The sequence below is a fragment of the Rana temporaria genome, chromosome 4 (assembly GCF_905171775.1).
Source record: "Rana temporaria chromosome 4, aRanTem1.1, whole genome shotgun sequence".
NCBI lineage: Eukaryota > Metazoa > Chordata > Amphibia > Anura > Ranidae > Rana > Rana temporaria.
The window spans coordinates 429,250,975-429,395,153 of NC_053492.1; positions in this window are offsets into that span (position 1 = coordinate 429,250,975).

Genomic DNA, 144,179 nt, shown 5'->3' on the forward strand with positions numbered 1-144,179 from the left:
AATTCTCATCCCTTAATGTGAGTGTTACCAGCTGAGTTTACATAACTCGGCTCAGTTTATATATAGATAGCAGTTAAGGCCTTGTATTGTTTAGTGGGAAAATACTGTATGGGCCCATACTGAGTTTAATGATGATTAATTACCATCCCAGAAAGTTGTTCGTCTTCTAAAGTCTAGATCCGGTTACTGTAGTCTGTTTGCAGAGTACATGGTGGGTCGCCTTTCTAGTACGAGAATTTTCTGCCATCACTGGTAATAAATCATCTTTGTGTTATCGCGATCGCAGAACTGTCCTATGATCTGTCATCCAAAGGCTTCATGAAGTGAGAATTGCTAAATTTATCCCAAGTGAACTCAAGGTCAGTGGATAAATCACAGGAGCCAGCCATGGAAAGCAGAGAAAAATTACTTTCTTCTTTTTCCACTTCCTGGCCCTTTCCATTTCCTCAGTCAACAGTTGTGGAAGTAAAACCAACTGTACTTAAAACTAAATTCCAGGCAGGAAAACATTCATTGAAGTATGTGTTCCATAGTAGACACAATGGATATAAATCCACGTTGTGTGCACCCAATGCATTTTCAAAGCCAGTTATTACCTAGCCCTAATGTACAGACTGCCTATTTCATTTCTAGAGGCTCTAAACTGCCAGGTCGGTACAAAGACCCGTAAAATTACCACCTTTGGGAAAGTGGAGGAGAAGCAGGGTGAGTTTTCTGTTTGCGTTTTTTTTGACAATTTTTTGGGGAAAATTAAGAAAGTATTTAAAATTCGATTTTATATCACAAAGTTGTCATTTTAAATAGTTGGCATTAGGGGGTGCCCGATCGCCACCCCCTCTATCCATGGCCGCCACCCCCATTAGGGCCCTAATAGGCTTCAAAATACTCTGAGCAAAACAAAATGCACAGTGGAGGTAAGTATGGCATGTTTGTTATTTAACCACTTAAGGACCGCCTCATGTACATATACGTCAGCAGAATGGCACAGGCAGGCACATCAACGTATATATACGTGCCCTGCTTGACGTGGGTCGGGGGTCCGACCGCCCCCCCCCCCGGTACATGCGGCGGTCCCCGTGGCTTCAGGAGCGATCCGGGACGACGGCGCGGCTATTTGTTAATAGCTGCTCCGTCGCGATCGCTCCCCGGAGCTGAAGAACGGGGAGAGCCGTGTGTAAACACGGCTTCCCCGTGCTTCACTGTGTCGGCGCATCGATCGCATCATTCCCTTTATAGGGAAGACACGATCGATGACGTCATTCCTACAGCCACACCCCCCGACACTAGTAAACACATACACAGTGATCCCTAAATGTTACAGCGCCCCCTGTGTTTAACTCCCAAACTGCAACTGTCATTTTCACAATAAAGAATGCAATTTAAATGCATTTTTTGCTGTGAAAATGACAATTGTCCCAAAAATGTGTCAAAATTGTCCGAAGTGTCCGCCATAATGTCGCAGTCATGAAAAAAAATCGCTGATCGCCGCCATTAGTAGTAAAAAAATAAAAATAAATAAAAATGCAAAAAAACTATCCCCTATTTTGTAAACACTATAAATTTTGCGCAAACCAACCGATAAGCGATTATTGCGATTTTTTTTTTACCAAAAATAGGTAGAAGAATACGTATAGGCCTAAACTGAGGGGAAAAAAATGTTATATATGTTTTTGGGGGATATTTATTATAGCAAAAAGTAAAAAATATTGCATTTTTTTCAAAATTGTCGCTCTATTTTTGTTTATAGCGCAAAAAATAAAAACCGCAGAGGTGATCAAATACCACCAAAAGAAAGCTCTATTTGTGGGGAAAAAAAGACGCCAATTTTGTTTGGGAGCCACGTCGCACGACCGCGCAATTGTCTGTTAAAGCGACGCAGTCCCGAACTGTAAAAACCCCTTGGGTCTTTAGGCAGCATTTTGGTCCGGGGCTTAAGTGGTTAAAAAAAATAAAAACCGAAGCCATACAACCCCTTTAAAGTGAGTAAAGAAAGTGCTTCCACTTGGAGAAACCTCATTCCTTGGGACAAATATGAACATTCTACAGTATATGAACACTCGCCCTGAAAATAGTAAAGAAGAAAAAGTGCAGTTCTCATCCCGCATACAAAAATATACAGCAAAAAATATGCTTCTACAGGGTGCAATTTTCCCACAACTTTGAACAGAAGTTCGGGAATGCTTTGGAAAGTTAAATGAGCAAGAACTGTGACCTTTTCACACATCTGGCGTGAAACGTTCTGCTCCCCCCTATAGTGTATATTCTATCTCCCCATGATAGACCAGATCTGTAAATACGGGTTCAGATAGCGGATCATTTGGTTGATCTGAGTAAAAAAAATGAAAAATGAAACTGGAAACGACAAACCAGCTTTTCAGTAAAACCGAACCGCTAAGTTACTTGAGAAAACAGTCTTTTTCTTGAACTGGAACACTTCAAAGAACATCCGAGATGTTTTTATTTCAGGAGTTATAAATGACCATTAGTCACGAGTGGCAGATGTATGGAAGAGGAATTTATCTTCTTTCAGCATAAGGTGCATGCAACTGCTACATTTTTTCGTATGTATTTAGTGGAAAATCCGTATATTTATCTTAGAAATTTCCACCTGCTTTGTAGAAAGGTTTTTCCCTCTGCAGATACAGGAATGTGTAATAGCTGATGGAAATACTGTGTATATAACAAATAAAATAGACATTTATTCCATGGAGAGCTTTCTAGTGCTTACGTCTGAAAAAAAAGGTAGTCGCTGCTTTTTTAGTTGCATTTTTTTCTTTAGGCAACTTGTCGTGAGACCAACATGAATGCTGCTATTACGGACCTCCTTGTGGAAAGCGTCTCCTATTGGCTAAAGTTTCTGATTAAAGCCGGATTCGAGGCAAACCGCTAAATATATAGATGGAATACATACAGTGGGGATCGAAAGTTTGGGCACCCCAGGTAAAAATTTGTATTAATGTGCATAAAGAAACCAAGGAAAGATGGAAAAATCTCCAAAAGGCATCAAATTACAGATTAGACATTCTTATAATATGTCAAAAAAAGTTAGATTTTATTTCCATGATTTACACTTTCAAAATTACAGAAAACAAAAAAAATGGCGTCCTCAGAATTCTGGGCACCCTGCAGAGTTAATATCTTGTACTGCCCCCTTTGGCAAGTATCACAGCTTGTAAACACTTTTTGTAGCCAGCCAAGAGTCTTTCAATTCTTGTTTGAGGTATCTTTGCCCATTCTTCCTTACAAAAGTCTTCCAGTTCTTTGAGATCTCTGGACTGTCTGTCACGCACTGCTCTTTTAAGGTCTATCTATAGATTTTCAATTATGTTGAGGTCAGAAGATTGTGAAGGCCATCCTCTCTTTAACTTCAGCTTTTTCACAGATGGCATCAAGTTACCATCCAAAATTTGCTGAAATTTTATTGAATCCATTTTTCCTTCTACTCGTGAAATGTTCCCTGTGCCACTGGCTGCAATACAACCCCAAAGCATGATTGATCCACCCCCATGCTTAACAGTTGGACAGAGGTTCTTTTCATTAACCACTTAAGGACCGCCTCCTGCACATATATGTCGGCAGGGCACATGCACGTACCTGTACGTGCTGTGCTGTTGTCCAGCCGTGGGGCACGCGCCCGCGACCCCGTCTGAAGCTCTGTGACCGGGACCGCAGGACCCGATCGCCGCTGGAGTCCCGCGAACGGTCCCCGGAGCTGAAGAACGGGGAGAGCTGTGTGTAAACATGGCTTCCCCGTTCTTCACTGTGGCAGCGTCATCGATCGTGTGATCCCTTTTATAGGGATACATAATCAATGACATCACACCTACAGCCATACTACCCTACAGTTGTAAAAAACACATGAGGTCACACATAACCCCTACAGCGCCCCCTGTGGTTAACTTCCAAACTGCAACTGTCATTTTCACAGTAAACAATGCATTTTAAATGCATTTTTTGCTGTGAAAATGACAATGGTCCCAAAAATGTGTCAAAATTGTCTGAAATGTCCGCCATAATGTCGCAGTCACGAAAAAAATCGCTGATCGCCGCCATAAGTAGTAAAAAAATAATAATAAAAATGCAATAAAACTATCCCCTATTTTGTAAACGCTATAAATTTTGCGCAAACCAACCGATAAACGCTTTTGCGTTTTTTTTACCAAAAATAGGTAGAAGAATACGTATCGGCCTAAACTGAGGAAAAAAAATGTTTTTTTTATATATTTTTGGGGGATATTTATTATATCAAAAAGTAAAAGATATTGATTTTTTTTCAAAATTGACGCTCTATTTTTGTTTATAGCGCAAAAAATAAAACCCGCAGAGGTGATCAAATACCACCAAAAGAAAGCTCTATTTGTGGGAAAAAAAGGACGCCAATTTTTTTTGGGAGCCACATCGCATGACCGCGCAATTGTCTGTTAAAGCAGTTCGCAGTTCGCGATTCGCAGTTTCCGAATCGCAAAACCTGGCCGGGTCCTTTAGCAGCATTTTGGTCTGGGTCTTAAGTGGTTAAATTCTGTGCCCTTTCTTCTCCAAACGTACCTTTGCTCATTCCGGCCAAAAAGTTCTATTTTAACCTCATCGGTCCATCAGGCGTGTCTATATGTTCATTTGCAAAGTTCAAGCGCTGATTTTTGTGGTGAGGACGTAGAAGAGGTTTTCTTCTGATGACTCTTCCATGAAGACCATTAGGCAGATTCACAAAGAGTTAGGCCGGCTTATCAGTATCAGTATTTAAGCTAGATATCAAGGTAAAAAAAAAGCATACTTCTGTTATTTCCGCTATAATAGTCCATCGGTTTCTGTTCCCCATCACCTCCTGCCCCCACCAGCTCCTGCTACCATCACCTCCTGCCAGCTCTTGTTACCATCATCTCCTGCACCCACCAGCTCCTGCCATCACCTCCACCACCACGTCCTGCCACAATCACCTCCTGCCACCACCAGCTGTAAGCTCTTGCCACCATCACCTCCTGCTGCCACCATCACCTCCTGTCGCCACCATCATCTGCCGCTATCACCTCCGGCCAGCTCCTGCCACCATCATCACCTCCTGCCGCCACCATCACCTCCTGCCGCCACCATCACCTCCTGCCACCATCATCACCTCCTGCCGTCACCATCACCTCCTGCCACCATTACCTCCTGCCAGCTCTTGCCACCATCACCTCCTTCCTCCACCACCTGCACCCCCTGCCAGCTCTTGCCACTATCACCTCCTGCCAGCTCCTGCCCCTACCATCACCCTCTGCCAGCTCTTGCCACCATCACCTCCTGCCAGCTCCTGCTCCTACCATCACCCCCTGCCAGCTCTTGCCACCATCACCTCCTGCCCCCACCACCATCTGCACCCACCACCTTCTGCCATCACCTCCTGCCCCCACCACCACCTTCTGCCACCACCAGCTCCTGCCACCACCACCTCCTGCCAGCTCTTGCCGCCATCACCTCCTGCCCCCACCACCACAACTTCTTGCCAGCTCTTGCCACTATCACCTCCTAAAGCTGGGTTGTGCTGTGCTGGGCTGTACTGGGCTGTGCTGGGCTTGGCTGGGCTGTTCTGGGTTGTGCTGTGCTGTTCTGGGCTGTTCTGGGCTGTGCTGGGCTTGGCTGTGCTGTGCTGACATGGCTCCGTCCTCTGCCTATGGCGAGTGCACTGCACAACTTCACGAACACCCCAAAAAGGGGGTTAAATTTACGTGCTGTACATAAATTAACGGATGGTTGGCAACACAGATTTATAGACATTGTTGGAATGTTATATATTTGCATATTTATCTCTCTTAATACTCTATTTTAGTATATACCCCTGAAGAAGGAGACACCCCTCCCATTCTTTTTTTGAAGGGGGGGGGGTGGGTACCTGGTCTTGTCAGGTACCTGCTCCCACTTCCGGTTGGATCGCTGCGGCGGATCCACCTACAGTCCCCCCCCCCCTTGCCTGCAACCTTCTGAGACACGTCACAGGTTCCAAAAGGCTGCCGGACCATTCACAATGCGCAGCGCAAATCACGCATGTTTAGTTGGCAGCTGGCTGTGAAGCTGCAAGGAATCACAGCCGACTTCCCGCAGTAAAGAAACTGGCGATGGAGACTCAAAAAACGGCAAAGAATCATTCGGGTGGGGACAGCGCTGGACCTCTGGACGGGTGAGTGTCCTTTTATTAAAAGTCTTTTACTCTCAATATCCTGTATATTTTGGAATACTATTAGTGCCTTAAAAGTCCACCCAGGGGAACCCCCTTTTTCTTTTATTAAAAGTCAGCAGCTATTGTTTTTGTAGCTGCTGACTTTTTTTTTTTTAAACAGAGTGAAGAACCACTTTATCGCAGCTCTTGAAGTCCAGTCAGTGCTTTTGCCTAGGCTGAGATGATGTCATCAATCTGCTGCAGGTAGGTGGAAGCATTTCCTTAGTCTCTTTTCCATAAGTAATCAGACCTCAACATTAGTCCTGCTGACTGTACTACACATAGCTGAACTTTTGCAAAGAAACTATTTAGTAATGGACAATTTCCTGCAAGTAGAAGTTAAATCAGTCGATCACATAGGACGCAACTCTTAATGTTTTTTAAATAGTTAATTTCCTCTTTGCTTAAAACGGTTTCCTATGTGTAATTAAAAGGACAGGAAGCCATTCTGTACTATAGCAGATACTTATAATTTCCTATTAACGGGAAAAGTATCCTGTTTCGGCTCAAAATCTTTGGTGGGGCATCAGAAACTTCTTTTGTGACATGTAATTTTTTTTCCCTTGGCTTTACATACTGACCATTGTTGAATAGGGGGAAGTAATGAGTAAAAAATGGAAATGTGATTAAAATATTTCTATATTCAGGGCAAAGCAACGTGTTCTCTTGTATGGAACTTTTTCCACATTTCTGATTATCACCTTTGCATAGTTGCCAACATTTAAAAAAATAAAATACATTTTTTATTAGAAAGCCAGTGTAGGAAGAGTAGTATGGTAATTAGGGGCGGGCAAATGTTTTGTGGGTGTGGCAGAAGAGCCTTTTTTTTGTGGCACGCACAGCAGCAAATGATGGGTGTAGTTAAAATGACGCTAATTATTGAGCGTGGCTTAAATTGGCTGGGGTTAAATAGAGTCTGATAGCCAGATTCAGGTACGTTTACACCGGCGTATCAGTAGATATAACTCTGAATCTACACCGGCGTTAATTTAAGCGGATTCTGGAAACCAGATACGCTTAAATTAGGCTAAGATACGAGCGGCGTAAGTCTCCTACGCCATCGTATCTTAGGGTGCAATTTTCCCGCTGGCCGCTAGGTGGCGCTTCCGTTCGGTGTAGAATATGTAAATGACTAGATACGCCGATTCACGAACGTACGTGCCCCCGGCGCATTTTTTTTTACGCCGTTTACGTATGGCTTTTTCCGGCGTAAAGTTATTCCAACAAATAGCTGGCCTAGCCAATGTTAAGTATGGCCGTCGTTCCCGCGTCGAAATTTGAAAATTTTACGTCGTTTACGTAAGTCGTCCGTGAATGGAGCGGGACGTAATCTACGTTCACGTCGAAACCAATACGTCCTTGCGGCGTACTTTGGAGAAATGCACACTGGGATATGTACACAGACGGCGCATGCGCCGTTCATAAAAAATGTCAATCACGTTGGGTCACCAAACATTAACATAAAACACGCCCCCCCATCCTCATTTGAATTAGGCGCGCTTACGCCGGCCCCATTTACGATACGCCGCCGTAAGTTAGGAGGCATGTGCTTTGTGAATACAGTACTTGCCTCTCTGACTTAAGGCGGCGTAGGGTGAATACGGTACGCTACACCGCCTTAAAGATACGCGCCCCTACCTGAATCTGGCTATGAGATTTTCTTCCCCCCCCCCCCCATGCAATTTTGCTCCCCACCCAAATTTAGCAAGGTCTTTTACATCTTTTAGTCTAATGAGGACCTCCAAAGCCAAATATAGCTGACATCCTTAAATATGTGGTGGGTTGTGAGGCATAGTGGGTGCAAAGATGGGAAAAGTCATTGGGTGGCAGACACTTCTTGGATGTAAAAGAGGTTTTTATTTCTTTTGACAGTCCTTTCTATATATTTTGGGGGAAAGAGGGTTAGATAGTTGCAATTTCAATTGGCAGACTCCGAGAATTCAATAGGAGAACAGCCGTACAGTGAAAGGCTCCAGCAAGGTGCCACTTCTGCACATGATAACAGTCCTTTAACAGTTCCTAATTCAAACGTAACAGTTCTCTCAGCTTTACTACAACTTCTACTTGTAGTTCTTCAGCCCATTGAGCTCCTGGTCTCTCACTGGAACCTCTGATTTACTGACACTGAATCCCGTGAGCTCCTCAAGGCTTTTGCGATGGTATCTCCCTCAAGCGTCACCCATACTTCCCTGCTAGGTCCCTACATTGGCACTTCGAATACCTTCAAGCTTCACCCTTGCTGACCAGAATGGTCCCTAGCTTGGCAGGCATGGCTGCTCTGCAAGTGGCACCTCCACTGGTTGGGTCCCTGACTTGACCACCGCCTGAAGTTTCCCGATTTGCCACCGTGCCCTTCAGTGAGAATGTGTCTCCGGTACTTGCTTCAGTTATTCACTGTGGTCCCTGGTAAAGGCGATTGATCCCTTGGTGGCAACAGCTTCCCTTCTACCTCCGACCACTGACAGGTTCTCCGGCTGGCAAAACCGTCCCTTTTGGTTGGACTACAAGCCACATTCCCAACCCTGCGCTGCCGGTGTCACAGAACACATATCATCTGACTTCAGCTGAATATATAGGCTCTCCCAGCAGGCCAAGGGATTAAAGAAAACCCCTGCCCATTGGTCGGGACACCAACATACCCATAGCCTGACCTTCGGTTGCCCTTCACATATCTAATACCTCCAAGTGTCCGGCCACCTAATTGGTAGAAGAGAAAAGTACAACAAGGCCAAACTTAATGAGAAATCAATGGATCTCTAACAAATTAACTATGGTAGCTACCCCTGACAAGGAATTTGGTGAGGAGCTCCCCGACTAAACCCCAGAACGCTACACCAACATCCCAAAAAACAAATAAACACACACGCAGACTTCTCAAAAAACGTATAAACTAATAATGTAAACATGAATAATGTAAACATGAAGAACTGGTCCACAATCACTGATTGGTTGCTAGAGATTACTGCAGTTAGTTCAAGAGATGGTCAGAGACTGCAAACATAGCACAGAGACTGCAGGCTGCGGCGTACTACAGGAAAGGGTCAGAGACTGCCGGTGTACTACAAGATTAGGTCAGAGACTGCAGCGCGCAGTACGAGAGAGGGTCAATGACTGCGGGTGTACTACAGGAGATGATCAGAGACTGCGGGCGTACTACAGGAGAGGGTCAGAGACTGCGGGTGTACTACAGGAGATGGTCAAAGACTGCGGGCATAATACAGGAGATGGTCAGAGACTGGGTCTGAGACTGCAGGGCGTAGTACAAGAGAGGGTCAGAGACTGCGGGTGTACTACAGGAGATGGTCCGAGACTGTGGGCGTACTACAGGAGAGGGTCAGAGATTGCAGGGTGCAGTACAAGAGAGGGTCAGAGCCTGCAGATGTAGTACAGGAGAGGGTCAGAGACTGCAAGAGAAGTACAGGAGAGGGTCAGAGACTGCAGACGTAGTACAGGAAAGGGTCAGAGACTGCAGACGTAGTACAGGAGATGGTCAGAGACTGCAGGCATCTTACAGGAGTTTTTGGCGGTGGGTAGTATATGCAGGATAGGGGTGCCGAGTGTATGGCAGTGAGTGGTATGTGTGGACCTGAACACTCATGTGAAAGGGGCCTTAAAGAGGAGTTCCACCTAAAAATTGAACTTCCTCTTAACCCACTCCTCGCCCCCTTACATGCCACATTTGGCATGTAATTTTTTTGGGGGGGGAGTGGGGGCTTCAGGAGAAGGGGACTTCCTGTCCCACTTCCTCCTTCCGCCGAGGGGCTGCAAAGGCGATTAAGCTTAATCGCCTTTTGGCAGCCCCTCCCTGTAGGCGATCGCCTAGGACACGTGACAGGTTCTAGGCGATCGCCTGTCCAATCAAACAGCGCAGCGCCGCACATGCGCAGTGCCGCTCGCGCATGCGCAGTGGGTGCCCGGCCGTGAAGCCGAAAGCTGTCACGGCCGGGTGCCCACAGTGACAATGAAGACGCCGGCCGGGGAGGGGGGGGGGGGAGGAGCGGAGCCCCGGCCGGCGCGTCGCTGGAATGCTGGAGCAGGTAAGTGTCAGTTTATTAAAAGCCAGCAGCTACATTTTTTGTAGCTGCTGACTTTTAATAAACTTAAAAAATGGGTGGAAAACCCCTTTAATATAACAATCCTAAATCATTACAATAAAGTATTTCTTAGGCCCCTTTCACATAGGGCAGACTCTGTCAAGAGGATGACAGGTCTATGCAGAGCCGACACAGACACAGTCCGCTGCTCTCTATGGGGCGGTTGGATGGAAATGGAATGGATGTCCGATTTCATGTAATCTGATCCACTAGATAGATGGGGAACAAATCCACGTTCGTCTATTTTTGCCGGCCGGATTGAAAACTAACAGGCGGACCCAATCGATCTGCTGGTGTGAAAGGGGCCTATGTCACAGCTCTACCCCCCTGATAAGAGCCACTAATCAGTGCTTTCATCAGATCACATACCAATTAACAAAAAGTAATTGAAGGGTCTCACCTGGCTGACATTTCCCAGATTGGCGCCCCTCCCCCACCAAGCCACATCGATGTAGCAGCGGTAGTGCAGCAAAACTCACCATCCTCTTGATTCAGTGCCTGCTGTGCCCCCACTCTCCGGGTCCAGGGGTTCCAACCAGATGCAGTAGCTGAAGGAGCCACTGTGGGACAGGAAGCAACAAAGCTGCAGAGGAGATGGGGTGCCAGGGTCTCCCTGAGCAGGGTCAGTAGCAGGCAGGAATTTTCTTAAGCAGAGTGAACATGGGCCATTCCAGAAAGCCCCCGAAATCACCTCCTCCTACTTCCTTCCCTGTGTGGTACCAAGTCCACCAGATCGGGGGGGGGGGTGCTGTGCTGGCACTGGATCTACCAATATTGAAGAAAAACAGGGAGCTCCAGTCTGTGTTTTTTCCAGAGCTGTGATCTCCTCCTCGCTGTGTACATTGCTAGAGTGAGAGACATTCGCGGCCATCCACTCAGTCCACCCCTGCCAGACTCCTGATGCCCGGGACACAAGCAGATTTTCAGGATTTTGCCCGGGACACAGTCAGACCGGGACTGTTGGCAATTATACATTTGTTGTGCTTAACCACCACTGCTGTGCTCCATCAGAGCCCTTGGGAAATACCCAGTATGGAGGAACATATGACTTCTCCCAGGATGCAGTTCTTGGAACTGAAAGGCCAATGCCAGGCCTGAACATTGTCATCTAATGGGTCAGAGGAAGACATTTAAGTGGACTGTACCTGAACACCACAAACTAAAATTGCTATTTAATTATTTTTTAATAGTCAAAGCAAACTCATCTATCAATCCATCCATGTCTCCAGGCTTTATTTTTGGGAAATCACTTTGAAAAACACCCACCTAGCAATTCTAGTTACAGCCATCTTGAGTAAGGGCAAATGATCCATGTAGCACTTACTTCCGGGAGTCCATCTGCCCTTAGCTCAGGCATGCAGGTGTGCGTAGCTGAGAAACTCCTCCTCCCCTTCTCTAGATGAGAGAAAAGAAATTGACCGTGAAGACTCCTGGGATGTATGACATAATTTTGGCCAAAACAAGGAAGCAGCTGAAGAAATGTAAAAAAAAAAGTTTAAAACAGGTAAATATATTATACTTTCCTATATATTTAGTAAGGTTAGCAGCACATAGCTCATTTAGATTTAGATTGAGAGAGTAAAGTTCCACTTGAACTCTGTGTAAGCGCCAACAGTATATAGGAGTGAAGTAGGGGGGCTTGGAAAAGGTGGGTATCAGTGGGTGGGTTTGGGTCAGGGGAGGACTGGCCTGGGGAGCAGGGGGGCTTTTCCCCCTGGCATAACTAGGGGAATGGCTGGGTGTCAGCATCTTGAGCATAGGAGGGCCGCTGCTACTGGACAGCCAATAGGAAGTGTCAATATCATCCAGACCGATACTGTATGTGGACATCTAAAGAAAGAACCTCCTTCTCTAAAATGCAAATGATAGGAAAACTGGGACCCGGCATGCCACATAACCACATGATCAGTGGCATACTTAAGGTGCGGCCTTCAATGGATGCCAGCACTCAGGGTGCATTGGTTGTACTTAGGATGGTTCTGGGTGTCAGCATGTCGAGCAGAAGAGGGAACCTGCTACTGGATAGCCAATGGGAAATGTCCATATCATCCAGACAGCTATGAGGACATTTAAAGAATGATACTCCTTCTCTAAAATGCAGAAGATAGAAAACTTGGGACCCGGCACACAACATGACCATATGACCAGTGGTATACTTAGGAGGGTGCCAACACTCAGGTGGTACCTGGTGTATGCCACCAGAATTTTTTTTTTATTCTGTATAGCGCTCCAGTGCTTATGCTGTTATCACTGCAGTACAGATTTTTCCCTAGCCCTGAAGACATTAGAGAACCCTGGAAACGAGTTGGCTTGTTTTTAATACAGTAAAACCTTGGATTGCGAGAATAATTCTTTACAGAAACATGCTTGTAATCCAAAGCACTTGTATATCAAAGCAAATTTCCCCATAACAAATAATGGAAACTCAGCTGATTCTTTCACAACCATTTATTCATAAGTCCTTCAGTTTATAGTCCATAGAAAAAGATTCTAGCAATGGGATAGGTTGTGTAACCATAAAATGTCCATCTACAAATGAAAGCCTCCACAAGGGAACAAATTCCAGAAGGAGCTACAGAGTATAAAAGAGAAGAGAGGAGCCACTAAGTGTAGCAATATGTTGTTAAATGTTGTACCTTCATTAAATGTAACCATTTTGCTACACTTAGAGGTGCTTCTCTTCTCTTTTATACGCAGTTGTGACATGACGCTACTTGTATATCAAGACATCGCTTGTCTATCAAGTAAAAATGTTATTAAAAATTGCAAAACGCTCTCAAACCAAATTACTCTCAAACCAAGGTTTTACTGTATACAAATTTTTGGTCAATAAAATGATGGTTTCTTCCCAATGGAGAAGCCTTTTGGACTATTTATTACTGCACTCCTCACCCACCAATAGAAGTATTAACCATTAACCAGAGGCTGTTAACTAGAGGCTTTAACCCTTCCCCATTTAATCCAAAATTAAAAAAGGAAAGTTTTGGCTACAATTCTATTTAAATTCCGTTTTTTTTAAGCCTTTCACTCATCAAAAAGCTTGGAAAGTGACACTAACCTCCCCGTGTCTGCAAAACATTTGTTTTTCTTTCATCAGCAACCAGAATATTTAATCAAGTTTAGGCTTCAAAGGAAAAAATAAAATAATATAAAATAATATTTTCTTGGGAAAGTTCTTGATTAAACTGTTAGTGTTCCTTTTTTTTTTTCTTGTGCCATGGATTATAGCTCTCCCGTGGTTTTTAAATGTAAAATCGCATTCAGCAGACGCATGTCAATGCCGATGGTTGAACTTTGTTCTTCACTCAGTCTTTGCAGGGGGTTATAAACTAATTAGCCGCAGAATGGGTAATTGGCCACAGAGATTTTATTTTTTTAAGAAGGTGAATTGAGTAACATGTTCATTATACTCTTTGGGTTATTTGCAAGATTACAGATTGTGCCAAGAATGTAGCTGGCTGACTCACCTTCTCTGATGATTCCCCCCCGTGGAGGAAAACTGGCCTGTGGGGAATTGAGTCGTTTTCTGGAGTGCACAGTTGAACTAAGACCCGGTTCACACTAGTGCTATGCGAAAACCCTGTAAATCCAGTGCGGGTTCCCGCATCGCACAGTGGTTCACACTGCGATCTGCGAACCGCTGGGGGTGTCAATGTAAAGTTAACGACAACCCCAGATCGTCACGCAGATCGCAGTGTGAACTGTGAAATTGTGCAAGAATCGGATTGCATAGATGTGAACACCCATGTGATCTGATTCCAGTGCACACCAAAAAAAGGGTCCGGCACCATTTTGGTGCGAACGCGATGCGATTTCAGCCATACAGTTTAAATGGCTGAAATTGCATCGCACAGATATCGCATGTGATCTGCACAACAATGCGGTGCGAATCACATGCAATGTCTGGCATCGCACTAGTGCCAAATAGCAGCTCTCCACCCCTAATTTTCTCTTTCTCTCCTCCACCCACTGCTTTCTATTGGCTAAACAAAAATGGCTGAAGCTGTAAAACGCTTTAAAAATGACTTGCAAAAACGCTTTAACCACTTCCCGCCCAAGATCATCATATGACGTCCTGGACTTTGAGTGGGGATATCTGGATGATGGATGCAGCTACATTGTGCCGCTTGATTGTTTTTACAGATGGTGGGAGGGGACGCCCCCCCTTGCCACCCTGCGGTGCTTCTACTGGCCTTTTTTTTTTCTCAGGCTTTCCAGCGAGGCAAGATGTGGGGACTTATAGATCTCAGATCTCGCTGTAAAGAGGATCTGTTATGCCCTAGTCCTATTACAAGGGATGTTTACACTCCTTGTTATAGGAATAAAAGTAATAAAAAAAATTAAAAAAATTAAAGGCAAAGTGTCAAAATAAAAAAATAAAGTAATATAAACAATAAAAAATGAAAAGTGCCTCCGTCCCCAGTTAGGTATCTATTTACTCGGCTAACATAATTTTTCACATATATATATCTAAAAAAAAGCTAACTTTGATTTTTTTTTTAATTCATGAAAAACGCGTTTTAAAAATTGCTGCGCGAATACCGTGTGACACAGAAAGTAACAACGACCTGCATTGTATTCCCTAGGGTGTCTACTAAAAAAAACATATAATATTTGGAGGTTCTTAATAATTTTTTAGCAAAAAGATTATGGGGCAGATCCACAGAGCAAGTACGCCGGCGTATCTCCTGATACGCCGGCGTACTTTCAAATTTCCCACGTCGTATCTTATACTATTTATTTAGTTTAAATCCTCAAACCAAGATACGACGGCATCTGGGTTCGATCCGACAGGCGTACGGCTTCGTACGCCTTCGGATCGCAGATGCAATACTTCGGCGTCCGCTGGGTGGAGTTTGCATCGTTTTCCGCGTCGGGTATGCAAATGAGCTTTTTCCGACGATCCACGAACGTACGCGCGGTCATCGCATTCTCTTACGTCGTCTCTAGTCGGCTTTTTCCGGCGTATAGTTAAAGCTGCTATTTTGTGGCATATAGATAGACTTGCCATGTTAAAGTATGGGCGTCGTTCCCGCGTTGAAATTTGAATTTTTTTTTTTGCGTAAGTCGTCCGTGAATAGGGATGGACGTAAGTCACGTCTAAGTTCAAAAAATGACATCGTTGCGACGTCATTTCGTGCAAAGCACAGCGGGAAATTTCAAAACGGAGCATGCGCAGTTCAATCGGCGCGGGGACGCGCTTCAATTAAATGAATCACCCCCCCTACCCGCCGATTTGAATTCCGCCGCCAGAAATACACTACGCCGCCGTAACTTACGGCGCAAATTCTTCCTGGATTCGACTTTAAGTCAGGTAAGATACGGCGGCATAGCGTATCTCTGATACGCTGCGCCTGTCCATTTGTATGTGGATCTGGCCCAATGATTTTTACATGTAGGAGTGCCAGAAAAGGCAGGGGGAGTGGTTAAAAAAATGCCCAAAAAACGCCAGTAAATTGCTGCGCTCAGGTGTGAATGAAATCTTACACAGAGCAGGTAAGTATAACATGTTTGTTATTTAAAAAAAAAAAAAAAAAAAGACTTTAGTATCATTTTAATCTTTTGACTGTCCAAAACATTTTATAAAATGGAGAGCTCTATGGTTTTGCCTTTTTTGTTTAATGGGATCCGTTCCTTGTGGCATATGTGTGTATATGTATATATATATATATATATATATATATATATACTTAATATTAATATACAAACCCTGAACCCAAAGGAGGACAGTGAAGTCCTTGGGATATTGATGAGCATTAGATGAAGATTGAAGATAGAGGAGGGCACAGTGGTGTTTTGAATTTTTTTTCACGATTTTATGGACTTTATCTATATAATTATTTTTTTCACATTATATTGTGCTACACTAATTTTCGACTATTTGATTCATAGAGAGTTGATTGAATCAGTGAAAATGCTGTATTATGGCCCCTGTAATATAATTACATGACAGCAGAGCAGGAGCTTGTACAGAAGGGTATAATGACTCAGGTGTGCCCGGGTCAGTGTGCTCCAAATACGGCCCCACAGAGATTGCTTCGTCAGTTGGTGGGCTGTAGGTCATCAAAGCCTGCTCTAACTTTTTCGTCTTTCTATGTTTTTACTCCAAAAAGAAAAAAAGTTTCCAGAAGGTAAAAAGCTTAAGTATACGTCTTCCACGAGAATCTTAAAGTATTGCATTGGCAGAGCTGCTCTACTAACCCAAACCTCTCGGAAATTTGGAGAGCGATTTCTTCTACGGACATGACGGAACACCCAGCGAGCCGCACAGTTCTGCAGATATATGAAATTGGCCGGAAAAGAGATTTTCATTTCAAAAATATTTTCACATGGCACAGAACTTCAGTTCTGGAGCGTATAGCTATAATTTCTGTTTTGCAAAACAATTTTTTAACTCAATCAGAGAAAATGGGATCTGAATTGCTAAAGAAAGCAAAAAGCACAGAACTACAAATAGCTAAGAGTCTTCATTATAACGTAATACATTGCTGGGTTGTAATATGTCAGAATGTAATAAAGAAAAGTAGGGGTCTACTTATAAAAAATGCACTTTGTGAATGTCGTCTTTCACACTCTCCACCTCATGCAATCAGAGAAAGCTTTGCATTCATTGAGAAAGTTCAAAGCATTCTCTAAATGTTGCCCATGCTAAGCGGCCGACCTCCTGGCTGATCTCTAAATTAGGGAGTCTACTTTCAGCTTCCGGTAGCATTGACCAGGCATGTCCTACACTATGGGGGTTATTTACGAAAAGCCAAATACAATTTGCACTACAAGTGCAAGGTGCACTTGAAATTGCACTGAAAGTGCGCTTGGAAGTGCAGTCACTGTAAATCTGAGTGGTAGATCTGAAATGAGGGGAAGCTCTGCTGATTTTATCATCCAATTATGTGCAGGCTAAAATGCTGTTTTTTATTTTCCTTGCATGTCGCCCTCGGATCTACAGCGACTGAACTTCCGAATATACTTTCAGTGCAATTTTAAGTGCACTTTGCACTTGTAGTGCAAAGTGGATTTTCCATTCGTAAATAACCCCCATAGTTACATTGGTGCAAGCTTAACCAATGTCCTGTAACTATGTATAACATGCCGATGCCTGAAATGATTCTTTAGCCCCGGTTCACACTGCCACAACTTGTCATGCAACTTGAGACTTCAAAGTCGCATGACATGTCACGCCCCATTAACTGCAGTGGAACTGTTCTAATCAGTGAGACACAAGTCGCTTTGACTTAGAAAAAGGTGACTTATAGTGGGTCTGCAATATTGTGGCGGACAATTTGGACACTAAGTGACACTTTTGACACTTTTTTGGGAACCAGTGACCCTAATACAGTGATCAGTGCTAAAAATATGCACTATCCCTGTACTAATCAAACTGGCAGGGAAGGTATAACATCAGGGGCGATCAAAGGGTTAAATGTGTTCCTAGGGAGTGCTTGCTAACTGTGGGGGAGGTGCTTGTACTGTAGGAAAGCAGAGATCCGTGTTCCTGCTTAGCAGAAACACAGGATCCTACCTTCCCTTCTAACAAAATGGTTGGGTCCCTGTGAACATTGAGTCCACTGGACTCCCTGATTGGCTCCCTTTATTTCCAATCACAGCGGGAGCGGGTCGTCGGCAGGACGTGTGCATTCCCCAGACCCGTTAGTGGAGGATCACATACAGGTACGTGATTCTGCACAGGGGAGCAGCCTTCCTGCTGTATATGTACTTTATACAGTCGGCAAGCTGTAATGCATTCTCTGCATTAGGGTAAAAAAATACTTTTAACTACTAATGCCCAACATTCCCCTGTATCAATCCAGCGCAGTGCCAAGCTTCAGCTGTTTTCTGCCCTCTCCGTGCTTTCACAAGCTTGGCTGATAGCAGCAGGAGCCATTGGCTAGTCAAACCATAGGAGGAGGAAGCAGGGGACAGGACTGAGCATGTGCCATGTTTGTCTATGGATGTACATAGGACCAAGCCTGCACATCTGCCAGACACAGAAGAGGAGGAGCCAAATTCACTGACAGGGCAACACAGAAGAGGAGGTTTGGGGCCACTTTCACAGAACAGGTAAGTATAACAAGTTAGTTATTAAAAATAAATAAAAATAACAGCCTTTACAACTGCTTTAAAGCGGTTGTATACCCTTAAAAAAAATAATAATACAAAAAAAAAACCTGCAAGGCAAAGGCATAATGAATTAGTATGACTAGCATACTAGCTCATTATCAATTACTTACCTTAGATCGAAGCCCCCGCAGCGGTCCTTGGAGTGACTTCCGGGTATCACCACTCTGGCACTGTGACTGGCCGGAGCAGCGTTGGCATCACTCCCGCGCATCAGGATCCATTCAAGAGACGCTGCGCTCGGTGCGCCTGCGCCGTTGTCTACGCTGCGTATGCACCGTAGACATCGGGGACCGTTTTTCTGCAAATATCTCCTTAACCATGTAGGTTAAGGAGATATTGCAAGCACCTACAGGTAAGCCTTAATGTAGGCTTACCTGTAGGTGCAAGTATACCATGAGGGTATACAACTGCTTTAATTATGAATCAGTGACTGCAAAGTGAACTGCTTTACAGATACGATGTTGTAACGAAACACGTTGTTTAACAATAATGGACTAAAACCCTTCACAGATCACCTAAGGTAAACAATGGAGCTCTGTCTTTGCAACATTGTATCAATTCTACTGTATATAGCAGTTTACGCTCTGCTTGGTTTGGCTTAGCACAGGAATCTCTATACACTTAACAGAGGTCTTGTAGCCAGCTATAGATTAGGATCCAATTTTTTTCCCAAGTAGTGACACATTATATTGAAACTTAAAGGGGTTGTAAAGGTAAATGTTTTTTCACCTTAATGCATCCTATGCATTAAGGTGAAAAAACATCCGACGGTACCGGTCCCCCCCGAACCCCCGTTTTACTTACCTGACCCCTCGAAAGTCCCGCGTGCGTCCACGTGATCCTCTTCGGTTCTCAGCCTGGCCGTTGATTGGCTAGGCTGGACAAATTGATAGCAGCGCAGCCATTGGCTGGTGCTGCTGTCAATCACAGCGGATGACACGGCGTGCCGGGGGCGGGGCCGAGTGATACAGTCGGCGGCTATGCTCGCCGCTGTATCACAAGAGCGCGTTGGCAAAAGCTTTCCACCATGCGAGCTCGCTCGCATGAAGGTGGAAAGCTTTTGCGAGGAGGAGCCGAGACAGCCGCCGAGGGACCCCAGAAGACGGAGTTAGGGGACACTTACACCGTCGGATCCTTAATGCAATACAACGCTGACCGCTAGGTGGCGTTTACGTTCAGGTCTCATTTGACTATGCAAATGAGCCTGATACGCCGATTCCCGAACAAATTTGCGCCGCGTCGTCGTCGTTTACGTCGTTTCAGTAAGCGTAAGGTTACCCCTGCTATATGAGGGGTAACCTTACGCCAGTCCGCCGTATGCCATGTTAAGTATGGCGTCGGGTCCGCGTCGTCTTTTTCCGTCGGTTACGTAGTTTTACTAAGTCGTTCTTGAATATGACTTTACGTCAATGACGCTCACGTCGGCGTCATTGACGTTTTCCGTCGTGAGCTGGAGCATGCGCACTGGGCTATTTTTCAGCCCGGCGCATGCGCAGATCAATCGGCGCGGGGGCGCGCTTCATTTGAATACAAGCCGCCCCCTTTGAATTACGCGGCCATACGCCGGGACATTTACACTACGCCGCCGCAAATTACGGAGCAAGTGCTTTGCGAATACGGCACTTGCTCAAGTAATTTGCGGCGGCGTGGTGTAAATGGATTACGCTACGCTACGCCCAAATGTATGTGAATCTGGGCCTTTGCCTTTAGTGTTCCTTTAACATATGACTAGTGACATACTGTATACTATTGTAACAAAAGGATTTTTTTTAAATTACGAACTCCAAACTATCAGGTACTTTTCTACAACTAAACGAAGCTATTAGCATTCCTTCCATCCTGTAGAGAGGACCACACAAAGATTCAGTGGCAGTGATAGGACTGTATCAAAAATGTCTTGTTTAATAAAACATAAACCGACACTTCCCGATTTCTTCCAAATGTGTGTGTGGGGGTCTCCCATCTACCAAAAAGGCATTGAGTATCTTCCAACTCTTGATTACGTTCTCCACTACTTGCAGGGAAGCATTTGGCACGTAGCACACAATTATGATCTGTTAGATTTGTGATGTGGAAACACTGTAAGAAGAAGGAGCCAAAACCAAGGCAAAACAAATTTGGTACAAAGTAAATACAACTACTAGCAAGGGGACTGCATGTGTGTGGGTCCTCCTTGTGAGGCTTTCCAAGAAACTTGACACATATCTCCTCTCTGGAGTTCACTCCACTGCAAAATACGCCTTGATTTATCTGTTTATAATGTCATTTTCAAGTGTTTTGCACTTACTACTTTGATTCATGGCGTCATGCAGCTGCTAAAAATATTGTATAATTTCATAAAATTGTTTCCTCTAACTCCCAGTGAAATGGCTTTTCAGTGGTGGTTTAGAAACAGAAATCAGTTGATTTGCAACCACACCCATGCCCCCAGGACTGGCATTACAGCCATTCTGGCTTTTTTTAAATGCACCAGGGAACTTCAGCTTTACCTGTGATGAACTTTTCTGCTCTTCCATGTGAGATAACATCTGAAAATAACCAGTCTTTAGGGCCTCGTACACACGATAGGTTAAACAGAGGACAACGGTCTGATGGACCGTCTTCATCGGTCAAAACCGATCGTGTGTGGGCCCCATAGGTTATTTAACCATCGATTAAAAAAAAGCCAACTTGCTTTAAATTTAACCGATGGATTCCTAACCGATAGGTCAAAACCGATCGTTAGTAGGCACGACCATCGGTTAAAAATCCACGCATGCTCAGAATCAAGTCGACGCATGTTCGGAAGCATTGAACTTCATTTTTTTTCCAGCACGTCGTTGTGTTTTACGCCACCGCGTTCTGACACGATCGGTTATTTAACCGATGGTGTGTGAGCGCGACGGACCATCAGTCAGCTTCATCGGTTAACTGATGACAACGTTCCTTCAGACCGTTCTTATCGGATGGACTGATTGTGTGTACGAGGCTTAAGAGACCTTAGTCAGGAATTGGTATTGGTAAAAACCTGAAATTTCCACTCTATATAATTTGTTCTTGCTAGGTCTCCTTCCTCCATCTGCTTACCTTGCCTGTGTTAAGCCCCATACACACTATCAGTTTTTCTGCAGGTTTTTCTCTTCAGGTTTACCAAAACCATCTAATATGAGGTCAAACCTTAAGAATTTCAATTTGTATGCAATCAGGCAGGCCCTTGCACGACATGGTTTTGGTAAACCTGAAGAGAAAAACCTGCAGGAAAACTGATAGGCCGCGTACACACGGCCGAGAAACTCGACGGGCAAAACATCTTGTTCGGCTGTCAAAAAACTCGTCGAGCCAAATGTTCCCATTGCCCAACGAGGAAATAGAGAACATGCTCTCTTTTTGGCTCGACGAGTTTCCCGACGGGTTTCTCGGCGAAAAGTGTACACACGACCGGTTTTCTCGGCAGAATACGTCTCCCATCGAGTTTCTTGAATTCTGCCGTAGAATCCGCGGCGGCGTAGCGTAAGCCATTTACACTACTCCGCCGCAAATTACTGGAGCAAGTGCCGTATTCTCCAAGCACTTGCTCTGTAATTTGCGGCGGCGTAGTGTAAATGGCCCGGCGTAAGGCTGCGTAATTCAAAGGGGGCAGATTGTATTTAAATTAAGCGCGCCCCCGCGCCGATCGAACTGCGCATGCGCCGGGCGTAAAAATAGCCCAGTGCGCATTCTCCAGCTCACAACGGAAAACGATAATGACGCCGACGTGAGCGTCATTGGCGCAAAGTCCTATTCACGAACGAGTTAGGAAAACGATGTAAACGACGGAAAAAGACGACGCTGACCCGACGCCATACTTAACGTGGCATACGACGGACCTTCGTAAACTTACCCCTCATATAGCAGGGGCAAGTTTACGTTTACGGAAACGTCGTAAATTCACTGTGTCGACCGCGCGTACGTTCGGGAATTCGCGTAAATAGCTAATTTGCATAGATGACGGGGAAAACGACATCGGCGACACCTAGCGGTGGGAAAAAAAATTGCATCTAAGATCTGACAGCGTAAGAGCCTTACACCTGTCAGATCTAATGGATATCTATGCGTAACTGATTCTAAGAATCAGTCGCATAGATACGACGGCCCAGATTAGGACTTACGACGGCGCAAATGGCGTTGCGCCGTCGTAAGCCCTTTGAGAATCTGGGCCTGAGTGTTTTGTATCCCCAAGCTGGCCTATTTCTGACTCTACACAGGGCCCACATGACAATGTTCAGTGTGATGGACCGCCTGGCACACAGCCTGGGTGCCTCTGCCAAGATACAGCTTCCTCCACTCAGGTACCAGTACCCAGGTGTTATATCTGATCATTGCATCCAAGAACTAGACAACACTAGCTTAGTTGCAAACAGGAACTCTTTTGTAAATTCACACAGAATATATACCACGCAAAATCAGGTGAGAGCTTGATCACATTATCCTACACAATGCAAACTATAAACGGTAATATCACCAGCACATCTAAGGAACAGCCAGCAGCTAACCATGATCTAATTACCAGGAAGCTAATCAACAGCTAGCCACCCAGACAGTCTGTTGTCTACATAGGAGTACATGGAACAGAGATCAATGTGACCAGTTCTTTTAATGAACATGTATACAGTAGTTCGAATTAAAACAAAATTGGAATTCACACCTAATATTCTGCTTAGAGCCTTTGAGTCTGTGCCCAAACCAGCAGTCATTGCTGGTTTGGACACAGATTCCCCAAATCTGTATCTAGGTCCTAGGTTCCCAGAGTCTGCGTGTTTTGGGGAGACCCGAATCTGAAGCAAAACCACTCCAAAGGTCCCCCAGGCACACACCTCCCAAAGACTAGAGCCCCCTCAAAAGCCAAGGCCCATAGTCAGTAAACAAGAGGCTACCCTGCAGTCCCCTCCAAAAGCCCCTATCCTGGTTGGGTCTGTCACATTCAGGTCTGGTGAGTGGAGATCCAAGAAATAAATGGAGTAGCAAGGAAATGGGCATGGGTAAGCATCAGTGAGAGAGTGGGCTGTGTTATTAAGAGAACTTGTTCCTTTGTATATTCAGGTACCTTTTTAAATGAATCTTTTAGTAATATAGACGGTAGATATACTGACCTCCCTCTGAAAATTCTAGTTGCCTTGCTGTCAATACTTTGTCAGTCACAGACCCAGAACAAAAATGTAGGTCAGAAAACTCAGACGCGCTTATGCACATGCTTGTTTGTGGTTATAGGACTAAAGTTGTGAAGCCTCAGGGTTACCGGTAGCAGGGTCAGGCAACTAACATTTTCAGAGTGAAACATTAACAATGGTAGGCTCTTTTTAAGTGTTTTTAAAGTAATTGTAAAGTCTTGTTTTAAAAAAAAATAACAAACATGTTATACTTACCTGCCTTGTGTAGTTGATTTGCACAAAGCAGCCCTGATCCTCCTTTTCTTGGGTCCCTCTTTTGTGCTCCTGGTCCCTCCCTCCGATTGAGTGCCCCCACAGCAAGGGGGCACCCGAGCTGCAGCTCTGTGTTTCCAGTCTGACACAGAGCTGTGGTTCAGCCCCACCCCCTCTCTCTCTCCTGATTGGCCAACTGACTTTGATTGTCTCAGCCAATCAGGAGGGAGAGTGTCGGACAGCCGAGACACTTGTGGACATTGCTGGACAAAAATGGAGCTCTGGTAAGTATTAGGGGGGCTGTTGCACACAGAAGGCTTTTTATTTTAATGCATAGAATGTATTAAGATAAAAAAAAACTTCTGACTTTACAACCCCTTTAAGAGTGCAGTCTTGCCTTTTTTCAGGATAGCTGTGTGTGCTGTTGTGCACTAGTATTTTCTCCCTTTAATGGCAGAAATGTAAAGCCCTGTACACACGATCGGTTTGTCCGATGAAAACAGACCGATGGACTGTTTTCATCCGACAAACCGATCGTGTGTGGGCCCCATCGGGTTGTTTTCCATCGGTGAAAAAAAATAGAACATGTTTTAAATTTTTCCTATGGATAAAAAAACGATAGAAAAAAACGATCGTCTGTGTGAGAGTCCACGCATGCTCAGAATCAAGTCGACGCATGCTCGGAAGCATTGAACTTCATTTTTCTCAGCTCGTCGTAGTGTTGTACGTCACAGCGTTTTGGCACGTTCGGATTTTTGACTGACGGTGTGTAGGCAAGACCGATGAAAGTCAGCTTCATCGGATATCCAATGAAAAAATCCATCGGATTAGATTCCATCAGATATCCGATCGTGTGTACAGGGCTTTAGCCAAGTGTCAGGCTGTAAGGCACGCATGGAGGCTGACCCATGGATTTCAAATTCATGTTTTGCTTAAAATTGAACTGTCACTAAAGAAAACCTTTTTATTTTTTTAGTTTTGGATACGATTGAGAGGGATTAGATCCCCTGTCACTTAATATTTCTGTATGTGCCTGTTAGGGAAAGTCACCCTCTCTATTTTTCCTTTTTTTCTGTTATCATTGAAAGTGAAAGAAAGATAAAACCCCAAATTTTGGGTTGGCATCAAAACAGTAATAGAGGGGAAATCTTCCAATGGGGACACTAGTTCTGGTTAGGGTCGCCACCTTTTCTTCAAGTCAAACCTGAACACTTTAGCGGCACAATGCAATTTTTTAAATGCATACAGTATATTTTGCTAAAAAAAAAACATTTCTAATTATATGAAGTTAATACCAAGAGTCCCCCTTTACATACAAGTCCACAGAGTTCTCCTTTTACATCTGAACTCGCAGAGTTCCCTTTCACTGTAAAGGGAGACTCTTCAGACTCTGATGTAAGGGAGAACTCTGGGGACTCTGACATAAGGGATGCATACCTCCCAACTGTCCCTGATTTCGAGGGACTGTCCCTGATTTGGAGCAATGTCCCTCTGTCCTTCATTTTGGTCTGATCAATACAGATGTAAATAAAATGCACTTTTTATCTATCAAAAAGTGTTTCCCAACACTAAACCTTTCATCTGATTTCTAAATTGCTGCATTTGTAAATTCCAAAAGCCAATATAAGGAAATAGTAGTGGTAAAAAAAGCACTTGTGGGTTTAACCAATCTTATTTTTTTTGTACAATTCTCCTTTAAGGGGGCGTGGCAAGGGGTGTGTCCTATGCCTACATACTTTTGCTGATAGGTGTCCCTCAGTCCCATCTCAGAAAGTTGGGAGGTATGGGGATGCTCTGGGGACTCTGATTTAAGGGGGAACACTGAGAACTCTGATGTACGGAGATGTAAGGGGGAACACTATGGCCTCTGGTGTTAAGGGGAACTGTGATATAAGGGGTGCGCTGAGAACCCTGATTTATCTTAGTGTACTCTCACTAAGAGTAGAAGTCAGAGGTGCAGATCGAGCCCTCTCTCCTCTCCTGTCTGTGTGTGTTGTGGGGGGTTTGTTAGTGCTGGCTTTGGGCAGCATGAAATAGAGTGTAACAGACACTCTCAGCTTAGAGACCTGCAGCCAGCAACCCTGCTGGGAAGCCATAGTCCAGTCTGAATAATGTGTCTGGGTTTCAGGCAGTCTGAAACCCGGACGCATGATTCCAAACCCAAACTGTCCGGGTGAATCCCGGACAGGTGGCAACCCTAGTTCTGGTCCCTGAATTCCATCAGTTTGGAGGGAATGTGTCTCACTTTCGGTTTTTGCTATAGGACAGGAAGTGAAGGGAAATCTCTCCAATGGAGACAGGGGTTATACCTTTACCTTACTCTATCAAAAAAAAAAAAAAAAGTTTTGCTTTAGTGACACCAACATGTGCTGTGTTTTACTCCCTCGCTTGTCAGAATATTTCTGCACGATCACCTGGGGGTCACTGAGCTTCAAGCATCTGTAGTATTCAGATAAGGTATGAAGAATCCCAGAAGCAATCCCACATCAACATTTTATTGAGCTGTGTGTTAAAAACATAATACACCTTCCTCTGGGGCGTTTTACTCATATAGAACATTTTTTTTATTTTAACTCACAGTTCAATAAAATTGTATTGCAAGATTACTTTCAGGGTGCATTTCATATTCCCGATATGTGCCTGCTGTACCATGCTTCCTTTGTGTAAGATCCCTGGTGTTCCTGCCAATCCCTCTGTTTTCCTATTAGAAACTGACCACACTAAACAGAGGAACACAACTTGGTCAGTTCTCTAGCTGTGCTGGGAACTCAGCCTGCTCTCCTCCAATGATCAGACCTTTCCTGACATGCCCCCCTGCATAGCCTTTCACTGGGAAGATCAGTGTGCAGCTGTTTCTCCTCCCTCTCTAGTTCTAATGCAGCTGAGAACAGAGGGAATGCGATCACTTATTAGGAAAAAAGGGTATTTATAATGTTTTATATATATATATATATATATATATATATATATATATATATATATTGCTTTAACTGACAATTGTGCGGTCGTGCGACAAGGCTCCCAAACAAAATTGGCGTCCTTTTTTTCCCACAAATAGAGCTTTCTTTTGATGGTATTAAAAATGTCACTGGCAGGGAAGGGGTTAACACTAGGGGGCAAGGAAGGGGTTAATTATGTTCCCTGTGTGTGTTCTAACTGAAGGGGGGGGACTGACTTTGGGAAATGACAGATCGCTGTTCATACATTGTATGAACATGCGATCTGTCATTTCTCCCCCTGACAGGACCGGGAACTGTGTGTTTACACACACAGCTCCCGGTTTTCGCTCTGTAACGAGCGATCGCGGGTGCCTGGCGGTGACCGCGGCCGCCGGGCAGGCGCGTCGGCACCAGGGGCGAGCAGGGGGCATGCCCCTAGTGGTTGAAATGCAAAATCACTTAATATTACGTGATTTAGCGCAGCCGAGCCGACCTGCCGCCGTAAAACTACAGTAGGCGGTCGGCAAGCGGTTAATGAAGATTCAGTTAATGAAATTCAAAAAGGTTTTCACTGAAGAATACCTTTTGTCATAATGCAGTGTGGCAACCTTGGTTCTTTTTGGGTTCTACACCAGTTCAAATAAAATTAAACCTTTTGACTGTCATTTTGGGCAGCCTGGTCCCTGGTGAAATTAGCAAGTCATCACTGTAAGGCTCCATGTACACGGGACATTTTTACAACTGCTCCTAAATGATTAAACTTCACAGATAGTAATCCACATTTAAAAGTCAGTTTTGCTGCGTTTACATGCTGCGTTTAGCCGCGTTTGCGTTTAGCCGCGTTTGCGTTTAAAAATTGTTTTTATTTTTTTAATGGACAACAACAGAAAACGCCTATAAATGAAACACAGGTTACCGCATTTAGCCGCATTTAGTCGTGTATGGCGTCTGAAACGTGGACATCTTCTGCGTCTGAACCCATTTTTTTTCTTTCAAAGAAACGCTGTTAAACACAACTGCCTGAAAACGGCAATAAACAAGACTGTGTATATGCTCACATACTGTAGGATAACATTGAATGAGTTCAGGAGCAGTTGAAAAAAGCATCCAACTGCCTCTGAACGTAGGTTTAGCAGCGTCCCGTGTACATGGGGCCTAATTAGATATGGCCAGTGGCCTCATTGGTGCTCTGTGTCATCCATAAAATAGATACCCAAGCTCATTGTGACTACACCCTGTACTGCAGCATCCCATTCCTTTACAGTAAATAACATCCCTTTCACACAAATCTAGTATTCATTTTGTATGAATTTAAAGAGTCCATCGAAACTGAACCACCAGCTGGTTGATGAGTCAAGCAAAGAGATCTCCACATCTGAGTTCCCGACTCTCTATGACAACCATTTTGAAGCCAAAAGGATGTCCTAGGTTGCTTCCCTTGGTCTGAAATATTACAATTAATTAAAAAAAGGGGGAATTATATTGAAAGTATAGTCATCACAATGCGGGTACAAGCACAGCAGACAGATGCAGAATTGAACTCACAAGACAGTGAGGTATAAGGAGATAACATTTTATATAAATCTTGACTTTTCCTGTAAATGTTAAAGCGGGGGTTCACCCAAAAATAAATTTTTAACATTACATTCAGCCGAGCTGTCCTAATGGCAATCGGCTGTTTTTTTTTTTCTGTACATACCGTATTTCACCGCTGCTTCCGGGTATGTCTTCTGCGGGACTGGGCGTTCCTATCTGATTGACAGGCTTCCGACCGTCGCATACAGCGCATCACGAGTTGCCGAAAGAAGCCGAACGTCGGTGCGGCTCTATACGGCGCTTGCGCACCGACGTTCGGCTTCTTTTGGCAACTCGTAACGCGTAGTATGCAACGGTCGGAAGCCTGTCAATCAGATAGGAACGCCCAGTCCCGCAGAAGACATACCGGGAAGTGGCGGTGAAATACGGTATGTACGAAAAAAAAACAAAACAGCCGATTGTCATTAGGACAACTCGGCTGAATGTAATGTTAAAAATGTATTTTTTGGGTGAACCTCCACTTTAAGACTGGTATATCCATTCTCACCTCTTGAACCTTTAAGCCTCGTACACACGATCAGTCCATCCGATGAGAACGGTCTGAAGGATCGTTGTCATTGGTTAACTGATGGTCCGTCGCGCCTACACACCATCGGTTAAAAAAAACGATTGTGTCAGAACGCGGTGACGTAAAACACAACGACGTGCTGAAAAAAACGAAATTCAATGCTTCTAAGCATGCGTCGACTTGATTCTGAGCATGCGTGGATTTCTAACCGATGGTTGTGCCTACTAACGATTGTTTTTGACCTATCGGTTAGGAATCCATCGGTTAAATTTAAAGCAAGTTGGCTTTTTTTTAACCAATGGTTAAATAACTTATGGGACCCACACACGATCGGTTTTGACCGATGAAAACGGTCCATCAGACCATTGTCCTCTGGTTAACCTATTGTGTGTACGAGGCCTTACAGTGAACAACAAAGCATCCTATCACACAAGGACAAATAGGGGTTGATTTACAAAAACTGTAGAGTGCAAAGTCTGGTGCAACTGTGCGTGGCAGCCAATCAGCTTCTAACTTGAGCTTGTTCAATTAAACTAAATAAAAAAAAACTGGACGCTGATTGGATTCTATGCAAAGCTTCACCAGATTTTGCACTTCCCAGTTTTAGTAAATCAACCCCATAGCAAGCATGAGGAGGTGGAAAGGATAGGCCTAGGTTTGCTTTTATACAACAAATTGAGTATTGTGTTTAACTTCAGCTGCCTGTATTGTATTTCTGTATCTGCAGATTGGTTAGATATGCAATTTTTATTTATGAGGTTTTTTATCACATGCTTTTTTTTCTTTTATGCCCAGATTGTTTGGGATACAATATCTATAGCAGCACTACAAAACCTTTTCTGTCCATGTTTTGTTTTCGGTCTTTACTTGGAAGCAGACTACAGTATGTGGATCTTGTAAATTAAAACATAACTTTGCTTTTAGCATAATTATAACATTTCTAAGGAAAACTGTAGGATGCCTTGGCTATGTATCCCTCTCTTGTCTCCCACTTGGATGACTTCACACAGTAATAATATCAGCCTACTCCATGCTAATACATTATCTTCTGCTTGGTCTTCTCCCAAAAACAAGTTTCCCAAAGGAAATCTAACCCATAAATTAGTAACTTAGATCTGGAGATGATTCCATAAATTATATACCGTTCTGTTCAAACCTCAGGATGCTGGAAACCAGTGACCGGATTGTTCATGCAGAACATATTTCACAAGATTATTGCAATTCCAAAAGAGAGAGAGAGAGAAATTGTATTTTATTTGTAATAGATTTGTAAGTACAGTATTTGAAATGTTATTTACCCTTTTCTACATCATCAGGAAAACACAAATTTATAAGACAACTACATTTTTATTTGTTTAAAACTATGGGCTAGATTCAGATAGGTTTATCGGATCTTTAGATCTGATTTACGTTACGCCGCCGCTATTTTTTGAAGCAAGTGCTTTATTCAGAAAGTACTTGCCTCTAAAGTTGCGGCGGCGTATCGTAATTCCCCCAGCGGAATTCAAATTCCGCGGCTAGGGGGCGTATAGTATTTAAATCAGGTGCGTTCCCGCGCGGATCGAACAGCGCATGCGCCATCCACAAATTTACCCAGCGTGCATTGCTCCAAATGACGTCGCAAGGACGTCATTGGTTTCGACGTGAGGCCGTATTCGCGAACGGCTTACGCAAACGACGTAAAAATTCAAAACTCGGCGCCGGAACGACGGCCATACTTAACATAGGATACGCCGCACTTACCCCTGCTATAGCAGGGGTAACTTTCCGCCGGAAAAAGCCAAACGCAAACTAAGTAAAAAAAAATCGCCGGGCGGTCGCTCGTTTCTGAATCGGCGTAAATGCTCATTTGCATATCCGACGCGTAAAAGATATGGAAGCGACACCTAGCAGCCGGCCTGGAATTGCAGCTTAAGATCCGACGGTGTAAGTCACTTACGCCTGTCGGATCTCAAGCATATCTATGCGTAACCTGATTCTATGAATCAGGCGCATAGATACAACGGCCTCACTCAGAGATACGACGGTGTATCAGGAGATACGCCGTCGTATCTTCTTTATGAATCCGGCCCACTATATGCAAATTGACAGTGCTATATAAGTACATAAAATAAATAAATAAATAGCGTATGTTCACCCACCCAATCACCTTAAAGCGGAGCTCCACCCTAAAGTGGAACATCCGCTCATCGGAACCCTCCGGTGTCACATTTGGCACCTTCCGGCCACACAGTTTGCGGGAAGAACGTCAGATCCTGTCCCCCCCCCCGTTGTGTTCTGGGAAACACTCGTCTCCTAAAACACAGCGGGGACCAGTGATCACTCGCGCATGCGCCATAGGGAACCGAGCAGTGAATCCGCAATGCTTCACTTCCTGGTTCCCTCACCGAGGATGGCGGTGGGGGCAGCAGAGTGATGAGCGATTGCTCGTCTTCTGCTGCCGACGTCGCTGGATTTTGTTATTGTTCCCAGGAGACATTGCGGAGGTCTGCCGCGAGTTATCGCAGGATTTAGAAAGAACTTGCTTAAAGTTCTTTCTAAATCCTGCGATCACTCGGGCAGACCTCCGCAATGTCTCCTGGGAACAATGACAAAAGGTCCCAGGAGACATTGCGGCATTGAGGAAGTGACGGAATACCCGCACACTACGCGATGAATCCATATACAGGAAGCGGCCAGTAACATAAAAAATTACTAAGGTACAGTGGATCGAAAAAAAAAAAAAAACATGAGGTTTAGTAATTATGCATATGAGCGTATCATTTATTTATTTTTTTGGTGGGGGAGTCGATCTTGGGTGGGAGTTCCCACACTTTTTTCCCCAGGACTTGACCCCTGATATAAATGTGAAGGCAGTAGATATACATGTAAAACCTATGTAGGGAGATTTGGTTCATCCCTGTGTATTATCTGAGGCTGTTCACTTCACTGTGTGTATAGAGGGTTTACACCCACTTTAAGTAAAAGACATTAAAGCCAAACTCCAGATAACATTTTTAATGAAAATATTCTTAATGTAAGCCATATGAATAAAATCTTTCTGTTCTAAGCACCCCTGTCAGTTTTACATGGTTAGTCCTAACCCCTGCACATGTCAATTTTGCTGGACAGCTTGGCCTGGTCCTCGAAATGGAAAAATATGCTGACAATATCAACAGGTAATAAATCCTGCATTTCAGCAGGACTATTATAAATCACAAAACCATATGAACAGAACCACTAACAGATCACATGCATTGAACCGTGTTTTCCTCTTCAATGCATGTCAGTCGACTTTATTTATAGGCTAATTACTTTTATGCTGCTTCATTCCCCTCACCTAATTTGTTGCAAAGTAGCTTTTGACTTTCCCTCAAAAGCAATTAAACAAGCAAGTGCCTGTCTCTGTAGCTGAGCTGGTGAGAACCAGCTCAACCGAAGAGGCATCAAAACCACATATTACCTCAACTGGTCTGCAAGTGGATCTGTTAAAAGAAGCACATTGAGAAACCTTGGTCTGCCTCAGTTATAGTATTATAGAAAAAGTTATTGCGCATACCCCAATACCTAACCAAACTAGCTGCGTCTCAGGCCTCGTACACACGACAGAGAAACTCGACGTGCTTGGCACGTCGAGTTCCTCGTCGAGTTTTGGGATGAAGCCGCCGAGGAGCTCGGCGGGCCGCCTTCTCCCATAGAACAACGAGAAAATAGAGAACATGTTCTCTATTTTCTCGTCGAGTTCCTCGGCGGCTCCATCGAGCCAAAACTGTACAGACGACAGAGTTTCTCGGCAGAATCCGGGTTTTGACCGAGTTTCTCGGTGAATTCTGCCGAGAAACTCTGTCGTGTGTACGAGGCCTCAAAGATGTCATACAACATCAGACAAATATGGAACAAAAGGGAGTCGCGCTTCTAAAATTGTGAAAAGACATAAATTAAGTGTCTATAAAATAAGTGACAACCATTAAATGAATTAAAGTGGTAACATAAATGTTCATGGCACTATGGATATGACATAATTAACTCTAGTGCAGAAAAAAATATACTGTATTTGCTGGCGTATAAGACTACCTTCTACACTTAAAAAAAATGGCCAAAAAGTAGGGGTCGTCTTATACGCCGGGTCAGCTGCTCGGATGCCTGCTGGATGTGCAGTAATACTGTATATAGCTTTGGCTACATACAGTATATACTGCTTAGCCATTCCCGGTGAGCTATGTATTCAAATGAATACAGAGCCTGCTCGGATTGGCAGAGGTTGTTACTCCAATCCGATCCAAGCAGGCTACATACAGTAACCTGCTCGGATTGACTTTGAGAGTCAGAGAGATGTGGGCTAATGATGTTACAGCCTCTGCCAATCCAAGCAGGCTTAATAGCATTGCTCACCGTGATTGGCTCCAGCTCCAGCAAGAAGGAAGAATGTGGCTCCTACTCCAGCAAGAATGAAGAATATGGCTCCAGAAGGAAGAAATATGAAGCGTTGGAAGCCTCAGAAGGCGGGGTCGTCTTATACGGTGAGTACAGGCAAAAAATCTTAAAAAATTGTAAAATTAGGGGGTCGTCTTATACGCCCGGTCGCCTTATACACCGGCAAATACGGTATATAGAAAAATAGAAATACAAGGATACAATAGCGTAATACTGTATGTAGGTATTTATTGTAAAAAACAGCAGATTGCGTACTTACATCAATCTCTTTAAAAATAAGCGTGTATCGGGCATAAAAAACACAGCCGGCCGGACTGTGGAAAAGCGTGCGTCCCGAACTTCCGGGTCCTCACACGTGCAAACGCGGTGACGTCAGAGCGACTCCTCCCGACGTTTCGTCTCAACAATGACGTGTTCACGTCTTTGTTGAGACGAAACGTCGGGAGGAGTCGCTCTGATGTCACCGCGTTTGCACGTGTGAGGACCCGGAAGTTCGGGACGCACGCTTTTCCACAGTCCGGCCGGCTGTGTTTTTATGCCCGATACACGCTTATTTTTAAAGAGATTGATGTAAGTACGCAATCTGCTGTTTTTTACAATAAATACCTACATACAGTATTACGCTATTGTGCTCTCCTTGGTTTTCTTTATATGCTTTGGAACTCCACACTGGGCCATTACTGAGTGGGGATATACATCATTGAGACTTCATTGTGAGAGGAAAGGATTGAATCTAGCCCTGCAGTGGAAATTGGATATCTGTGTTATGCTGATTTTAATTTGACCTGCGGTAAGAGTCAGTGTTACCCGTGGATGGAGGTCTCCTTTCTTTACTGATCACTACGCCTGTGGATTTATTTTTGCACCTTGGGATCTACTGCTGTTTTCATTAACATACTTTGGGACTGTTTAAATCTTTTTGCTCTTTTTCATATTTTGTATTTTTATTTTTCTATATATATTTTTTTCTGCACTAGAGTTAATCATGTCATATCGATAGTGCCATGAACATTTATGTTACCACTTTAATTCATTTAATGGTTGTCACTTATTTTATAGACACTTAATTTATGTCTTTTCACAATTTTAGAAGCGCGACTCCCTTCAGGTATAGTATTGAATCAACAAGCCATGTACAAGCTTCAGAGCAGTGCCAGGTTGAGATAATTAAAAGTACATATCATTATTTTCTAATTCTAAATATAATACATTGATATGTCATCTGTGTGAGTTCACCACTAGCATTTATAAGTACATTTAAAGAGTCAGGCCCGGATTCACGTAGAATTGCATATCTTTGTGCGGGCGTAACGTATCCTATTTACGTTACGCCTCCGCAACTTTTACAGGCAAGTGCCATATTCTCAAACGAAAGTTGCGGCGGCGTAGCGTAAATAGGCCCGCGTAAGCCCGCCTAATTTAAATGTGGTAGATGTGGGCGTGTGTTATGTAAATTTTATGTGACCCCATGTAAATGACGCGTTTTACGAACTGCGCATGCGCCGTCCATGAAAGTATCCCAGTGCGCATGCTTCAAATTTACCTGCAAGAAGCCAATGCTTTCGACGTGAACGTAAATGACACCCAGCCCTATTCGGGAACGACTTACGCAAACGACGTAAAATTTTCAAAATTCGACGACCATACTTAACATTGGTACGCCTCATGTACGCCTCATATAGCAGGGGTAACTTTACGCCGGGAAAAGCCTAACGTAAATGGCGTATCTGTACTGCGTCGGCCGGGCGTACGTTCGTGAATTCGCGTATCTAGCTGATTTACATATTTCTAGGCATAAATCAGCATACACGCCCCTAGCGGCCAGCGTAAATATGCAGTTAAGATTCGACGGCGTAAGAGACTTACGCCGGTCGGATCTAATACAAATCTATGTGTAACTGATTCTAAGAATCAGGCGCATAGATACGACTGCTCGGACTCAGAGTTACGACGGCGTATCCGGAGATACGCCGGCGTAACTCGTTTGGGAATCCGGGCCTCAGACTTTTCCCAGCTTTTCCCACAAATTGTCTTTGAAGTATTATCTTGTAGAATGCTGAGCATCACAGTGGAGCAGGAGAAATAAGAAAAACAGTATATTAGAGTATATCTGCTTTAATTGTCTGTATAGGTCAGTCCACCCAACAGTGATATTGGAATTGTAGTCAGAGCTTAAGGGGGCTAAGTCATCCCCTGTCTGCTCAACAGTGAGATGTCCTTGCCATAATTCCCAACTGGGTTTCTGACCCCCTCAGGGAGGTGTGGATGTTCATGCCCATGCTTAAACGGGTCGTAAATAAAACATTTTTTTTTGCTGAAATGACTGTTTACAGGGTATAGAGACATAATAGTTAACTGATTCCTTTTAAAAACGATTGAAAATAGATAAAAATCAATCATATAATGTACCTGTAGTTTCTAGTTTTGTTTTGTTTTGTTTTGTTGATATTGTTTTGTTGTTTCCTGCCTCTCTGCCTTACGGAGTATACAGAGCCATAGAGCAGTGATGGTTTGGAAAACAAAACTAGAAACTAGACACACAGTAATCACACCTCCTTGAAGTTAGTGACCACAGAGAGAAAGCTCCCAGCACTGTGGTCATCAGGAAACAGACAACCAGGAAGTGTGGAGATCAGAGAAGAATTACAGCAACTTGAGTCAAAAACGAACAATGAGGACATGAAAACAGCACTGCATTAAGGTAAAGGAAGCTATTAAGATAAAAAAAAAGTTTTCCTTTACAAACCCTTTAAGTGTTAAGGTGACAACTGTTAAAAGCGGTTTGTTCCTTGAATTGTGAGGATTTCCACTCACTTCCTGCTGTGCATAATATACACATGTTCTAAGTCTTTCCAAAGCAAAAAAAAAATAAAAAAAAAATTTGGCCAGAGTTCTGCTAAAACTGATGTACTTACTTTACGTTGTGTCTTTCTCTTTAGTTTGTGTTAGGAGGTAAACCTTGTGTCAAGAGTCAACTTTTTTCCTGCCCTATAAATTGCCTGGCTGCATGCCCTGTTTTCCAGCACCTGAGTGTGCATAAGAGTATCAAATAACAAAGCACTGTAGATGTTTTGGGAGGCTAGACTCTGAGCCTCAGGCCCGGTACACACGACCAAGTTTCTCGGCAGAATTCAGCCAGAAACTTGATCGGAGCTGTATTCTGCCGAGAAACCCGGCCGTGTGTACACTTTCGGCCGAGGAAGCCGACGAGGAACTCGTCGGGCCAAATAGAGAACATGTTCTCTATTTCCTCGTTGTTCAATGAGAAAAGTTGGCTCGCCGAGATCCTCGGCGGCTTCACAAGGAACTCGACGAGCAAAACGATGAGTTTTGCCCGTCGAGTTCCTCGGACGTGTGTACGAGGCTTTAGACTTTTTAGGTCCTACACTCGCCTGTTGTCATGGAAGGTTCATGGTAAGTGTGATAGACCCTGATATGGAGTAAGTGGACAAATTAGGAGTTTTGACTTCACTTATGCCTTGTACACGCAATCGGAATTTTTTCATCAGATATTCCGACCGTGTGTAGCCCCATCTGAGTTTTTCCATCGGAAAAGAGAATTCCGTTCGTCTGTATGGAACTCCGACGGAGAAAAAAAAATGCTTGCTCAGAATTAAGTCGACGCATGCTCGAAAGCATTGAACTTCATTTTTCTCGGCTCGTCGTAGTGTTGTACGTCATCACATTTTGGACAATCGGAATTTGGTGTGACAGTGTGTATGCAAGACAGCTTAAACGAAATTCCGTCAGAAAAATCCACCTGAGTTTATCCCGACGGAAATTGCGATCGTGTGTACGAGGCATAAGACTTTGCAATCTGAATGATTGTTCTGTATCAGCAACATATTAGGGATTAGAGAAGAATTCTAGGTATGAATATTTTTGCAGTCACATTAGTCCAGCTTGGACTATGCATATACCATACTTGTAGGATCCATCTAGAACAGTGGTCTCCAAACTGTGGCCTAGGGGCTAGATGTAGTCCTTTTCTTGCTGTTATCTGGCCCTTGGAGCATATTATTCCCATTGATATGAGATACTATTCTGCCAACTGACATCAACAATGGGGCACCATTCTTCCCAATGATACCAACAATGGGACACTATTCCTCCCACTAATACCAAATGTGATGATGTTTACTGCCATTGATGCCAGGAAAATTTCCACTTCCGTTGGCCACAGTCTGGACCCCCCTAAAGTCTGAAGGACAATAAACTTGGCCTTTGTTTAGAACGTTTGGAGACCCCTGCTTTAGAAGGTGGAAAGCACTGTAGTAGATATTGCTACTCCAGTGATCTCCACCAGCTTCTGGGTGCCGTGCTGAGTGGCTATCCTGTTGTATTGTGTGAACACAGGAGGTCAGCTGGTTGGCATGGGTGCCATTCAGAGATTGGAGGGAAAGGAAGAAGAGATCCATAGTGTCGCACATCCACAGAATCTTGTCATAGTGAGAGTGGCAACCTCAGGTTTCTGTAGATGTGCGGCATTAGGGATCGCTCAGTGATTACAGGAACTGGCACAAGCTCCATCACTTTCCCGGAGCTCCTGCAAAGGATGCAGAGTTACTTGTGCTATTCCCATGTTGACCGAGCCAGAGCAGCACACCAATCTCTCGTGAGTCACATTCAGAGATTGGACAAAGTAGAAAATGTGACGTCACTGCCAGCCTCTTCACCTTGTCCAATCACAGAATACTTTGCATTCATTCAGAAAATGCAAAGCATTCTCTAAATGTCGCCCATGCCAACCAGAAATGGTATGGTATATGCATAGGTGCAAGCTAGACTAAAATATTAATACCTGGAAACCAGCAGTGGAAACCCCTCCAGGGATGGACTGGCCATTGGGACTACAGGGAGTTTCCCGGTGGGCCGATGGCTCAGTGGGCCGGCTTCAGTGACAGTGGACCGCCGCCCCCCCCTCCGCTCGCTCCTCTGTCTCTCCCTTTCCACAGCGCTCACCTCCTCTCCCTCTCCGCAGTGCTCACCTGGGGGGGAACAGAGAAGCAGGGGGAGGACCAGAGGAGCATGGGGGAGGGGATAGACAGCTGACTCAACAGTTATGGCCTGGGAGTTTCTCACTTCAGCCTAATCTTGTCCCATAAGGGGGGGCACCGAACTGATTCTTTGCCCCCGGTGAAATAATGTCTAGCTTCCCCACTGGTACTGCCTATAAGAGTACCAGTACCAACCGTTCTACTCTAATAAAGTAGAATGGCTAGTGGCTAGTGAAGGGGGAGAGGGGGCTTGGGTGGCCGGGGGAGGGGTCCGCCATGGGAGAGACCTGTCAAAGTGGGCCAGTCTGGATGAAGTCCAGGGCCAAATTTTTGTCCCAGTCCAGCCCTGAACCCCTCTATGTCATAAAGTGCCAGTCCTTACCTACCTTAGTAGGTACACATCGGCTTACTCAGCTCACCTAAAAGAGTTTCCCTTTGACAAAAAGTACACAAAGGTTTTTATATATCATACACAAGTTTATGTTGTGTCATCCATTATAGGTTTAATCTGAGTCACTGAATATTATCTAATTTAGCGCTGTGTTTTTTTTAATAACTTATTCCTCTCTCCGCCCTCCTGAGGCTTCTGTAATCGTGTTATGTGCCATGAAAACCCCACACAAGAAGTTTTCTCAGAAGATAGATGAAAGACAGCATTGTGTAATAAATAAAGGTACCTAGCAACGCCATCAAGAAGAGAAATGGTTTAAATAAATGCTCCACTCTGAATGCGCGTGATGCAATTGACATCTGTAGTTTGCTAAACCAATTATCCTGTATCCCATGTAGAAAAGCTCACATGTGTTACCAAGTAAAACATTTTATACTCGGGTAATAATTACAAACCTTTTACAAGTTCACAGTTCTCAACTATAATCTTGCTAAACCCTAAAAAAAGGCGGAGCATCTAAAGTCGTGTTTTGAATCGGAAGCTATGCAAGCCTTGGGCCGGACGTTGTGCCGGACGTATATAGAATCAGTTACGCATAGATATGCCTAAGATCCGACAGGTGTAACTGTGTTACACCGTCGGATCTTAGGCTTCAATTCCAGGCCGGCCGCTAGGTGGCGTTTCGGTTTATTTACGCGACGATTATGCAAATGAGGAGATACGCCGATTCCGAAACGAACGACCGCCCGGCGCTTTTTTTTTACGTCGTTTGCGTTCTGCTTTTTCCGGCGTATAGTTACCCCTGCTTCTATGAGGCACAGCCAATGTTAAGTATGGCGGTCGTTCCCGCGTCGAATTTTGAAATTTTACGTTGTTTGCGTACGTCGATTCACAAAAGCGCTGGACGCAAGTTGCGCTCACGCCGAAACCAATGACGTCCTAGCGACGTCATTGGGAGCAATGCACGCCGAGAAAATTCACGGACGGCGCATGCGCAGTTAAATCGGCGCGGGGACGTGCCTGATTTAAATACTACACTCCCCCTAGCCACGGAATTTGAATTCCGCCGGGGGATTTAAGATACGCCGCCGCAAGTTTTGAGGTAAGTGCTTTCTGAATTAGCATTTGCTTTAAAAAATTGCGGCGGCGGATCTTAAATCACATAGGTTACGCGGATCAAAAGATCCGCTAACCTATGTGAATCTGGCCCCTTGTCTTTTATACAACTCTATCCTTCATTGCTGCCCAATCAGTGTGTTTGTGTAAACTGTGGGACCGCTAAAAGGTCTGCTGACTAATGGAACCAAGATATAGGGAGAGCACGCCTCTGTCCTCAGCAGCTCTGCGTAGTTGAAACATAATTGTTCTTTCTATCCCATCTTAGGGCTCTTTCACACGTCAGTTCAGTTTTTTAGATCAGTTTTTTTTTCATCAGTTGATCCGTTCTTTCCATCAGTTTTTCGTCCGTTTTTTGTCAGTTTTTCATCAGTTTTTCCATCAGTTTTTCCATCCGTTTTTTCATCCGTTTTTTTTTTTTTGGGGGGGCTTTTTACATACAGTGCCTGCCGCCGAGAATGTGTTTTTAGCACGACGGCATCGCGCTGATTCTCGGCGACAGGGTGCCGACATCTCGCACTCGCTGGAATAGTAAAAGCACATTCCAGCAAGCACGTCATAGAAGCGACGGGAGATCTGACTTGGATTCCCGCCAATTCTACACGTGTGCGGCGTTTGGTATGAATCCTGAGGGGAAAGTCCCCGCCGGATTTTAAATAAAAATCTGGCATGGGTTCCCCCCTCAGGAGCATACCGGGCCCTTAGGTCTGGTATGGGTTGTAAGGAGACCCCCCCCTACGCCGAAAAAACGGCGTGGGGGGTCCCCCTACAATCGATACCAGACCCGTATCCAAAGCACGCTACCCGGCCGGCCAGGAAAGGAGTGGGGACGAGCGAGCGCCCCCCCCCCCCTACTGAGCCGTACCGGGCTGCATGCCCTCAACATGGGGGGTTGGGTGCTCTGGGGCAGGGGGGCGCACTGCGCCCCCCCCCCCACAGCACCCTGTCCCCATGTTGATGAGGACAGGGCCCCTTCCCGACAACCCTGGCCGTTGGTTGTCAGGGTATGCGGGCGGGAGGCTTATCGGAATCTGGGAGCCCCCTTTAATAAGGGGGCCCCCAGATACCGGCCCCCCACCCTAAGTGAATGTCAAAGAAGAAGCCCCCCCCTGGTGAAAGAGCTAATAAAGAAGACAGGGGGGGCCTCCGGAGCAGACTAATAAATTATTTTAAAAACCCTTGTGTCGTGTTTATTAACTTTAACTTTTTGCCTCCAGGTGAATGGGTAGGGGTACGATGTACCCCATATCCATTCACTTAGGGTGGGGGGCTGGTATCTGGGGGCCCCCTTATTAAAGGGGGCTCCCAGATTCCGATAAGCCTCCCGCCCGCATACCCCGACAACCAACGGCCAGGGTTGTCGGGAAAGGACCCTGTCCTCATCAACATGGGGACAGGGTGCTCTGGGGTGGGGGGGCCGCAGTGCGCCCCCCTGCCCCAGAGCACCCAACCCCCCCCATGTTGAGGGCATGCAGCCCGGTACGGCTCAGGAGGGGGGGCCGCTCGCTCGTCCCCACTCCTTTCCTGGCCGGCCGGGTAGCGTGCTTTGGATACGGGTCTGGTATGGATTGTAGGGGGACCCCCCACGCCGTTTTTTCGGCGTAGGGGGGGTCTCCTTGCAACCCATACCAGACCTAAGGGCCCGGTATGCTCCCGAGGGGGGGAACCCATGCCGGATTTTTATTTAAATTCCGGCGGGGACTTCCCCCTCAGGATTCATACCAAACGCCGCACACGGCGTTAGCGGATCGGATGGTAAACGGATCATCCGTTTTTCGTCCGTTCCGTTTTTTTGACGGAAGAAAAATAGGGTTTTCTTCTGTCCAAAAAAACGGAACTTAACGCAGACGGATGCTAACGGACGTTAGCGGATGCTCATCCGCTAACGGACGTTAACCCATAGGGAAGCATTGCGGTCCGTTAACGGACGTCCAAAAAACGGACGAACGGAACGGACGTGTGAAAGAGCCCTAACAATATCTGTCCTATACATACAGCCTGTGAGCTTTTTATCTTTCCCTATAATCTGCCACAGCTCTTTGGCAAATCTGCTCTAAAAACTGTGTAAAAAATGTATTTTATCTTCAAAAGTCCATTTATTTTAATCTGCTTGATACAATGACATTTAGTTTTTTTACTACAGGTGCTTAGAGAGTTTCCATAAACGTGCCGGATGTGCCTGGGCACACCCTAATCACCCTGGGCCAGATTCACAAAAGAGATACGACGGCGTATCTCCTGATACGCCGTCGTATCTCTGTTTCTATCTATGCGACTGATTCATAGAATCAGTTACGCATAGATATCCCTAAGATCCGACAGGTGTAATTGTTTTACACTGTCGGATCTTAGGATGCAGTACCGCGGCCGCCGCTGGGGGGAGTTCGCGTCGTAAACCAGCGTCGGGTATGCAAATTAGGAGTTACGGCGATCCACAACGGATTTTCGCATTCGCTACATCGCCGCTAGTGTAGTTTCCCATCGCAAAGTTAGTCGTCGTTTTTGGTGCCTTAACTTTACACAGCAATCGTATTGCTGTATAAAGTATGGCCGTCGTTCCCGCGTCGAAATTTAAAAATGAACGTCGTTTGCGTAAGCCGTCCGGGAATACGGAATTACGATACGCGCGTCGCCGTTCGAAAAAATTACGTCACTGCGCCTAATTTAAATGGCACACGCCCATTTGAATTGGCCCGCCTTGCGCCGGACGTATTTACGATACACCGCCGCAAGTTTCCAGGTAAGTGCTTTGTGGATCGGGCACTAAAACTGGAAACTTGCGGCGGTGTAACGTAAACGGGTTACGTTACACGGCTGCAAATGTACTGTATGTGAATCTGGCCCCCTGTGCCTTAGAATTATCACTCTGTGTGCAGGTAGTGTCGGGGTTGGGATTCAAAACGTTGGCTCTAGTGCTGTTAGGCAGAAGTGCTAACCACTTAGCCACTGTGCCATATTTTATCCCTTCCTGTGCACACCTAATTACAGCCTTGGAGCTGCACTACAATGATCTGTGATAAAATGTAGACATGCTGCATATTATTGCGTGCATTGGACAGGATGTCAATGTATGAATGACATGAATGGAGTGTCACTGTTCTATACTTCAAATAAAGTTAGTACAAAAAAAAAGGGTGGGAGCTGTGTGATGCACAGAATCTTGCGCAACATCACCACCTACTGCCGGATCACTGCAGCCGAAACAGACCGCTGACTAATAGTAAATCACTGCAGTTTACCTTTGTGGTTGGTAACTGTTTTGTGTGAACTGGCCTTGACTGCTGAGGCGCAATGAGCCAAGGTACCCCTTAGCTGTAATATATATATATATATATATATATATATATATATATATATATATATATGTATATCTTCCCCCTTGCCCCTTCACCCTATTAAATAAACACACTTACAACCATTAGGTTGGAAAGGGCAAGGCCACAGCTTTATTAACCACTTGAATACCGGCCGCATGTAAAATGACGGCTTCACAGTGGCTCTGGAAACTCAACAGGACGTCAATTGACGTCCTGGATTCCTCCGGCCACTGGGGGGCGAGCGAGCGCGCCGGCGGCGGCGCGCGCGCGCCCGGCGCGTCCCCGAGATGCCGATGCGCGTGCCTGGCGGTCGCGATGTCCGCCAGGCACCCACGATCAGCAGTGACAGAGCAGGGACGTGGAGCTCTGTGTGTAAACACAGAGCTCCACGTCCTGTCAGGGGACAGAGGAGACCAATCTGTGTCTCTTGTACATAGGGACACAGATCGGTTACCTCCCCCAGTCACCCCCCTCCCCCCACAGTTAGAACACACCCAGGCTACACATTTAACCCCTTCCTCACCCCCTAGTGTTAACCCCTTCAATGCCAGTCACATTTATACAGTAATTCGTGCATATTTATAGCACTGATCGCAGTATAAATTTGAATGGCGCCAAAAATGTGTCAAAAGTGTCCGATGTGTCCGCCATAATGTCGCAGTCCCAATAAAAAAATCGCAGATCGCCGCCATTACTAGTAAAAAAAATAAAAATAAAAAAAAAAATAATAATAATAATAATAATAATTCTGTCCCGTATTTTGTAAGCGCTTATTGCGATTTTTTTTTTTTTTTTTTTTTACCAAAAATATGTAGAAGACCAGTATCGACCTAAACTGAGAAAACATTTTTTGGAAAAAAAAAATTTGGCTATTTATTATAGCAACAAGTAAAAAATATTGAATTTTTTTTCAAAATTGTTGCATTTTTTGTTTTATAGCGCAAAAAATAAAAACCGCAGAGGTGATCAAATACCACCAAAAGAAAGCTCTATTTGTGGGGAAAAAAGGACGCCAATTTTGTTTGGGAGCCACGTCGCACGACCGCGCAATTGTCAGTTAAATCGACGCAGTGCCGGAAGCTGAAATTTCACCTGGTCAGGAGGGGGGTATATGTGGTTAATATGGAAGTGGTTAAAAGCCAACATAACATTTTGAACATTGAACATTTTCAACCAGTGCCAGTCACAGTTGTACTGTGAGCACACAACTCCAAAAGGGGGGAGGGACCTGCCCTTACCATAAGTGCTGGACAGACCGCCTACTTCCGGTTTCCATCGACGGCATGGCCCGTTATAGCCATTTTATGCTGGCAAGGTCAAGAAAACCGCAGCAAGCTGTGACAGACCATAGAAAAAAGGGGCGGGAGGGTGGGCAGCTCTTCCAAACACGTTTCCCAAAAGACCCAGAATTCCCTGGGGCGATCCCTTTTACCCGAACTCAGGCCCATCCCATCCCCCAAATTAACCAATCCTTTAGTGACCACCACCTTGTCCAGTACCTGGCCATGCCCCCATCAGTCAAGGCTCTCTTTCCCTAAGGGACTCAAGAGGCCTTCATTTAGGTGGGCAGTTGGAGGGCAGTAAAAAATTGCAGCTTAACCACCTGTTTGTATCACACCTTGTCCATGTTAAATAAAAAGGTCTTAAAATTTATTTCCACTTTTTTTCAGACAAATTAGGAAAACACCTACTTTATCCCTTTCATGACTTAGGCCCCTTTCATTCACACAGGGCAGTGGAGGTGCGGTGGCGGTATAGCGGCGCAATCTTTAGCGCCGCTATACTGTCGTATTTACTGCGGTATTCGGCCGCTTTAGCGCTGCTATACCGTCGTATTTACTGTGGTATTCGGCCGCTATCGGTGCGGTTTTAACCCCTGCTAGCAGCCAGAAAAGGGTTAATACCGCCGGTAATGCGCCTCTGCAGAGGCGCATTGCCGGCGGTATTACCGCGGTTTCCCATTGATTTCAATGAGAGGGAGCAGTATAGGATCAGTAAACACCCCTCTCCTATACCGCTCCAAAGATGCGTCTAGCAGGACTTTTGGAGCGGTCCTGTTAGCGCACCGTTTCAGTGTGAAAGCCTTCGGGTTTTCACACTGAAGACTACAGGGCACAATTTTTTCAGGCAGTATAGCAGCGCTATTGTTAGCGCTAAACCGCCTGAAAAACGTGTCAGTGTGAAAGGGGCCTAAGCCTATTTCTGACACTTCTGATGTATTTTTTTGCTAGAAAATTACTTAGAACCCCCAAAAATTATATATACCGTATTTATCGGCGTATACCGCGCACTATTTTGCCCTGAAAATCAGGGCAAAATCGTGGGTGTGCGGTATACGCCGATACTCGCTTTCCCGCCACGAGTTTGAATACTGCGCCGGCATATACCGAGCGCAGTACACTCGTGTATCTTTGGGCAGTCTTGGCACTTCTCGCGCTGACGTCCTGAGCGTACAGGACGTCAGCGCGAGAGTTGCCGAGCCTGCCCGGCGATACACGAGTGTACTGCGCTCGGTATATGTCGGCGCAGTATTCAAACTCGGCGCGAGAAACGAGCGGGGAGGACGCGAGGACGCCGCAGAAGGACGCCGCAGAAGGACGCCGGACCCGACGAAGAGGACACCCGAAGCTGCAGACGGACCCCGGACCCGACGAAGAGGACCCCCGGAAGCCGCAGAAGGACCCGTACCCAACAAAGAGGACACCTGAAGCCGCAGACGGCCGCCGGACCCGACGAGGCCGCCGATGGACGCCGCGCAAGACACCAAAACTGTAAGTACAGAAAAAACTTTTTTTCCACAGGATTCGGGGGAACATTAGGGGTGCGCGGTATACGCGGGAGCGTGTTATACCGCAATAAATACGGTATATATATATATATATATATATATATATATATATATATATATATTTAGCAGAGAATCTAGAGAATAAAATGGCGATTGTTGCAATATTTTATGTCACATTGTGCATTTGTATTTGTGCAGCAGTGTTTTAAACGCAGCTTTTTTGGAAAAAGACACTTTCATGAATTTAATAAAGTGTATGCCTTTAAAGAGAAAGCATGCAGAACTCCATTAAGATAATGTAAATATGTAAAGACGTCGTAGGTGGGGGAAGGGTGACAATACAGCTTCCCAGGTGCAAAAAATGCCAGCGTCGCGCATATATTTGCTGGGCATTTTTACCAATCATTTTCCACACTAAAACAGTTATTTTTCCCTCTCTAGATGGCGTTCCCCTTTAAAATAAGTCACCATCTGAACAAACAGCCACATATGTGGAGAATTATGAGCTAACAGCGGGGTCATATACGACAGATGTTCATTAACCACATCTGCGATTCTTCCTTACAGCGTATGAAAACACAGGCACTTCAAAATACATAAATATTCGCCTCCGCGAAATCAAATGAAAATCTCAGAGTGTCCCCCGTGGAAATGTCAGGAGCCCTGCGGACAACCACACCCCTCTGGCTGGGAATCCTGGAACCTCCTGTCCTGCGATGGATCAGCCACCCTGCTTGCTCCAAATGGCGCATGAGCGTTAATTGCCATAGGAACCGTTCCCTGATGTGCCGAACACATCCCCTCCCAGTATGTGACCCAACTGCTTTATTTTGTGTCAAATACAAACATTTCAGCCCGCTTGGAAGAGCCTGCCAAAACATGTGCACTTCAGTGTCAAAGTTCCCCTCATTCAGTAAACAGGACACGGCACCCGGCACATTGTCTGTTTTCATAGATGTTGTCTCCTTGTTTACTCTTGCTTCCTGCAAAATAATATTTAGACAATCGCTAATAATGGCTCGCTGAACGCTTTTCATTTAAAGGAGGAATCCTACCCAGCACTGATTCCATGCGCTTTAGTTGTGGCCTGACATAAGCAGGCCTATTTGCCAGCTAGAATCTTATATCGCTGGCAAAACAGAACAGCCTTCTGTTTAGTCTTGCGCAGTTGTACAGGCTTCTCTTCTGTACTGAAACTGCTTATTTCAAATTCACTGTACACTGCAAGCTTCTCACAGTGTGCATTAGAGGCTGCAGCAAGTCAGATTCCGCCTCATTTCCTGGCTGGAGGATGTCCAACATTGCGTAGCACTACCCACCCCAACTTTACTGTCCCCTACCCACTACTTCCATTCATTGGATTTCAGCTTATTTAAACATGGAGGCTCGGCATCACCTGTAGATTAGGGTGACCAGACATCCCCGGTTTCTGGGAACAATCCCTGATTTTAACCACTTGCTTACTGGGCACATATACCCCCCTCCTGCCCAGGTGAAATTTCAGCTTCCGGCACTGCGTCGCTTTAACTGACAATTGTGCGGTCGTGCGACGTGGCTCCCAAACAAAATTGACGTCCTTTTTTCCCCACAAGTAGAGCTTTCTTTTGGTGGTATTTGATCACCTTTGCGGTTTATATTTTTTGCGCTATAAACAAAAAAGAACGACAATTTGAAAAAAAAAACAATATTTTTTACTTGTTGCTATAATAAATAGCCCAATTAAAAAAAAATATTCAGTCTAGGCCGATACCTATTCTTCTACATATTTTTGGTAAAAAAAAAAAATCGCAATAAGCGACTGGTTTTTGCGCAAAAGTTATAGCGCCTACAAAATAATATTTTTTTTTTATTTTATTTTTTTTACTAGTAATGGCGACGATCTGCGATTTTTATTGCGACTGCGACATTATGGCGGACACATCGGACACTTTTGACACATTTTTGGCACCATTCACATTTATACTGCAATCAGTGCTATAAATATGCACTAATTACTGTATAAATGTGACTGGCAGGGAAGGGGTTAACACTAGGTGGTGAGGAAGGGGTTAAATGTGTACCCTATATAGTGTTCTAACTGTGGGGGAAGGGGGGTGACTGGGGGGGTGACCGATCTGTGTCCCTATGTACAAGAGACAAAGATCGGTCTCCTCTCTCCCGGACAGGACGCTGTCATTGTGAGAGCCGGCAATGAGAAATTATCTAATATGTTTACATATGAGATCATCTCTCATTGGCCGCACAGATCGCCTACCAAACGGCCACTCCGATTGGCCATTCACAGTGATCTGTGATTGGCTGTGTCCAAGGGACACGGCCAGCACAGAAGTTCCCCGCTGCGCGCTCGGGAGCACATGCGGGGAACGAGGAAAGGGGCGGCCGTAAAAAGACGGCGTCCCAGAGAAGTAGAACCACCCTGCGGCCGTAAATAGTCGTACGGCCGTCGGGAAGTGGTTAAGTGGCTTCCCCCAAATTTGCTCTTGCTTCTCTAATTGTGTCCCTTGCCCTCGGCTACAGAGTAAAAGATAGCCATTAGAAAAAAAATGTGCCCGGTAGATTACAGTAATCTACCCAGCAACATTTTTCTTATTGTCTGCCTGTGAACCCTGAACTCTGCATCACTTACTACTGACCTCTGAACTCTGCATCACTTACTATTGACCTCTGAACTCTGCACCACTTACTCCTGACCTCTAAATCCTGCATCACTTAATACTGACCTCTGAACTCTGCACCACTTACTCCTGACCTCTAAATCCTGCATCGCTTACTACTGACCTCTGAACTCTGCACCACTTACTCCTGACCTCTAAATCCTGCATCACTTAATACTGACCTCTGAACTCTGCATCACTTACTCCTGACCTCTAAATCCTGCATCGCTTACTACTGACCTCTGAACTCTGCATCACTTACTCCTGACCTCTGAATCACTCATTCCTGACCTCTGAACTCTGCATCACTTACTTCTGACCTCTGAATTCTGCATCACTTACTATTGACCTCTGAACTCTATATTACTTACTACTGACCTCTGAACTCTGCATCACTTACGACTGACCTCTGAATTCTACATCACTTACTATTGACCTCTGAACTCTGCATCACTTACTACGGATATTTGAGCTCTACTTCACTTACTCCTGACCTCTGAACTCTATATTACTTACTACTGACATCTGAACTCTACATCACTTACAACTGACCTCTGAACTCTGCATCACTTACTACTGTCCTTTGAGCTCTACATCACTTACTACTGGCCCTTGAACTCTACATTACTTACTACTGACCTCTGAATTCTGCATCACTTACTACTGTCCTCTGAACGCTACATCACATACTACTGACCTCTGAACTCTACATCACTAACATCTAAACTCTGCATCGCTTACTACTGACCTCTGAATTCTATATTACTAACTACTGACATCTGAATTATACATCACTTACAACTGACCTCTGAACTCTGCATCACTTACTATTGACCTTTGAGCTCTACATCACTTACTACTGACCGGTGAACTCTACATTACTTACTACTGACCTCTGAATTACTTGTGTAACAGAATGACCCTGGACAAACAGAGACTTTGTAAGGATGAGGGGTACTCCTGTACCGGCGTCACCAAGGAGTCTTATGTCTAGGGTCACCTTATGTCTGATAGGGCCATAGGGTGACTGAGAAATGATCCTAAATTACAGGACAGGGGACATTAATAATAATTCATGGTTGCAGGTTGTCTTGAGATATCACAAGTTGTTGGCTTATTCAATGTGGGGACACATTCTTTTGAAAGGTGTTAATTGCATCTGCTCCTAGACATTTCATTGTCCATTGTGTAAAGGTGTTAATTCAGGTGTGCTCCTAGACATTTCCATCGTGTGATAACACGGTTTAAAGCCTATTGATGCCCAGGTGTGACTACCTGTCTGTCGGAGACAGAACGTCTGTCTAAAGATGTGGATTGAAGGGAACTCATTGTGTGATGGTATTTTGTGTGAATTCTATTGATAAAAGTATGTGATTAAAGCCCCATGGTGTGAAGGGGGGTGGAGATTTCAGTGTCCCTTTGATTACGGTCACCTGCTTGTAACTGCATAAAAAGCTGAGAAGAAACCATTAAAGCATTCTTGCATTTGAAACCAGAAAGCACAGAGCTGTGCCTCGTCTTATTCTGGGAAATGGGATGGATCGGGTCCTGTTGGTTGAAGTGTCGATAAGCTGTCTTGGGTGGAATGGAATATCGTGAACGGATTTAACCCCTGTCCCATTTGGGGTTCCGTTACAACTTGCTACTGACATCTGAACTCTACATCACTTACTACTGACCTCTGAACTCTACATCACTTACTACTGACCCTTGGACTCTACATTACTTACTACTGACCTCTGAACTCTACATCACTTACTACTGACCTCTGAACTCTGTGTCACTTACTAATGACCTCAGAACAATAATCTACCTGCCAACTTTTTTCTTTTTGGCTACCTGTGATCCCTGAACTGTACATCACTTACTACGGAACTCTGAACTCTGTATTACTAATGACACTGTGCATTATATACTAGTGACTTCTGAATTCTACATTACTTATTACTGGCTCCTGCACTGTGCTTTACATACTACTGACCTCTAACCTCTGTGTTACTTACTACTGACCCCTGCACTCACACCCAGTCCTCAGCACGTAATGATGACCCCCAATCTTGTGGCTTGGTATTGTCATGACTTCTTTTGGTTGCTCATGTATTCAAACAATTGCAGCTTATGTAATATATGCCAGAAAATAAATGTGGGGGGTCAAGGTCAGGTTATGAGTATATGGGGTATCACAGCCAATGGGCAGGAGTAAAGAGAGTAAAGAGAGTAGTGCAGGGTTGGGATTGCGCCTTGCAGTCCAACCAGAAGTGACGGTTCTGCCGGCCGGAGAACCTGTCAGTGGTTGGAGGTAGAAGGCAAGCTTTCGCCACAAAGGGACCAACCACCTATACCAGGGACCACAGTAAGTAACTGAACCATATTCTTGCCGAACGGGCAAGGTGGAGAATCAAGTATATTCAGGCGGTGATCAAGTCAGGGACCCAACCCATGGAGGAGACGTTTGCAGAGCAGCTTTGTGAGTCAAGCCAGGGACCTCGCCGATAAGCAGGGGTGAAGCTTGAGAAGTATCTGGTGCTAAGCTAGGGACCCAGCAGAGAAGCAGGGGTGACGATTGAGGGAGATACCACCGCAACTTTGGAGGAGCTCAAGGGATTCAAAGTCAGTGAATCAGAGGGTCTAGGTCAGTGGTCCCCAAACTGTGGCCCGGGGGCCAGATGCGGCCCTTTGCTTGCTTTTATGTGGCCCTTTGGGCACTATTTCATCCACTGATACCCACAATGGGGCGTAAATCCCCTCACTGACATCAATAACAGGGCACAATGCCTCCCAATGACACCAATGATTGGACACAATTTCTCCCAATGCTACTAACAATGGGCCCAATGACTCCAATAATGGGACCCAATTCTCCCAACGACACCAACAATGGGGTCCAACGACCCAAATAATGGGACACTATTCCTCCCAATGACACCTATGAAGGGGAACAATTTCTCCCAATGACACTAACAATGGTGCCCAATGACTCCAATGATGGGACACAATTCTCCCAATGACACCAACAATGGGACATTGTTTATTCCCACTGTCGTCTGGACCTTTTCTATTCCCAATAGCCACAATCTGGCCCCCTAAACTCTGAAGGACAGTAAACTGGCCCTTTGTTTACAAAGTTTGGAGACCCCTGGTCTAGGTTGAAGAACTACAAGAGGCAGTTGTAGTGAAGCTGAAAGAACTGTTACATTTGAGTTGGGAACTGTTAAAAAAATATTACCATAGAAGACAGCATTCCTGCACATGCAGATGTGGTTTCTTGCTGGGGCCTTTCCCTGCATGGCTGTTCTCTTATTGAAGTCTCCGAGTCTGCCAATTGAATTAGCAACTATCTAAGGGTGTCCTGGCCTTAACCCTCTTTCCCCCATAAATACAAAAAAAGGACTGTTGAGAGAAAAACATCTTTTACATCCAAGAAGTGTCTGGCGCCCAAAAACTTTGTCCACCTTGCACCCACCATGCCTCACAACCCACCACATACAGAAGGATGTCAGCGATCTTTGGCTTGGAAAGTTCTCATTAGACTGGACAAGGCCAGAGACTTTGCTACATTTGAAAAAACATTTGCATATCAGCCGATTCAGAATCTTAGACAGTCTTTTGAATAGGTTATAGTTAGAAAACTAAGGAAAATGTTTATTTAAACAGACCTCGATAAATAATAGCAGTTGGTTGGAGACTCAGCCTGCTAGCACTCACCCAAAGTTCAATGACACTTTTTAAAGGGCTGTTCCGTGTAAAGTTACCAAACAGGGACTCATTCCTGTCTTATGGTATGGAATGTGCTGTGACATCATCATAGGGTGTAGCATAATGACTTCATCACTCCAAACCCCAGAATCATTGACATTTCTCATGAGGGAAATGGAACCCCACTGTAAGGGTTAATGTTTATGTAGCGCTCACCCCCGAAGGAGCCGCTGGTTGATTTTGGGATCGGCCTACTAAGTTACCCTGGCGGTGTCTAGGGGTGTAGTTGTGAGAACAGCGGTAGTGAGCGAAGGTCCAGACATGAAATAAAGAGTTTTTCAATGCTTTATTGTCCAGGCCAAACACGGCCAACATCAACATAAATTGGGAAGGTCAAGGTTGATGAAGGAAGAGAGAGAACCTTGCGGTATCAGGCCCGGATATTAAATGGAGCAGTCAGTACTGCCCTGTATAGTACCAGTTTCTATAACTCGTCGCCACCCTACTTGGAGTGGGTAAAGTGCCCCCGGACAGACCCCTATGATAGGCCTGGCTCTAGGGCCTCTGCCACAGGCCAATTTCAATAAAGGACTTAGGTGAATAAAGAGAGCGAATTCTCCCAGTTGACTTTTCCTATATAGGCCCCCGGATGACAGCGAGCATACCTGTCAGTGGTCCGGACACCCGATCCCAGACTGGGATTTTATCAACAGGTCTTGGAACCCAGCAAAGCACTGGAGTCCCCTTTTACCTCCGGATGAGGTTCAATGCAGCTTTGAGCCTTGGCCAGGGGGGCCTCGCCGGCGGGGTCCATGGATCCATGGATGCGCGTACCCTGAAAGTGGGTACCGCACCTGGAACGAGGAGTGTATCTCTTTTTAAATAAACACAAAGTTTTAGCGATAATGCACTATTAGTCCTTCTTTCATCTCTATATCCATCCATGATCCCGGAGAGCCATAATTGGCCAAAGGCAGGATGCACGCCCCACACTATGTAAGGCTGCATACGTAGCGGCCATATATAGTGTGTGACTGTGGACGGAGATAGATTAACCACTTGCCGACCGCGCACCGCCGTTATACGTCCACAAGGTGGCTCGGCTGGGCGAGAGCACGTAATATGACGTCCTCTCTCCCAGCCGCCACTCCCGTGCATGTGCCCGGCGGGCGCGATCACCGCCGGGCACACGCGATCGCTCGGTACAGAGCGGGGACCGGGAGCTGTGTGTGTAAACACACAGCTCTCGGTCCTGTCAGCAGGGGAAATGCTGATCTTCTGTTCATACAATGTATGAACAGAAGATCAGTGTTTCCCCTAGTGAGGCCACCCCCCCCCCACACAGTAAGAACACACCCAGGCATACTTAACCCCTTCCCCGCCCCCTAGTGTTAACCCCTTCACTACCAGTGGCATTTTTATAGTAATCCAATGCATTTTTATAGCACTGATCGCTATAAAAATGCCAATGGTCCCAAAAATGTTTCAAAAGTGTCCGAAGTGTCCACCATAATGTCGCAGTACCGAAAAAAAAAATCGCTGATCGCCGCCATTACTAGTAAAAAAAAATATAATAAAAATGACATAAAAATACCCCATATTTTGTAAACGCTATAACTTTTGCGCAAACCAATCAATAAACGCTTATTGCGATTTTTTTTTACGAAAAGTATGTAGAAGAAAACGTATCGGCCTAAACTGAGGAAAAAAATGTTTTTTTATATATTTTTGGGGGATATTTATTATAGCAAAATGTAAAAAATATTCATTTTTTTCAAAATTGTCGCTCTATTTTTGTTTATAGCGCAAAAACTAAAAACCGCAGAGGTGATCAAATACCACCAAAAGAAAGCTCTATTTGTGGGGAAAAAAAGGACGCCAATTTTGTTTGGGAGCCACGTCGCACGACCGCGCAATTGTCTGTTAAAGCGACGCAGTCCCGAATCGCAAAAAGTACTCTGGTCTTTGGGCAGCAATATGGTCCGGGGGGTAAGTGGTTAAGCTAGATTAGGCAGGCAGGTTAGATAGTCAGTGGCATAATATTTAATATATAGTCTAGTATAAACTGCATTTAGTGTAAACTCTATATTCAGTCAGAGTATATATAACACAGGGTATTGAAGTGGTCAAAAAGAACCACGCACCAAAAAATACAAATAATCGGCGTGGGCCGTGGGGGTCTCCCCAAAATCTATACCAGGTCCTTCAGGTCTGGTATGGATTTTTAAGGGGAACCCTGCAAAATGTAAGAAAAAAATGGCGTCGGTTCCCCCCAAAATCCATTGCAGATCCTTGTACAAGGGTATGGTATGGTTCAGGAGGGGGGACGAGTGAGCTTCCCCCCCTTTCCTGAACCATACCAGGCCACTTGCCCTCAACAGCTTCAGATGCCCACACATAGGATGGCAAGGGCCACAGCATGAGCTGCAGCACATAAGGCAATTGATAGATTGATTTAGCGATCGATTGGCGAGCTATTACTATCTTTAATGTAATGTCGAATTTAACTTGCCAAAAAGAAAAAAAAAATTATGACTGGAACCCCGCTTTAAGTGTTCCCTAGGGAGGTGTTTCTAACTGTATGGGGGATGGGCTGCCTGGGAGTAAAGAGAGACCACTTTTCTTAATCACTAGGAACAGCCGATCACTCTCAGCTCCCCTGACAGAACGGAGATCTGTCTGTTTACATTGACAGATCCCCATTCTGGCTCTCTGTGGAGCGATCACAGGTGGCTGACACACATCGTGGCCGCCGGCCCAAGCACATCGGTTCCAGCGTCGCACCGCGGGTGCGCGCACCTCCTGATTTATTTAAAGCGCTCGAAATACAATGACGCCGATTTACGCAGGGGAGCCACCCTGCCGCAGTACAACTACGGCAGCTGGTCCTTAAGCGGTTAATAGCAATCCTAAAGTGAAATATTATATGTTCTCCTCTCCTGCAGATTGATTCAATTTACCAACACAGGTGCACATTTTTACAATCTCAGATGCACTCCTGATTTTTATGCGTGGACTGGGCTTCACACTAATAAACTGTGTCACTTGGCTATGCTCAAAAACTACACTGCGTTTTTAAGCAGGCCCCGGAGATTAACTCTCTGCTGAGCACATTTTACTTTCAACTTGTTGACACGAAAGTTGCTCATTGCCATTGACATCCCTGTGATCCAGGAGTTATTCAAGGGTAAAGGGCATTGCAAAAGCATGGGCTGTGATCTGAAGGCTACAGGTCAGATGTTAAAAAGAGGCCTCGTTATTATTACAGGGAGTATTCCTCAAAAGGGCTTATTCATGTCTAAAAGTATTACATTCACACTGGGCATTTGTTAGCCCTGCTAATTTGCAGGTGCTTGTTAATATGAAAAGTCTACAGTGATTAGATTTCAAGCGGCGGTCTTATGAAACAGAGAGAAAATGAAAGGCAATAGATTGTACTTTATGCTAAAGGTACTTACTTTGTAATGTGCGGTATATTAAGGCAGACTTATTACACTTAATGCTCAACTATGGTAAAAAAAAGAAAATAGTGCCCTCCCCCTTCCCCTACTCTATGGAATCTGTAGGTCATTGTTTAATTTAAACAAGCCTTTGTCAACCTTTTTACACCAAAGCAACCCCTAAAATAATTTTAGGTCCTCGGGAACCTCTGCTAAAAATATCATTGGGAGTCAGAATGTTCCTTATATTGGTAGTCAGTGGGAAATATACCCCCCTTCAGCCAACCAAACATGGATCAAAATTCAGCTGGTTCAGCAGGGACCGGCTGAATTTAGATTCATGTATGGGCACCCTGGATGCCTTTGATGCACAAGCCGATCTATTGATTGACTTACGTACAAGCAGCCTGTTGGCTTTTCTCCAAACAATTTGTGCCGAAGGCTATAACACTAATCATGTGTTCTGCTGGCAGGAAAGATTTCTGTACTCCCTGCCGGAAAAACACAATAGTGCTGTGGGAGGGATTCCCCCATCAACACTGAGGCCCCGTACACACGGCCGAGGAACTCGACGTGCCAAACACATCGAGTTCCTCGGCCAGTTCAGCCCTGAAGCCGCCGAGGAGCTCGGCGGGCCGAGTTCTCCCATAGAACAACGAGGAAATAGAGAACATGTTCTCTATTTCCTCGCCGAGGTCCTCGTCGGCTTCCTCGGCCGAAATTGTACACACGGCCGGGTTTCTCGGCAGAATTCAGCCAGAAACTCGGTCGGAAGCTGAATTCTGCCGAGGAAACTGGTTCTGTGTACGGGGCCTGACTATGTTGAAGGGAAAATCAAGCAATTTTCCTTGGTGGAAAGAAAGAAAATTGCATTATCTATGGATTGCCTTAGAGTGGGGTTTAGAATGCACCCCTTACAAATGGCTAAAAAGATCATGGGTGTCATATTCTGCCAAGTGGTGTTGAACTTAAAACTATGCAGGTATCAGATGGGGGTAAATCATCCACTGGAACCCCTAGCAATATCTGGGGAAACCGTAGGGTTCCATGAAGCCCTAGTTGACGATGGCTGATTTAAAGTATATGTACAGTGCCTTGAAAAAGTTTTCATACCCCTTGAAATTTTCCAAATTTTGTCATGTTACAACCAAAAACGTAAATGTATTTTGTTAGTATTTTTATTCCCCCTCGGGGGTCGAATGGCGATTTGCTAGGGGTCACCGAATCCTGGGCTGTTCCTGAAGCCTGAACCACTCTCCTAGCCTTTTTGTGACCAAGCCAGAAATACAGTGAGTAACACTACCTGTGATTATAGTTGCCATTAAAAGTCCCCACTACAGTTCTCAGATCAGCAGATGACCTTGATCAAGAGCACCCAAGTTGGCTGATCAGAACTCCACCCGGCATTGCCACTGATCCCAACTCCCTGCCAGCACTGCCACTGATCCCACCCCCTCACCAGCACTCTCACTGATACTGTACAAGTGGAAGGGACCCAGGGAGCGCTAAATGTCCGTGGGTTAGGGCCACAAATTACTAGGCCTGCCTTGGGTGCTGACAACCCACGCTACAAAAATAATTTTGCAGTTAGGGGTCCCCACAACTTTGGAAAATGTATCAAGGGGTCACGGCACTAGCACGGTTGAGAACCACTGTGCTAGACCAACATAAAGTGGCACATAATTGTGAAGTGAAATAAAAACGATAAATGGTTTTATTTATTTTTTTACAACTAAATATGTGAAAAGTGTGGCATGCATTTGTATTCAGCCCCCCGAGTCAATACTTTGTAGAACCACCTTTCACTGCAATTACAGCTGCAAATCTTTTTGGGTGTCTCTCCCAGCTTTGCACATCTAGAGAGTGATATATTTGCCCATTCTTCTTTGCAAAATAGATCAGGCTCTGTCAGATTGGATGGAGAGCGTCTGTGAACAGCAATTTTGAAGTCTTGCCACAGATTCTCAATTGGATTTAGGTCTGGACTTTGACTGGGCCATTCTAACACATGAATATGCTTTGATCTAAACCATTCAATTGTAGCTCTGGCTGTATGTTTAGGGTCGTTGTCCTACTAGAAGGTGAACCTCTGCGCCAGTCCCAAGTCTTTTACAGACTGTAACAGCTTTTCTTCTAATATTGTCCTTTATTTGGCTCCATCCATCTTCCCATCAACTCTGACCAGCTTCCCTGTCCCTGTCAAAGAAAAGAATCCCTCCCCACAACATGATGCTGCCACCACAGTTACCATGAGCCTCCTGGCTGCTTCTGTGAGTATTGCTCTCCTTGCCCGGCCTGTCAGTTTAATTGGATGGCCATGTCTTGGTAGGTTTGCAGTTGTGCCATACTCTTTTAATTTTCGAAAGATGAATTGAACAGTGCTCCATGAGATGTTCAAAGCTTGGGATATTTTTTTATAACCTAACCCTGCTTCACAACTTTTTCCCTGACCTCTCTGGTGTGTTCCTTGGCCTTCAAGATGCTGTTTGTTCACTAAGGTTCTCTAAGGCCTCGTACACACGATAGGTTAGCCAGAGGACAGCGGTCTGAAGGACCGTTGTCTTAGGTTAACCGATGAAGCTGACTGATGGTCTGATGTGCCTACACACCATCAGTTAAAAAAATGATCGTATCAGAACGCGGTGATGTAAAACACAACGACGTGCTGAAAAAAAACGAAGTTCAATGCTTCCAAGCATGCGTCGACTTCTGGGCTAACCTAACTAAAATCTTGTGGTGCCAATTGCCTTCAGAAGTCACCTAATTAGTGCTCCATGAGATGTTCAAAGCTTGGATATTTTTTTATAACCTAACTATGCTTTAAACATCTCCACAACTTTATCCCTGACCTGTCTGGTGTGTTCCTTGGCCTTCATGATGCTGTTTGTTCACTTAGGTTCTCTAACAAACCTCTGAGGGCTTTATTTATAAGCTGTATTTATACAGAGTTTAAATTACACACAGGTGGACTCTATTTATGACAGTAACGCCAAAGACTCATCTAAGGGCAAAAAAAGCCACTAATAGTGCTTATACCGTAAAATCACATAACTTTATTCACACTCCATATGTTACTCACATTTCAAAGGTGCTTACAGCACACCACACTCTTGCCGCATTTGTTTGAAATGTTATTCGTGACACCACAACAGCTCCTTCAAGCTGAAAGTTCTATGCCGTCCGATTTCCCCTTCCCTACGTGTTACGCCACAGGGTCACGTGGCTTCCTCGGGCTTTTCTCTAAAAAGGGAAAATATACTGTGTATAAAAACAGCTTAATGCATCTTTATTACAAAACATAAAACCATATCTCAGACTATAGGGGAATAAGACCCCATATACAACCTTAATAGGTTCAATTGTAACAGTCTTGATGTAGAAGCTTTCCGATGCATTTTGAGTATCTCAGTACATCAGGGGCATAAATACACGTGTAACAAACAAACATTTTAAGGGGGATTGGGCTGCCTCCGGGCCCACCAGCCCCTCATATATCCATTCAATGCATATGCTTCCATTGTGGCGATGCTTATAAATTCAGTAGCGTTTTGGACTGCAAGCATACACAGTGTCCTGTAAAGAGGACTTGCAGCTTACGTATGCGTTTGCAAATGCGTGCTAACTAAATCCCTGATTTTAACGCAGACTGTTGGGCAGGTTAATTTGGTTGGTTGGTGAGTTGAGCTATGGAATGTTCTGTTTTTGTCTTGCATAAATACACCTAGCTTTAAAGAATAAATAGTTATAAACATAACAAAACTGAACAATAGGAACACAAATACTCATAAACTCATAGAGGTTAGAGGTTAGTGGTTGCAAGCCTACAGATGGGAGTTAAAAAAAATTAGCCTGGTGATGTGGTGATGTGATCCTATTACAGCATCCCAAAAGGGATAAGGCACAACTCCAAATAAAATCCAGAGGGCAGCTAAGAGATCTGCAATAAATAAATAACAAATTTACTGTATACATATATACATATAGAAAGCACCCAAAAGGAAGGGAAAAAAATCCCCCAAAAATAAATAAAAATAAATAATATTGAAAAAGCAAACAAACTAACCTTAACCAAAGCCTAAAGAGGGTCCACCCAGGCATACTTAACCCCTTCCCCGCCCCCTCTGGAAGGGGGCGGGGAAGGGGTTAAGTATGCCTGGGTGGGAAGGGGTTAAGTATGCCTGGGTGGACCCAGACCCAAGAGCATGGCTAGCTGCAATACTCCCGCACCAGGGAAGATGCAGAAAACCATTATTCTAAGGATCTCCCTTATATATGGCACAAAACTGGAAATTGCTGAAGGCGGAACTAACTGACGTTACCATGTTTACTGCTACCCTCTATTGGACCCCCTCCACCCTTGTGCATCATCAATATACATAGTAATGCCCCGTACAAACGCTCAGGATTTCCGACGGGAAAAAGTCAGTCGGGAATCCCGACGGGAAAAAAAAGAGAGCTGGTTCTCTTTTTTTGCCGGCGGGTTTGGCAGTTTTCCCATCGGGAAAACTGTGAGGGAGCATACACACGGCCAAAAGCTCTCCTCCCAGTTTTCCCATCGGAAAACCCGGTCGTGTGTATGGGGCATAATGGTGCAGTACTTCTTGTGGATAATACTAGAGATTCGCTCATTAAAGAGCTTGCATCATACATCAGTGAAATAAAATAAAAAGATCAATATGCCTGTTCCCTTTAGCGCAAACATAAAATGTGAAGATCGCCATGATGAAGTCACGTGACCCAGGTGATGAAACACATAGGGGCGGAGCTTGCTGGATGACATCACAATGCTCAGAAGTAGCGAAGGGCCAGTAAAATACACCGGAGAACTGTAGTGTGTATTTAAGGGGCATGGTTTTTATATATGCTGGATATTTGTGGCACGATTTATTGATTTTTAATGTGAGTGTTTTTCTGGAGGTGGAAGGGAATGAATAAATGGTTTTAAAGATAAAGCACAATGTAGAGTTTGTTTCATTGTATTTTGCTGAGCGGAGGAGAAAGCTGGAGAGTGCCTTGAAGGGGTGTTACTTGAATTATCCAAAGAAGGCAGAGGCTGTTTGAAAAAAGGGATTACCATCTTATAACACCACCAAAGGGACCGGAAGCATGTCTTCATTGTCTTGTGTCCATTAAAGGGGACCAAAGCCTTTTATGACCATAGATAATATGTAAGGTCATGGAGTCCAGGTGAGGGCACAACTAGTGAAGGTGGCACAGTGTGTGGAAGTTCACAGTGTAAAGAAATAACCACAGAACAAGGTTTTATTTTTGAGAGACTTTATGTTTGATATATGGGAGACAATATTGATTCTTCATGATGATCATTTCGATTTGATTACCTTTTTTTAAGAGCTACACCTATTTGTTTATATATATTGTAAGGGGTTAGCTCGGTAGCGGGGTGTGTGACCCCTTGGATGGGTTCACTACACACTGAATTTATACAGACAGGCAGTCGAATACGGTTGAAAACAAAGATTTTGGTTTATTCTTCCATCTTGCTGGAAACAAGTGCAAGCATCCAAACAGCATAAACAAAATCAAACATAAAATAAACCCTGGCCACTTGGGGCGTCTATCTTCACCACACAGGAACCTAGGGAGTCTGGCACAGCCTAGTGCTGGGCAGACACTGCTGGTCATACAGCAGAAAAACAATAGTCTCTTTTTGATTTTTATCACACAGAAAAATCAATCAGCTCATCACCTCCTCAGAAGACTTTCAGCTACTGCTCTCCTTCACTCAGAAAGCCTCAGGATGCAGCAAATCAGTGGTAATCCTCTGGATTACTTATAGAGGCCTTAATTGCCTCATTCTGAACAGCTGAAGTTTTCCAACGCCCTTAGACCTTTTCTGGCTGCTTTTGCAGCCGACGCCTAATAGCAATTAGTGTATTGTCTAAACAAGGCAGAAATGTATGTCCCGTCTGTGACAACACCCACAGATTTACCTGACTTCCTGTCACAATATATATATATATATATATATATATATATATACATACACACACACACATACATACACAGTATATATATTGGCCTCGATTCACGTAGGGCGGCATAACGTTGTGCGGGCGTAGCGTATCTTATTTACGCTACGCCGCCGCTACTTAGAGAGGCAAGTGCTGTATTCACAAAGCACTTGCGTCCTAAGTTACAGCGGCGTGGCGTAAATCGGGCGGCGTAAGCGTGTGTAATTTAAAGTAGGCAGGTCGTGGGCGTGTTGTATTTAAATTACGCGTGACCCCATGTAGATGCATGGCCGAACGAACGGCGCATGCGCGCGCATGCTCAGTATCACGTCGTATTTACGCCCAAAGATACGCCGGCTCAATGCCTGTGACGTGAACGTAACCTACGCACAGCCCCATTCACGTACGACTTACGTAAACGACGTAAAAAGATACGCTTGTTCCAACGCCCATACCTTGCATGGGCTGCGCCACCTAGAGACCAGCTTTATCTTTATGCTGGCGTATGTCTTACATAAACGGCGTAACTAATTGCGACGGGCATACGTACGTTCGTGAATCGGCCTATCTTGCTCGTTTACATATTTGACGCGGAAATCAACGGAAGCGCCACATAACGCCCAGCGTAAATATGCACCCCAAGATACGACGGCGTAGGAGACTTATGCCGCTCGTATCTTGGCCAAATCTATGCGTAACTGATTCTATGAATCAGGCGCATAGATACGACGGCGGCCATTCGGACTTACGACGGCGTATCTGGAGATACGCCGTCGTAAGTCTTTGAGAATCTGGGCCAATATATATATATATATATATATATATATATATATATATATATATATATATATATACGCACACACAGTAAAATAATGCAGAAGTTATTACAAACATATATACATACAGTATCTCACAAAAGTAAGTACACCCCTCACATTTTTGTAAATATTTTATTATACCTTTTAATATGACAACACTGAAGAAATTACACTTTGCTACAATGTAAAGTAGTGAGTGTACAGATTGTATAACAGTGTAAATTTGCTGTCCCCTCAAAATAACTCTACACGCAGCCATTCATGTCTAAACCGCTGACAACAAAAGTGAGTACACCCCTAAGTGAAAATTTTCAAATTGGGCTCAATTAGCCATTTCCCTTCCCGTGTCATGTGGCTCATAAGTGTTACAAGGTCTCAGGTGTGAATGGGGAGAAGATGTGTTAAATTTGGTGTTATCGCTCTCACTCTCTCATATTGGTCACTGTAAATTCAACATGGCAACCTCATGACAAAAAACTCTCTGATCTTAAAAAAGTAATTTTTGCTCTACATAAAGATGGCCTAGGCTATAAGAAGATTGGCAAGACCCTTAGACTGAACTGCAGCATGGTGGCGAAGACCATGCAGCGGTTTAACAGGACAGGTTATACTCAGAACAAGCTTCGCCATGGTCGACCAAAGAAGTTAAGTGCACATGCTCAGCGTCATATCCAGAGGTTGTCTTTGGGAAATAGACGTATAAATGCTGCCAGCATTGCTGCAGAGGTTGAAGGGGTGGGGGTCAGCCTGTTGGTGCTCAGAACATACGCCACACACTGCATTAAATTGGTCAGTAATCTTCTAAAGATGATGCAAAAGAAAACCTGCAAACAGTTTGCTGACGACAAGCAGACTGGAACCTGTCCTGTGGTCTGATGAGACCAGAATAAACTTATTTGGTTCAGATGGTGTCAAGCGTGTGTGGCGGCAACCAGATGAGGAGTACAAAGTGTGTCTTGCCTACAGTCAAGCATGGTGGTGGGTGTGTCATGGTCTGGCCAGAAAAAAGTCATTACTTTCAGCAAAAAACAAAATGGCACGTTTTGAGTTTGCGAAAAGGAATGTGGTAGACTCCCAAAATGTATGGAGAAAGGTGCTCTGGTCTGATGAGACTAAAATTTTACTTTTTTGCCATCAAAGAAAATGCTTTGTCTGGCGCAAACCCAACACATCAAATCACCCAAAGAACACAATGGAAACATGGTGGTGGGAGCATCATACTGTGGGGATGTTATTCAGCAGTCGGGACTGGGAAACTGGTCAGAGTTGAGGGAAAGATGGATGGTGCTAAATACAGGGATATTCTTGATCTTGAGCAAAACCTGTACCACTCTGTGTGTGATTTGAGGCTAGGACGGAGGTTCACCTTCCAACAGGACAATGACCCCAAACACACTGCTAAAGCAACACTTGAGTGGTTTAAGGGGAAACATGTAAATGTGTTGGAATGGCCTAGTCAAAGCCCAGACCTCAACCCAATAGAAAATCTGTGGTCAGACTTAAAGATTGCTGTTCACAAGTGCAAACCATCCAACTTGAAAGAGCTGGAGTAGTTTTGCAAGGAGGAATGGGCAAAAATCCCAGTGGCAAGATGTGGCAAGGTCATAGGGACTTACCCAAAGCGACTTGGAGCTGTGGATAAGTCTCTACAAAGTATTGACCTTTTGGGGGTGAATAGTTATGCACATTGACTTTTTCTGTCATTTTGTCCTATTTGTTGTTTGCTTCACAATAATAATAATAAAAAAAAGTTGTGGGCATGTTATGTAAATTAAATGATGCAAATCCTCAAGCAATCTATGTTAATTCCAGGTTGTGAGGCAATAAAACATGAAAAATCCCAAGGAAGGTGAATACTTTTGCAAGGCACTGTATATAGATAACAGACTTTAAAAGAGAAGTATAGGTTGTTGTTGTTTTTTTAGATCCATACTTACCTAGGTGGATGCAGCATCAGTTCAATGCTGCCTCTGTCCCCCGTTGCCTCTAACACTCAGAACCGAGCAATCAAACACCACCAATCGCTCGGCTCTCACAGCTCTGTGAGCAGAGAGCTGCAGACTGTCAGTCATTGCTCTCTGCTCTGCCCCCCCATGCTCACTGGAGCGATGGGCTGTGGAGGGAGTGGCCGGCTCAGGCTCTTAGGGGCTAGCTGAAAGGCTAAGCCAGGGGCCGGTCCAGGTATGTGGACAGATCCCCTAAGCCTGGACTAGCTCTGTGATGTCAACTGACAGCGTGCTTCAGCCTGCTGTCTGCTGAAACTAACTGCACTCCTGTGATTCAAAGGAGAAGTACAATCAAATGAGCTTTGGCTGTACTTCTCCTTTAACTATAAAATTTTTCCTTTGTATATCTAAAAAATATTCAAAAGATGTTACAAGAGATGGGGTTATTTTTCTTGTGTATAGCTAAAAAAATATTCAAAAAACTTCAATAGAGATGCGGTTAGACCACTTACCTATTGCTGAAAGTTAGTCCCCTTGCTGTAAATTTCCAACAATTTTGCTAACCTTGGAGATGCAGAAGAACACAGGGGTTGATATACTAAAACTGGAGAATGTAAATCTGGTGCAGCTGTGCATAGAAACCAATCAGCTTCCAGGTTTTATCGTCAAAGTCTAATTGAACAAGCTTAAGTTAGAAGCTGATTGGCTACCATGTACAGCTGCTCCAGTTTTAGTAAATCTCCTCCACAGTCCCTTCTGCATGGGCTGTTTTTGAAACTGGAGACCCATGCTGTATTTTTTTTTCTTGTGTATAGCTAAAAAATATTCAAAAGACTTAGAAAGAGGTGGGGTAAGACGGTCCACTTACCTATTACTGAAGGTTAGTCCCCTTGCCACAAATTTACAACAATTTTCCTAACCATGGAGGTGCAGAAGAACACATTTTCTTCAGCATGGACTGTTTTTGGAATTGGAGACCCAGGCTGTATTTTTTTGTTCTTGTGTATAGCTAAAAAATATTCAAAAGACTTAACAAGAGGTGGGGTAAGACGGTCCACTTACCTATTACTGAAGGTTAGTCCCCCTTGCCACAAATTTCCAACAATTTTCCTAACCATGGAGGTGCAGAAGAACACAGGGCCAAATCCTCAGCCAGGCGGCGTAACTTAACTTTTTCCATTTAAGTTACACCGCCGCAAATTTCCCAAGTTAGTGCCCGATCCACAAAGCACTTACCTGGGAATTTGCAGCGGTGTAACTTAAATTCCGCTGGCGCAAGGCGTTCCTCTTCTCCAGGGGGCGATTACCATTTAAATGAGGCGCGCTCCTGCCCCGGCCGTACTGCGCATGCTCGTGACGTCATTTTCCCGACGTGCATAGCGCGAAATTACGTTACGTCGGGCTTTGTGGATTGCGACGGGACAATAAAGTTGCGTCGGGTAAAAAAAAAGATACGGCGCCAAAAAAAAAATTTTAAATTTAAAAAAAATCGCGTCGCGAGCAAGAAAGGTCTGTTTTTACAAGGTGTAAACAGTTTACACCTTGTAAAAGCAGCCCTAATTTTGCGTTTGCAAAATATAACTTACGGAGAAAAAACGAAGCTGAAAAGCTTCGTGGATCTCCGTAAGTCCTAATTTGCATACCCGAGGCGGCATTTCGACGCAAAATGCCCCCAGTGGCGGATGCGGTACTGCATCCTAAGATCCGACAGTGTAATTCAATTACACATGTCGGATCTTCGTCCTAACTATGGGAAACTGATTCTGTGGATCAGTTCCATAGTTAGGACCAGGGATACGACGGAGTAACAGCAATTACTCCGTCGTATCTCTTTTGAGGATTTGGCCCATAGTTCCTTCAGCATGGACTGTTTTTGGAACTGGAGACCCAGGCTGTATTTTATTTTGGCTTCTTATAGAAGACACATCTTCCACCAGCTATGGAGGTGCAGAAGAACCTAGTTTCTTTAGCATGGGCTGGTGTGTAGAAGTGAAAGCCCAGGCACCATAAGGTTCAATGCTTCCTTCTGAGACACCACTTCTGCAAAACAGGGAGTTCAGAAGAACCTGTTCCTTCAACACGAGCTGGTATTTTATTTTTGAAAGCAGAGGCCTAGGCTATATCTTTTTCTTGCCTGACTACTTCGTTTTGGGACACCACTTCTGCTAACTATGGAGCTGCAAAAGAACCCAGTTCCTTCAGCATGAGATGGTGTTTTTGGAACTGGAGGTCAAGCCTGTATCTTTTTGTTGGTTGGCTGCCTCCGATTGAGATACTTCTTCCACCAAACATGAAGGACGTAGAGTATTGGCATAATGATGGCCAAGCGAGCATATGGTCCTCTTTTAGTGTGAATACTCTAGGACTAAGGAACCAAAATGTTATTTTTATGGAGGGTGACTTTTCTAAATGTTAAATAAAGGAAAATTTACAAAAAAAAATGGATGACTACATCCAACCTGCAGGTCCAGTAAAGAAGAAAGCTTTTTTAAGTGCTCTTTCATATAAACTAACTTGTAATTCAGTTTTACTGGCTCTTTAATTTTACTTGCGTTACATCTTGTTTTACTTTAAGCCCCTTTCTTCCTATATAATTCCATAAAACAAATATGGACTACAACAAGCCATGAAATAAAGAATTAAAGTCTACGCAATCAACAGAGCTTCTGATATGCAAGCCATTTGTGTAAATATTTAAAGTGGTACTTGTTAAGTATAAGCAGGAACAGATGTCAGCGCGTAGACTTGGTTTCGGTAATTTATTTAATGTTTATTGTTCCTCATTTTCCTCCCAATCTCCTTATTTTCCCCTTTATAAACTGTTCCTTAAAATAGCCATTTCAGGTGCCTTAATAGTTTTCATTTATCTAGGGACACGTAGGGGCTTTTCCTGCCGCTTTCAAATGTAAAAATATAGTAATAAAAAATATATGTATACGGTGAAAGTTTGCAGCTCAAACAATTGTTTAACGTAAAAACTCTGTAATATATATAAAAAAAGTTTTAATGCAGCTGTAAGCCTAAATACTTTCATATCCGCTGTTAACTCTGCCTTGCATTGTATGTCCCAGAGGACGCAGATAATTCAGGTATAGGAACCCCTAATAACTTAGACTCCACCATTGCAATTTCATATAATAACCAAGCTTCTTTGTTTGTCATAAAAGGGGATGTATAGCTCACAACATATACAAAGAAGTAAGAAACATCTGAAAATTAAGCTTTTGTAGAAGTTTGATGTATGTTGTTTTCTATATTATTTCGAAACTATTTTGCCACAAGACATTTGTCATAAGACTACAGCATTTACAAAGCTCATCCAACAACCATAGCTTCCCATCTTTAGGAATCTCCCAATGAAATTCAAGTTTCAGTAAAGCTCACCATGCACTTTATATCAATCAGTCTCAGCTGCTGTGGTGTTAATGAAAGTAAAAACAGGTGCACTAGATGGGCAACAATGAGACAACCTCCAAAACAGGAATGGTTTTACAGGCGGAGGCTACTGACATTTTTTTCCCCTACTTATCTTTTCTGACTGTTTATTATTTGGTTTTGCATAGTTTTGCATTTGGCTAAGGTCAGTGTCACTACTGGTAGCATGAAGCGATGCCTGGGCCCTATAGAGGTTATACAGGCAGTCTAACGCCTCCAGGATTGCACATCAATATGTACCATTGCCAGAAGATTTGCTGTCTCCCAGCAAAGTCTCAAGAGCATGGAGGAGATACCAGGAGACAGACAGTTACTCTAAGAGAGCTGCACAGGGCTGTAGAAGGTCCATAACCTATCAGCATGCCCGGTATCTGCTCTTTTGTGCAAGGTGGAACAGGATGAGCACTGCCAGAGCCCTACAAAATGACCTCCAGCAGACCACTGGTTTGAATGTCTCTGACCAAACAATCAGAAACAGACTTCACGAGGGGGGCCCGAGGGCCCGACATCCTCTAGTGGAACCTGTGCTTACTGCCCACACCATGGAGCTTGAATGGCATTTGCCATTGAACACCAGAATTGGCAGGTCTGCCACTGGCACCATGTGCTTTTTACAGATTAAAGCATGTTCACCCTAAACATATGTGACAGGCGTCTGGAGAAGCCATGGAGAACGTTATGCTGCCTATAACATCGTTCAGCATCACCGGTTTGGTGGTGGGTCAGTGATGGTCTGGAGAGGCATATCCATGGAGGGACGCACAGACTTCTACAGGCTAGACAATATGGCACCCTGATTGCCATTCGGTATCGGAATGAAATCCTTGGACCCATTGTCAGACCTTACGCTGGTGCAGTGGGTCCCTGGTTCCTCCAGGTGCACAACAATGCACGGCCTCATGTGGCGAGAGTATGCAGCCAGTTTCTGGAGGATGAAGGAATCGATACCATTGAATGTACCCACGCTCGCCTGACCTAAATCAAAAAGAATACCTCTGGGACATTATATTTTGGTTCATCCAACACCACCACTCTGTTCAGGAGCTCAGTGATGCCCTGGTCCAGATTGCCTGTCCTTTCAGCCAATTGGGGAAATGGGTATCAGACCCGGGCTTTCTGATTTCCGGAGAGGCGATTCAGTGTTAGAATAGCGAATAATCATTCTCTATTCTAACACACCTGGGTGGACTCTGTGCGCAAAGCTCTGCGTTTGGAGCCCCCCTATTTTTAAGCCTATGAGAGCCTTTGGTTCTAATCAGATGCTTTAAAAAAAAAATCTGCCGATGTAATTCATGAGCCTGGCATCCTGAAAGGGATCGGACGCATTAATAGGGGGTGGAGGTGGCCGTGCGCCCGTAATGGACAGGCCGCCCCTGTATTTTAGTTTCCAACTTGCGTTTGATCCATATACTTGTATAGGCATGCTGACATGGGAGAACTGCATGTTATTGATTTGATTTAATTTAGCCAAGTGTTAGCATTGTGGTATTGCTTTCATGTGTGAGGTAGCACCCTTTATGGCAAGAGGTAACAGCACTATACTGGGCCTCATACCAGAAGGATAACATATTTTCCTTTGCCAGTGACATCTGTCCTGGCACTGACTACAAAGAGATTTTGAGAGATACAGTACTGAGGACATATTCTCTCCGCCAGCTCTTTTACACATGTTACATGATACACTTTCTGCAGACTTTCTGCAGACCAAAGAAATGGAGGGAAGCTGCTGTATACTTCACTAGGCCTTGCACATGGTGGACCAAGCCCAGTCCCTAGGAGGGTTCGCTTATGCATCAGGCCCCAACATAGGGACACTGCTGCTTGGAAGGGCAACTGATACAGCCACCAGTTTACCCCTCCAACAGAACCTCTATCACCCACCATCACAGCCTCTTCTCCTCCTTCTTCCTTTGACTTTGTTTACTCTTTAGAAGGCTACTATGAAGGTCTACTCTCTGTTCCTACCCACCGTGGGAGCATAGTATTATTCTATTCACAAGTAAATCAGACCAGGTGTTGTTACTAAAACATAACTTCCTTTTCTTGAGTAAGGACATTACCACTTGCTGACCACCCTATAGCAGTTTCACTGTTACAGGGCAGCAGCTCTGCATTGGATCACGTATAGATATGTGATCCTGCACCCCTGCCAGGAGGGGGCGTACGTGCCACCAGCAGGCCGCATCTTCTATGATTATTCACAGCAGAAGCCAATCTGCAGGTGCTGGGCACTTGATGTCTACCCGCACCCACTGATCGCAGGGCAGAGAATCGGAATGGAGCTTTAAACAAGGCAGAGTTTCATTCTGACAGGGGAGAAGTGATGGATTTTGTGTTCTTGCAAAGCAGGGACTTAAATCCATCTCTTCCTCTAGTAAAAGCAGCACATACAGTACCCAAAAACACTAACTAGGCACACAGTTAACCCTTTGATCATCCTAGATGTTTAACCCCTTCCCAGCCAGTGTCATTAATAAAGTGACAGTGCATATTTTTAGGCTTAACATTTTTAGTCCTGTTTTATGGTCCCATCCAGAAGTATCAGTGCAGAACTACATCTCCAGGTGTATGGTCTTAGCATCCTCCACTACCATAAACGACACTGTCCCAACCACCTATCACTATACAGGCATTCCCTGAGTTATGAACACCCCACCTTAAGAACGGCCTAAAATGCTGGCCACTTGTGCTCCACGCTGATCCTGGATACCTCCAAGCACCTCCGGACACATCCCACACTGCAGTCCTACATGTACTGCATGGCCAGAAGAGCCCCAGAAAACATAACAAGTGTTCCGACTTACGAACAAATTCCACTTACGAACAAACCTACAGTGCTTTTTGTGTTCATAACTCGGGGACTGCCTGTATATATATATATATATATATATATATATATATATATATATATATATATATATATATATGTGTGTAAAATAAGCTCCTGTGCTATCGGTGACTAAAACTAGGGGGCACTGCTGCAATCACCTGGTGGTCTGTCCTAGTCAGGAAAATGTGAAAATGGAATTGGTGATGATGACCGCGCTGTGTGAACTAAATAGACAAAGGGGTGATAGGATTCACGTAGTGAGTGCATGAGCCACTAGGGGCAATAAACTCCTATATGGTACAGTGTATACTGAACAAATATAATAGACAGAACAGCATGAACTACTCGTGTAAAATCAATAAATCCTCAAACATGTACATAAGCACAATATAAACAAAATATATAAAATAACAATAACAGTAAAGGTGATGCAAATAGTTACACATAAACGTGAAATGCCAAACACCAAGAGTGAGAAAATGGCAACAGCCAACAGATCAGCCAAGAAGGTAGAATTAACAATAAAGTCTTATAAGGTAGTGATTCCAGGAAAAAAAAAACAAAGTTCAGTGTTGGTGGACAGACTTCAGTGCAAACACCTCTTGTGGTTCCTATCTGCTCACCTCACAGCTATAGCACGGATAGCCAAAAAAAAAAAAAAACACAGGTATGTATGCACGCAGATCCAGCAAAACTTGTATGTAACTGAGGGGCTCCACATCAGATGGACATATAAAGGAAACAGCAGAGGGATAATGGTGTAATACTGTGAGGGCACTTGGAAGTGGTAAATAGATCACATAGACATGCACTCACATGGAGGCCATGAATAGTGGGCCTATCTCCAACGAACGCCGAGTTCGCAAGTGGTCCTGTATGTATTCTTTGGATGGCTCCCTTCCACTTCCTCCTCTTCCTGGCTGGCAGGTGTAGTAAGGTATATCGCTCAGAGGATAAGAGTATGAGGAGAGAAAGGAAGGCACATAGCACAGTTCCGCAGTAAAAGGAAGTATTTAATGAAAAATAAATAAAAACTCACATTTAAAACGATGTTATAGGCTAAAACCATACACGAGCGGCAAGCTCGTCTCCCAGCCGTCCAAGCGTGTACGTTCTAGTGCTCCTCTGTGGTGGGCATATATATATATATATATATATATATATATATATATCCCCACCACAGACCAAAAAGGACCAACTCACCACAGCACACTAACCCACGCATTACCAAACAATAACATATTAATGTATAATGTAGCAATAACAATAAAGCACCTGACTACATATGACCTCTGATAACTAATTAAATTATATCTAAACTTTAATGATTACCTTCTACTATTTTCTATCTTTTGGTCTAATAAATACACCTGTAGCACCCTCTACCTTCGGTATGTGCTAAGTGTACGTTTTTTTTTGTGTAAGCTGCCAGTGCGGGAAAATTTAAGCAGGCCTATGCTGAGAGTTAGGCATGTTTGTTTTTGATCTGGGGGCAGGGGAGTGGTTTTGTGTAGCAGTGGGTGACTGACATGTACTTCAGCTGTTGGGAGTCTCCTTTGTTTCCAGGGAGAATGTTCTGGAAAGGGGACAGGGCAGAGAGCTGGAGTGACATGGGGTACATGTGAGGAAATCTGACCAATCCCAAACTAGGATTGGTAGGGGGCAGGCCTCCTACATATACCCATGGTCAGACTGCTGGGGGAGGAGTTGTGGGCAGGGTGAACTGAGGGATGGAGTGTTAGACTGTCGTACCTGAGGGAACCTCCATCTGGGGGGGGGTGTACCTCAGGTGGAGGAGCTCGGGAGCTGGAAGGGAGCCTCTCCCTACATGGAGAGGTGTCCTGGAACAGGAGCTGGAAGAGACAGTTGGTCTGGTCTTCAGAAAGGATCCAGGGGCAGGTGTCGTTGAGTGGAGAGCACAGTGGAGAGATCTGGAAGAGGAATGCCAGGGGAGCTGGATGTAGAGCCAGAGGGAGAGACTGTGGAGTTTGTGTCAAATCGATGCAGTCATGAGGGAGGACAGGATTTGCAAGTGAGACTTGCTGGGATCAGTAGTCCATCACCATTTAATTTACAAAGGGTCATCAAGTAAATTAACTGGGACTTATTCAGAGTGAGGCCTCTGATGGCGTGACAGAAAGTAGTGTGCTGGAGGAAGAAGTGTTCTGAGGTAAAAGACTGTCAAGTTTAGGGTCAGCCATCTTGTCCTTTTTTTTTTTTTTTTTTTTTTTTTTTTTTTTGTTTTTTTTGCCACTTCAGACTTCACCACAGCAAGAGACTTGCTCATGATTTTATTCATAATTCCGTCTCTACATCTGGTTTAGCATCATTTGTGGTGTATTTCTTTTGCGAGTTTTTATACTTGTTATAATTTTTATTTTATTTATTTGTTTATTTTTATATTTTCCCCTTTTTTTTTTTTTTTTTTTTTTTTTTTTTTTTTTCTCACCGTTTAGAACTCACTCTTTTATAGTAAGTACGGAATTTTTAAAAGATTATATCTGCGTGACAAAAAAAAAAAAAAAACAATACCCAGCATCCCATCTCCCCCCTCCCCAACTAAATCCCCCCTCCCCCCCCCTACCCACCCCCTCCCTGAACCATCCCACGACTCCACTATAAGAATTCATTCTCTTAATTGAAAAATGTGTTCCTATTCCTCTCTCAGGTTTTCTGCGAACCTCCAGGACTTTTTAAATTCCAACCAGGGTAACCATATCTCCTTTTCCCCTTCCTTATGTTTATAGCTCCCGTATTTTAATTTCTCTCTCCTATAAGTGTCCTCTACGGAGTCGATCCACTCCCACATTTGCGGACTTTTCGCATCTCTCCATTTAAGGGGAATCAATCGTTTTGCTGCGTTCAGCAAATGAGGGATCAGTGAACCCTTGTACTCCTTCTCTGGAATCTCCCCCCCATGAAAGAGAACTACCCAAGGGTTATCTTCCACTTCTTTTTTTGTTATTACCTTTATCAGGGACAAGATTTTTTTCCAATAGGCTTTAATTTTCCGGCAGTCCCACCAAAGGTGTGCCATTGTTCCTCTTGACTCACAACCTCTCCAGCATTCCTCTGACTCTCCTCCTCTGAATTTTGCCATTTTATCTGGGGTGGCGTACCACCTCGTCAAGCATTTGTAGTTCATCTCGGCAGTTCTTATGTCTACTGCCGAGGTGTGAGTCATTTTCAGGATTCTTCCTAAGGTCGTTTTCCCCCTTGGGACCCCTAAGTCTGTTTCCCAATTTTGGATGAATTTTGGCGTGTCCAACTCTTCCGTTTTCTGCAAGTAATTATAGATTTTAGATATATTTCCTTTTGAACTTTCGATGCTACACAATTGTTCCAATAAGGTGTAATCCTCTTGTGACCTCAAAGGGTGTGGTAGGCGCTTGACGAATGAGACTAACTGCAAGTATCTCCACTCGTCGAGCGCCCTAATTCCAATCCTATATTTAATATCGTGAAGTGTCCTAATTTTGCCATCTAGTGTTATATCTTTTAACTGTGTTCTATTTGTGATCCAATTTCCCCCTACTTCTTTTGTCCCCGGAATGAAATAATCATTTTCTTTTAAATCAATAAGGGGTGAGTTGAATTCTGTTTTTAATTGTTTGTGAAGTCTATCCCAGATCCTCCATGCATTGTGAGTAATTGTGTGTGTTGAGGAGTGTAAGAATCTGTGTTGTGGTGGATTCCAAATTAATCTCCCTAACTGTGCCCTCGCTAATGTGCATTCAATATTTATCCATCTTTTGTCCTGGGACTCTTTAGCCCATTCTATAACCCGTGAGAGAACCGAAGCGTTATAATACAATCTGATATCGGGTACAGCTAAGCCTCCCTTTTTCTTGGCCCGTTTTAGGATTTGAGCAGACACCCTGTGTTTTTTATTATTCCAGATATAGTTCATTATGAGGGAGTTAATTATTTTGATGTATGACGGTGGTAGGTAAATTGGGGCCATTTGAAACTTGTATAGGATTTTTGGGATGAGAACCATTTTTACCACATTTATCCTCCCGAACCACGAAATTGGTCTATTATATATGTTTTTAATTTCACTTTTTATTTCGTTGAGTAGGGGGATAAAATTTATTCTATATATTTTCTTGATGGTATTTGCCAGTTTTATTCCCAAGTATTTTATTTCTTTTTGCCATTTGAAATTATATTTCTTCCGCAGATATTGTTCTTCTTCTTTAAGAATGTTGATATTCAGGATCTCCGTCTTTTCTGTATTCATTTTGAAGTTTGACACCTCACCATATTGTTTTAGGGTAGCTATTAAGTTCGGGAGGGTGACTCTTGGGCTACTTATATAGAATAGAATGTCGTCTGCGAAGGCGGATAATTTGTGCTCATCTTCTCCCACTTCTATTCCATATATTTCTGGATTTTGTCGAACCATTGCAAGCAGGGGTTCCAATGATAAGACAAAAAGAAGGGGGGATAGGGGACAGCCCTGTCTGGTTCCATTTCTCATCTCAAAGGGTGCGGATAGAGATCCATTGATCTTGATCCTAGCACATGGATGGAAATAGAGCGTTTGGATCCATTTGATCATCCTTGGGCCTATTCCTATAAATTCTAGTGTTTGTATCAGGAACCCCCAGTCTACCCTGTCAAACGCTTTCTCAGCGTCTACTGACAGGAATAGACCAGGGGTCTCTCTTTCTTTAATCTGCTCCATGAGAAGAAGTGCCCTAACTCCATTGTCCTTTCCCTCCCTCCCAGGTATGAAACCGACCTGGTCCGGGTGGACAATGGCCGTCATTACCCCCTTCATTCGTTCAGCCAGAATTTTTGCATACAGTTTGGTATCTGCATTCAGGAGTGAGATAGGTCGGAACCCTGAACAATTCGTATTGTCCTTTCCTTCTTTTTTAATGACAGTGATCGTAGCTGTTAATGCCTCTCTACTCATCTCATAGTCTAGCCCCAACCCATTGAAATATTGACATAGTCTAGGGACTAAGATGGTGCTAAACCTTTGTATGTAGGCAGACGTGAAACCGTCTGGTCCAGGACTTTTCCCATTGGGAGTATTTTTTAGGACCTCCCTTATTTCCTGCTCAGTTATACTTTCCTCCATTCTTTCTATCTCATGCTCTTCTATCTTCGGTAGATTAGTTTGCTGTAATACTGCCCTGATCTTATCCTTTTTTTCGGCTGGGTCCCTGATCTTCTGTTGGACGTCGTATAGTTTTTCATAATAGCTTCTAAAGGATTCTGCTATTTTATTTGTCGCATATACTGAGTCCCCATTCCCATTCCTGATTTTTTCGATAAAATTCCTGGTTTTCTTTTTTCTTACCATTCTGGCCAAGTTTTTACTAGGTTTATTTCCCCAGACATATCTTTCTCTCTCTACCCTGTCTATGAAATTCTTGGTTTCTTGCTCGGCAAGGGCTTTGTATTCATCCCTTGTTATAGTTAACTTACGGAGTGTTTCCCTCTTTTGGCCCTGTAATTTATGTTCCTGTTCCAGCCTGTAAATCTCCTCTTTTAATGTTTTTAGTTTACTCATTCTTGTTTTATTTTTCTTTGCCCCCTCAGCAATAAAAATCCCTCTTATATACGCTTTGTGGGCGTCCCACAGGGTTGCTCCTGTGATTCCCTCCTTGTCATTCTCCTGAAAATACCATTCCAATTCTTTCTGTACTCTCTCGACCACCTCCTCGTCTCTCAACAGACTTTCGTCCAATCTCCATTCAGGAGGAATGCATTTTTGTATGGATGTGCTTATTTTCATGGTTATAGGGGCGTGGTCAGATAGCGTTAAGATCTCGCACCTTGCTTCGACCACCCTCTCCAAAAGTCTATGGTCTACGAGGATGTAGTCGATCCTCGAGTACGTCCCATGCACAGGGGAAAAAAACGTATAGTCTCGTGTCTTGGGGTTGAGAATTCGCCAGACATCCATCATTTGGTTTTGTATCATTTGTTTTTTCAGTAGCTTGAGGTGCTCACCGTTATTCCCCTGAGCATGGGACGTACTATCGAGGCTCGGGCACATGCAAAAGTTAAAGTCCCCCATTAACACCACATGTCCCTCTTCGAAATCTTTTAATTTTCTGAGAATTTTACTAATATATTTAGCCGAATTCACATTGGGTGCATACACATTTGCCAGAGTGTAGTCCTCCTCTCCTAGTTTTACTTTCAAGAACAAGAACCTCCCCTCCGGATCGTTCAATCTGTCAACCAATGTGCATCTAACTCCCCTTGCAAATCCTATGGCGACCCCCCGGGATCTCGATGAGACTGTGTCTCCATAATACCAGACGGGATAATCAGATGAATACAACTTTATATTAGACTCTAAGGTAATATGGGTCTCTTGTAGGTAGACTATGTCTGCTTTATACTGCGTGATTTCGGCAAGAATTTTATGTCTCTTAATATGGGAGTTTAATCCTTTTACATTATATGATAAGAACTTAATATCTGTCATTTATCTCTCTTTTTTTTTTTTTTTTTTTTTTTTTGAGTTTGAGAAGAATTCCTGTGGAGTCGTTCAGATGGTCCCCCTCCCGTTACCCTCCCTTCCCCCATTTCCCATTTCCCCCCCCTCCCTTCCCCCCCTCCCCCTTGCCCCAACCCCCCCTCCCCCCCACCCCCACCCTGGCCCGCTCTTGGCCTGGGAGCCGCTGGTAGAAGACTACTCGCCTTCATCCTTGGCTCCTCTTTCGTGGTGGTGTTCGGGGCTCTCCCTTGGCTCCGCCCTCCCCACCCCCTCCCCCCACCTCACCGTCCCGCTTCTCAAAGTTCCATGCTAGGCAGAGCCCATCTAATCAACCCAATCAGGAAGTTCAGGAATTGTTAAATCCATTTTAAGGCAAAATACATTCAGTTCCTCCGGGTACCTAAGTCGTGCTGTTTTGCCCCCCTTTATACCTATGAGGCACGCCGGGAATCCCCATTGGTACCTAATATTTTGTGCCCGCATCAGCTCTAAGAGGGGTTTCAAGCATCTCCTCCTTGCCAGTGTTTCTTTCGCCAGATCGGAGAATATTTGTAAGTCTGTGTCTCTATATCTCAGGGGGGGTTTTCCCCTAAGCCTACTCCATATTTCTGCTTTATCGACGTAACTCCTGAACCTCACTACCACATCCCTTGGGCCGTATCTTTCCATCTGTTGGGGGTTCCCCACACGGTGCAATCTCTCAATCTTAAGGGGCTTATCTTCTACTGATCTCTCCAGCAGAGGGTTAAAGATTGTATTCATAATGCTTCTAAGGTCTTCATCCTTTTGTTCTATCAACCCCCTGATTCTAAGATTCTGTCGCCTGTTGCGGTTCTCCTGGTCCTCGATCCTATATGCCGCCGATCTCTGATTTTCAGTCAGAGCCTTTACTTGCTTTTTCAAGGAGTTTATTTCCTGGTCCTGCTCCTCTATTCTCTTTTCTGTCTCTACCACTCTTTCACGAAGCCCTCCAAGGTCTATTCTTACCTTGTTAATTTCTGTCCTTATAATATTTTCCATGACATTTTCCATCCTCAACAGCATTGCGTTCATCTCTGCCTTTGTGGGGGGCTGTGTATCTTGGGCTAGTTCCTCTGCATTATTTTGCTCTTGCTCGCTTTCTAGTGTCGTTTCACCTCTAGAGCTCTCCACACTACCTGTTCCTACATCTTTTTTTTTTTCAGTTTTCTTCTTTTCAGTTTTTTTTGCGAGACCTGGGCTTTTAAGGCTCCCTTCCTGCGTCATATATTGCTGTATGGAGCTATTCCCCGAGTTATTCTTGGTTGGTTTTGTGGTACCGCCCCTCGTTGATCTATTCATTTTATTAGAGGGTCGAATTCTCTTCCCCAGTTTGAAAGTGGAAGTTTTTTTTTTTTTTTTTTTTTTTTTTTTTATGTAATTAGCACCCTTTTCGGCCCAGAATTTTCTTCACCTATGGATGCTCCTATCTTCCCTTAACTGCTTCTCATGCCCTGGGAGAATAGATATTTTAATATAGAGAGGGCCACAGGGAGGCGAGAGCCCCAAACTGAAAAGAGGAGGTACAGGGCTGGTCAACACGAGAGAAGACGTTTACTGCTGTGGGCAGAGTTACTTGGACTACCGGCTTTTCTTCTTATTGGGTGAAAACTTTCAGTGTATTTACCGAAGTTTCTCTTGTGTTGCATCCGCCCAGTACGTCCTAATTGTTCCGGCCAACAAGGTAGACACTTTGTGTCAGGAAGGGTCTAAATATTCTTTCCCCTATTCCCCAATCATTGAAACTGGGATTTTACCAGCTTCTCACATTCACGTATGCGTTTTGTACCGGTACAGTCCGGAGAAAATAATATATTTTTTATTTTTGACCGCTTCAATGCCCAGGCCCTCTAGGTTGTCGTTAGTTCCGCTATATGCCGGGCAATTTAGGCAGGTCACAGACGGGGAGTTTTGTGTTAGGGTCTCCCTAGGTTTCCCTCCTGTTTAACTCCACAGGCCCACCCGGGCTCGTCAGAGCGGTTCAGAAAGGCCAGTACAGGCAGTAGAGACAGGGGCCAGAGCTCATACATAAGTCCCAGGCCAAGCAGGCAGAGCAGATAGTATAGAGATATTGCAACAGGTGGGGAGCTCAATTAGACCAGATATCATTCCCCTCAGATTATCCTTCAATTACTTCACCTTGTCCCAGTATGAGTTATATATTTAATTATGTATTCGATTACGTTTTGTTCTCATAATCCTTTCATATGCAGCAGACACACAATTCAAATCCAATGGTATGATAGTTATTCTCCAATTTTACACCAGAGGGCGCCTTATGATGTACATATGTAGGAACTTCTAGAGAGCAGTATTGTAAAAAACGGGAGGGGGGGTCACAGGGGGGGGTGGGGGACCTGCTCAGACTCGGCTCTACTGAGCGCCTCACCAGTCCCTTTGATTTTCCTCCTGGGCTGCACCCTGGCGACGCATCTCCGATGGACCTCTACACACCCAGCACGACTGCTGACCCCCAGCGCTGAACTCACGGCAGCATCCGATCCTCCGGCGCGTGTCCAGTGGGAGCCCATTCACCGGCGCCTCTCAGGTAAAGACCCCCTGAGTATGCCTGCATCCGAGCAGGGATGAGGCTTCCGCTCGCTCCTCGCAGATCCCAGCCTCTCACGCTGCAAACAGTGGGGCCACGAGCGGTGCTGACGGAGCCTTGGAGCGGCGTGTGTCTCCTGCCGCCATGGAGCCGTCCGGCACCTCCCACCTCACTCACGTCACGTCCTCCGCATCCTCCCCTCATCTTGTCCTTTTTGAGAAGTGTGACGCAGTTACTATATTCTTCAAAGTACTAATTTGTTCTATGGGCATACCATGTCCCTTTCCCGAACCAAGTTCAATCCCCTAATAAAAGAACAAAAACAAGCAAAAGACTGTTCATTGACTAAAGGAGTGTCTCTAATGGATGTCTGGCAGCAGGGTGGAATATGTGGATGTTGTAACACGCAGCAACCAACTGCAACACCCCATTTAAAGAATTTTGTTATATCTGTTCAATAAGTGCAAACAATGTATCTGTTGATCATATCGGAAATGTCCTGTGCACAGTTTCTGTGTTATTTCAAGGAGCCTAATTAACCCTCCTAGCTCTTATATTTGAATGCTAAATTAAACAAAATAAAGGTGTGTTGCGCTACAGTGATTGATATAAAAAATACTTAAATTAATTATAACAGTCCAGTTCAAATGGCAACCTCCATTATTCAATTGTGGATAGGGTTATCCAATCCCTTCACCAAGTGAACAGGGCACTACTACAATAGGTTGGACTCTTACCAGAGAGCCTGGACCCTTTATTACAAAGGCTTTATGTATATGTCCTGGTAGCAGGGGCGGACTGACAACTCATGGGGCCCCCGGGCAATAGAAGATTATGGGGCCCCTGGGCTTACTGATGGCCACCACACCAGGAGGCAGTGCAGAGGCGGGGCAGCTAAAATCTCGGGACTTTCACAGCAAAAGCATGTCGGTTTCGGACATATCAGGGACAGATGTAAAAAAAACATAGATTTTTACATACTGTCCCTGTTTTTACTGAGCCTGGCAACCCTGATGGGGCCCCCTAGTGGCATGGGGCCCTCGGGCAGTGCCGAGTGACTCAATGGTCGGTCCGCCCCTGCCTGGTAGGGGTCATCAGCAGGGGATATACAAAGGGACCACGTCAGCAACAGCTCCAGAGCAACCAGGGGACTCCACCCAAACAACGATTGTGTAGTCAGATCCAAATAAAACATAAAACGCTGGATAGTGTAAAACCTCTTGAGGGTTGCATTTAAAATAAAGTATTGCACTTACATGTATCCATAGTAAAAACAGCATTGCATGGTAAAAAAAGGAAGGTGGTTGCCACAGAACAAACATGTAAAATGTGTCATAACAGGAACATACAGCTCAGCCTGACTGGTATATTCAACAAAAGGACTTCTTCCGGGGCATGAAATAATTACAGTTACAAAATAATTAGGCCTTGTGCACACTAGAAAGCTAAAAACTGCTGTAAAAACGCTTGGTAAAAAACACTAATGTTTTTAGATTTTCTTACCGGCGTTTAGCAGTGTGTAACCTAGTGTGTAAGCTACATTTAGTAGCTGTAGCATTAAGGAGCAGGACCGCCGGAATCCTTAACAACCAGTGAATAGTTGGTTGTTAAGGCGTGGGCCGGGAAGTCAGCTACTTCGTCCTTAAAAAGGGATGAGTCATCAGCTGTCAACTGGGTTCCTTGCTGACAACTGAATGTAAAAAAAAAACTTTGCCTGCAATACAAAAATGTGAATAAAAACAGCATGGGGGTCCCCCCAATCCATACCAGGCCCTGTGGGGCCATGATAAATGTGGTCAGTTTACAAAGGGGAGTACAGCACCAGGCAGGATAAACTAGGTATTTTAGATTATAAAATGGGATAAATTACACAGCACAAGCGCTATTCATGCTTTAAAGATACAGGATCTTTTTTAGGGTTACAACTGCTTCAAATTTCCTGGGCGCAGGGAGTAAAGGTCAAAGTATTTTTTTTTACTTGCAGAGCCTTTAACCAGGGTTGTCCCGATACCACTTTTTTAGGACCGAGTACAAGTACCGATACTTTTTTTCATGTAGTCGCCGATACCGAATACCGATACTTTTTTTAAATGTCATGTGACAGTTTTCAAACCACAATACAGACTAAGGATATTTTCTTTAGAATTATGAAGAACTCTAACTCAAGACATTATAAAAGAATAAAAATGAGTAAAAATGAATAAAAATGTTTTATTTGCTTGTCACGCAGTAGTAAAAAACTCAAAGAATTTTCATAGAACATGTTGATAAATACAAAAAAAGTATTCTATTTAGGTATCGGGAGCATTTGCGCGAGTACGAGTACTCCCGCAAATACTCGGTATCGGTCCCGATACCGATACTAGTATCGGTATCTGGACAACCCTACCTTTAACCACTTCAGCCCCGGACCATATTGCTGGTCAAAGACCAGGCCACTTTTTGCAAATCGGCACTGCGTCGCTTTAACTGACAATTGCGCGGTCGTGCGACGTGGCTCACAAACAAAATTGGCGTCCTTTTTTTCCCACAAAAAGAGCTTTCTTTTGGTGGTATTTGATCACCTCTGCGGTTTTTATTTTTTGCACTATAAACAAAAATAGAGCGACAATTTTGAAAAAAAATAATATTTTTTACTTTTTGCTGTAATAAATATCTCCCAAAAATATATAAAAAAACATGTTTTTTCCTCAGTTTAGGCCGATACGTATTCTTCTACATATTTATCGTTAAAAAAAAATCGCAATAAGCGTTTATTGATTGGTTTGCGCAAAAGTTATAGGGCCAAATCCTCAAAAGAGATACGACGGAGTAACTGCTGTTACTCCGTCGTATCCCTGGTCCTAACTATGGAACTGATCCACAGAATCAGTTTCCCATAGTTAGGACGAAGATCCGACATGTGTAATTGAATTACACTGCCGGATCTTAGGATGCAGTACCGCATCCGCCGCTGGGGGCATTTCGTGTCGAAATGCTGCCTCGGGTATGCAAATTAGCACTTACGGAGATCCACGAAGCTTTTCAGCTTCGTTTTTTCTCCGTAAGTTTTAGTTTGCATACGCAAAATTAGGGCTGCTTTTACAAGGTGTAAAGTTAGTACACCATGTAAAAGCAGACCCTTCTGTCTAGCGACGCGTTTTTTTTTCGAATTTTTTTTTTTTTTTTCGCGCCGTATCTTTTTTTTTTTCGACGCAACTTTATTGACCCGTCGCAATCCACAAAGCCCGGCGTAACGTAATTTCGCGCTATGCACGTCGGGAAAATGACGTCACGAGCATGCGCAGTACGGCCGGCGCGGGAGCGCGCCTCATTTAAATGGGAATCGCCCCCATGAAATGAGGAACGCCTTGCGCCGGCGAAATTTAAGTTACACAGCCAGAAATTTCTAGGTAAGTGCTTTGTGGATCGGGCACTTAGGTAGAAATTTTAAGGCAGTGTAACTTAAATTAGAATTTCGCTGTTACGCCGGGTCTTTGTGGATTTGGCCCATAGTGTTTACAAAATAGGGGATAGTTTTATGGCATTTTTATTAATATATTTTTTTTACTAGTAATGGCGGTGATCAGCGATTTTTATCCGTACTGCGACATTATGGTGGACACTTTTGACACATTTTTGGGACCATTGGCATTTTTATAGCGATCAGTGCTATAAAAATGCATTGATTACTATAAAAATGCCACTGGCAGGGAAGGGGTTAACGCTAGGGGGCAAGGAAGGGGTTAAGTATGTTCCCTGGGTGTGTTCTAACTGAAGGGGGGGGGGTGAACTGACTTGGGGAAATGACTGATCGCTGTTCATACATTGTATGAACAGACAATCAGGCATTTCTCCCCCTGACAGGATGACTGTAATGAGCGATCGCGGGTGCCTGGTGGTGATTGCGCCTGCCGGGCACGTGCGTCGGGGGGCGCGCGTGCGCACCTCCGGCGACGCGCGCACCCCTATTGGCTGCTCGGCGAGATGACGTAGATATACGTGATCTCGCCCAGCAGAGTCGACCTGCCGCTGTAAAACTGCGACACCTGGTCGGCAAACGGTTAAAGGGGTAAAAGGTTAGCCAGTTGACTGTGGTAGAGGACGGAATTACAGGACAGCATACTTGTTGGCAAGTGTGGTGACCTTTAAGTGATACCCTTCCTTAGTGATGTAATGGGTGGATATAGTGCCCTTTATATGCCACCTGTGGGTTCCTTGGCCCAGGGTTGTTTGGGTATGGGACCTGGACACCTATGATCAACAAGTTGTAGTGCTGATCTACAGGATTGAGAGAGAGCCCTATGGAGGGCTAAAGTGCCAGGGGGATCAGCGAAGACATTGGGGAAAGAAAGAAATACCTTGCCACCCCTAATCCCTGTCTAGTGGGTCCTGTGGCTTGGTTTAGAGTGGCCTCGGAACCTAAGGGGAAGCACCTTTTTGTGTGAGAGAAAGGTACACCCTGTACATCAGTAATAAGAGACTGTAACATCTGAGGAAGATGTCTTCAATAGTCCTGTGATGTATTGGAGTGTTCTGCTTGTGAGGGGCCACTGTAGAGGAAGTCTTGAGAAAGAGGGAAAGTGTTCTGCACCATAGACTTCTGTTCAGTGAGTTGAGTTAATGCCATTTCTACTGTAAAGTGAGTGAAATTATGCAGTAAAACTGTTTGGACATATGAAAAAATTTACCTGCATACTCACCTCCACTGTGATGGTGCAGCTCTCTCACTGAGACACTGAGTGATCATATGACTGCTGATCGCTCAGTCCTCGGTCTGCTCCAAAGGAAAGCAGTGAATGTGATTCACTTCTCTCCACTCAGCTCCTCCAAAGCTCACTGGAACACCAGGCTATAGTGAGGGGGTAGGCTCAGCTGGCTCTGTCTCTCAGATGAGAGATGGCGCTAGCTGTCAACCAGGCCGCCAGGTGGATCCTGACAATATTCTTGGGATTGTTCCAGAGCTTGGAGCTGCTCTGCCCCATCAGCTGATGTGAGCAATAGACCGCCATCAGCTCTCAATCTTTCCAAACATTCAGGTTATCATGGGTTGACAGATACTGTAATATAATAATCCTCTATTATTTTTTTTAAATAATATTTTTGTATTAATATCATGTCACTTAAAAAATTTTATTTCTAAAAAAATAGTTTTACTCCGTTTTATCATTAAAACAGACAGCAAGACGTAAAAGGACTATCCTTATGGTTAAATAATATCTTTTCAAAAAAACACCTTTTAGCTAACGGCATAGAACATACCTAAATACCATCTTGATAAGTCCATCCACAGTACTCTCTGAACTCAGGAGAGGCGCCAAGGAAAACATATGGTAAAATTTACAAGTTCTCGGACTGACTCAATGTTTTTCCTTCCATGCCATGTGAAAATCCTGTATACCCTAGCAGTGCAAAGGATGACAAGCGTGGAATCAGTGTAGATAGGCGTTTGACAGCTCATCCTCACATCATGCTACACTAAGTTTTAGTTAAACTTACAGCAGAAAATATGCACTTAGGGTATACATATAGTGGAAACTCTTAAAAATGTCACTGACCAAAAAAAAAAATTTGAGGTTTGATTGTTTGCTTTGGAGATAGTTGTATGCCCGATAGTGAAACACAGACTCAGTTGATATATAATGTAATTTAACGGAGGAATGACCACCTGGCTTCACAGGAAGTATAGCGGTTTATTCAGAAGAAATCGCTACCGCACTGACGTGGTCTACATTGAAAGTGCCACGTGGCCAGCTGGAAATCAACAACAGAACCTACAGTCAAGTTCAACTATACATTTTAAACATTTTATCCCAGAAGGAAAAAAAAAACAATGGATGATAGAGCACAAAAAGGTTAAAACTTATGTTAGCATTTTAGGGCTGTCTATGTATATATCCCTGAGATTTCCCTGCACCTGATAGGAAGTGGCAATTTCCCCAAAATAAAGAGAAATTCCATCTCTGATGGAAGTTCTTGTAGCTATGCATTCATCCCACAACATATTTATACGGAACCCTAGAGCATGCTGTGAATTCTCCATTTCATGCAAAAAAAAAAAAGGAGCCGTGGTCCAATTATGGGGGCAAGGGAAAAAAGATTCAAGGATATCATGCGCACAAAAGATTTTTGATAGAAAATAGTCAGAGAAATTTTATTATTTCAGGGGCAGTAATAGAAAATCATAGCTGACTGTAGGCTTAGGATGACTTAACAAGGGGTCCCATATCCAAAACCATTTTTTTTTTTGGGCCTCCCATTTAGCTACTGGCTGGTAAAAAAATGTATTCATTATATATCAGATGACAACCTAGTAAAAGTTAGCGGTGTCCAGGTTTATGTGACAGTGGAAGGGGTCTCTACACCTATATGACCCAAATATAAGAAAAAAAATTGAGCCCTAAGTCCTAGTGGGCCCTTGTGCAGCTGCTTAGTCTGCACACATGGTATGCCCAGGGGATCAAATCTGTAGGTCCATTTCACTAAGTACAATAAAGTTCAAATGGTAATTGTAACATATGAGGATGGAGCTACCTCTAGGGTAAGCCTACTCTAAATGTAACACCTTTGGGCCAGATTCACAGAGCAAGTACGTATCAGTAGATACGCCGGCGTATTTTCAAATTTGCCGCGTCGTATGAATCCTCAAACCAAGATACTACGGCTTCTGGCTTCGATCCGACAGGCGTACGGCTTCGTACGCCTTCGGATCGTAGGTGCAATACTTCGGCGCCCGCTGCGTGGAGTTTGCGTCGTTTTCCACGTCGGGTATGCTAATTAGCTTTTTCCGTCGATCCACAAAGTTACGCGCGGCTGTCGCATTCTCTTACGTTGCCGCTAGTCGGCTTTTCCCGGCATATAGTTAAAGCTGCTATTTTGTGGCGTATACATAGACTTGACATGTTAAAGTATGGCCGTCGTTCCCGCGTCGAATTTGAATTTTTTTTTGCGTAAGTCGTCCGTGAATAGGAAAGGACGTAAGTCACGTCGAAGTTCAAAAAATGACGTCGGTGCGACGTCATTTCGCGCAAAGCACGGCGGGAATTTTCAAAACGGAGCATGCGCAGTTCTATCGGCGCGGGGGCGCGCTTAATTTAAATACAAGCCGCCCCCTTTGAATTACGTGGCCTTACGCCGGGCCATTTACACTACACCGCCGCAAATTTACGGAGCAAGTGCTTTGAGAATACGGCACTTGCTCCAGTAAATTGCGGCGGCGTCAGGGGTCAAGTCCTGGGGAAAAAAGTGTGGGAACTCCCACCCAAGATCCACTCCCCCACCAAAAAAAATAAAATGATACGCTCATATGCATAATTACTAAGCCGCATGTTCTTTCTAAATCCTGCGATAACTCGCGGCAGACCTCCGCAATGTCTCCTGGGAACAATGACAAAAGCTCCCAGGAGACATTTCGGCATCGAGGAAGTGACGGAATACCCGCACACTACCCGATGAACCCATATACAGTAAGCGGCCAGTAACATAAAGGATTACTAAGGTTTGCCTGCCCCTGACAGTGACTCGAGCTGGGCATCGCTGCTTAGTGAAGGATTGGCTCGGGTGGCTCGGCTGCTCTAGTCCTGCAAAGGGAACTGCGTTCCTTCTGTGAAAAAAGTGCAGGAACTCCGTTCCCACGCGTTCCCGCAGGACTTGAGCCCTGGGCGGCGTGCTGTAAATGGCTTACGAGAATCTGGCCCTTTATGTTTAGGACAAATGGCTTTGCACGTGCCCGAGAAGCTATACCCCAGAACTTCACAATATATATACTGTATACATTTTGTAAATGTTATTTAATATTGAATTGCATAGTATTCATATACAATAAAATAATGCAGAAAGACAACCTGGTGTAAACTACAACATAATGATTTAGCACATGTGCCTGGTGCAAAGTCAGTTTTAAATATGACAAGTGTAGTGAATGCAAAATCACTTTGGATACGGTAAAGCTTTGCATAGACAGAAATCCTCTTAATCATCCCTAATAGGTAACTTTTTTCTGCCTCCTCCATTTATCTCTGCATCATCTTGCCATACCAGCCACACTTCAAAGACTCCTATAGCTCACGTGCACTTTGATCTGTCAAGGACCGTCAAAATAATTTTACTTCACTTACCAGCTGCTCTTTTACCAGGAAGAATGATAACATATTTATGGGCAAAAAAAGTTTCATTATTCTGTAATCCAAGCTTTGATCTCATACATCATACAGTACATATATATAATTTATCAAAATGAAAATTAAAATTTATTTTTTAAAGTTTGGATGAAAATTTCGCGAATTTTGCAGTTTTGATACAGGATATGATTTGCTAACAATATCAATTTCTAAACTTGCTCATGTTCACATAAAGATTGCATTAATGTTCTGATTGTTTAATGAAAAGCATAATGACATTTGGTCATTTTTTTTTTCATTTGTTTCTTAACTTACAAATTTAAAAACTGATGTTTAATTAGCTGTGCTCCATGGGCCTAATAATTCAGCAATGATTTTACTATTACATTTTCTCTAAGTGTAACCGTCTTCAAGATTTTTTTTTTAATTTAGTAATTTTCTGTTTTTATTTATTGTTGATGGCAAAATAAGTAAAAAAATAAAAAAATGTAAAAAAAGAATATACAGGTGGACAAAATGATGGAAACAAGTATGGTAAAAGAACAAAATTGTTACCTAACATGGTGTTGGACCGCCTTTGGCATCCAAGACATTCTTGAGTTCTCCTGGGAATTGACAAATATAAGTTTTGGATTGTGGATAATGGAATCTGATACCATCTGGGTCACAATCCTGCGCAATGTCCTTTTGTCTCTTTCGGTCAGTTGACCATGTCACCCGCGCTTATGCTTATCAGATGACATTTTCCCAGAAACTGTATGTTCCGTCATATCCTTTGATACTGTACCTTGCGACAACGCAAATAAATTGCCAACTTCAATCACAGAGGCACTAGCTAAGTGGGCACCAACAACTTGCCCTTTTTAAAACCCAGTAAGCTCTGACATGACTCCGTGTTACTAGCAGCGCACGCAGGGAATGACAAAAGTAAGGCTTCACACTTGTTAGCTCGTGGCTCATCACACAGCGGATTCCCCTTTCAATGTGAAACATGTCATCACTTTCATACCTGCAAATCTTGTAGTGTTTTATTAATTTTTGTCCAACCACTGTAAATTTTTACACTTTAACCAGTGATAGTTTTAAAACTACTGTTACTGTGGATATAAGTTGCTAGCTTTATTCTCTGAACTTTTGACCATCAAGAACGTGGTGACATACAACACTACGATGAGCCGAGAAAATGAAGTTCAATGCTTCTGAGCATGTGTCGCATTGTTTCTAAGCATGCCTTGGAATTTTGCACGTCGGAATTGCTACAGACGATTAGAATTTCCGATTGGAATTTTTTCTGGTGGAAAATTTGAGAACCAGCTCTCAAATTTTTGTTGGCGGAAATTCCGACAGCAAAAGTCCGATGGAGCCTACACACGGTCAGAATTTCCGACCAAAAGCTTACATCAGACTTTTCTTGACGGAAATTCCAACCGTGTTTACAGAGGCATAAGACTTTCTTCAGTTACATATGCACAGTAAATTTAGAAAAATTTAAAGCTAAAAAGAGCTAGAAGAGTAATGAGTCAATTAAGGCTAATAGGGTATAACATGTTTAGTAAAAAAAAATTAAAAAACAACAGAAGAGGATGCCTCCATCTAAACGTCTAAATGCAGACTGTTTAAAAATTGACCTTCCTTATTGGTTTGACATGCCCCCTCTTTGCGTAGTGACGTCATCCTCGTGGCAGCCGAGTCCAAGTCAAATGGGCTGTGAAGATCCGGAAGCCGCCACACAGCTGGACCAGCCATTTTCCCTCCCAGTGTCATGTGACTCCTTAGTGTTACAACAGTATCAAATTGGTCTGCATGGCTGTAATCCCAGAAGGAAGCCTCTTCTAAAGATGATGCACAAGAAAGCCTGCAAACAGTTTGCTGAAGACAAGCAGACTAAGGACATGGGTTACTGGAACCTGTCCTGTGGTCTGATGAGACCAAGATGAACGTATTTGGTTCAGATGGTGTCAAGCGTGTGTGGCGGCAACCAGGTGAGGAGAACAATGATAAGTGTTTCTTGCCTACAGTCAAGCATGGTGGTGGGAGTGTCATTGTCTGGGGCTGCATGAGTGCTGCTGGCATTGGGGAGCTACAGATCATTGAGGGAACCATGAATGCCAACATGTACTGTGACATACTGAAGCAGAGCATGATCCCCTCCCTTCGGAGACTGGGCCACAGGGAAGTATTCCAACATGATAACGACCCCAAACACACCTCCAAGAAGACCACTGCCTTACTAAAGAAGCTGAGGGTAAAGGCGATGGACTGGCCAAGCATGTCTGCAGACCTAAACCCTATTGAGCATCTGTGGGGCATCCTCAAATGGCAGGTGGAGGAGTACAAGGTCTCTAACATCCACCAGCTCTGTGATGTCATCATGGAGGAGTGGGAGAGGACTGCAGTGGCAACCTGTGAAGCTCTGGTGAACTCCATGCCTAAGAGGGTTAAGTCAGTGCTGGAAAATGGTGGCCACACAAAATATTGACACTTTGGGCCCAATTTGGACATTTTCACTTAGGGGTGTACTCACTTTTGTTGCCAGTGGTTTAGACATTAATGGCTGTGTTGAGTTATTTTGAGGGGACAGCAAATTGACACTGTTATACAAGCTGTACCCTCACTACTTTACATTGTAGCAAAGTGTAATTTCTTTAGTGTTGACAAACTGGCTGCATTTGGGGGGAAACTGGCTGCATTGTAGGGGCGGCGTTTGATGGGCACAGTGGCTGCGCTTAATGGGCACAGTTGCGGCAATTTTTTTTTTCAGTTTGTTTTCGCCCCCCCAAAAATGTTGAGCACCAGCCGCCACTGCTGGGACAGCTTAGTAAAAACTGTGACTGTTTCAACTAATCCGGAACAGTTGGCAAATATGATGTAATGCAAGATTATCATGGGGTCCCCATACACTTGGGGGCCCTGAGCAGTGCCCAGGGTTGCCCATGCATTAAGATGGCCCTGACTTAGGTACCATGCGATCCAGTGCAGACAAATTCTGTATACAGAGCGGCTTTAAATAGATAAGCACCAACCTCTGGCCACATACAGAGCTGTATACTGTACACCAGCGCCTTTACTGTACATACATACACAGCGGCTTTAAATAGGTGATCACCAGACTCCTTAAAATTGTGAGTGTGCACATTCTTTTTCTTTAACTTAACATTTTTGCAACACAGAGTATTTTAAAGTGCAGTTTAATTTGTTTTATGTTTACAGTACACTTTATACTGTATTTTGTTTTGCCGTAATAGTTTTTTGTATGAATAAATGGTTCTGGAACGAATCATCTGAGTTTTCATTCATTCTTATGGGGGAAACTCGCTTTGATATAACAGTACTTTGGATTACAAGCATTCTCCTGGAATGGATCATGCTCGTAATCCAAGGTTCCACTGTACCTGTGTGAGAAGCTTCAGATGAAAAGCTGACTGTTTTGACTTCCAGGATGTTAAAGTCGCTTGCAATGCAGCTCATGTTGCTCAGCATCCCTGTCCAAAAACAGATATGCTCCCCAGAATTCACAGACTCTCAATTTCCATCTTAAGCTTCTCACAGGCATATCTTGCTCTGTGACTGGTTCCCCCCTCATGTATTGCCTCAAGCAGCACCAATCATACATCAATCATACATATGTATGCTCAGGGCATATCGGTGACAGGCTATTGTTATGAGATGGAAACAGCCAGGCCCTCACACCTTTCTGCTGCTACACTACACAGATCAAAGGGGTGAAAACAGACTTTTTTTTGTCTGAAATTTGCCAGGTGTTCCATCAAAAGTTGATATTTATGACATCTGTTTAATTATCTGATGGTGGATATAATCCCTGTACCTGTAGTCTGGAATTCAGCAGAAATATAGATCTTTTTTTTAGAAACTAAAAGAAAGCTATATTGCTTGCAGGTCAATTTATATTACAATTTTTAACTATATTTCATTTATATTTAATTATTAACAATTTTATATATATATATATATATATATATATATATATATATATATATACGCACAAATATTTCAAAAAGTATTGGGACACCTGCCTTTATACGCACATGAACTTTAATGGCACCCCAGTCTTAGTCCATAGGGTTCAATAATATTGAGTTGGCCCACCCTTTGCAGCTATAACAGCTTCAACTCTTCTGGGAAGGCTGTCCACAAGGTTTAGGAGTGTGTCCATGGGAATGTTTGACCATTCTTCTAGAAGAGCATTTGTGAGGTCAGGCACTGATGTTGGAAGAGGAGGTCTGGCTTGCAGTCTTCGCTTTAATTCATCTGAAAGGTGTTCTATCCTTGTCTTTATGGGCCTTGCTTTGTGCACTGTTCCATATCATTTGGTGGAGGGAGGATTATGGTGTGGGGTTGTTTTTCAGGGGTTGGGCTTGGTCCCTTAGTTCCAGTGAAGGGAACCCTTAAGGCGTCAGCATACCAAGACATTTTGGACAAGTTCATGTTCCCAACTTTGTGGGAACAGTTTGGGGATGGCCCCTTCCTGTTCCAACATGACTGTGCACCAGTGTACAAAGTAAGGTCCATAAAGACATGGATGAGCGAGTTTGGGGTGGAGGAACTTGACTGGATTGGTCCTGATCTCAACCCGATAGAACACCTTTGAGTGAGTGAGAAACTTATAGCGCAACACATGCGAACTGAATCGCCTCTGGGCGCTTGGTATCCATTCCTTTGGGATGAATTTGAGCGTAGGCCTTCTCGTCCATCATCAGTGCCTGACTTCACAAACGCGCTTCTAGAAGAATGGTCAAACATTCCCATAGACACACTCTGATGCCGCGTACACACGATCATTTTTCAGCATGTCCAAAAAAAAACGTTTTCCCAACTTCATCATTAAAAACGACGTTGCCCACACACCATCGTTTAAAAAAAAATGATCTAGCAAAGCACGGTGACGTACAACGGCACTATAAAGGGGAAGTTCAATTCGTCTTTGGGCTGCTTTAGCTGATTCAGTGTTAGTAAAAGACGATTTGCGATTTCCTGTCTGTTACAGCGTGATGAATGTGCTTACTCCATTATGAACGGTAGTTTTACCAGAACGAGAGCTCCCGTCTCATAACTTGCTTCTGAGCATGCACAGGTTTTTAACGTAGTTTTAGCCCACACACGACCATTTTTTACAACCCAAAAAACGACATAGTTTAAAACGACGTTAAAAAATGCAGCATGTTCGAAAAAAATCATTTTAAATTACATTTTTTAAAAACAAAGTTTCTTTCATGCTGAAAAATGATCGTGTGTACGCGGCATGAAACCTTGTGGACAGCCTTCCTAGAAGAGTTAAAGCTGTTATAGCTGCAAAGGGTGGGCCAACGCAATATTGAACCCTACGGATTAAGACTGGGATGCCATTAAAGTTCCTGTGTGTGTAAAAGCAGGTGTCCCAATACTTTTACACATCTCACATTTTTGTAAATATTTTATTATATCTTTTCATGTGACAACACTGAAAAAATTACACTTTGCTACAATGTAATAGTAGTGAGTGTACAGCTTATATGACAGTGTAAATTGGCTGTCCCCTCGAAATAACACACAGCCATTAATGTCTAAACCGCTGGCAACAAAAGGGAGTACACCCCTAAGTGAAAATGTCCAAATTGGACCCAAAGTGTAAATATTTTGTGTGGCCACCATTGTTTTCAAGCACTACCTTAACCTTCTTGTGCATGGAGTTCACCAGAGCTTTACAGGTTGCCACTGGAGTCCTCTTCCACTCCTCCATGATGACATCACAGAGCTGGTGGATGTTGGAGACCTTGTGCTCCTCCACCTTCTGTTTGAGGATTCCCCACAGATGCTCAATAGGGTTTAGGTCTGGAGACATGCTTGGCCAGTGCTTCACCTTTACCCTCAGCTTCTTTAGTAAGGCAGTGGTTGTCTTGGAGGTGTGTTTGGGGTCATTATTATGTTGGAATACTGCCCTGCAGCCCAGTCTCCGAAGGGAGGGGGATCATGCTCTGCTTCAGTATGTCACTAGGGATGAGCCCGATAAACCCCACATCAAGTGACTGCCAAATTTAGAACATTATGGGGCGTTCGTGGAAAATTTAAGTGCCTGATGAATGTCCCATAATGCACTGCGAGATCGTCAATGCACTGTGAGAATGCAGTGCATTGATGCCTGTTGATTGGCCAAAGCATGTACCTGACCTGACTTTTGTTTTGATTTTTATTTAGGGAGTAAATTGGATGGGGATGGGATGTTCATGAGATGCCCAAACTGATTTTCAGAACAACATAAATGGAACTGGCTATATACACCCCTGGTATATACAACTCCAGCACATCACTTGCTTGCATACTTTCTCTTCTCAACACCTCCAGCACATTGCTTGCTTGCACTTCCCTCCCCAGCTAGCACTGATTTGTAGGCCTGACACTGGCTCAGCCAGGCCTAGGGTGAATGCCCTTTTGCAGGCAGGGACCACTGGCCCCTATAGTGTAGCAAAATATGCTAGTCCTTAGTGCTAGCTGTCCATGTGTGAAGGCTGCCATCTTCGTGGAGGCAGGGTTCCCTCATGTCATGCATCCAGCATAGAGAACAACAAGTAGCACAGTAGTAACATCATCAAATCATGATGTCAGGAGGATGTCAGCTATCTTTGGTCCTGGAGGTTCTCATTAGACCGAAGGAGGCCTGACCTTGCTACACAGGTCCACTGGACAAACAGCAAGTTTCAGGTGTCCATATCTGCTAGTCTTCAGAATGAGAAGTTCCCCCCTAGGAGGCCTACAGCTAGAAAAATATGGGTAACCTACTGTTCACATAGGAGAGGCAATACAGAGCAGTAATATGTCTGTGGTCTTGCCATGGCTAAGGAGAACCGCTAGAGTCGGGCACCCTGGAATTGGGTTTTATGCCACGTACACACGATCGGAAATTCCAACAAGAAAAACGTGGATTTTTTTCCGACTGAATTTTGGCTCAAACTTGTGTTGCATACATACAGTCACACAAAATTCAGACTGTCAAGAACACGGTGACATACAACACTACAACAAGCCGAGAAAAATGAAGTTCAAACATGTGTCAAATTGATTCAGAGCATGCGTGTTTTTTTGTGGGTCGGAATTGCTTACAGACGATTGAATTTTCCTTCAAGGAATTTCCCGTAGGAAAATTTGAGAACCAGCAATTTGACAGAAAAAGTCGGATGGGGCCTACACACGGTCACATCGAACTTTTCTTGTTGGAAATTCCGACCGTGTGTATGCAGGATAAGAGAATATTCCTGTCTTGATAGATTCCCTTTCAGTCAACATCTGAGTATGGGTCCACTTTAATACAGGAACAGTTCTTATCTAACTGTGCCACACAGAGCATGTGAGTACTAATACCACATATAATTAAACAGCTATACTGTGCACATCTTTATCTATCTATCTACAGCATTTATCAATCTTTTTTCTTCCTTGTTTTTCAGTGCATAATGCTTGCATAATGTGTTTTTATCTATGATTTTCTGTTATAAAAGGTTTGCTGTCATTTATATGCACGGTGCCGTATTATTGCTTTTTCAGGTGGAAGGGTTTACTGGATCAGGGACCAATTATGGGGAAGTCGAATAGCATGGGAGAAGAAGCATGACCAACGTATCATTTCAGGGTTACAACATCATTACAGCTATAAACCACCTTGGACATGTAATATTTTCCATGGTTTCTAAATGCTTATTACTATGTGAGGTATATGACCTTTTTATTTTTTTTATGTCTTCTGATAGCTTTTTAGGAATCAGATCAGTTTAAAAGATGTTCACTGGAATTTGTTTACACCTTAGATTTTTCTTTCTGTCCCCAAGTTTGGACATTTCCCATAAAAAAAACACCTGTGAATTAGGCATAATGTGCTGCAGTGGAGAATGGAATGTTGGTATTTCATATAATTTTTGTTAAGTCTGAAGATTTCAATGTGTTTATTTGTAAGTGAGCTATTAAGTGTAACTCCTTTTGTTGAGAAATAAACATTCTCCTCTGGGTGATATATGTACATTGTAAGGATTTTAACAACCTTTGTTGCAGAGTCCTACCTTTTTGTTATTCTGAAGAAATCCCTGTTTGTTCCTCTGTGCTCCTGTCCTAAGTGGGTCTAATAGGAGTGGTTTCATACTTATCAACCAGCTGCTGCACCTGCAGAGCACTAATGAGCACTAATGAGGAAATGAGGAAATCTGCTGGGCCTGCATCCGTTTAGATGTGTTCCTATTGGGATTATCGCACATTTTTGTTCTAAGTGATGCCTGAAATCCGAATTGTATCTTAGTGCAGACTTCTGGGAAAATCGGTGAGCCAATCACACAAGTGCAATATTTTTTACTTTTTGCTATAATAAATACCCCCCAAAAATATATATAAAAAAAAAATTTCCTAAGTTTAGGCCGATACGTATTCTTCTACCTATTTTTGGTAAAAAAAATCGCAAGAATCGTTTATCGGTTGGTTTGCGCAAAATTTATAGAGTTTACAAAATAGGGGATAGTTTTATTGCATTTTTATAATTTTTTTTTTACTACTAATGGCAGCAAATATCAATTTTTTTTTTGTGACTGCGACATTATGGCGGACACTTCGGACAATTTTGACACATTTTTGGGACCATTGTCATTTTCACAGCAAAAACTGCATTTAAAATGCATTGTTTTCTGTGAAAATGACAATTGCAGTTTGGAAGTTAACCACAGGGGGCGCTGATGGGGTTATGTGTGACCTGAAGTGTGTTTACAACTGTAGGGGGGTGTGGCTGTAGGTATGACATCATCGATTGTGTCCCCCTATAAAAGGGATCACACGATCGATGACGCCGTCACAGTGAAGAACGGGGAAGCTGTGTTTACACACAGCTCTCCCCGTTCTTTAGCTCCGGGGACTGATTGCGGGACTCCAGCGGCGATCTGGTCTGCGGGTCCCGGTCACGGAGCTTCGGACCGGGTTGTGGGTGCGCTGGGTACTAGCACAGGACGTACCTGTAGGTGCATGTGCCCAGCCGTGCCATTCTGCCGACGTATATGTGCAGGAGGCGGTCCTTAAGTGGTTAATTGTTACATTAGCAGGTTATTTCTCACACACAGCAAATGCGTAGCACAAATGACACCCCAAAACACATTCTACTACTCCTCCTGAGTATGGCGATACCACATATGTGAGACTTTTTCACAGCGTGGCCACATACAGAGGAGTACGCAGGGAGTACCATCAGGCGTTCTAGGAGCATAAATTACACATATAATTTCTTGACTACCTCTTGCATTTTTGAAGGTCTTGGAGCACCAGGACAATGGAAACGCCCCAAAAATTACCCCAGTTTGGAAAGAAAACACCCCAACGTATAATCTATGAGGCATAATGAGTCTTTTAAACATGTCATTTTATTCTACAAGTTTTTGTAAAATGTGGAAGGAAAATGAAAACGCATTTTCTTTTTAAACAAAGTTGTCCATTTATACAATATTTCTAACACATAGCATGTACATACCAAAAATGACACCCAAAATAGATTCTCTTACTCCTCCAGAATATAATGGACTTTTCCACAGTCTGGCCACATAGAGAAGCCCAACTTGCAGGGAGCACCATCAGGTGTTCTAGGGGCATACATTTCAAATTTGACTACCTATTACACTTTTGAGGCACTGATGTGGCATTGATGTGGCATGGATGAGAACTGATGTGGCATGGATGAGCATGAATGTATGGATGGTAGAATGAGTATTTATTATTATAAATGGGATGGCTAAGCATGGAGCAGGAATTCTCACATAGCAGCATTGTGGGCAATGCAGATCTATCCCACAGGGCTGCTGCAACCGATCTCTCCCCTCTCTGCTCACACTGTACTGATCGGTACAGAGAGGGGAGAGAGGAACCGGACATGATGCCGGTTTGTTTACAAGTGATTGCTTTATCATTTGAAGGAGTGATCACGTGGTAAACGGCCGCTGCTAGCGGCTATTTACCATGATCCGTGATGCTCCGGGTCCTCTGGACCCGGAGATCACGAATACTCCCGTGTGCGCGATTCTGGGAGGATGTCAATATACGCCCTTCCAGAGTTATCAAGCCATGCTGTAACCATCATTCGGCTATGGCGCGGTTATTAAGTGGTTTATATTCTGACATGTTAAACCCCTGTCCAAGCCATTTTTCAGTTTTCAGCACTGTGATACTTTGACATTATTACTCGGTCATTCATCACTGTATCCAAATAAATTTTATATGACTTTTAGAGATAGAGATGTCTTTTAGAGGTATTTAGAGTTCCCAGGTAAAAAAAAATCCAGTTCTGTACCATTGTGTTTTTTTTTCCAGCAGGTCTTCAGTCCTACACCGCCACGGCTAGGTACGTAATCTCTGGATTTGCATCAACCCCTCCTCCTGCCTCCCGCTGCATTCTGGGACCTGTGTGTGTCCCAGAAGATGACAGGGCCATTCAGAAAGCGCAGCACGACTCACACATGCTCTGTAAGCCTGAAAGCTTCACTGCCAAGTTTCCCCTAGTTACAATGCATCCAAGCCCATGGCTTCGGGGGGGGGGGGGGGGGGGTGACATTGCGGGATACATGGACAGATAAGTGTCCTTATATTTAAAGTCAGCAGCTACAGTACATTATTTGTAGCTGCTGACTTAAAAAAATTTAAGAGGCAGGAACTCTGCTTTAATCATTACGTTTTTTTTTTATGTTTGTTTTCTATATAAAGGAAATGTTTTTTTTTTTGTTTGTTATGAAAAATGTATTCTGCATATCTTACAATTCTTTGGTAAAAAGAAAACTAAGAAGTGTATATTATTTAGTCTTTCTAAAAGTTATATCGTCTACAAACTATGGTATATACTGCATGCTTGAAATGTTTCAGCCCTGACGCTCTGACTACCAATCTCATTTCTTGAGGCCCTAAAATGTTAGGACAGTACAAATACCCTCAAAATGACCCATTATTTGGAAAGTATACACTCCAAGGTATTTAGTAAGAAGCATGGTAAGCTTTTTTACATTGTATTTTTTGCCACTTTTTTGGAGAATGAAGGAAGTAAAGAAAACGTGATTTTATTTTACAAAGTTGTAATTTCAGCAAGTTATTTTTCACACGCAGCATAGGCATACTCACATGTAACCCCAAAACACATTCTTCTACTCATCCTGGGTATATTTAGTTACTTTTGCTCAGTCACTGAACTTAGCGCTGCTACATTTGTTCACTCAGATATATTTTTCATCCTGAGTATGACTGATAGAGGGACCCAAAATCCAAGGAGCACCTTCAGGCTGTCAAAGGGCATAAATATTGCATCTGATTTCCAGACTACCTATCACATTTATTAAGGCTCTGAAGTGCGAGGAAACATCAGCAAAAGTACCACATTTTGCAGAACAGACCACCCAATGTATTTAATTGGAGGCATGGTGAGCTTTTTGAAGAAATCACAGTTTTTGGAAAATAAAGAAAAAAAGTATATAAATGTATTTTTTACACACAGCTGTAATTTAATACTATATTTCTAACACATGGTATGGGCATACATTACAACCAAATCACTCTCTGATATTCCTCCTGAGTGTGAGGATACCACATGTGAGACTTTATTGTCGTTTGGCCACATAAACAGGCTTAAAAAACAATCAAAACCTTCAGACTTGCAAGGGTCATAAATTATGCATCTAATTTCCTGACTGCCTTTGACATGTTTAGAGGTCCTGGAGTTCCAGAACAGTAGAAACACCCACAAAATGACCACATTTTGAAAAGCAGACACCCCAATGTATTTTTTGAAAAGCATAGCGAGTCTTTTGAAGATTCCATTTTTTTGCTATCAGTGTTTGGCCACAAGCTATCAATACATGAGATATTTCTCACAAATAGCATAGGCATATTTAGAATTACATCCCAAAACATTTTCTGATATCCCTCTTGAGTTTGGGGATATCACATATGTGAGACTTTTTGACAGCCTAGCCACATAAAGGGGCCCAAAATCCAAAGAGGCACCTTCAAAAAGCATGGTAAATCTTTAAGGCTTCGTACACACGACCGAACATGTCCGCTGAAACTGGTCTGCGGACCAGTTTCCGTGGACATGTTCGGTCGCCTTCATGTCGTCGTCACGTCACCGCGTATTCTGTCCACGCGGATTTTGGTTTGATGGAGTGTACAACCATCAGACCAAAATCTCAGAGTGGACATGTCCGATGAAAACGGCCTGCGGACCGTTTTCATCGGACAGATCCGGTCGTGTGTACGAGGCCTTAAAGATTTTGGTTGCCCATCATACGAGTGACAGATCTGAGCCTACTGGGGCTTTTGACATATCATGAAGAAGTTATGGCAGTTATGGCACCCTCTATGCACACAATAGTATCCACTAATATTTTAAAGTGCCAAGTTATCCAAACATCTTTCATTTACTAACCTGTTTGCCCCTGTAGGGACCCTATCTTAAGCTGGAGTGTCTATAATTCATATTTAGTTTTGGCAGCTAGTAGCCAGTCTGAACTTGTGTGTTATCTTTGTTCATTGGTTTACCCCTAAACCTAGGACATTTTTTACCTCTGTCAGCATCTGGAGAGTGTTCCAATAGACAAAGAAAGAAGATAAAATGTTATGGGTTAGGAATATATATTCCACTATGGCCAATCACTAGGTGGTTTATTGTTGGTGATTTGGGCTGGGGAAGACAATAAATATTTGGGGAGGACTTCTAGATAGGTCTTTGCCTGAGAAAGTAGTGCAGAAAAATCCTTCCCTTCCCTACTCTTCCTTGAAAGAAGGTAAGAGACAAAGGTTTTTTTCCATCTAGGCCTGCTGCTTGAGGATATCTCAGTTCCAGAACCAGGGTCCAAGAAATCGAAGCTGGCCTGTGCCAAGACCTGGAAAACAAGACGGTGGCTGCAATAGGGAAGGACCTTCAGAACCTTCAATTGCTGGCCTTGTCTTAAAGTTTGCCTCTAAAGATTACCAGTCTTGGCTCAAAGGGTCACTTTAAGAGAGGCTGAAGATATTAATATTCAGCTGCCCATGTGGCCTATTCTACACAGCTTACGGCTGTTTTATGGTATCATGTAACTCTTAACCCTTTCTTCCCCGGACACTCAGCCAGTGCATTTTGCAAAAGAAGATATATATAAAGCAAATCACCAGTAGAGTGAATAGTAGGGCCCATTAAATCTAGCAGCTTATAAGAGGGTCGGTGTTACAGTGATGAAGTCTGCATACCTGAGTTCCAGAACAAGACTAGGGTTGAGCGAACCCGAACTGTAAAGTTCGGGTTCGGTACGGACTTTGGGTTTTTCCGCCTAAATATCCATAACCAGACCCTTCAGGTCTGGTATGGATATTAAGGGGAACCCGCCGTCAGTTTAAAAACAAAAATGATGTGCGGTTCCCCCTAAATATCCATAACCAGACCCGTTATCAGAGCACGTTGACCTGGCCGGCCGCAGGTCAAGACTTTACACTTTACACTTTTTACAAGACTTTACACTTTCTTCGTGAAATGGTAGGGGTACAGTGTACCCCATTACCATTTCACACGAGGGGGGGTCAGGATCTGGGGGTCCCCTTTGTTAAAGGGGTCTTCCAGATTCTGATAAGCCTCCCGCTCGCATACCCCCACAACCACCGGGCAAGGGTTGTGGGGATGAGACCCTTGTCCCCATCAACATGGGGACATCCTCCCCATGTTGAGGGCATGTGGCCTGGTGCGGTTCAGGAGGGGGGGCTGCACTCTGTCCCCCCTCTTTTCTGCGGCCGGCCAGGTCAAGGTGCTCGGATAACGGGTCTGGTTATGGATATTTAGGGGGAACCGCACGTCATTTTTTTTTTTAAATTGACGGCGGGGTTCCCCTAAAGGGTCTGGTTATTGAATTTGCGGGGACCTCCGCGCATTTTTTTTTTCTAAAAGTCCGTGTCCCATTGACTACAACTTTTTTTTTTAAGTTCGGGTTTGGACCCGAACCAGAACATCCAGGTGTCCGCTCAACTCTAAACAAGACATCAACAAAGCCATTTAGTAATTCAGCCCATCCAAGGCATTGATAACCAATATATACCGTCATTTTGGGATGGAAAGTACAGCAGTCCTTTAAAAGCTTTATCTCTATATTTTATTTAAACAATCCAGTTCAATTTCTGCTGTGTTTCCAAGATAGGAAGTGAAAGATCCAGCATTTGTGTGCCTAGTGCCTAACCAGCATTTGTGTGTACTATGTGAGGTGCTTTTACTAAGGAAAGTTATGGATTTTCTTGCCCTACTATGCAGGGAAAGAAAACCCATTACTTCTCCCCTTGTCAGGATGGAGATCTGCCTTGTTTACATAGGCAGAGCTCTGTTCTGTGTGTTTTCCTGATGATCAGAGGGTTATTCTGCACAGCGCGGCCACCCTGTAGCAGTAAATCTGCTATGAGCCGTTGGAAAATTGGTTAACCGTCTGAGTATTTGGAAGCAAAGACATTTTTTTTACACAACTGCAAAAAATTAGTATTGAGAAAGATCCATGCCAAAGAAGGTGGATGGATTCATGGATGCAAATAAAAATAACAAATAATCCATGTTCTATTTCTGCACCACTTCTGAAAATATGAAATGACATTGAAATTTTTACATCCTCTGAAAGCAAAATGGTAGTAACTATGCCCATATTACAGTGAAACCACACCCGTTTTGTAAAAGTCACAGCTCGTTTTGGATAGCTGAGGATTCAGGATTCTCCCATGGGAATAAACCATGATAAAAAAAAAGAATACCTTATCAGACAGGAGACTAAAATAATAGACTGAAAAACTTGCTCATCTTTCAGATATAACCTCCTACCACCCAATCTTATTCAGAAGAAAGACCTTTTTGTTTATATTTTTATGTGTGTGGTTTGTAGGCTTTGCTATTTTGTGGTCAGGCGTCTCCTATGTGTCTGTTCAATAGCCTTTCATCTTTCTACCTATTCATTTTTTCAGCTGTGACTAATTTTCAACTTCTTGTTTCCAGACTGCGTTTTTGAGGACAGCGTCTAAAAAAAATAATAATATAGGGGAGGGGGAATCAGTCTGGCCATGGTTGTGAGAATGGATCTCCTATGCATTTGATTTTTGTTTGAACACTGTCATGCCTGCTGTATGGATAAAATCTGACATTTTATTTCACCTTGTGCCAAGAGATGAAGGTGTTTCCAGTCACAGTTTAAAACTTTTCATACTAAAGTAAAACTTCAAGCAAATATAGAAAAACCCTCCTGTTCGCTCCTATATTCCTTGAAAAGGCAGCTGGAGTTGTGAATTGAAATTATCATTTGTAATGAGTTGCCACCTGCAGCGGAAATCAGGCTTGCATAGTGTTCAATTTGGAGAACTCTAGTTGGGCTTACAGGAGAGGATAAAGCCTCGTACACACGATCAGACTTCCAACCAACTTTTCTGTGGATTTTGGTCTGAAGGGCGTTGACCGTGAACTTGTTCTGCATCCACAAGGCACAACATTTTTAGTCAACATTCACCAAACTACGTGGATTTTCAGCTCTTTACCAACACCCTTTGGGCAACTTCTGCTATTGTTGGCTGATGCGTGTTTGTACATCAGATTTTAGTTGGACCAACTTGCGTACACACGATCGGATAAACCGACGTAATAGATTTATTGCCCAACAGTTGGTGAGCATGAACAGCCAACTTTTGTTGTCGTTAATTCAGCCAACAATTGTCTGATTGAGCATACACACGGTCAGATTATCCGACACAACACGTCCATCAGACAACTATGGCCATAAAGTTTGATTGTGTGTATGAGGCTTTAGTCATTGCATAGATTGCATTAAGGTGAAAAAAAAAATTTCTTTACAACTCCTTTAAGCTTGCCACACCTGTTAGTGGCACAAAAGATTAGCAAAGGTAGCAGGGGCAACGTGGGAAGGAAGACTTCAGTTCCTTACACGTGGTCAAGTTACTAACAGTGTACTTGGTCAAAAGAGAAAAGTGGACAATCTTTTCATTTAGCCATCAGGTCAGCCAGCCAGAGTCATTCTTGGGTTACCAGGGTGATTAGATTGGCATGCAGGAAGTAGGCCTTTCTGCTCTGAAACCCTTTCAAAGCTTATTTGACGAGAGGGGTGGCAGCCTTTGGGGCAGTTATGTCAGGATTGCTTGAAAGATATAGGTAGGAGCTGGCTTGAAGTTCTTTTGGGGCCTTCATCGAACCTTACAAACTAAATGTGCGGTCAGCAAGTTTCAGACAAGTGAGATCAATTCTTTTTGGCTTTTATTTGTAGTAGTTAGTAGCTTTTAGTTTATTGTCAGTGTATCTTTTAATTTGTTCTCTCCCACCCATTTATTCAATTATGGTATATCCCATTGTCTGCTGACGTGAGGTGGGCCAGAAAAAACGAAATTTTTTATCAAATACATCTGCTTCCTCACTCTGTTTACTGGAAGTTATTAAAGCTCATTTCAACTATCCTAGACCTGTTATTATATCAAAAAGACTGCCCTTCATTAGCATTGTTATTTTAAAAAAAAATCACAAAAGAAAAAGTTAAATAAGCGGCAATATGCAAATAACAATCAAATTAACACAAAAAGTGGCAAAAAATACCAAAAAAACGCCCCCACTAAATGAAACAAACTAAGCTAACCTAAAGTGTCCCCCCCCCCAAAAAAAAACAAAAAAAATTGTCTAATTAAAGCGGGGGGTTCACCTTAAAAAAAAATTCTAACATTACATCGAGCTCAGTCTCGACATTGACAGTATGTAGATTTTTTTTTTTTTGTTTGCCGTACATACCTCGTAAAGCTATTTTCTTAGCCGGCTTCCGGGTAGTGAAACCTGCGGGAGTGGGCGTTCCTATGCAGCAGTTAGTGATTGACATGATGACAAACACTACCCCCCCCCGTCGCATAAAGAGCGTCACGATTTGCCGAAAGAAGCCGAACGTTGGTGCGCAGGCTCGATGTTCGGCTTCTTTCGGCAACTCGTGACGCTCCTTATGCGATGGGGTGGGTAGTGTTTTCCACCACGAAAAAAAAAAAAAAAAAAAATCGACATACTGTCAATGTCGGTAGTGAGCTGAATGTAATGTTAGAATTTTTTTTTAGGGTGAATCCCCGCTTTAAAGAAAAAAAAAATGCCTAAGGCCCCATACACACGGGAGGATTTATCCGCGGATACGGTCCAGCGGACCGTTTCCGCGGATAAATCCTCTCGAGGATTTCAGCAGATTTTAATGCGATGGAGTGTACTCACCATCGCATTGAAATCCGCGCCGAAATCCTCTGGCGATGACGTGTTGCGCCGTCGCCGCGTTTATGACGCGGCGACGTGCGCGACGCTGTCATATAAGGAATTCCACGCATGCGTTGAATCATTGCGACGCATGCGGGGGATCCCTTCGGACGGATGGATTCGGTGAGTCTGTACAGACCAGCGGATCCATCCGTTGGGATGGATTCCAGCAGATGGATATGTTGTGCATGTCAGCAAATATTTATCTGCTGGAAATCCATCCCAGGGGATAAATATCCGCGGAAAAAGATCCGCTGGCGTGTACACACCATAGGATCTATCCGCTGAAACCCATTTGATGGGATTTATCTGCGGATGGATTCTATGGTGTGTATGGGGCCTAAGACAAAATCTGTAATTTTGCAACAAATCACGTTGCTTATACAAAAAAAAAAAAGTAAGGAAGCATCATACATTTCTTTTAAAGAACTCTGCTGAGCTCTATTATCTCTCAGATAGTCTCATACCATTTTGCCATCATTTTAAAAAGACTATAGTTGCTTGTGTGAGACAATAATATTTTTGTGGTTTTCCCTTGCCTTTGCCAAGTATTTGTGCAGGAACTTGAAGCTTTTGCTTAGCTCCCAGCTTGCAATAGAATTTTATTGGAGGCTGAAGGCACACAACTTTTTGTGCAGAGAGAAAATATGGATTTATTCATATAAATAAATCTAATAGATCCCTGTTAGATTTCAGTCGTCTGAATGGGTGCAGCCAACGTTTGGCTAACAATTTTACGCTTGACTGCTTAGACTTATTAATCAGGAGATGTCGGTTCGGAGGCGGTCAACACAACCACCCACTGAGTAAATTTCAGCTGGTTCATTCGGAATAAGTACCCCCCACCCGCTGGAAGATTTTTACCTTTAATTCTTTTCTGGTGGCAACGCACAATTTTGGATTTACCCTCACTTTAATTCCTGGTAATATTGCTGATCAGGGCAAATATAGAAAAGAAATCTCCCTAACGGGGATGCTATTAAAACCTGACAGTGGTTCCATCCCCTCAGCACTCTATCCAAATCTAATAAAAGAAGAAGGTTTGATTTAGCTATTCTTTACCATTTCTGTTACTGTAGGTATCTATTTATTTCTGTGACACCATTGGAGAGATGTTCCTATACTTCTTGTCCCTGCTACATCAAGGCAAAAAGTAGGGGGCAGTTGTTCTGTTTGAAATGCCACTTTATGCATTGACATACCGCAATAGACCCAGTGGCCCGGATTCAGAGAGCAATTGCGCCTGCGTAACCATAGTTACGCAGCGCAATTGCTTACTTGCGCCGGCGTAACGAATGCTCCTGATTCAGGAACCTTGTTACGCCGACTGCAGCCTAAGATATGCGTGGCATAAGGCTCTTATGCCCGCATATCTTAGGCTGCATTCTTGCGATGGCCGCTAGGTGGCGTTCCCGTTGTGCTCAGCGTATAGTATGCAAATTGCATACTAACGCCGATTCACAACGTTACGCGAGCCCTGCGTACGCAGTTTACGTCGTTTGCGTACGGCGGTTTTCGCGTAAGGCTGCCCCTGCTATTAGCAGGGGCAGCCAATGTTACGTATACCCGTCGTTCCCGCGACGCGAAATTTGAACTGGACGCCATTCACGTTCACTTTGAGCTGGACGCCATTCACGTTCACTTTGAAGCAAATGACATCCTTGCGACGTCATTTGCCGCAATGCACGTCGGGAAAGTTTCCCGACGGAGCATACGCTCTACGATCGGCGCGGGAACGCGCCTAATTTAAATGATTCCTGCCCCCTACGGGGGGCATTTTGCCGGAGCGCCCATGCAATTTACGGAGCTACTGCTCCGTGAATCGTGGGTAGCGCAGACAATTTGCGGGGGCGCAGGGCAAAAACGTTGCCCTGCGCCTCCGTAAAAACTGCGCAAAGGTACCTGAATCTACCCCTCTCTGTCCAGGCACTATGGTCACCTGCTGACTCGGAACAATCCACAGGCAGATCAACTTATCAACAAGACACAAAAGTTGAGTCTAACACAATTTTACTACAGATAATTGCAGTACAGAGGAGGTTTTTCCTGTCTTTTGGCATGTAAGAAGGCAATAGGGTTGATTTACTAAAGCCGGAGAGTGCAAAATCTGGTGCAGCTCTGCATAGAAACCAATCAGCTTCCAGTTTTCTTTTCTCAAAGGGTAATTGAATGAGCTCCTGTTAAATGCTGATTGGCTACCATGCACAGCTGCACCAGACTTTCCTTAAGGCCCGTACACACAATCGGATTTTCCGACAACAAATGTGTGATGGCAGGGTTTTTGTCGGAAAATCCAACCGTTTGTATCATGTATGCTCCATCAGGTAATTGTTGTCGGAAAATCCGACAATAAATGTTGGATAGCAAGCTTTAAAACTGTCCAACAACAAATATGTCTTGTCGACTTATCCAATCGTGTGTACACAAATCCACTGGAATAAAATCCAAAGTACAAACACGCATGCTCCGAACCAATGCTAACCATAGCACAACATTAGCAGAAGTTGCCCAAAGGGTGGTGGTAAAGAGCTGAAAAACCAATGTAGTTTTGTGTATGTTGGCTGAAAAAAAAAACCTGCCGTCTGTATGTATACCAAGTTCACGGCCAACGCCCTTCGCACAAAATTACATGGATTTGTCCAATGGAAATTAGTTTGTGTGTACGAGGCTTAAAGCGGAGGTTCACCCTAAAAAACATCTATATACCATTACATCCAGCATACTTTCGACATCTACAGTATGCTGTTGTTTTTTTGCCGTACATACCGTTTTATTGTTATTTTCCCCTGGCTTCCGGGTTCTGTTTCCTGCGGGAGTGGGCGATCCTATTCAGAGGTTAGATGATTGACGTCTGGTGAAAAACTTTCCCTAGCGCATAAGGCGCGTCACGAGTTTTCCGTAAGTAGCCGAACTGCGAGTCGGCTCTATATGGCGCCTGCGCAGTCAGCTCTACACGGCGTATAGCGCCGTATAGAGCCGACTCGCAAGTCGGCTACTTATGGAAAACTGGGGACGCGCCTTATGCGCCAGGGGAAGTTTTTCACCAGACGTCAATCATCTAACCTCTGAATAGGAACGCCCACTCCCGCGGGAGCCAGAACCCGGAAGCCGGGGGGAAAATAACAATAAAATGATATGTACGGCAAAAAAAAAAAAACAGCATACTGTAGATGTCGGAAGTATGCTGGATGTAATGGTATATAATTGTTTAAGGGTGAACCTCCGCTTTAAGATCTGTCTCTGCAAAGAACTAATACTGACCAAGGGAACGTGGAAGAAACAGGAAGGATCTAGCTAGGACTGAACTAACTAGCATTAAACAGGAGGGAGGATAGAGGGACATACCAAATCATATAAGTAAACAAGGTATAGTGGCCCTACACCACCACTAGATGTCAGTATACATCAAAACAATAGTAAATGGATGCAGTTCAATACAAAACATAAAAAATGCAGCAAAAGAAACAGATATGTGGACCAACCATAACCCCAAGGAAGAAAGGAAAGACACAAATGTCTAAAAACACATAATTGAATTACAATATATTGCTAAAAGGTTGTAAGATATAACATTTAACATGCAAACAGCACAATAACTTCCCTGACAGAGCACTAGAACACAGAAAAACTACAACTAGATGGGGCAGAATGATGGTCACTAGACAAGAAAGCACAGAAACCAATGACCCTTAGGGCTCTTTCACACGGAGCGGATCCGTATTGATCCGCCCCGTGTGTGTCCGTCTGCTCAGCGGGGATCATCCGTAAATCCCTGCTGAGCTGTCGGCGGACAGGGCGGTCCCCGCACACTGTGCAGAGTCCGCCCTGTCTTTCCTCCACTCTCCCCTATGGGGAATCGGATGAATACGGACCGTGTGTCCGTATTCATCCGTTCCGTTCCGCCAGACGGAAGAAAAATAGGGTTTTCTTCCGTCTGAAAAAGCGGATCTTTGCGGCTGGCGGAACGGATCGGATGAATACGGACACACGGTCCGTATTCATCCGATTCATCCGATTCCCCATAGGGGAGAGTGGAGGAAAGACAGCCGCAAAGATCCGCTAACTTCTGCAATTCCATAGGGAAGCAGTAAACGGACTTGTAAAAAACGGACTGTTCGTCCGCCCATGTGAAAGAGCCCTAAACCAAGATGGGTGATTAACATGTTTGAGGACAGCAGTGGTCACAAATAATGAGTAAGACAGGTGGAGTCCAAGAGACGATCTTTTATCTGGTTTGAAATGAATTTGATCATGACAGAGGTGTACATACCATTTGTGACTGACTGTAGAAAGTGGAAAACGAACAGTAATGCCGCGTACACACGATCGGTCAATCCGATGAGAATGGTCTGATGGACCGTTTTCATCAGACCAAACCGATCGTGTGTAGGCCCCATCGGTTATTTATCCATCGGTTAAAAAATTTGAAACTTGTTTTAAAATTAACCGATGGATACCTAACCGATAGAAAAAAAAAACGATCGTTTGTAGGCATGTCAATCGGTTAAAAATCCACGCATGCTCAGAATCAAGTCGACGCATGCTTGGAAGCATTGAACTTCGTTTTTTTTCAGCACGTCGTTGTGTTTTACGTCACCGTGTTCTGACACAATCGTTTTTTTTAACCGATGGTGTGTAGGCACGACTGACCATCAGTCAGGAAAAATCCATCAGACCGTTCTCATCGGATTGACCGATCGTGTGTACAGGGCATTAGGCTCCTTTCACACTAGCTGACTCCAAAGTTGCGTGATTTTCAGTGCAACTTTGGAGTCTAACTTTGATACGACTTTGAATTGACTTTGATAAGACTTTTACACTCTCTGGCATTGAAACCATGTCAAAGTCCGATCAAAGTAGTGCAGGGACCCTTTTTTGCAGTCACAGCGACTTCAGTAGTGTGAATTGGAACAGCTGTCATAGAGATACATGTCATTTCACACGTCCTGCGATTTTGGGTCTCACAAGCCGGATCCTAAGTCACACAAGTGTGAAAGGAGCCTAAAGGTAGCTTCATCTCTCCAGGGTTCTCCTAGTTATTGACCTGCTTGGAGATGTGGGCAGTTCTCTGCCGCTGAGAGGAAAGTGGAATCCCATTCTTGGCTTTCCCTGCAAAAGAAAATCCCATCATCTCACTCCTTGTGGCACATATCATTCTATTAATAGCCAAATTGTTTTTTTGTTTTTTTAATTGCCACCCTATGACTGTCCAAGGCACCCAAAATTGGATGAGGTCAGATCCTAAATTGGCTGCTAAGACACTTGACTGGGCCACTATAAAACTGATGCTACAAGTTTCTGATGCTAGGTAGACTTAGACCTGGTTCACACTGGGGCGACTCTTCAGGCGACTCAGCCGCCTGACAAGTCGCGTCCCATTGTAGTGGATAGAACCGTTCTAATAGGAACGATGCAAGTCGCTCCGACTTAGAAAAAGGTTCTTGTACGACTTCGATGGCGACTCGGGGCGACTTGCATTGACTTCTATACAGAAGTCATTTTGCAAGTCGGTTCTGAAGTCGTCTTCAGGTCGCCTTGCCGAGTCGCCCCCGAAGTCGTGCCACCCCAGTGTGAACCGGCTCTCAAGGTGGACCTTTTTCTAAATTCCTTATCAGCACTTCCTGGTATTTCCAGGCAATGGTGACAAAGCTAGTGCCTCATAGTTGCTGTCTGGAAAGACTGCATCATCAGTGCCTTCAATGGTGGTTACATAGTTAGTCCATCCAGTTCAACCATAAAAAAAAAATAAAAAAAATAATAATAATATCATACAATCCCATATACCCAATTGTACACACACAGTTGATCCAGACGAAGGCGAAAAACCTCTTCTTGTGATCTGGTGGGAAAAATAAGCCTTTTTTTTTTTTTTTACAAAATCTCTGGATCATCGGTGGACCACCATAGAGAACAAGGAAAATTATGCTGGCCCAATTATTTTTTTATTTTTATTGGTGGGGCAAGAAGCAGAGGACGGTTAGGGCAGACCAACAGCAGAGTGGCAAACAAGTTTGAATGACGTTTTATAAATACAAGTAAGTCCACTTGTTTCACTGTAGACATTTCAGTGGCATTGGCAGTGTTTTAGGAGAGGGGGGAGGGGGAGGTTTTTTTTAAACATGAAGTGTCTACAGCTCCTGGAAAGTAAAAATAAACTGCACTACCAATGTCCAAGTTAAAGCGGATGTGCCATGGGAAAAAAATATTAAAAGCCAGCAGCTACAAATACTGCAGCTGCTGACTTTTAATATTAGGACACTTACCTTTCCTGGAGTCCAGCGCCGATCGCAGCAGAGGACGAGCGATCACTCGTCTCTCTGCTGCTCCCTCCGCCATCCACGCTGAGGGAACCAGGAAGTGAAGCGCTGCGGCTTCACTGCCTGGTTCCCTACGGCGCATGCGCGAGTCGCGCCGCGCCCGCCGATTGGCTCCCGCTGTGTGCTGGGAGCCGAGTGTTCCCAGCACACAACGGGGGGGGCGACGGGATGTGACGGAATGCCCGTCTTTTGCCCGTGAATGCCGGGCCGGAAGTGGGTGCAAATACCTGTCTTTAGACAGGTATCTGCACCCCCCTCCCCCCTGAAAGGTGTCAAATGTGACACCGGAGGGGGGGAGGGTTCCGATCAGCGGGACTCCACTTTAGGGTGGAGAACCGCTTTAAAGGGGTTGTAAAGGAAAAAAAATGTTTTCATAATAAGCATCCTTTACCTGCAGACATTGCTCTTTTCACTTCCTCATTGTTCGTTTTTGCTCAGAAGTTCCTCTATTTCTTCTCTGTTCTGTTCTCTTCCTGCTTGTCTGATTGTTACTCACCACCGTGACGGGAGGCAGTGCAGTGGTCAGTGACATGCTCACCCCCTCCTGGGAACTACATCTGTGCGGCAGGACGCTCTCTACGCGTTAGAGACTTCAAGGAGGTGTGAATTACTGGGCGTGCCGCAATGCATACTGGGGAATGAAGTTCTTACATGAACGAGCGCCGCAAACCAGGAAGTGAATGAGAGAACAGAAACTAGAACACCAAAGGTGATATAGATGAAGGAATTTAATAGGTATTTACTCGTTTTTTAACAGAATCATTACACTATTCTGTCTGTCTACCTTGCAGACATAAATTTTAGGCAAAACATTTTTTTCCTTTACAACTCCTTTAAGACATTAAAAATAACCTGTACTTTACACATATAAATAAATAATAGATTAAGTTTACTTTAGGGACTCTGGGTAGCATTGCACAGGATCCCTCTTTCCCATATATGCCGCGTACACACGATCGGACATTCCGACAACAAAACCATGGATTTTTTTCCGACGGAATTTTGGCTCAAACTTGTGTTGCATACACACGGTCACACAAATGTCGGAAATTCCGAACGTCAAGAACGCGGTGACGTACAACGAGCCGAGAAAAATGAAATTCAATGATTCTGAGCATGCATCGTATTGATTCCGAGCATGCGTAGGATTTTTGTGCGTCGGAATTGGCTACAGACGATCGTAATTTCCGACAATAACTTTTGTTGTCGGAAAAATTGAGAACCAGCTCTCAAACATTTGTTGTCGGGAATTTCCGACAGCAAATGTCCGATGGAGCATACACATGGTCGGATTTTCCGACAACAAGCTCACATTGAAACATTTGTTGTTGGAAATTCCAACCATGTGTACGCGGCAATACAGTACTAAGCCAACTGCTGGGCAAGTTGAAGCTTACACAGAGGCCCAGATTCAGAAAGCAATTGCGCCCGTGTAACCATAGGTTACACGGCGCAATTGCTTACTTGCTCCAGTGTAACGAGTGCTCCTGATTCAGGAACCTCGTTACACCGACTGCAGCCTAAAATCTGCGCGGCATAAGGCTCTTATGCCTCGCAGATTTTAGGCTGCATTCTTGCGTGGGCCGCTAGGGGGTGCTCCCATTGTGATCAGCGTGTAGTATGCAAATTGCATACTACCACTGATTCACAAACTTGCACGGGCCCTGCGCAAGCCAGGTACGGAGTTTCCGTACGGCAACTTTAGCGCAAGGCTGCCCCTTCTAATAGTAGGGGCAGCCAATGCTAAAGTATAGCCGGCCTTCCCGCGCCGTGAAATTTTAAATTTCACAGCGTTTGCGTAAGTGATTCGTGAATGGCGCTGGACGCCATTCACGTTCACTTTGAAGCAAATGACGTCCTTGCTACGTCATTTGCCGCAATGCACGTCGGGAAAGTTTCCCGATGGAGCATGCGTTGTACGCTCGGCGCAGGAGCGCGCCTAATTTAAATGATTCCCGCCCCCGGCGGGATCATTTACATTGCGCGCGCTTACGCCGGGCAATTTTTCCAGCGCGCCCTCGCAATTCACGGAGCTACTGCTCCGTGAATCAAGGGCAGCGCAAAATATTTGTGGGGGCGCAGGGCAAAATCGTTGCCCTGCTCCCCCGCAAATCTCGCGCAATTCTACCTGAATCTGGGCCAGAGCTTTGCAAGCTCCCATGTGAATGTGCTCAGTTTTGATGGTTGGCTGGTCATACTTCTAGCGTTATGGGAAGGTTAGGGGTGCGTCACATTGTCCCAATATTTTAATGTGCCAGGTATTTCCCCTTGCTCCAGTGGTAAGAGAGAATGCAGAAATGAAGTAAATGCTCATTAGTCCTGTAAAAAGTAAAAAGAAAAATCTGTATGAAGCCAGTATGGACAAAGTAAAGGTTCACGTTAAATAATACAAATGACGTAAACGTATAAAAAGCAAAAATATGTACAGCATTCAACACATTTTTTGAGTAATAAACACATTCGATATTGGCACATTGGATTAAGCATATTATGTTTATTATATTTACGTTCGTGCTATTTTATTATTATTTTAACAAACCCAGCAGAATCCACATCTATGTAAATGATTCATTTCCAAACCGAGTGCCATAATAAAAGCTGAAGAGCTCTTTCCTTGATATTATTTTATTTCAGGACAGGAACTCCCGAATCTCATAAACTAATAACAGTAAAATATTAAATAGCGAACAGATGTGATACCTCAAAATAAGAGGACGGCGTAATCATTTTTATATGTTGGCAGATGTATTTTTTTGTTTTATCACTGGAGAATAGGTAGTCCCTCCTTTCTTCTGATGGTCAAATAAAGGAAACCATTAAAAATGTGAAGAAAATGGCAGCTTTCTTGTCCAGTAACTTTGTCTGCTCTTATCCCAGCTCCGGGGATTTTATCTTTGATCTGCAGTTTCAGTTCTAGTATTTGCCTTTTTTGTATGAGCCAGTTCATTGCTGGATGCCTCTGTGGTGAAGAGAACATTTATTAAAGACTGTCCAGCAATTTTCTCTCTTCGCATAACACGGGATTATAAAATTCTCCGGCGGGCTGACTGTGTATTCCGAAGCCCCCGGGAAAGATTCTTCCTTTGTATTATTCAAAGTGTGCTTTACCGTGCCAATAATGACTCAGTCCTTTCTTTTGAGTCTTTCCAAACCTCTCATCTCCTTAGTAGCCTTTTATATTCGGAGGTGTTACACATCACTTATAAGGCACGCTACCAATGTGCAAGCCTGTGAGCATTGAATGCCGAAAATGGTTCATCAATCTGCAGCGTCTATTATGAAGCCCTGTCATAGTACAACGACAGGTTCTCTTTGTATTTCCCAGTTTCTATACTATTTTTTATTTTTTCCGCATTTCAAAGTTTTCCCTTTAGACCTACTCCACATCCTAAAGAGACACTGGGGTAGATTCAGGTAGGGGCGCACAATGATACGGCGGCGCAGCGTATTGTATTTACGCTACGCCACCGTAACTTAAAGGAGCAAGTGCTGTATTCACAAAGCACTTGCTCCGTAAGTTGTGGCGGCGTAGCGTAAATGGGGCCGGCGTAAGCCCGCGTAATTCAAATGTGGAAGGGGGGGCGTGTTTTATGTAAATATATGATGACCTGACGTGATTGACTTTTTGTACGGACGGCGCATGCGCCGTCCGTGTACATATCCCAGTGTGCATTGCTCCCAAGTACGACGCAACGACGTATTGGTTTTGACGTGAACGTAAATTACGTCCAGCCCTATTCGCGAACGACTTACGCAAACAACGTAAAAAATTTAAATGTCAAAGCGGGAACGACGTCCATACTTAACATTGGCTGCGCCTCCTAATAGCAGGAACAACCTTACGCTGAAAAAGCCTAACGTAAACGACGTAAATAAATTGCGCCGGGCTTACGTACGTTTGTGAATCGGCGTATCTAGGTAATTAGCATATTCTACGCCGACAACAACGGCCCCCCCCCTAGCGGCCAACGTTATATTGCACACAATTCTACGCCGCCGCAATCAAGTTACGTCGGTGGAGGAAGCCTATTTTTTAAGCGTATCTGCCTTTGAGAATCGGCGTAACGATACGCGGGCGCGGATTTCAAATTACGGCGGCGTATCTGGAGATACGCTGCCGTAAAAGGTACGTGAATCTACCCCACTGTCACTTTGCTCATTTAGAGAGGAGCAGCAGAGGAGCACTGGCAAGGTGAGTATCAGTGGGTCCAGGGGACCCCTTCGCAAAGACACTTAATTTACAAAAACTGAAGATTGTAAAATCTGGTGCAGCTCTGCATAGAAACCAATAAGCTTCCAGATTTTTTTGTCAAAGCTTAATTGAAGAAGCTGAAGTTATAAGCACCAGATTTTGCACTTTCCAGTTTTAGAAAATCAACTCCACTGTCAATTTGCCCTGAATAGCCAAGGTGATGGTGTCTCTTTAAAGGGGTTGTAAAGGTTTGCAGATGATTAAAAAAAAAAAAACATGTCATACTTACCTCAACTGTGCAGTTTGTTTTGCACAGAGTGGCCCTGATTGTTCTCTTCGGGGGTCCCACGGAGGCTCTCGCGGCTCCTCCCCGCTAGAGCTAACCCCCTCTGGGAAGCTCTCTCCCAAGGGGGTTAGCTTGCAGGCATGCTCCTGTGCCATACACTCGGCGGTCATAGCAGCCAAACTGTATGACGCTGCCCCTCCACCTGGCGGCCGCGTCACTAGATGTGATTGACAGCAGCGGGAACCAATGGCTGCGCTGCTATCAATCATCCAATGAAGAGACGACAAGAGCTGGGGGAAAGCAATTCGGGATTGCACCCACAGAGATCCGGGCTCAGGTAAGTAAAACAGGGGATGGGGGGGGGGGGAGAGTGCAAGATGTTTACCTTAATGCATTGGATGCATTAAGGAGAAAAAACACAAAGGTTTACAACCCCTTTAAAAAGCTAAATATGGCAGATGCTCAGATTATTTATAACTCACTAAAACGAAATGCACATGAATAAGGGAATACTCTTGGGTTCATTTACTAAATACAAACAGAATGTTGACCTTTGTGTGGAAGGTTTCACTTTGGCAAGGAATGTGCCCCAGAGTTTAGGGGGTGAATGTGAAGTTTCACTTTACAAAGAATACCCAATTGTGTGCAAATAAATTGTATTAAACTGTATTTTTGCGAACATGGGATTAGATGACACCACCACATTCATTAAGCTCTGGGACAAAGAGGTGGATTTACTAGAACTGGAGCACTCAGAATCAGGTGCAGCTGTGCATGATAGCCAATCAGCTACTAACTTCAGCTTGTTCAATTAAGGTTTGACAATAAAAACCTGAAAGCTGATTGGATTCTATGCAGAGCTGCACCGGATTTTGCACGCTCCAGTGTTAGTAAATCCACTTAAAAGTCCCTTGCAAAGTGAACAGCCTTTTTACCTTTAGTAATCAACTCCTCTGTGTATAACCCCTAATGTATCTCCTTTTTTTAAAGTTCTATAGCCATTTATTTTGTCAGGAGCGTGTAACTTTCCTGTTCCATGGAAGCTGCTGGTCTTGCTCCAGCATACCGGTTTTGGCTGAGCTGCACTCTCCCTGTCTAACTGTCCACCTGCAGGGTGATTGATGTAGACACAACCTCTGGGTGGAGTCCAAACCTATTTTAGACCTGCCAAGCCCTTAGTATCATGCTTGTAATAGTGTTTGCAACACATGCTTCAAGCTCCTTGTTTACCTGCCTTGTTTCCATGCCTTGACCTTTATTTCACTCGATCCCTGCCCCACCAACTAGTTTGGATTTCCTTGTTATAAACTTTGGATTGGACTTTGGACTACTCTATAAACGCTGCCTGCCTTTTGACTATAGATTTGACCCTGACTACTCTCTAAATGTGGCCTGCCCTGAACCATGAATTCCTTTGGACTATTTGACCTGTAACAGTACCTGTTTGCTTTGCTTAGCCCGCGCCTGCCCCAGTGGCCAGGCACTATAGAATTGTGTATAAGACCTGGGGGCAACCAAATATCAACAGGTCTGCTTGCTTTATAGGAAAGAGTGCTGCTAAAGGTGCCAGCTATAGTGCCTGACCACATATGCTAGGGGTAGACATGACACTATCTTGGATTTGGCCAGTGGCGGCTGATGCTCAAAATATTTGGGGGGGCGCAAACGAAAAAAAACAAAAAACAATTGAAGCCTCACTGTGCCCATCAAATGCAGCCACTGTGCCCATAAAATGCAGCCACTGGGCCCATCAAATGCAGCCACTGTGCCATTAATTGTCACCACTGTGCCATGCCATCAAACACAGCCACTGTGCCATCAATTGTCACCACTGTGCCATGCCATCAAACGCAGCCACTGTGCCATCAATTGTCACCACTGTGCCATGCCATCAAACGCAGCCACTGTGCCATTCCATCAAACGCAGCCACTGTGCCCATCAACTGTCGCCACTGTGCCAATTGTTGCCACTGTGCCCTTTAATTGTCGCCACTGTGCCAATTGATGCCACTGTATCCTTGAATTGTCGCCACTGTGCCCATTGTCGCCACTGTGCCCATTGATGCCACTGTGCCCATTGTCGCCACTGTGCCCATTGATGCCAATGTGCCCTTTAATTGTCACCACTGTGCCCATTGTCGCCACTGTGCCCATTGATGCCACTGTGCCCATTGATGCCACTGTGCCCTTTGTCGCCACTGTGCCCATTGACGCCGCTGTGCCCTGTAAAATGCCCCTTTCCCCGCCCGGCACTTACCTTTCTGGGGGTCAGCCATCCTCCTTCCACGTCCCTCGATGTCTTCTCCTGCCCTCGATGACGCTTCAGCCAATCAGGTTACCGGTAACCAGAACCGGTGAACCTGTTTGTCTGAGACGCCTGTCAGTCTTATACAAGGAACGCACCCCCCATACATCCCTTAGATAAGTTTCCGGAACCCGAATACAGCCTGAGGGCTGTACTCAGAAAGCCTATCAGAGCCGCTGGCTCTGATAGGCACTTCCACACAGCCAACCAGCTGCCGTTATTCAGGTGGCCGGCGCTCACCATCCTGCCCTCTGAATAGTCGGCGACAGCGGCAACAATACATAGATTCATGCAATGCATGAATCTATGTATTGTAATCAGTGGCGGTGTGAGAGCCAGAGGGGGCGGCGCTCCGGCACCCTCTATAGACGCACCGCCACTGGATTTGGCACAGACTCTAATTGGGGATTATTAGCTGCTTTGAGTAAATCTGGGCTTCTGGTGTATTGTTGTACCTTTAAATTATTTATAAACCAAAAATGTAATTGCCCCTCAGGTCATGATTCCTCTCAGCAAGTGCTATGTACCTATACAACATTTTTTTGTATTCATATATGCACAACTAAGTAGACATAACTGTTGCTCCTGCAGGGTCTGCCTCTTCCAGGTTAGGGGCATCAATGCGAACCACAGTGTGCAGTTCATGTGGCAGTGGCATCGGCCCGCTGTGTGCGTTCATTGATTCATACTACAAGATTTTGTGCCAACACATATGCTCAACAGCTTCTGGCGGAGGAAACAGCAAAATGTGCTTAGGAACACTCACTAGGAGAAACATACAGGCTTCCTACAGATCACACATGTAGAAAAGAAAAAAAACAAGAAAATACTAGATCCCCACTCAACAATCGATGAAAATAGGTATTTTCTAAAAGAAAAAAACATTGCTATTATGATTTTGCAAATTAAATATCAGCCAGTTGGGTTCATATGTACTTTAATCTACAATTCTCTACTCTTGTCCAAGTCATTATCACGTTCCTGTCTTCCTTCATCATTGCTTTTCCCTTGTGATATCACTCCCCACTCATTATTCTTCATGTAGTTTCCAAGCCTCCATCATTCCCCACTCTGAAAACACCGCCTTCACCTATGTCTCCAATTTTCCAAATCTTTCTTCATATCAATCTTCACAATTTCCATTATGACTTTTGTAAGGTTTTTGTCTTTCAATCATGTGCTCATTGATCTCCCCTGGTATTTTTTTAAGTAATTTAAGATATTCACATTTTAGATAAACATATTAAAATTATAAAACGTTAAATATTATAATAATATTATTTATTATAAAATGAAATAATATTATGTATGTGTTAAGGTTTAAAAAGTATTGTTTCATTGAGAGATGTGTGCAAACGTTGTAACCAGGTCTGGGACAAGGGGTGGGCATGAGGGACGGCTGCCCTGGGCACTGTGGTATCATGTGAGGTTCGGGGGCACCACAAGGAGATTGGGGGGAGGGGATCTGTGATGGGAGGGGAAATGTGGGGGTGTGCGGCAGGAGGTAAGAATTGTTCTAGGAGGGGAAATTTGGGGAGGTTTGCTAGGAGTAGAGATTTGGAGGAATTTGGGGGTTTGTGCTAGAAAAGGTAATATGTTGGTGGAGGGGGGGGGGGGTTGGAGGGGATTAGTGATATCCGTGCAGCCACTGCATCCCAATTGACAGCAATGGGGCCTGCATGGGGATTGGGGATGCATGGAACAGTGTGCATCCCTGGCACTCATATAGGGCATGGATCCCTCTCCATTTTAACAAGGCCTTAACATTTTTTTTTAGAAAAATGTTACATCCTGCTTCTTTGACTTTTTTCATAATTTTCTGCATTAAAAAATGAACGCCTATTTCACCCCACTATGATTAGGAGATTAAACAAACTTTCTTAAAACGAAAAATTTCAAATGATATTCTACTAATGTACTGCCAGCCTAACCCTGTACCACTATATCCAAAACTTAAAAAAAAAAGTTTTGGCTTTAGATACACTTAAAAAAAGAACAAGAAAGGGACAAAAGGAGACAGAATAATGAAGAATAATGAAAAAGGGGGAAGAAAGGCAATTAAACATAATGGAGAAAATGAGGCACATTGCAAACGTAATACAGACAGATAGAAAATGTTATAAATGTTATCTTTATCACTCTCCACCTTCCCTTGTCTCAGCTGCCTCCACTCTCTTATCATGTCTCATCAATCACTTCTCTCCTTAATGTCTTCATTATTGCTCAGTAGTCCTTGGTGACTTCATCCTTTGATCTCCCTCTGTATGATCTCTTCGTCTGTCTTCTTCAAAAATGTCATCACCCTATTAATATCAATACTATCTTTTGTTTGTAAACCAAGAACATATTAAACAGCTCTGTACATCGAGTAATAAAGAGATAACAAAGGGTGCAGATTTAAGGACCTGCCTTAACTAACAATAAAATAAATGAAAATTTCAAAATAAAATGGCTGACTGATTGTTGCCCAACTTCTGTCTCATGTCTATGACTCGATCCTAGCAGACGGATCCCAAAGGAAAAGATCTGTTCTAAAAGTCAGAAATGCTATCTCAACACTATTATTTTATTTTTAATAAGACTGGGTTATGAGTTTCTGGCCCATGCTCCCACTCTAGTCTCTAAATATGTACAGTTGTGCTCATAAGTTTACATACCCTGGAAGAATTTATGATTTTTTGGCCATTTTTCAGAGAATATGAATGATAACACAAAAACTTTTCTTTCACTCATGGTTAGTGTTTGGCTGAAGCCATTTATTATCAATCAACTGTGTTTACTCTTTTTAAATCATACTGGCAAACGAAAACTACCCAAATAACCCTGATCAAAAGTTTACATACCCCAGTTCTTAATACCGTGTATTGCCCCCTTTAATATCAATGACAGCTTGAATTATTTTGTGGTATTTGTGGCCGAGGCTCTCTATCTTCTCAGATGGTAAAGCTGCCCATTCCTCTTGACAAAAAGCCTCCAGTTCCTGTAAATTCTTGGGCTGTCTTGCATGAACTGCACATTTGAGATCTCCCCAGAGTGGCACAATGACATTGAGGTCAGGAGACTGAGGTGGCCACTCCAGAACCTTCACTTTATTCTGCTGTAGCCAATGACAGGTCAACTTGGTCTTGTGTTTTGGATCATGTGCAGCTTCCTGGCTGATGAATGCAAATGTTCCTCCAGTATTTTTTGATAACACACTGCATTCATCTTGCCAACAATTTTGACCAAATTTCCTGTGCCTTTGTAGCTCACACATCCCGAAAACATCAGCGATCCAACTCCGTACCTTTCATCATAGGCCTTGTTGACTCCTCTCCAAATGTAGCATTTATGGTTGTGGCCAAAAGGCGAAATTTTAGTCTTATCACTTCAAATGATTTTGTGCCAGAAGGTTTGAGGCTTGTCTCTCTGCTGTTTTGTGTATTGTAAGCAGGATACTTTGTGGCATTTGCGTAGTAATGGCTTTCTTCTGGAGACTCGACCATGCAGCCCATCTTTCTTCAAGTGCCTCCTTATTGTGCACCTTGAAACAACCAAACCACATGTTTTCAGAAAGGCCTGTATTTCACCTGAAGTTATTTGTGGGGTTTTCTTTGCATTCCTAACAATTTTCTTGGCAGTTGTGGCTGAAAATGTAGTTGGTCTACCTGATCGTGGTTTGGTTTCAACAGAACTCCTCATTTTCCACATCTTGATTAGAGTTTGAACACTGCTGATTGGCTTTCTCAATTCCTTGGATATCTTTAGATATCCCTTTCCTGTTTTATACAGTTCAATTACTTTTTCCCGCAGATCCTTTGACAATTCTTTTGCTTTTCCCATGACTCAGAATCCAGAAACGTCAGTGCAGCACTGAATGAAAGATGCAAGGGTCTGTCAGGAGCCCAGAAACTCATTGACCTTTTATACACACACACTAATTACAAGAAACCAGATCACAGGTGAGGATGGTTACCTTTAATAGCCATTTAAACCCCTTTGTATGGCTATATGTTCAGACCTGAGAAAGCACAAATATGTGGAAGCTGGTTCACAGAAAGGCTTCTGCATGGTAAGGTTTTGTGCTCATGTCCAATCACTCTCTTGGGTCCATAGAAAGCTTAAAACCCAACTGCAAGTTGAAAAGTCTCCTCAATGGAGCATCAAAAAAAATAATATATACTATACATACTTTTTTCAGCTGACTGGGGTCCTCTTCCTTTTCTGATCTTCTGTGGTAGTGGATGTAGTGATGTGAGCACCAAGTGGACACCCAAGAATCACAGGGAGTGGGTTACATGACACTGGCCATCACTCAACCTGGAAGAGAAGTGGTGCTGGACCTCAGAGAAGATATTATAGCAATGACAGACTTTTTGTTTTATTGAAATTAAAACATATTTGAAGTAAAGTGTTGAAAAGAGTTTTGCTTTAAAAAAAATCAGTCTAGACTGGGTTAATGCTTTCTATCTGGAGACTGATCTGGAGATGGCCCCATACAACCAGGATGGGGCCCCATAAAGCCTACCTGACAGGGCAAATCCCCTTCTAGTTGTTACAGGTACAGGCGCCCCCATAGGAAGATTTCCCATCACCTTTAAAGTAGACCTTTAAAGTAGCAGATATATATGTTTATGTTCATTGCATGCATGCAAAGACATTTGGAAGTATAACACTTGATGGAGCTTATTACTTCTAAGCAATTACTGAACTCCACATTACGTTTTCTGTTTTTTCTGTTTGTCAAGCAGACAACAATAGACTCTTTGGACCTGGTGTGGATTTTATGGGGGAACCCCACGAAAAAAGTGGCGTTACTAGGGCTGGTGTCACCTGGTGTGGTAAAACATGGTGTTACCCCCCCCCCCAATAATTAAGGGGGATCTCAGGGGACTATGATGTAAGGGGGCCTCTAATGTGAGGGGGTCTCTGGTCCACAGAGATCCCACACATCAAAGTTTCCCTTTACCCCAAAGTTCCCCTTTAAACCAATGTGCTAGACAATACTGGCCAGATTCAGAAAGATGCGCGTATCTTTAGGCGGGCGTAGCGCATCTCATATGCGCTACACCACTGTAACTTAGTCAGGCCAGTAGTGTATTCAGAAAGAACTTGCACCCAAAGTTACGGCGGCGTAGCGTATATGGGCCGGCGTATGCCCGCGCAATTCAAATGATCCAGGCAGTGGGCGTGTTGTATTGAAATGAGCCGTGACCCCATGCAAATAAATAGGCGATCGAACGGCGCATGCGCGCGCATGCTCAGAGTCACGTCGCAAATACTCCCCAAGATACGTCAGCGCAATGCTTTGTCGACGTGAACGTAACCTACGCCCAGCCCCATTTACGTACGACTTCCGCAAACAACGTAAAATACGACGCTGTTCGTACGTTTCCGACGTCCATACCTAACACGACTTACCCCTGCTTTATGAGGGGTAAAGTTACGCCGGACCGACACCTTATGTAAACTGCGTATATAGATGCGCCGGACGGAACTACGTTTGTGAATCGGCGTATCTATGTCATTTGCATATTCGACACGTAAATCAAAGGAAGCGCCCCTAGCGGCCAGCGTAAATATGCACCCAAGATACGACGGCGTACTAAGACTTATGTTGGTCGACTGAAGCCAGATTTCAGGCGTATCTAGCTTCAAGAATACCGTGCAGAGATACAACGGCGCATCTTAAAACTTACGCTGCGTATCAATAGATACGCCAGCGTAAAATCTTTCTGAATCCGGGCCCAAGTATTTATCGAAAAATCCGCAATAAACCATGCATGTCACTCTATACCATCCATGATACAGAAATCAACAAAAATTTGAAAATATGTATCCTATACAATTGATGCGCTTAAAGCGGAGGTCCGCCCACCGCTGCAAAAATTAAAAGCCAGCAGCTACACATACTGCAGCTGCTGACTTTTACTAATCGGACACTTACCTGTCCTGGAGTCCAGCAATGTCGGCACCGCAGCAGATGCTTCCATCAGCTGTCAGGTGCATGCCGCCTCCATTGCAAATAAAGGAACCCGGCAGTGTAGCCTTATGGCGTGAACCCTACTGCGCATGCGCAAAGCCCCGCTCTTCTCTACTACTGGCACAGCGGCCAGGGAAGGAGCAGGGAGGAGCAGGGGGCCCCAGCGATGATGCAAATAACCGCAGCTGAGGCTCCCAGAAGTGGGAACAGGATAACTGTCAAAGACAGGTATCCTGTCCCCCCTCCCCCCGGAAGGTGCCAAATGTGGCACCGGAGGGGGGAAGGAGTACAACGAGCGGAAGTTCCACTTTTGGATGGAACTCCGCTTTAACATGTGATCAGGGGCGGACTGACAACTCATGGGGCCCCCAGGCAATATAAGACTATGGGGCCCCTGGGCTTTCAGATGGCCACCAAGCCAGGAGGCAGTGCAGAGGCGGGGCAGCTAAAATATCGGGATTTTCACATCAAAAGCATGTCAGTTTTGGACATATCAGGGACAGATGTAAAAAAAACATAGATTTTTACATACTGCCCCTGGTTTTACTGAGCCTGGCAACCCTGATGGGGCCCCCTAGTGGCATGGGGCCCTCGGGCAGTGCCCGAGTGACTCAATGGTCAGTCCGCCCCTGCATGTGATACAAAGTCAATAAATAATCAATACTCAATATCATAAAGACATGGATGAGCGTGTTTGGGGTAGAGGAACTGACTTCAACCCGATAGAACACCTTTGGGATGAATTAGAGCGGAGAATGCGAGCCAGGCCTTCTCACCCACATCAGTGCCCAACTACATAAACGTGCTTCTGGAAGAATGGTCAAACATTTCCATAGACACACTCCTAAACAATGTGGACAGCTTTCCCAGAAGAGTTGAAGCTGTTATAGCTGTAAAGGGTGGGCTAACTCAATATTGAATCCTACGGACGAAAACTGGGATGCCATTAAAGTTCATGTGCGTTTAAGTATGTATATGAGTATACATGACTCAAGCGAGCAACTCCCTATGGCAGCCCATTACCTTTTGAGTTGAGAACAAAGTTGCAGCATACACAATGACTGAAGATGGGAAGACTGAGCAAACACTTCTCTCAGGCTGCAGCAGAATGATGACACCTTCTCTCGAACAGACATTGGAAAACTGTGCATAGGCACTATTCCTTGGCTGGAGAAGAGGATTTGCTTTTTTATAGTAAAGGTCGCTGGAGAGTTACTAATAGGTCAATTTTAATGTACAAAAAACCCCACAAGGATCTGGATAATTTTACGAATTGACACTGCAAAGACAAGAATTTATCTTCAAGACCTGTGAAGGTCAGTGTCAACATTCTTTAGGATTACAACAGCTTAGAAGACTGCAGATATTTTAGGTTTATACGTATATTTAATAAGAACATATTAAGACAAAAAGACAAGCCAGCTGGCAGAAGTTAATGCCCTCCACCCATGGCTGATGATAGCATGCCGTACCTGGAATGGCACAGTATTATCTCCTAAGATAAGCGGCAGCTGTTTTCTGAATTTTGCTTTTATTGGAATAATTTATGTTGAATACAGCTTGGCCTTGCTACGAGATAATATAAAAAGTTGTGTAAGTTACCAGAAATAGATGTTTCTGTTATACATAGCTGGTAAAGAAAAATAATCAAATATCAGAGAATGTACTGACCTGAAGATTCTGATCAACATAACTAATGTAACCGGTAAATAAATACAGTATTTTTACAAAACAATAGATAAGGTTGTGTGTCTTCAGTACTAAGCTGGAATTCGTCAATAAAAGTATTTGAAATACATATGTTTGAACCAGTGGGGGCTGTTGCTCAAAATTTTTTTGGGGGGTGAAAATTCTGAAAAAAAAAACAATCAATTGCAGCCTCACTGTGCCCATCAAATGCAGCCACTGTACCAAACACAGCCACTGTGCCATCAAACGTAGCCACTGTACCATAAAACGCAGCTACAGTGCCATCAAACGCCGATACTGTGCCATCAAACGCAGCCACTGTACAATCAAGCGCTGCTACTGTGCCCATCAAACGCAGCCACTGTGCCCATCAAACGCAGCCACTGTGCCCATCAAACGTAGCCAATGTGCCATTAAACGCAGCCACTTTGCCTATAAAATGCAGCCACTTTGCCCATCAAACTTTGCCACTTTGCCCATCAAACTTTGCCACTGTGCCCCAAATGTTGCCACTGTGCCCAAACGCTGCCACTGTGCCCAAACGCTGCCACTGTGCCTCAAATGCTGCCACTTTGCCCATCAAACCTTACCACTGTGCCCCAAATGCTGCCACTTTCCCCCAAATGCTGCCACTGTGCCCAAACACTGCCACTGTGCCCCAAATTCTGCCACTTTGCCCATTAAACATTGCCACTGTGCTCCAAATGCTGCCACTGTGCCCCCCGTCTGCCCGGCACTTACCTTGTCTCAGGTGGTTAGCGGGTGACGGCGGCAGGAGGTGTCCCGTGTCCTCCATTTCTTCCCAGACCCGATGTTTTCTCCCACTCGCTCCTCCTCTGCTATGATTGGATGACTGATAGGCGTCCAATCACAGTGCTTGTCATTTCAGCCAATCAGGTGACAGGTAACACAGACACGGCGCACCTGATTGGCTGAAAGGGAGTTCAATGTTAGCAAAGCGAATGCCTTTGTTTTGCTAACATACAGCTGAGTGAGACAGCGTTGCACCCACTTCCCACATTTTTGGACGCCTATCGGAGTCAATAGCTCTAATCAAGTGCTTCCAAAAAACACCCCCACCAATGTAATTCAGGTGCCCGGTACCTGAATAGGGGGTGTCAATGCAATGCATAAATCTACAGGGTGGGTCATTTATATGGATCCACCCGGGTGTGCCATTTATATGGATACACCTTAATAAAATGGGAATGGTTGGTGATATTAACTTCCTGTTTGTGGCACATTAGTATATGTAAGGGGAGAAACTTTTCAAGATGGGTGGTGACCATGGCGGCCATTTTGAAGTCAGCCATTTTGAATCCAACTTTTGTTTTTGGTGTATCCATATAAATGGCCCACCCTGTATCTATGATAATTAGAGCGGTGCAAGAGAGGGGGGCGCTTCTGTCCTTTATGGACACACAGCCGCAGGTTTGAACTGTTTTACCAGACAAAATGTTGATTTTTCTGTCCAGCCAGTCTTACGCTCCTATCATCCCTGTCAGACAGCATAGAATGCAGGAAAATATCATTGTTTGCTCTGCAGATTTGCAGCTTGGTATATACTCCTCCTGCTCATTGGATGAACATCATTAAATTAATGACGTTCTTTTCCAGTGGTATCCATAACATTTTGGATTTTCCATAAATTTCTGACCAGGTGGCAACGATCGCAAATAGAGGGGGTCAATCTCAACAGACAGCAATACAAACTTGACAGATGATCTAACCCTTCCACAATCTATACAAAACTGGTTGGACTTTATATTATGCTAGCCATGGATGGATAAATAAATAAATACATAACATTAAAAGAAGGGCCATAAAGCCAACCAGAAAATGATGTTCCTGCCTTTCTCTAGTGCTGTCCAAGTGACCAAAAGCTTGTGTCCTAGGTTAGATGACATCTGCTAAATGGGAGTGTCAACTAGTCTAGCCTCTGATCCTCAATAACCAGCCGTAGTCTGCTGACAGAGCATCTAATCACTGAGAAGATGATAAAGTTGTCCATAAACTGTAAATTTTGATCAGCGTGTGGCCATCCCTTCTCTACAGGTATAGAGTTTGAATCTTGCTGGTAGAATACAAGAGAGATGAATACCTCCATCAACCTCATTTGTGTAGATGGAGTGAGAAATGACTACCAGTCTATGGCCAGCTTAACTCTGCTCTCTCCTGATAGCAAGCACCAAGTATATGGCTGACAATACTGTACAATGCAGGAGAACCTGGTTGGCTCAAAGTGCTGATCCTCCATTTTAGACTTTGAATCTTTGGCCCAGATTGTCGTAGGACGGCGTAAATGTAAGCGGGCGTAGTGTATCGTAGTTACGCTACGCCGCCGCAACTTAGAGAGGCAAGTGCTGTATTCACAAAGCACTTGCGCCCAAAGTTACGTTGGCGTATCGTAAATGTGCCGGTGTAAGCGCGCCTAAATCAAATGAGGAACAGGGGGGCGTGTTTTATGTAAACTAATCATGACCCCACGTAAATGATGCTTTTTTCGAACGGCGCATGCGCGCGCATGCTCAGTATCACGTCGAATTTTCAAATTAAATTATGCCCGCTCAATGCCTAGTCGTGAACGTAACTTATGTCCAGCCCCATTCACGGACGAATTACGCAAACGACGTAAAATACGACGCTGTTCATACGTTTCCGACGTCCATACCTAACATGACTTACCCCTGCTTTATGAGGGGTAACTTTACGCCGGCGTATGTCTTACTTAAACGACGTATCTTGATACGCCGGGCGCAGGTACATTCGTGAATCGGCGTATCTAGCCAATTAGCATATTCCACGCGGAAATATACCGAAGCGCCACCTAACGGCCAGCGTAAATATGCACCCTAAGATACGACGGCATAGGAGACTTACGCCGCTCATATCTAGGCAACTGTGAGGCCCCATACACACCATAGAATCTATCCGCAGATAAATCCCATCAAATGGGTTTCTGCGGATAGATCCTATGGTGTGTACACTCCGTCGGATATTTATCCGCAGATAAATCTCCCCTGGGATGGATTTCCAGCAGATGGATATTTGCTGACATGCTCAACAAATCCATCTGCTGGAATCCATTCCAACGGATGGATCCGCTCGTCTGTACAGACTTACCGGATCCATCCGCCCAAAGGGATTCCCCGCACGCGTCGTAATAATTTGACGCATGCGTGGAATTCCTTATATGACAGCGTCGCGCCCGTCGCCGCGTCATAATAGCGGCAACGGCGCGACACGTCATCGGCAGAGGATTTCAGCGCGGATTTCAATGCGATGGTGTGTACACGCCATCGCATAGAAATCTTCTGAAATCCTCGAGAGGATTTATCCGCGGATACGGTCCGCTGGACCGTATCTGCGGATAAATCCTCTCGTGTGTATGGGGCCTGAGGCGTATCTGATTCTATGAATCAGGCGCCGAGTTGCGACAGGCCGCACTCAGAGTTACGACGGCGTATCTGGAGATACGCCGGCGTAACTCCTTTGAGAATCCGGGCCTTTGTGTGCAGGGAAAGCTAATATAAAAATACATTGCGATACTAATGCTAAACAATACACTTGATTCTGTAATAAATGCATAACTAGATAAAATAGCTTTGTACCAGCCTGGAATTGAGTTTGAAAAATATACTGTAGCATATGTTGTATGAGCACATAAGTAGTTTTATTTGTGGTATCCATTAATTTCAAGAACAAAAATGTTCATCAGCCCATCTCTCCACTTCACCCAATCAGAGGAAGCTTTGTATTCATTCAGAGAATACAAAGCAGCCTACAAATGGCTGGGCAGGGCTCAGTCCAACTTAGTTGGTTCCGGGTGTGGGAAGTTTCAAACCCACTGCTGGAACACAGCAACGTATAGGGTATGTAGCTGATGCTACATACAGTTCATACAGTGTGCCAGCAGTCACACTTGTCCGTGTAGAAAATAGTTCCCTTGGGTCAGCTTGTCCCAAACAAATTAGTTAAAGTGAAGGTAAAGGAGGAGATCAGCTTTAAGCCTGAGCTTAAGCAGCAAGCTATTTCCTTTTATGAAGTTAAGAGCTACCTCTGCCACTAGATTTGTTTGGTTCCTCCTGACCTGTCAACCCATAACTTCTCCAAGATCACTGTCTATACCATTTTTTCCCCTGATGAGTCAGATGCGGACTCTAGTTTTGATTTTGCCATGGCAAGCCCAAGTGTAGCTTGGCTTGCTGATGATGACTGAAGGCTGGACACACTCGGTGTTGATGACTGTGACCACAGGGATGATTGGCTCCTTAGTGGCAGCGTTCGTGGCCTATTCCTCATGCAATGCCTGGGGCAGGAGAGTCGGAGGCAATACCTCCATCAATAGGTCCCGACAGTGCAGTCATCATCTGCACCAGGGAGGGATGGTCACCACTAGTCCAAGGCAGTTTCCAAAGGTCAATCCCAACAAAGTCATAGCCACTTAAAGCGCAGTGTCAGTAACGGCTTCTTCTCCTACAACCAATTTGGTAATAATCCCATGGGGCAGACACCTTTAAATTTGCCAATGAAAAATGTGCAGAAGCAGGAAAACTTGCCATGCTCTCTTGCTCTCTCTTTACTATCACTCTCACAAGTGTTGAGCTGTGCACCTCTGTTCTCCTGGACACATGCAGTGACTTCCCTGCAACAGAAAGGTGGCCTCTCCCACCACCCATGGGGCACATAGCTCTTCAGATTTATGCTGCAGATCTCTCAGAATCAATTATTAGGTCTTTACCACCCTGGCAAACAGTAAAGACTGGTGGTAAAAAATCTCCTAAAAAAAAGTTCTTTCCCACTCTGTAGTATAGTAACAGTCTCTAAAGGCTTCAGGAATAGTCAAAGTGCACAGAACAAAATTCAGAGTACTCACGGATGGTTGCTAAGGGTAAAAACAGCACTACCTATAAGGCTCCATGCTGGGCTCCAATAATGTAGTGCCTCCTTACCTCTCAGAGACATTTAGGGACCCCTGTGGTCCGGTGGGCTGACATTTCATCTCAGTGTTGGGTTTCTTAACTTTTTGTGGGGCCTTTGAAAGGGTTAATAGAGTTTATTTAAGATTATAAACCCAAGGACAGAGGGATTAGGGCACATGATACCCAAAAAGAACCATATGCAGGCTCTAAATCCTAACAGTCAATACAGAAATATATACACTCTAAGCATTAACTGTACTCTGCATTCCTCTGACCAACACTGTATCCTGGCCTAGGCCAACAAGGCCCAGGCCTAGGGCAGCACTTTACAGGGGGGCAGCAAGGAAAGAGTCCCCGCCGGCTTGCGCTACACTGTTAGTATAACGCAAGCTTCTTCTAATTTTGACTGTCCTATCATCCTGGACCTCAAACCTTCCTCACTGTGCTATAGGTCTTCTGCTGCACCATTGGCATGGTTATATCTTCTTAGTCCTCTCCATAAAATTATCCGAAATTTGTGCTTAAAGTAGAACTATAGGCAACACTTGTTTTTAAATTTTGGATAGAGTAAGGGAAGGTTATAGCCTCTGTCAGTTTATCGTTTACCATCCCTGTCCCATTGCAGAGATTTCCCTTCACTTCCTGTCCCATAGCCAAACAGGAAGTGAGAGGAAATCTATGCAAATTAAGGGAATTCAATGCCCCCAGGCCCTCAGAACTAGTGTCCCCACTTGAAAATTTCAGGATGGATCTTAAACAGAAAGGGGTGTAGCCTTGACAGGAAGGGGTTGGTCATATTTAAATAAGGGGGTGCACAAGTTTAGTTAGGCCTAGGGCAGCACAAAACCTAAATACACTACTGCCTCTGACTGTAGAGCGATTGCACAAAATGAACCATTTGAGTCCCCTGAATGAACCACAAGCCCTCATGCTATATATAAGCAGTCCTTTGAGATGTTCTTCTGCTTTCTATTGTTGGGGCCCTTTAAGCAAGCCTTTGCACTGGGACAGTTAGCCTGCATGCAGTAAATTACAGCACCTGCAATTACCTGCATGTAGTAAAGTACAGTACAGGCAGTCCCCGGGTTACAAACAAGATTCTGTAAGTTTGATCTTAAAGCGGTGGTTCACCCTTAGAGGGCATTTTTTAGCCTTAGATTCCTGCTCGTTTTTACTAGGAGAATCGGCTATTTGTTTTAAAATATGAGCATTACTTACCTGTTTACGAGATGCATCCTCTCCGTCGCTTCCGGGTATGGGCTGCAGGAATGGGTGTTCCTTCTTGATTGACAGTCTTCCGAGAGGCTTCCGACGGTCGCATCCATCGCGTCACGATTTTCTGAAAGAAGCCGAACGTCGGTGCGCAGGCGCAGTATAGAGCCGCACCGACGTTCGGCTTCTTTCGGCTACGAGTGACGCGATGGATGCGACCGTCGGAAGCCTTTCGGAAGACTGTCAATCAAGAAGGAACGCCCGCTCCCGAAGACCCATACCCGGAAGCGACGGAAGAAGATGCAGCTCGAAAACGGGTAAGTACGGATCATATTTTAATACAAATAGCCAATTCCCCTAGACCGAACGAGCAGGAAGCTAAGGGGAAAAAAAAAAAAAATGGTTGAACTCCCGCTTTAAGTTGAATTTGTATGTATGTTGGAACAGGTAGATTTTTTAAATTTAACTCCAGCCCTAAATTGCATTTGAATTTTTTTTTGGATAACATGGGGAAGGGTTAATACCCCGGTAATATTCGTTTTGATGTCTGTGCCCCTGTTCAAAAGATTTCACCTCACTTTCTGTCCCTGTGACAATTGGATTTTGAAAATTTTGGGCTGTTGAGGAAACAAAGGGAGTGGTGATAACTGATAAAGCTTTAGTGGAGAAAACTTTTTTCCCATGATATCTCTTACAGGAGTGAATTTCCCTTCCTAGGGGTAGATTTCATCTCACTTCCTGTTGTCTCCCTCCGTTTGTAAGTATGAGTAGTTTGTAAGTTAGATGTTTGTAACTTGGGGACTGCCTGTATAGGTATGGTATAGTCTTGGGACAGGTGCAAAGTAGCTGTGGTAAAGGTTCTATATAATGAGGTATAGAGTTGATATAGGTGCAGTCTATGTTTGGTATAGAGGGCAGTATGGGTGTGGTATGGATTGGGTGCACTTGGCATCCTGTTCTCAGTAGCCCAGTTCCTTCCAGGTGTATCAGAAATAGGCGAATAGCTATCTCACCAGTCCACATGATGGTGCATTGAATTCTCGCTGTAGAATGGCCCCCTTGGTCTCACTCCGAAAAGCCTCTGGTGATCAGCAATATGAATCAGAGGGTAAGTGGATACTCCAATCTCCCTGTTGCAGGGGTGCATGTGCTGGGATGTGGTTGGTTCTGCTCTCCCCCCAGGTCTCCTCACTCCCGGTCTCATATCTTGGGTCTCCAGCTGGCAGGCAAATATCCAGACAGAGGTGCTCTCCCTCAGGGCCGCCATCAGGGGGGTACAGGCATTACACCTGTAAGGGGCCCGATGGTCCCCAGGGGCTCGGCTGGCCCCCCTCCTGTTTTATTTATTTATTTTTGCATTACACCTGTAAGGGGCCCGATGGTCCCCAGGGCCCCTCTCCTGTTTTTCTTTATTATTATTTATTTATTTTTTGCATTACACCTGTAAGGGGCCCAATGGTCCCCACCAATGATGTTTTATTTTTACAGTCCATCTTGTTGTGGGGGACCTCTCCAGAGAAAGAGCGACTGAGCCATTGGAGAGCTCTTCACTGTGTGGGCAAAGATTCATCAGACAGTACAGAGCTATGGCCTGAGTGCAGAGGGATGGAGCCACTGCCAAGATACAGATTTTGCTGTGCTACAGACCATAGTCACCCAGGCAACCCAGAGTGGGCAGACACCTAATCAGAGGGACCACTGTTGCTGTGTTGCGGGGCCTGGCCTTATTGACTCTCTCTAAGCTTGCCAATGGTGATCGGATCCCAACGCTAGCCAGCTGAAGAGTCAGCTTTGTTGTATATCAGATCTGTGTAAATCCAAAACTTTAACCTTATGCATTTCACAGATTGCTAAGATTTTTTTTATATATATATCTAAAACAACAATAATAATAAACAACCTATACAGTGCTTTAAATATACAGTAGTAAAGACAATGAAGAATTCAAAGCATTGATGTCAAAAAGGCAAAACAATCCCAAAAAAAGTGATCTTTGGTTTTAATAACTAGAAGCAGAAGCAAAATAAGGGAGGGCGATATACCCATGACTGGCACTAACGCAGAAAAGATATGCTCTGTTTCCATATTTATAATGAGGCTTGAAATTATTTGAGATTGAGCAATCTTTTCTGGCCACCCAGCTCTCCTGACCCTCAGACTTCAATAATAAGCTTCATTGCTTGCTCAAAGCAAAAATTTAGCGATAGACAGTCTTCATAATTAATAGCCTCTAACAGTGGCTTCATCACACCGTTATCTTCACGCCTTTTTTTTACTTTCTTCACAGCAGAGGTTTGATATTCTGTTTCTTGGCTAAGGGAATAGATATGAGCCCATGGGGACCACCCAGAGAGTTCTCTCCTACCGTGCTATTTATGGATTTTCCTGCATTTCATTATGATCCCAGGGAGTCCCGTAATGCATTTTTCTCTGCTGGGCTCAGGTTTGATGTTTCACATTGCAGAACAGATGCTGATCACTAACACTGTATATCTACCAAGTCTAGTGTTTGAAATACCTAGAAGGGAAGCCCAATGGAATTTTGTACGGCATTGATCTCTGCAGCCACACAGAGCTGAACTAATATTGTAGTTTTTTTTTTTTTTTTTTACGTGGAGACTGAAGGGTGGATTTTTCTAATTGAATGTTAAAGAAACCCTGTCACCAACTTAAAAATGGTAGGTCAAAGCCCAGGAAGCTCAAATATTTCAAACAAAAAAAAAAAGAGTGAAAATTTTGAAAAAAATGCAATATTTTTGACTTTTTGCTATAATAAATATCCCCTAAAAATATATATAAAAAAAATGAGCAATAAGCATATATTAATTGGTTTGCGCAAAAGTTATAGCGTCTACAATATAGGGGATATATTTATGGCATTTTTATTAATAATATTTTTTTTACTAGTAATGGCGGCGATCTGCGATTTTTATCGTGACTGCGACATTATGACGGACACATCGGACACTTTTGACACTATCTGATTACTGTGTAAATGACACTGGCACAAAAGGGGTTAAACTCTAGGGGGGTGATAAAGGGGTTAAGTGTGCCCTAGTGAGTGATTATAACTGTGGGGTGGATGGGCAACCACTGACATGACAGCGATCACTGCCCCAGATGACAGGAAGCAGACGATCAGTGTCCTGTCACTAGGCAGAACAGGGAAATGCCTTGTTTACATAGTCATCTCCCCGTTCGGCCTCTCCGTGTCATGATCGCAGGACCCGTGGGCACAGTCACGGAGAACAAATTAAAGGGGACGTACCTGTATGCCCATTTGCCTGCCCATGCCATTCTGCCAACGTATATCGGCGTGCAGCAGTCGGCAACTGGTTATGTAACTGTTGGGGAAGGAGTAAAGCGCGCCCACAAGCTAACCCCCTTGGGAAAGTGCTTCTTAGAACGGGGGTTAGCTGATGTGGGAAGGAGCTGAGATAGCTGCCGAGGGACCCCAGAAGATCAGGACCAGGGCCACTCTGTGCAAAACAAGCTGCACAGTGGAGGTAAGTATAACATGTTTGTTATTTAAAAAAAAAAAAAGGGAACCTTTACAACCACTTTAATGCATGTTGCAAAGGAGTTAGACAGGTGTTGCTGTCTCTTCTTTAAGAATAGACAGTGTACAAGAATGGCAACAACCAAAAAGATTTAGATTTTGTCACCAAGATAAATAGAAAGGGTGATTCTCCAAAGCAGGGACCCAGACACAAATTAACATTTCCAGCACTGGACATGTAGTTTGCATATTCAGAAGCTTCTGTGGAAACATTTCAGATTGGAACTGGGATGGCAAAAAGGTGCACCACACCCAAAGATAAGAGTTGAACCTTTACATTTTTTTTGTTTTTAAAATAGTCCAAAAAATGACATGCATATATTCAGCATGATTCAGAGTCCAGAAAATGCCCTCCCTCATTTGATTGATAAAAATGTTAAATATACAGTACACGTAAGCCAACATGTAAGATGGTTGTCGAAGTCCCTAACCTCCCTGGCGGTAATCCCAAGTGTGGTTCGGGGGTTACATTTCAGTACCATTAGCGGTAACCCCGAGCCACACTCTGGATTGCATTGCAGAATCCTAGTCCAGGTTACTTACCTTGTCACCAGGATACTACGATGTCCCACCACTGTGTCCGCGGGCTGTGTCCTCTGCCTGATGCCTCTGTGTGCCAGGCTCAGTTCCATGTGAGCGTCGCAAAGTCAATTGGATAGCTTCCCCTGTGACCCAGGAAACCATAGAGGAACCATGTTCTTCTTGACTTTCCCTCCAACTGCAATGGTGGTTCAGTTGAGTGCCACCTACAGTGGAGAAAACAGATTGCACCTGCCTACAAACAAGCTGCAAAAGCACTTTAAACTTGAGGGCTCATTCATCTCTGTATCTTTATGCATTGTGAAGAAGTACATTTTAAATTTCACAATGTTTTTCGCACTGTTTTTCTATGAGAGGAGACGTTGGCAGCCTTCCACCCTTCTAATGTAAACAGGTGTTTCTTAGGTTTTAGAAACTGACTCAAATCAGACTCTATAGCAGCCATTTTTAACTAGGGTTCCATGGAACCTTATAGTTTCCCCAGAGGTTGCTAGGGGTTTCTTGAAATGTGGCTAATTAACCTTCCATTCTAACCTAATGGTGTCTTCATAATTCTAGGTCCATCGTAGAGCCAGTAGCATGACAATATTGATCTGTTTTGCTGACTGTAAGGAGGGCCATTCTTCCCACTGACCTTCACCAATATAAGGGTTATTTTCCTAATGACCCCCAATGGACTAATCTTAGCAGGGGTTCTCTGAGACCTGCAAATTATTTCAAGGGCTCCTCTAGAGTAAAAGCTGGCTCTAGAATGTTTGTTGTGATATTTGAGAATGAATAACTTCCCATTCAAAACCAGCTATAGAGGTGAAGAATGATTTGTTTTAAAGCTCTTTTACCGCTTATTAAGAATATGTAAATAGTTTAACCATTTTACCACCGGGCCAATTTTGGCACTTCTCTCCTTCATGTAAAAATCACATTTTTTTTGCTAGAAAATTAATCGGAACCCCCAAACAATATATATTTTTTTAGCAGACACCCTAAGGAATAAAATGGCGGTCATTGCAACTTTTTTTCTCGCACGGTATTTGCGCAATAATTTTTCAAACACCTTTATTTGGGGAAAAAAACGGTTTCATGAATTAGAAAATAACAAAACAGTAAAGTTAGCCCAATTTTTTTGTATAATGTGAAAAATGATGTTATGCCAAATAAATAGATACCTAACATGTCACGCTTTAAAATTGCGCACACTCATGGAATGGCGCCAAACTTCGGTACTTAAAAATCTCCATAGGTGAGGCTTTAACATTTTTTACAGGTTACTATTTTCGAGTTTCAGAGGAGGTCTAGTGCTAGAATTGTTTCACACACTCTAACGCACACAACGATACCTCACATGTGGGGTTTGAACAGCGTTTACATATGTGGGCAGGACCTACATGCGTTTTCGCTTCTGCGCGCAAGATAACGGGGACAGGGGCGGTTTGAAAAAAAAAATGTTTTAATTTAATTTTTATTTTACTTAAATGTTTTTATTTTTACACTTTTTTTTAAATTTTTTTTTATCACTTTTATTCCTATTACAAGGAATGTAAACATCACTTGTAATAGGAATCAGTGTGACAGGTCCTCTTTATGGAGCGATGTGGGGTCAATAAGACCCCACATCTCTCCTCCAGGCTTACAAGCATGAAATCTGTGGAAAAAAATCACAGATCACATGCCGACACCCGCGATTGCGGCTTTGTTTACTTCCGTGTATCGGGCATGACGTCATAACATCGCGCCCAGGCCTCCGACGGTCATAGAGATGACTGGTGACCATCTGGTCACCAGTCATCTCTATGCTTTCCAGCAGTGCCGACCGATTCGCTCTCTGGGCCCCCGATGGCACGGGAGAGCCCGGAGAAGCACCGGATGGTGGCGGGAGGGGGGGGATGTCCCCTCCCGCTGCCTATAAGAACGATCAAGCGGCGGAACTGCCGCTTTGATCATTCTTATCGTGCACAGAATCGGCGGCTGAAGACGGCGATATCTGAATGATGCCTGTAGCTGCAGGCATCATTCAGATATCACAAAGCTGGGGACGTCCCAGGGACGTCGTCGGTCGTCAAGAGGTTTTAAAGTGTGATACTATGTGATACACCTGCAAATTAATAACATTATTAACATTTATAAAATATATAAATTCATAACAACAACAATAATGAATTAAGGTGAATTGAGATGGAGGCAATATACTGTACAAAGGAAAGCATATGCCTGTAGTATGGTTGTAGGCAACAGTAGGCAATATGTGTAAAATTATTAGGAACTTTGGAAGCAGCGATCCTTCTTCTATTTCTGGAAACTAATTAGAACAACCTGGGGCAAGGTTGGGTATCTGTAGACTGGCACTCTCATGTGTACTTGTACTAAAGTCAAGATTCCTTTATTCTCATAAGTATGGTTGGCTATCCTAATAACATTCGATCTATTTCAACAAGTCACAAGCCTGACCTATTCTTGTGAACTTCATCCAGATAAATGAATGGGTTCACTGGGTAATGCACGAAACAAGATACCAAGATTTTTAAACTGGCATGTGCAGGCTTTGTGCTCTTCCACTGAGGATAAATCTTGGTGAGGTTACATTGCAATTCATCATGTAACTGGAGGTCACCTCCTAAATGGAGCTTAAAGTCTGCAGCTAATGTCTAATATTTCAGAAGAAAGAATAGTCTTGAACTCGATGGTGGAAGTCAGGGTGGTCTAGTATCTCTTTTGCTGGCTTTCAAGGCAGTGCAGATAGGATTACAGAGGATGCTGTAAAATTAGAATCCTTTGTTAAACAGTTGTCCTGCACACTAGCAGATACAGTGGAGTACTGGACTCCCAACCACAAATCTTTCATTATGAGAAATTACCTATCGCTTTGCTTTAACACTGCTAAATGAGCAAGACATAGGATATTTTTTCAATTCCAAGAACAAACAGTAGGGCATTGTTCTTGTCGTTACAAACAGTAAAATTGCTTTTCAATAACTTGTTTTTTTCTATCTGCAAAATCTTTGGTTTGTGTAAAGCCCCTGAATGTAACAAGGTTGTTAAAAGCGGAGTTCCAACCACATGTGTGTCAAGACCCGGGTCTGAACCTGCAAACTCTGCTGTGCCAGGCATGTTTCTTCTTGCTGAGCCACCTGGGATGCTGGGCAGCTTCCTGGACAATTTATGGAATGATCTTGCCTTGAACTCTGTTTTTCTTGAACCTTAAACTCTTTGCTCTGCCCATAAACTTCCTGATTTAAACCATGTATCTGCACTTCCTGTTTGCCAGATTATTGTCCCCTCTCCAGCCAATATATCACTCTTGTTGCTCCTGCTGCCATCCGTATCTTTGCTAATACACATTACCGACCTTTGGCTTGTTTACTGACTACACTCCTGCTTATCCTTACCTTCTATATCTTCTACTGGACTTTGGCTTGCTCACCTCCTGGAACTAAAACACAGCAAAATCCATCTCCACCATCAGGAGCTCTGGAGACTCTGCAACTCAGGTGAGCCGGTGTCATTCACCAGGGTGACCTGCTTCTGTACTTATCCAGCTGGTCGGTGGGTGCCTCTCTACTGCTATAGCTACCTCTGTGTCTGACTCCAGACAGTGACATTGTGAACACAGCCAAGAACTGCACAGGTACCCTTTTTAATGATTGGGCATTTTAATTGGATTGAGAATGCCAGGGGGTGGAGCTTGCACACCAAGTCAAGAAAAATCAGGCTTCTGTAACAGTGATAGTAAAGAGACACAAATTAGATTTTTATGTTGAAAAAGTATTAGCACACCTATTGTGGTTTCTTCTCCATTGCAATAGATTTGGTCTAGACTCCATTCACACCTGAGCGTATCGATTTACTGGCGTTTTTTAGGCATTTATTTCAGTTTTTTTGCAGCTTTTTTACAAGTTTTTTAAAAGCATTTTAGAAGCGTACTACAAGCATTTTACAGCTTCGGGCATTTTTATTAGCCAATAGAAAGCACTAAGGGGAGGAGAGGAAATTGGGGAGCTGTTGTCTGAGCAGAAAACAAGCAACAAAATGCTTGTAAAACGCTCAAGTCAGGAGCTTCTATTGAAGTCTATGTGGCCAAAAACACTTCTAATCTGCCAAAAAGAGGCTCAAGTACTTTTTTAAGTGACATGCGTTTTGATTCAGGCCACAGAATGCTCAGATGTGAACAGGGGCCATTGAAATTAATGGGATTTTGATTGTTGAGCCTTTTAGAGTTACAAGCTTCAAGCAGAAAATCACTCAGGTGTGAACGGGGGCCTTAGGCCTCGTATACACGACCAGACATGTCCGATGAAAACGGTCCACGGACCGTTTTCATTGGACATGTCTGCTGGCGGATTTTGGTCTGATGTGTGTACACACCATCAGACCAAATTCCCAGCAGACACAATACATGGTGACGTGGCGGCGACGATGACGCGGCGACGTGCGCGACCCAGGAAGTTCAATGCTTCCACGCATGCGTCGAATCACTTCGACGCATGCGAGGGATTGCGGCCCAGCGGACATGTCCGATGAGTCGTACTAACCATCGGACATGTCCGACGGACATGGTTCCAGCGGACATGTTTCTTCGCATGCTAAGAAACATTTGTCCGCTGGAAACCTGTCCGCTAGCCCAGGAATCCGGTCCGATAGGCCGTACAGACGACCGAAAAAGGCCGCGGAAACTGGTCCGCGGACCAGTTTCAGCAGACATGTTCGGTCGTGTGTACGAGGCCTTAGGGTTTAGGTCAAGGTTAAGAGATATTTTGAGGGTTTAGGTTCAGGTTTAGGTATTAAGATTTAAATTTAAGGGTTTTCTCACAGGTTTTGAATAACAGTTGTATACTTAGTCACCTTTACTTGTCAGTTTTTTTGTGGATATGGTCATTTACATTTTTTGGCTTTCTTTTGAGCATAGAATCTATTGGTGAAAATTCTGGATGCATCCAAAATTTCTGTGCACATTTTATCTAGACTAAAACTATTAAAATATTAGTATTTTTTTATGTACTTAAAAGAGTAATGTGATTTGGCAATGCTTATATGTGCTCTATTGATGCATTTGAAGTACACATTTTAATGATAGTTCCACTATAAGACCTTTATCTTCTGTTCTGTGGTTAGCCTCAAATATTTAAACAGCTGTTGCCAAAACTGCTGATGTCACACTGCCACCAGCTTTGCACTTGGACTATATACATAAAAAATTAAAAGCGATCTAGATTTTATTTTAAGCTGTTCTATCAAATAACAAAATCTTATGATTTTTGTCTCACATGTCACAGGGTCACTTTCATGTTAAATCTCGAAAGTTCTATTAAAGCGAGAAAACATGACCTGTGACTTCAGGATTATGTAATATGTCAAACTGATATCACCCAATTGAAATGTATTTTTTGCTGACCTGACTTCCATAAAAAGGAATCTGTTTTTGAGCTTACAGGAGAGGTATTATGCTTTGACAAGTAAAAAAAAAAAATGTAGCTTTTTACTTTAAACAAGATTCTGTTGCATGAATATCATCAATTTGTTCTGAAGGAAGGTTGCCAAAACCAGCCACTCATGTTCTGGCTGTTGTTAGGTTACCCACTGTTGGTTGGCAATGCATGTTGTGAGATGTGGTGACACAGCTGGAGGACCATTGCTTGCGTTATGCCATTTATTTTATATTATTTTGTTTTTAAATCAGCCTTTGGAACCTGAAAGCTATATCTCATCACGGGTTATGTGATGTAATGGACCACCCACATCTTTTTCCCACAGTCATTTGGTTTCGACATTGAACAGAACTCAAGAGAAAATACATACTGTACAATTTCAAACAGAACACACCAGTCTCATATTTATAGCAAATTAGTAAAATGATTACATAAAAATGTTTAATTAAAGTGTATGTAAACCTTCCTTCGCAAATCCCATTAACTCATCCCTGTGACAATAATACATCTTGTACATGTGTTGTCTTTTTCAGCAAGATTCAATTTCAGTAGCAAATACCTGATGATCCTGCCAGTCCCCTTCTATTGCTGAATCATTCAGACCACACCAAGCACGGAAGCATGGCTGTGACAAGGGTGGTGGTGGTGGTGTGTGGGGGGCAAAAGGGGAATGTACCCTGGGCGCAAAGGGTTTATGTAACGAAGGGGGGAGGGGGTGCTGAGAGCTTTGGCTGCTCTGTTCTTCAGCTGCTTCACTGACACAAGATATTTTTTCCTTCCAGTGACACGACCGACATTTGTACATACATACACACTGAACACAGTTGGCTGCAGTTGGCTGCATTTTGAACTGCATTCCAAATGCATAGACAGCCCAACATCAAGGTAGTCCTATGGGCACAGTTCACATTATTGTAGTGCAGTTCATCACAGTTAAAAAAAAGCATGCTGCATTTTTCCGCACCAAAAATGCAGGTAATGCGCTACAAACGTGTTTCAAATGCACTGCACTATTCCCCTTTAAGCCAAGCAGGCCAAGCCCAAAAACATATAGAAAAATGTACTGCAAGTGCATGGTCACATAATGGGAGGGGAGTGGGAGGGGAGTAGCAATCGTGATCTGTGTTAGCCTTGTCCAAACTACGGTTGCTGCTTACGTCCCGCTGTGCGGCCCGGTCATCAAAAGGCCACGCCCCTGGGGTTGGGCACCCCTATATTAGACAGGTCTTGTTAAAAAATGCAACCCGGTAGCCTCAGCCCACTGAGAAATTGCCGGTGTACCCTATGGCCAGTCCGGGCCTGTATAGATGCATGGATCACAGCGAAAATGGATGTTTGAAATGCAGAGTGTGAAGATAGGGAATGCCTCTGGCCACCCTCTAAAAATTCAGCCACACCCCTAACACTTCAGTCAGTTGGCCCCTGAATAAAAGTAAATAAAAATGAAGATTTTTTAAATCATTTTTGGCACTTAGAGGAAATTATTCTTTACCATAGTGTGATTTTTTTTTAGATGATTTTACATATACTTTTAGTAAATTAGCTTAGGTTGTACAGATGGCATTTTCTGATAATACCAAGCTTGGCCATTTAAAGTTACTCCAAAGCCAAAACATTACTTATCATTCATGCACTTAAAACTTATGTGAAGTTTGGGTGAGCTGAACATTCCTGGGTTGGAACTGTAAGGCCCCGTACACACGACCGGGTTTCTCGGCAGAATTCAGCAAGAAACTCGATGAGAGACGTATTCTGCTGAGAAAACCGGTCGTCTGTACACTTTTCGCCGAGAAACCCGTCAAGGAAATCGTCGAGGCAAATAGAGAGCATGTTCTCTATTTCCTCGTTGGGCAATGGGAAAATTTGGCTCGCCGAGATCCTCGGCGGCTTTACAAGGAACTCGACGAGCAAAACGATGTGTTTTGCCCGTCGAGGTTTCTCGGACGTGTGTACAGGGCCTCAGATATTCCCCGAACTGCTCACAAGTTCTGAATGTTAATCTGAACATCATTGAAGTCAATGGGCACAAAATCAGTTCTAACCATGTTCAAGGCTAAGAAGCAAGGGACTGAGAAACAAATGACATGGAGGGCTTGGCACTGCTGGGAGTGAAACATACCAATGCAAAATAAAAACAGTTTTGTGGGGAACATTAATTTAAATTTTATTTAAAGTGAAACATTAAAATAGCCCAATTCTTTTTAAAAAAAAAAAGCATGCCTGGGGTATGGTATAGGCTGGCCTGTGATTGGAAAACGTGCACAATTTATATAATGTACCACAACAAAATTGACATTTACAAAGAATAAAATGGCATTTAAATTGCCGGAAAATATAGTTTTCTTTGTACAAAACAGCAGGGAAATGCCTTGTTTACAGCTCAATGACACGATCGCGGGACACCAGTGGACATCGAGTTAGCGTGTCCCGAGTGCACGGTCATGGAGCATGGCAGCAAATTCAAAGCAACGTACAGGTACGTTGCTTTGCGCAGCTGTGCCATTCTGCCGCTGTATAAGGCGGTCGACAAGCGGTTTACATGAAAAAATATAACTGATCCTAGGGTCACCCCTCCAGTGTGTGACAGATAATATGTGACAGACATAATTGGAAACTTCAGCCCAGAACTTTCTAGTTTTACAGTATTCACTGCAGAAAGACGAAGCAAGCATGCCTATATCCAAGCCAAGGCAGATACCGGTTTGTTGTGTCTATTCTGGGATTCATAGTTAGCTG